The sequence below is a fragment of the Archocentrus centrarchus genome, chromosome 4 (assembly GCF_007364275.1).
Source record: "Archocentrus centrarchus isolate MPI-CPG fArcCen1 chromosome 4, fArcCen1, whole genome shotgun sequence".
NCBI classification, from domain to species: domain Eukaryota; kingdom Metazoa; phylum Chordata; class Actinopteri; order Cichliformes; family Cichlidae; genus Archocentrus; species Archocentrus centrarchus.
Window position 1 is genome coordinate 22,730,232 of NC_044349.1, and position 135,192 is coordinate 22,865,423.

Below are 135,192 nucleotides of genomic sequence, written 5' to 3' on the forward strand. Positions count from 1 at the left end.
GCTATGTGGATCTCGAAAAAACTGAAGAAGAAAACAACCAAGTTTGAGCAGGTTAGATAAGAATTCCCCTCTTTGAAATCGTTCATTTTTCTTTTGAAGTTTGTTGAATTTCAGTGCTCATCTTCTTCTCTCTTTTATTACAGCAACTCTGACTTAGAGTCTTCCCACAGACCTACCAAAAAAAAAAAACTGCATTGAGAGCCTAATACAGGAGACACTTCTATTCTTATAGACAACTACAGTACAGATATTATATGTTTGTCCATAATAATGAGACAAATATGAATTATTTGCAAGTACAAAAACAAACCCAATATGACATGAAGTGACTGAATGTGAGCTGAACTTTTGCATTGAATGCTTGTATAATATTTTGCTGAAGCTTTAAAAAGATCCATCACTGCTCTGAAATGTTGTTTCAACATTTCCTCCAAAAGGGAGTTTTATATTGAACACATTGTTCTACGTCTTTTTGAACATGCTGGGAAAGTAGCTGTTTATGTTACTGTAAATGTTACATAACATTATGCATGAATATCCATTTCACTGTAGACCAGAAAATAATTTGATATAGTATTTATGTAGCATATCAAAGGATATTGTGAATTGAATGTATCTATTCAGATATTTTGGATGTATAACACTGTTTTATTTTAGTGAGTTACTGTATTAATTTAAAATTTTAAATCTCCAATGTTCTGGTATACATGTAACACTAATAAACAGTGTTTGAAAAAAATTGTTTGCTTTTGGTAAGCAGGATCTATAGCAGCCTTGTGTGGAGCCAGCCTTTATAACTGGACCCATCAATTCTGCTGTAAACCAACCAGTTCTCACTGCTTCAGCCGTGACCTTCTTCCACCATGTGTTTTTTTCAGGGATTGGGGAATTTGGGGGATCAGGGATTGGGGAAGAACATCTTTAGCAAAATTCCCAGATCTCTTTCCAAACCATCAACCTTTCCATTGAAAAGGTCATGTCAAAGCACAGCAAACAAATAAAAGTGAGAGGTATTCATGGAAGGAAGTACTATATTCCTGGGCATTTACCAGTGCCCATTGTTTAAACAAATTCAGTGTCTTTTGTGTCAGCACTTTATTTTAGTTGGACAGGAAAAGGTTCTGACATCTTACATAAGTCTAAAGAGGACCACATCCACCTCACTACTATTAAAATCTGTTATAAAGCTGCCATTACTTCAGTATATCAGGATTTCTAGAGGCCTAGATTTCAGCACTTTTTAGTCAGCATTTCAAATAAAAATAAATAAATTTATTAGAACTATTTGTTTATGCTAAGCCCTAATGTCCATTCATTCCAATCCATTCTTTTCCACTTATCTTGTTGAGGATCTTGTTTTGTAAAGGCCTTACACTAAAAGAAAGGGAACCACAAAGATCCAACCTCAGTGAGTCAGCACCTGGTGGAACTGTGTACTTTTTCTTCATGGAAAATCTGCCCCTGAAACCACCTTTACTAGAAATGGGTGGGATTTCCCTAAATGTTTGTTCAAGTATAACAAGTCGTTAAAATATTCAGCAAATCACTCATTACATGCATTTAGTCTGGATAGTAAACGTCCTGTGATTGTATGATAATGTTGTCCTGAATGGCTAACGAGTGTATAAAAGCCTGACACTGATCCTTAGATGTACTTAATAAACTCACACTCATTTTACTGCTGTAACACTTTATTTGTTTTAAGTTTGAGTTAATTGGAAAAACAAGGATTTAACTTTAGTAACTTGTGTCAAACAGTTAAGAGAGCTTTTTTTTTTTTAATTTTATTAAAGCGTAAAATCTGAGTAAGTAAGGAATTTTTTTTATTCAGCAAATTTTCATCAGGACAGTCATTGTTACTTATAAAAATATGCTCTTACTTTTTTGCTTGGACAGACAAGAGATTGCTAATTGAAGATGAAGTGGACATTAATCTTTATCTTTGGTGGGTTTGGATTTCAAACTGTGTGTTGGAACTCTCTCACATCTTGTAATTATTTATCACATTAAGAGTTGTTCTGAAATATTTCAGGTAGTTCCTTGGCTGAGACTATTCTATGCTGGACGTATCACTACGACAATAAAACAATGAACTGGACCCAGGCCAGACAGTGGTGCCAGAGTCATTACACAGACATGGTGGTGATCCAGAACCAAACAGAGAATGACTATCTGGTCTCCATCCTGCCCCGGAGAGAAGGTTTCCCGTATTTCTGGATTGGAATCACTAGAAACCACAAGAATGAAACTTGGACTTGGATTGGGAACAACAGCACATGGATTGGTAACAATTCATGGGCAGAAAATGAGCCAAATAATAACTACAGTACAGAGTTCTGTGTAGAGATCTACACTAACTCAGGAACAAACCGCGGGAAGTGGAATGATGAGAAATGTAACTCTTTGAAATCACCAGCTTGTTATAAAAGTACGTAAACCTGTCATCTGATAATTGCTATACTGTTTTTACATTTAGTAAGCCATTTTAAATTCTCTTTTTCATTTTTGAAATATTTTTCTTTGTCATATTATTATTTCATGTATTTATTAAATTGTATAGCTTTTCCTTTTTCTTCATTGTGTTTTTTCCAGAGTAGTATTTAGATTATTATTATATTTGTTATGTATATTATTATTATTTAAAATGTATATAGAGTGTATTTATTTATTTATGTTATTATATACTAGTTTAAATGTGTTCTTATTGATTGAGTTATGCACCATTCTAATTATGTCAGTTATTTTGTATGCTTGTTTTTTAATTTCTGCAACAAAGGAATTTCCCAACTTTGGAATAAATTGAATATTTTATCTTACACATTGACATTTAGAGTGATAAAGGATGCTATATTGGTGTGCTTTTTCTTAAAAGCCCAGTGTAATGCAACATCGTGTGAAAGAGGGAGATGCCAGGAGACCATCAACAGTACAAGATGCCTCTGTGAACGTGGTTTTGAGGGAGACAGGTGCCAAACAGGTGAGCAGTTTACGATTATCATGGGCAAAACACTGCCATTCAAAGTTATTAGTCATTTGTGAAACAATGTTTTCTATGCAGGCATCCTTGAACTGAGGAAACTATCTCAGTCAGCTAATCCTTCAAATTTATATATATCACTATACATACACACTCACATATCTGGATATTTTTTTATTATTATTATTATTATTTCTTTCCACACAACATGCTTTAAATATTTCAGTGACTCATATTGTTTTCCTTCAAACACTGAATTTATTTTTCATCAGAGTTATTATTATCCCTGCATATTTTTTCCTTTCTGATGACATGCATCAGCATTTATTATGTATTACAAAGCTACTGTAAGATATAAAATAACTCTTTGACTGTGAACATGGTTTTGAGGGAGACAGGTGCCAAACAGGTGAGCAGTTTACTATTATCATGGGCAAAAAGCTGCCATTTCCTGAAGCCATAAACATCACTTTCAAAATGCTGATCATATGACATGCATCAGCATGTACTTTGTATTACACAGTACATGCTGATCATATGACATGCATCAGCATGTACTGTGTAATACAAAGCTACTGTAAGATATAAAATAACTGTTTCACTGTTTAACCTGTTTGCTCTCTCAGCTGTGGAATGCGCCCTTCTGGACCAGCCTGATAACGGATACTATATCTGCTCAGGAGGAAATCAGACATTCAACACAACCTGTCAATTTAAATGTAACCCTGGCTTCCTCATGATTGGATCACCAGCTGTCACCTGTGGAGACACCAGGGTCTGGAGCGGCCCAACACCTTTTTGTTCAGGTAATTTCATGAAATTGTGTAAAAGTTTAAATGTTGCTGGAAACAACCTTAAATATGGAGTCCGACCATTTAATATATTGATATCATGGTTTCTTTGCTATAAGACCCATGCTTCCAGTGACTCATTGTGTTATTATTACCACTGACTAGAGCAGTAGTCATACCACACTCTTATAGCACATTCAAAATGCACGTCAAAAGTACAGTACACGCATCAGCATGTATGCGCTTTAAAATGTCATCTAACATATTGAGATGTTATATAACCTGTTTGTACCCTCAGCTGTGGAATGCCCCCCTCTGTCTAAGCCTGATAACGGAAACAATAGCTGCTCAGGAAAAAATCAGACATTCAACACAACCTGTCAATTTAAATGTGACCCTGGCTTTTTCGTGATTGGCTCATCAGCTGTCACTTGTGGAGACACCGGGTTCTGGAGCGGCCCAAGACCTACTTGTACAAGTAAATTCATGAGATCACGTAAAAGTTGTATGGATTGTATGGAACATGCATGGATTTTGTTGTTTCTTTGCTTTAAGAACTGTGCTTCCACTTTTTATGATAGACAGCAGCGGTAGTAGTGTCGCACTGATGTGCCACACTCTGTGGCTGCACAATAAAGTTATCATTGTCTTTTATTTTTTCCCCCTCAGGTTATAAACAGGCTCTGTTGGCTGTAGCTGGGTGTGGAGCCTTGTCTACCTTCTGCTGCATCTGCTTTTGTTGCATAAAACACAGGCAAAGTCAGTTACTTCCTCAATTACACCGTATATAAAATAAGAGATTTAATACAATCTTATTGCAACACGCCTCAAAAGTAATCCATTTCTCCATTTGTTTCTCACAGGAAAGAAACTTACCCAAGTAAGGTCAGTGTTGAAATTAGACATTTGTCTTGAACTGCTCCACCCTTTCACACAGCCTTTGACATCTTTGCATTTAAACAATTTTACAAACTGCTGAGAGTGTTGTTTTGTCCTTTATAGGCAGCCTGAAGAAGCATGTCCACCCTGCGATGCACAACCATAACATCTCGGGTCTTATTTAGAATATATGCAACACCAGGACAGTTACTCACGTTAATTGATTAATAGATTGAAACACGCACAGAATGTTGTTTTATATATAGTCAGCTAGGTTTTTGTCTAATATATTGTAAAAGTTACATTTAATATATTGCATGGATATAAATTATGTAAGTGTGTATATTTGTTGGTTTATCGTCACGGTGTGCTGATGGTAAATGCAAATAAACATGAGTATTAGTGACTGTGTGTGAATTTGTCTTTTTGTTTATACATGTGTATTTTTGCATGTGTGTGTACGCACACGTGCATGTGTGTCCTCAGAGTGGGTGGTTAAGTGAAACCCTTCCTGAAAGGAAGCTGTGGCAGAAATGATATTACAAAATTAGTCGTTAGCTCAGTTTCTGCGGGCAAATAGTACAGTTTTGCCATCTACCAAGTGTAAATTCAATTCCAAGAATGAGTAACTAAAGGCAGCTCAAAAGGTAAGACCCTGAAATATCAGTGCAAGGGTTGTTCATTTGAAATTGATACTGCACCATCATTTGCATATGTAATTCTCAGATTTTCTTTTCATTTCAGATGTCAGTTGATGTAAGACAAAGCTTGCATTGTAAGGTGCTGATAGCTACACTGATTGTGTTTGCTGTAGGTAAGCCTGCATAGTCCTTACACCTAGCACCTTTCTCTGCCAGTTCACATTTGTCTCATTGTCCATATACTAAATTTGTAGACCTGAGTAGCAGCGGAAGAGGTGCACAGGCATGGACATACAACTACCGCACTGGTCCAAACCAGACCTGGCATGAGGCTCGCCAGTGGTGCCAGAAGTACTTCATAGACATGGTTGCCATTCGGAACCCAGAGGAGAGTGATTTTCTCAACAATCTGCTGCCATTTAATGAAAAATATTACTGGATTGGAATTCAGAGAGTGGCTGGGTTGTGGACCTGGGTAGACACCAGTCAGAATATACCCGAAGCGGCTCAAAATTGGGCAACAGCAGAGCCAGATAGCCTACCCCGTCAGGACTGTGTGGAAATATACATTAAGAGGGGGATAGACACAGCCAAGTGGAACAATGAGAAATGCCATAACAAGAAAGGAACAATCTGCTACACTGGTAAAATCCTCTACTTTATTTTAATGGAGACAGAGTTAATATAGCATTTAAGACCTTTTGTTGTGATCTGCAGCCTCATGCAAACAGAAGTCCTGTAGTGCTCACGCAGACTGTGTGGAAACCACTGGAAACTATACCTGCAAGTGCCATCCTGGTTTCCAAGGCCCACGATGTGAAGAGGGTAAGCAAATAATATCTGCAGCAAAAAAAAAAAAAATCTGCCATTCAAAAATGTAATTAGCAAACAGTGACCAAGTAACTAATCAGGTATAGCCTGATAATTCATTTTATCCAACTCAGACCTATTTAATGAAGTTACTAGATAACTGAGAAATGAATTACAAATGACTTTTTGTGCATAATTTGTTCCTGTTCCTTTATCTCTAAGTGGCACAGAAAACATGCAGTCATTACAATTTTCATTATTATTTTTTTTTTTATCCTTATTTTGGCTTCTTGTGTACTGCAAAAAAGTGGCATATTATTTCTCATAAATAGGCAGCTGCCTAAGCAGAGACTCATGAAAAAAAAGAAAAAAAACAAAAACCGAATATAACAACCCTTGATGTTCTCCCAAAACCCCAGTCCATTATCCAGTACCTCACAATAGCAGACCATTCAAGGTTAGATTATTAATAATGTGTCCTTCACTTGTTCTTAAGAATTTTCTGGCTCTTTGTTTATTTTCAAATTAATATATTTTATTTGTTTTGTCTTCAGCAATCACATGCAAACCCTTATCACATCCAGACCAAGGCTCTCACCACTGTTCCCATCCCTATGGGTCTAATCGTTTCAACTCTTCCTGCCATTTTCTCTGTAAAGTTGGCTTTCGGTTAGTAGGCACGCCCCAACTGATTTGCCAAGCCACTGGACACTGGAACCACCCTGTTCCTCTGTGTCAAGGTAAGGCAACAGGAAGGATATTTTTTTTTTTAAAAAAAAACTGATATTTCAGATGTCAAAGTTACAAAACATACTTTGACTGCTTATCTTAGCTGCACAGTGTCCATATTTGAAACACACCGACTTCAGTGGTGGTAGCGTGAACTGCAGCCACCCCATCGCACCATTCAGCTACAACTCAACATGTGAGTTCAGGTGTGATGAAGGTTATGAACTGATTGGGCAGGACCAGACAATCTGTGACCACACTGGCCAATGGACAGCCAGTTTTCCAGCATGTACAGGTAATGTTGTCATTGCCTTTGCCTTTGTGTGTGTGTGTGTGTGTGTGTGTGTGTGTGTGTGTGTGTGTGTGTGTGTGTGCGTGTGTGCGTGTGTGTGTGTGTGTGTGTGTGTGTGTGTGTGTGTGTGTGTGTGTGTGTGTGTGTGTGTTTCTGTGAAGCCTCCTTTTGGATTATTACTTAGGTGAAATACTATTTACTGCTGCTTTTCACAGAACTTGTGTAATACTTGAAACCCTGTTAACAGATTTACTTCCAAGATATGCTTCTGCATAACTGCCCTCAGTGTGCTTTCCCATCCTGTTTGGACATTGCAGCAGACTAGCATCGGGTCATACCTGTCATCACTCTACTTTACACTCATTTATGTCTGTGCTGGACAAACAACATTGTGATTTTATGTGAGGCAGTAAACTGTTTTTCTTGACTGTAAATTATCTCAGCATGATTATTCAGATCTCTACATCATGCTTAAGCTATGTTTATTAAAGTGCAGTCGTAACACACAGTTGTTCAAACTGACATCTTACATAAGAGCATTGATCTGCATTATGTGAACTTTGTGTGACTGATATCCGTGTCCCACCATAGTGATAAAGTGCCCCCCCATTTTCTCTCCTGTTATGGGCAACATGACCTGTGTGGATCCTGTGGAGCCTTTCTCCTATGGCTCATGGTGTAACTTCACTTGCCAGGAGGGCTACTATTTAACTGGGGACAAGGCACTCACCTGTCTGACCTCGAAACAATGGAGCAAATCTACACCTACATGCAGGGGTGTGTCACATACTATTGTAGTGCACCATAATGCAACACAAGCTTTCTGGATACAAATAAAAGTTGCATGCTGCCATGTTGAAATAATAGTGTTTCTTCTTTTCTAGTGGTGCAGTGCACCAGTCTTCAGGCACCACCCCATGCCGATATGCAATGCCAAGACCCTATTAAAGAGCACAGCTACACCTCAATCTGCACTGTTCAGTGTGAAGAAGGTTTTGATCTAATTGGTACAAATATGACAAAATGTTCTTCCCAGGGTAACTGGAGTCACCCACTTCCTGTTTGCCAGGGTACGACCACAGATGACTAAATGCCATGCACCACAGTTTGTACTTCAGTGGTCTCTACTTATGACTGTTTTATGTCTTTGTTTCTTCAAGCTAAGAGATGTAGTCCAATCCATTCTCCTCCTCATGGCTCCATATCATGTTCTGACCCAAATGGTTCCTTCAGTTTTGGTTCTCGGTGCACAAAAACTTGTGATGAGGGCTTTCTGCTGAATGGGACGTCCAGCACTGCGTGCACCTTCATGGGCATGTGGACTGCAGATATTCCACCATGCTTGGGTAAAGAACATTCTAAACATCTGCATTCTAACAGGCAATTTGTAATCAGTATACAAACTCATAATTAACAGTTTAGTATGCATTACAACAATGCTTTACTAAATCAAACTTATATAAATATATTGCTAATCTTCTACCTCTTTGTTCTTCTCCAGCTAAGAAATGCCCCACCCTGAACTCTCCTGATCACGGCTCTATAGTTTGCTCTGATCCTCATGGGGAGTTCAGCTTTGGTTCTCGTTGCACGACAATCTGTGATGATGGTTTTGTTTTGAATGGCACTGCTGTCACTGAATGCACCTCTATGAGCACTTGGAGCACAGACATCCCATATTGCTTAGGTAAAAAGATGCTTAATGCATGCATCCTAATCTTTTAATTAGCACAAGCATGTGTAATTTCAAGGTTTGTATAGTGGTCAATTACCACTTTATCCATATAAAAAAATGTTGCTGATTCTCTACCCTGTCTTTTTCACCACACCAGCTAAGAAATGCCCCACCCTGAACTCTCCTGATCACGGCTCTGTAGTTTGCTCTGATCCTCACGGGGAGTTCAGCTTTGGTTCTCGTTGCACGACAACCTGTGATGAAGGTTTTGTCTTGAATGGCACTGCTGTCACTGAGTGCAGCTCTACGACGAACTGGACCACAGACATACCATATTGCTTAGGTAAAGACATACTAAACACCTACATCCTTATGTTTTAATTAAAGACAACCACTTATAATTTCAAGGTTTATATAGTGTTCAATTTCCATTTTATCTATAAATATATTGCTAATCTTCTACCTCTTTGTTCTGCCCCACCAGCTAAGAAATGCCCCACCCTGAACTCTCCTGATCACAGCTCTATAGTTTGCTCTGATCCTCACGGGGAGTTCAGCTTTGGTTCTCGTTGCACGACAACCTGTGATGAAGGTTTTGTCTTGAATGGCACTGCTGTCACTGAGTGCACTTCTATGAGGAACTGGACCACAGACATCCCATATTGCTTAGGTAAAACAGGCTAAATGCATGCATCCTATTCTGTTAACACAGGAACTTGTATAGTATTTCCAAGGTTTATATAGTGTTCAATTTCCATTTTATCTATAAATATATTGCTAATCTTCTACCTCTTTGTTCTGCCCCACCAGCTAAGAAATGCCCCACCCTGAACTCTCCTGATCACGGCTCTGTAGTTTGCTCTGATCCTCACGGGGAGTTCAGCTTTGGTTCTCGTTGCACGACAACCTGTGATGAAGGTTTTGTCTTGAATGGCACTGCTGTCACTGAGTGCACTTCTATGAGGAACTGGAGCACAGACATCCCATATTGCTTAGGTAAAGACATACTAAACACCTACATCCTTATGTTTTAATTAAAGACAACCACTTATAATTTCAAGGTTTATATAGTGTTCAATTTCCATTTTATCTATAAATATATTGCTAATCTTCTACCTCTTTGTTCTGCCCCACCAGCTAAGAAATGCCCCACCCTGAACTCTCCTGATCACGGCTCTATAATTTGCTCTGATCCTCATGGGGAGTTCAGCTTTGGTTCTCGTTGCACGACAACCTGTGATGATGGTTTTGTTTTGAATGGCACTGCTGTCACTGAATGCACCTCTATGAGCACTTGGAGCACAGACATCCCATATTGCTTAGGTAAAAAGATGCTTAATGCATGCATCCTAATCTTTTAATTAGCACAAGCATGTGTAATTTCAAGGTTTGTATAGTGGTCAATTACCACTTTATCCATATAAAAAAATGTTGCTGATTCTCTACCCTGTCTTTTCCACCACACCAGCTAAGAAATGCCCCACCCTGAACTCTCCTGATCACGGCTCTGTAGTTTGCTCTGATCCTCACGGAGAGTTCAGCTTTGGTTCTCGTTGCACGACAACCTGTGATGAAGGTTTTGTCTTGAATGGCACTGCTGTCACTGAGTGCAGCTCTACGACGAACTGGACCACAGACATCCCATATTGCTCAGGTAAAGACATACTAAACACCTACATCCTTATGTTTTAATTAAAGACAACCACTTATAATTTCAAGGTTTATATAGTGTTCAATTTCCATTTTATCTATAAATATATTGCTAATCTTCTACCTCTTTGTTCTGCCCCACCAGCTAAGAAATGCCCCACCCTGAACTCTCCTGATCACGGCTCTGTAGTTTGCTCTGATCCTCATGGGGAGTTCAGTTTTGGTTCTCACTGCACAACAACCTGCAAGGAGGGTTTCTTGTTGAATGGGACAGCTGACACTGAGTGCACCTTTCAGAGCCACTGGAGCGCTGATATCCCTCAGTGCCTGGGTATCATTAATGAGTGATTGTAAATTCAAAGATAAGCCTTTAATTTATTGGTTTATATGGTACACCTTTGCTTTTTCTTGGTTCCTCTGTGTCTCCATTCCTCTCCCAGCTAGGCGATGCCCCACTCTGAACTCACCCTCTCATGGTTCCTTAGCCTGCTCCAGTCCCCATGGAGATTATAGTTTTGCTTCTGTGTGCACATCAACGTGTGCAGAGGGTTTTGTTCTAAATGGTACAGCTATCACAGAGTGCACACTTCAGGGCACGTGGAACAGAGACGTTCCAAATTGCTTTGGTAAAAAGCATTCTTTCTTTAGTGAATCAAAAATACTTAAATAAACTCCTATTTTCACAAATTACAATGCATAACTACACTTTTTGTTGTTGTTGTTAAGTGAAGCTAATAATTTGCTCTGTTCTTCTCTACCCACTCTCTCTCTCTTTTTTTAAAGCTAAAAGTTGCCCTCCTCTCACTCCTCCTGCTCATGGGTCTTTAGTCTGCTCTGATTCTCATAGTGAGTTCAGTTTTGGCTCTAGATGCACATCAAGCTGTGTGGACGGCTTTTTTCTGACTGGGACAGCTGACACTGAATGCACCTCTGCAGGTGCATGGAGCAGAGGAATGCCAGACTGTAAGGGTAAGAAACGAAAACACAAAAAACCTGCCCTTCTTATGTATTCCTTAATATTGCGTGGCTGAATATGTGGGTTTACACATGCCCATACATTAAGTCATCTCATACTCAACACCACAAAATATTTCAGAAGTGAGCCTGAACTAAACATATAATCCTTTAACGTTATCTGCAGCACGTCAGTGCCCCCTGCTGGCCAAAGCGCCACAGCATGGGAGGATGAACTGTAGCCATCTGAACTCTCCTTTCAGTTATGGCTCACAATGTGACTTTGAATGCAATAAGGGTTTCTGGCTGAAAGGAACATCTTCTATGGCCTGCAACACCTCAGGCCAGTGGAGTCAAGATCTACCAACCTGCCAGCGTGAGTGCATAGAAATACCTTTAATGTTATTACATTATATTGAATGTTACGTAATTTCAGTTTCTGTCCATTATAGCTGTACAGTGTAAGGCCATCAGAGCCTTCTCTTCAGTGCTGTCTATGAATTGCTCGCATCCTCTTGGGAATTTCAGCTTTGGCTCTAAATGCCTTTTCACCTGTAAAGATGGATTCACCCTGAATGGCACAGCAGTGCTACTTTGCTCTGCCACTGGGATTTGGAGTGACAGCCTGCCGAGCTGCACAGGTAAATCACACACACACACACACTAATTTATAAATGGCAGTATTTTCTGAGGTAGGAGTCTTCGCTTACCTGCTGTCCACATCAACAGTGTGGTCTCTGTTACAGGCAAAAACCAAACTAATATCAACACACACTATAAAATAATGACATCTGCTGGTCATGAGGTATACAGAGAGAACAATTCCCTAAAGCCTCATTGAAATCTTTGCATGATCCTACACTAGGTATGTCGTTTGGGACTGCCATGTTGTTATATACTGGTGCAGGGACAGGAACTGCTGTTGTGATACTCCTCCTGATAGGACTGGCTATGTTGATCATGACACAATTTAAGAAAAGAGGTGAGACTGTACTGCAGTAGTGATGCATATTCACACACATAGTGCAGTGTAGCACGGCGAGTGCGCTTCTAATTCTGTCTTTTCATCTTTGCAGGAAATAATATTGTGTCTGATGTCCCGACATGGGGAGAGAGAGAAAATCCAGCATTTGAATTTTGACTTTTTGTTCCGTTTTTGAGATGTGATTTTACTTAATGCTTGCTATAATTATTATGAGAAGCATCGTAGTTATTGTACCATCTTTCTCCCACTTAATCCATAACATTTCATATTACAGACACAAAGTATATCTAAAGCTATTGCACTGGATCCTGCTCATAAATTGCTTACATATCAATAAAGTATTAGAGCTCTGAAATAACCATTGTCACGTTCTCTTTCATTGTTTTATTTTCACTCTTAGCTGACTCACTCGGTCCCATTTTAGTGCTGGCATTCTCACAGCTATATCCAGAGTCATGTGATACACATGGCTCTGTCCTGTCAGGTATCGTCACCAGAAACTTATTTTGCCCACATTTGGCATTTGAATGTTGTCGGGTCAACTGGGGATGTTCCCAGAAATCTCTCAGCTTGCCAAACTGTCAGTAAGTGTCAGTTAAGCACATTTAGTGACCAGAAAGCTCATATCATAGAGTGGTGAGGAGGTAATCCATTATCAGTCTCTGCTCAAAGTGTCACACTGGGCACTGATCCCACAATGGCTACCCCCCACCAACTACACTGAATATTGAAATGTCTTTCATATTTGGGGTTAATTAAAAAAAAAATGTAAATCCAGTGTTTGAAATCATAAATTTCCATGGTATGACTGTCTCTACTGTATAAAATCTTGCATGTCTATGTGCACAAACAGACTTTATATATGATCTGCAAGCATCCTTTGGAGTACCTTCAGCAAAGCGTGTGCATCTGTCTTGGCACTGCAGCAGCATGGAGCCAATTACAGCAGTTAAAAGACAGAGGGTTTGTGGCCTGTGTTTGGCATGAAGAGTGCAATAAATAACCAAACTGTTGACAGGAAACTGTTTGGCTACCATCAGAATAATAATGAGGTTATTGCTACCCGCTGTGACCGTATGATCACGGTTTGATTTATTTTTTTATTTTTGGTCTTCCCACCCACTGTTTGGCAGCCATATACACATGCCAACTGCACACAGACTTGCGCACAAGAAGGCACAAGACTCCCCCAGCTGACTACCTTGGCTTTCTTCCCTGATATTTAAGGCTTTTTCCCCCTTCTTTCATTCACCTACAGATACAAGGAATATATTATGTTATGTTAGGCCCTACAACAAAGAGTGTTGTTCCTCCTAACACATGAGCGTGAACACATGCACATGCCAGCAGACACTCAGAGCAGATACAGACACAGATACAACGGGACTCAGAAACACACACACATACTGTACTGTAGGTATACTCTGCTGCTCACTTCTTTAGCTCTGGTTGGCAGTAGTGTACTATGGTGACAGACAGTTAGATTGTTCCTGACCATTGACTTGAGCTCTCTGCTGTGCAAGGTCTGATTTCATAGTGGGAAATATGAGACGGGTCCTGGAAAGGGTTCACGGCTGGGGCAAGGAGGCACTCCATACAGTGGGGCTTCATATCTCTGTGTCACCCTGGACATTCTCCCCTGACACGGCTTTCAGCCCCTCCGTTGTCTGCAGCCCCCTCCCTGGGTTTTCGCAACCTCCCATCCCATGATTGGTGCATTCCAGCTGGGCACAGTGCCTGGGTGGTCGTCCCCCTCCTGCCTCCCTCCTTTCCACCATCCTCTTTGAGTGAAGGAAGGAAAAGGCAGAAAAATGCAGCAGGACCCTTTGACCATGAGGAGCACAATGTGAGCGTTGATGATGGCGGCGTGGATGTGATGCTTACCTGCCACTGACCCATATGGCTGTCATAGCCCAGCATTTTACAATCTGGCAATCCATTCAACAGCCAGGAGAAGATGTCTCACTGACCTGTCACCTAGATTGGACTGATAAATAAGCACTGAGGATGGACTGACCTGCCTCTAACCCTCAGCATGAATATCCCATTTTCATATGGACAAATCACCCCACGGCTTGTACTTAGATTATACTGAACATTCACTGTTTCATGTTTATTATTTTTTGATTATTGTTAATTCAATCAAGATGAACAACATACGCACACATTTTGAGAATAAATACGAATACACACCCAATCAGCTATTTACATGAGTGGATGCAGTTCTACTCTCATAGTCTAGCATTCAAACGTAATGAGAGAGGTCTGACTGTATCATGCACATACACGAGAGTTTGAAGAGCCTGCACTGTTGGGAGATTGTAAAGCATAAGAGGCAGAAGTGTAATCGTGTTTGTATAGAGGTGAATATGGTATAGTATTGCATGGTATCACTGTGAGTGTACCCCTATTCCCTTGTAACATTTTATGTCCACGTACCAAATTACCACATTTCTGAGATAAATTCAGCCCGACTGAGTCTGATTTCCACCCTCACGAGGTGAAGTATGAGTCCTGCATGGAGTAGAGACGGTCAATGGGAGTGAGCGGCGAGGAGTCACCCAGAGACAGGCAGTCGCTGTCAGCCATATGACACAGCGTGTCTCTGTCCACATCACCGTACAAGCTCTTGAAACCTTAAAAAGACACAATTTTTTTCATCCACAATCAGCCATGTTATTACCTGTGAAAATTGCTTAAGTGAGCTAAAAATTTCAGATACGTCACACATGTTTAAATTTAAGCACAGTTTTAGAAAACACTAGTGCTGATCCAGAAAGTAACCCCTAATGAAACAAACTGCAATTAGAAGTTTAAACTAATACTGGCAATATCAAAGGTAACATTTCAAATGAAAAAATAATGGCATCTAATCCTAAAACATGATCTTTATTTTGTGTTTATGAAACAAATGCAACATTTAAAATAAAGTGAACATGTAATTCTCCCTCGTCTTTTACCATAAGGATGCATGTGATCCCCTGGCATCTGAGGCGGGGTCAGACCCTGTCTGAAGGGGTCCATGTCCCATTCCTGCTGCTCCAGTGTGGTCAGTCCCATCTGGTGCTGCTGCTGCTGCTGAATATGAGCGTAAGAGGACCCGAGGCGCTTCATCTCAGAGGTCACACTGCCACGGGAGGGCGCTGTGGAGCACAGGAAACCCAAAGGAGATCAGAGTGCTGTGTGTTTATGTCTTTTGACAAGCTTTTGTTTTCTTAGTTATTTAATTAACTTATTTTAACTCTAGAACTCTATTAACTGACTGACTGACTGACTTGTGTGATGTTCATATGTGTCAAGATTTGCGTCAGAAACCCTTCAAAACAGGTAAAAATTGAACTTAATCTAAAATTTAATTTGAACTTTGTGTTCATCAATATAGAAGAAACTCTGCCTTTTCTTGCACTGAAAACAAAGAAAATTATGAATAATACCTGTGTGATGCGATGGGTGTTCACACTGCTCCTGAGTCTGTTGCTGCTCCTGCTGCTGCTGTCTCCTGGCCAGTTTCTTCATCTAAAGACATACATCAAGAGACATTAAAGCTACAGCATGTGTACATTCAGGTCCACTGTAAAAAAACAAAAAAAAATGTCCTCCCACTCTGCAGTCCCTCTGCCACCCAGGTGTATGAGTGTGTTCACTGAGTTGTAAAGTATCAAGAATGAGGTAGAGGGCAGACACACACGAGTCCACTTTCTGAGGAAATATTGGGTTTAATCTACAGTGATCTCTCCATGAGATGTCATCAGTTTCCTGTATGAAGAGATAACCAGGCTGATTTCCACTCTGGCGTACAAATACAGTGCAGAAAGAGGGCTCTTATTAGCAGCGCGTGATGCTGTGTGTGTGTGTGTGTGTGTGTGTGTGTGTGTGTGTGTGTGTGTGTGTGTGTGTGTGTGTGAGTGTGTGTGTGTGTGTGTGTGTGTGTGTGTGTGTGTGTACTTTGTATTACTTTGGCTCTTTGGTTCTGGAACCAGACCTGCACCACCCGGACGCTCAGACCAGTCTCAGCTGCCAAGGTCTCTCTTACCTTGGATTAAGATTCAGGACGGCAACACAAAGACAGAATGTGAGGGTGAAAAAAAAAAAAGGAAGACGAGGTTATTTGAAGGTTAATAAAAATTTGTACCACGTCACGATTCTATCAAAGAGACAGCTTCATGAATGAAGACACATTCATGAAAACAGAAGACGTCTTTTCAAAAATAGTCAGCTCTGGTTTGTGAGGAATTTAGCAGTGTCACCTTTAAGATCACTACCTGAGTGCCCACTGGAAGGACAGTGATATAATGTACAGTAAATACATGAAACCGTATCATTTCATTTTTGCATGGATTTCATTTTTTGTTCAACCTGACAAGGTGACACATGATACAATGGTTTTCTTTCATAATATGAGGTAGATGGGTATCTGCACTGTACATGCTAGTAAAATCCTTAGACCTTGTGCCTTTTTTAACATTGAATAAAACAGGTGTAAAGTTCAGATACTGTTAAATTTCTAAAACTAATGTATGTTATGTCCTCATGAAACCGATTCACAGTTTTAACTTCAACGCTCAGTGGTAGAGAAAAAATTTTTTTTTCCCTTTTACCTTTCGGCAAGGCTTGGAGGAGACCTCAAAAGATGCTTTAAAGGTCCGTCTTTGTTGAGTGGTCAGAATAGTGCGAGGTCTTTTGGGACGTTTGCTCTCCAGGTCATCCGATCTAACTCTTCTGCCTGTAATCTTTCCAGATTCCTCCTCAACTTCTTCGTCATCATCATCACTTTTACCTAGAGGATAGGCACAGATGTGATTGAACGCATAAACATTATTTTTTATTTTACTGTTGAGTTATTTAGTCAAAGTATTAAACTGTGACTTAATATTCAAAACAGTAATGGATTCTGAATTTGCTAAAAATCAATAACAAAGAGCAGCATGAAAGGGTGCCTTGTCTCTACCTGTTTCAGATGAGGTAGGACTGGCCAGACACTGGTGGTAGTCCTCTCTGGCACATAATAGCTGTCCCTCCCGGAGGACGCAGCGGTCTCCAGTCTGCAGGCGGCAGGAACAAACACTGCAGGTGAAACAGCGCAGGTGGAACACAGCGGCCCCCGCACGCATCACCAGCTCTGCAGGAGAGATGGCTTCTGCACACCCTGCACAACGCACTGCAAACAGGCTGGAAAAGTAGAGGAGGGCAGGCACAAAGAGAGAGAACGTGTGAGCGCTGAGTAAATAATAGAGAATAGGGATTTTGTTTTAGTTTAGACACTTGAGGGGGGGTCCTCACACATCACTAAGACGGGACTCTGTGAGAAAACAAAAAAATGCTGGGTAGACTTGGGGAATGTTGCTGAGTCGAGCTGTCACTCAAAACAACTGCCAGTCTGACTTTTTCTCTCGCCTTCTCCCCCTCCTGCCCGGACCACTCAGACACATACCCTTAGTGTGTCGGGTGTGTATCTTAGCGCCTGGCAACCAGTACTGGTGAGCTTAGCCTCAGAGACTGTTGCCGTGGCTCCGACTGCCGTGTCCGAGGCTGTGCTCCTGGGGAGACAGGAGAAAGGCTCTCGGCAGGCCATGGCTCCAGGCAGAGGGGTGGAATCAGATCTCCCGGTGGGAGAGACTGAGCCACTGGTCCCAGGAATTATCCGTGGAATTATCCGTAAGTCTGCTTAACCAGAACTAGACAAAGACAGAGCCAGCCCTCGAGCAGCAGGACCATTGTCCGCTGGCTGGCACCTCCACATTTTGGGTCTGTCATGCAGGATGATGCGTCATCATTCTGGAGCTGGCGTTTGTCTCCAGACTTGACTGGGTCACCAGAGCAGTCAGTACAGAGGCATGAGAAAGTGACAGCTTTTCCCCTTTTTTTGTTTCCAAATAAAAATACTCCATGTGCCTCATGAGAAAAATCTTTTTTCGTGATACTGTGGAACCATCAAAAAATAGGAGCATTAGAGGTTATTGTAAGGTAATGAATGCAGCTTGAATACTGCAGATTTTTTTTTTTTTATTAACTATTCATGAACGGATAAACCTCAAATATTATACTGCTATGTGATAATCACTGCTAAACTATTCTTTTTAAAATTTTAATAGTTCATTTAAATATATTGTGTATCCTTGTTTTTATTGACTTCCACTTTTCTTTATGACCAACAGTACAAAGATACTTCAAGTATTTACACAATCCAGAAAATAATACACGTCAAACGTAAAGCAAATAAATGAATTAAAATTCACATGCAAATAAAAAATAAAGCATTTTAGAATGAAACTGACACAACTGCTATGAAAAAAGTAAAAAAATTCAGTAAATGAGAAGAATGTAAATAAAACAAGAACTGCCTTTGACTTCTTTTTTTGGAAATATTTCAAATTGAAATTTAGAATATTTACAAACAAACAAAAGTTTAAGTTAGGCATAAAACTAACACCCGTGTTGACATATCCCTGTCAAAGGGTCTGGAGCTTGTACATCCTAAAGCCAGACATTGCTGAGACCTCTTAATGTTGCCCAGGGGTCACTATGGAAATGGTAAGAGCCCATTCCCAGAAGCTCAGGAGGGTCGGGCTGCTTGACCCATCTGAGTTGTCTGCTCCACAACTTCAGTGGTATGTGCTTTAATATGGTCAACATACCGTCTGTGGAATGTGCAGTCCTGTGGCAACACAAGATGCATCAATCAAATATTTCAAAGGAAGTGTGGCAGAGGAAATACCCTGAATGTTTCTGGGGTTCCGAGATACAGCAAAGTATTTGATTTGACATCTCAGTATGATACTAATGCCAGTGAGGAAGAAACTATGGGCATTAATGTTTTGAGATCATTGGTGTTTCGAGAAGCGCTTTTCCATTATATGCCTTATCCAGTTCATCTAATTATCCCCAGTACTCTTAAGCGTTGTTAATGCAAAGGTAAGAGTACCTCCAATACTTATGGAGCAGCTCAAGGTGTTTAATATTTCAGAGTTTCCGCTGACATGATTGGCCCAGAGTCTCGACCAGGAGAGCGGGAACACTCAGTCACGCTGGATTTAGACATGGCAATTAGTGACAAGATCATTACAGAGAAATAAGTCAGCAAAATTTTGCACTCCTCCACACTGGCATGGTCTGAGGGAGGCACTCTTAATGCAGCAGCACCGTATAAAAAGATGAGTGTTTAGCAGAAATGCACACACACAGTTTTCTCCAAAGCCCTGATCTCACATTGTTCTCGCTCTGACTTCAGCACTGACCTTTGGCAGTCAGGCAAACAGACTACTGGTCTAGTGGACAAGCAGAGAGACAGATCTTGTTTCTGGATCAGGTTAACCTGGATACATTGCTGAACACACACACCAAGAAAAGCTGTGTATCAGATACAGATCGTCAGGTCAAGTGCGCCGCAAGTCACACCGAAGATCTGACGACCAATCTGCTGTCGGGTCCGCCTGCCCGCTGAACCGTTTAGCCAACCTAAACTAACCCGAACACACACACACACTGTCAGACAGGATTCTGCACACGGTCACTGCAGGTCAGAGAGCCAACATATGAATATGGAATCACACGGGAAGTATTTAAACTGCATCCAATCATCTAAACTAATCAGATTATTATACATTAATTATTGCATTTAGAAAAGCTCCAGTGGCTTCTTTGACATATAGGAAAACTACTGCAAGCTAATCCCATGAATATTGCCCATGAATTTATTATTCCTTACATTTTCTTTCCACACTAGAGATGCAAAAGAATTTGCTCAGTGGGTCTTTATCAAAGTTCAGTTCACCACATTGTTTTGATCTCATCAAAATCAAATTACAGAAAAAAAAGGACTCTATCAGAAAGTATTATGATATGGAAAGACATCTAAAAAAATGTTTTAAATAGTCACATTTTTTGCTTGTGGTTACTTTTTAATGTGCTGAATGAGATTAAAGATGCTATATTCATTTTTATGTGAATGTTTAACATAAGTTTCAAATTATTTTTTTAAGTATCAACCCATGTTTCAATGTTATTCTTCCTTTGTGCCACATGCTCCATCTCCTCCTTTTCATATTTCTTATTGAAAAGGAAAAAAAATGTGTAAATATTCCAGCATAAATCTTAATAAATTAGTCATGACAATTTAAAACCTGTACAGCACTCTGGTACCATGTACAGCTTTTTGATAAGTAATGGCATATAGCAGGAACCCCATGAATGAGCCAGGCCTCGTGGTATGGCTGGCACTGACGTCTCACGCAAACAAAGGTAAAAACAAAGCAAGATTCAGTCAGACGATACAGCATGTGGTAAGAGACAAATGTTGTCACAGTATGGAATAATCACACTTGTTTTGCATCAGGAAAACGGAGGGAGCGGGACATAGTTTGTCAGCGAGAAAAAAAAAAATTCTGGCACAGTATTAAAACCCTCATTGTGGACAAAAGTAGTGCTCATGTGTTACTGGGTGTCATAACCCCAGACAGGCCAGTGGGGGTGGCAGGAGTATGAGGGGGCTCAGAGGCGGAGCTTTGGCACCAGGCCTCCTGCTAATTGATCAGGTCAGATAACTCACGGTCGGCTGGGCGTTGTCCCATTGCTCGACACATAGGCTGCTGTGTGAAGAGCTTTCCAGATGCCTCGGCGCATAACGCCAGGGCTCATGGAGTGCACTGTCCCCCAAAATAAGTTCACACCATCCTCACCATCCCTCTTGTAGGGATGCACCAGACCTTCTGACATATGGCTCTGCACTCCTAATTACCCTCTCAGTACAGCTCTTTTCTATATGTTTTGACCTAGTGTTATTATCTCCGCTGAAGACACTAAGCACATTAAATTTTTTGGTTTTACAGGAATCAAGCCTGCATGTTTTTCTAAGAAACATCATATCCATAAAGGCATTTGTCACTTAACACCGCAGCTTTTTGGTGTAACAAGCGTCCTGCAACATTTACTTGCTTTCCTGGCAGAACAGCCATCACTAAATTGTTCAGAAATAATGTGAGTTGTTGCCTTTTAGAGTGTATTTGGAAGATGACAGAAAGGGGGGAGGGTACTGGGTGAATGAGGTAGGAGGGCATGAGCATTATGTGATTTTTTTTTTTTTTTCTTTTTTTAGTGGATGGGTGGGGGACCATATGTTGTCCCCAGCTTGCAGTTGCCACACCAATGGGCCTCAAAATTTTAACACATTTTGACAATGTGTCAGTTGAGCCTTACCCCTGGTTGTGCGTGAAGGTGTGACCACATTATTGTGTGTGCGCATGTGTATGTATGGACGAACATAACACAATACAATAGTTTTCTTACATTCCAGCTCCCTTGCCACCCCTTCCTCCTGCAGTCACCTTGTTCTCTCAGTGTACTGTGCCAAGTTTGCTGGAAGTCAGCTTACAGTTTATAGACACATTTAAACACAACTGCACATAAAGTGCAAAGTGCACCCATCTTTACCCTAAACAACACCAAGAAGGATTAGAAACATTTATGCTGCCCTTATGAGAATCTTGTTTCTCTCTCTCTCCCAGACACACAGACACACACACACACACACACACACACACACACACACACACAGTCAAGGTCAGATCTGGACAATGCTGTTCTATTGCAAAAATGACCCTAATGAAACATGATCAGCTTTGGCCCTCTGGCCAAAAATAAAATAAAAAGATTAAAACAGAAGTAAAATAACATAGTTTCCATTTAAAGCAAAATGGTGGAAAAAGTAATATATATATTTTTTTCCATAAAATGGATGTGATTATATATTCGCAGATAGCTACATAAAAACTTAAATCCCTACTTTATTAGAACTTAAGTTCAGTGTTATGTTAAAACACTTATTCAAACATTATATTGGCTAAAGTCGTATTAATTATAAAACTTATATACATACTGAGAAATATGAAGTTGTATTTTTTTTTTTCAAAGGCCCGTGTTGCATTTGTCTAAATTGCTCATTTTCTTTTGTCACGCCTTGGTTGAAACTGAAATTGCTGACTTCCCGTGAGAAAAATAATTACTACTTACTTCACCTATGAACCAAACCATTATAAGGAACAAAAGATGGGCACTCACTCGGCATAGTCCCGTTTGCAGTAAAGTTTGCGGTCCCGCAGAAAGCAGGAGTTCCTGAGCGCGTCCCCGCACGCTGCGCACCGCACACAGTCCTCATGCCACAGGCCGTCAGTGACTCTGAGCAGGAATCTGTCTCTGATCAGCCGATGGCATCCGGCACACACTGCCCTCCGATTTACATCTGCAATGGGAGGAAATCCTTTAATTAGTAAAATATTTTGTCCATTGAGCAGGATACAGTTGAAAAATGGGCTAATTAAGTGGCTGAACTAGGAAAAGGTTGGCTGGGGGTCATTAAAACACGACTTTCCCTCTTTTATTATCTGACCAGAAGTATTTGTTTGTTTGTTTGTTTGTTTGTTTTATTTAAAAAATGTGTGTGTTATATAATGAGACATCAATTATTTTAATGTAAGTACTTAAAAAAATCGAATAGGTTAAATTGACTTATTAAGCGGTTAATTTCGTTGATAACTGAGCTAAATGTGGTAAAGCTCTAAAAAAAAAACACACAAACAAGTGAATTTGTTCAAAATAAATGAATATATTGAGCATGTTTACTCACCTAAGGGTATAGCCGGTATATCCACCATCGCTGTTACCTGAAAAAACTGCGAAAAAAAAAAAAAAAAAAATATATATATATATATATATATATATATACACCAAGGTTATTCAAAGGAAAACGTTTTTCTAATGTAAAAGCTATAAAACAAATCAAGAGGAACATACCTGTAAAATGCGCGTTTCCTGTCAGCAGCGAAGGACTTTGGTTATTAACTCCCAGTCCTGTTCAGAGCATCTCCGCCACTCAAAGTTCCCCCTGCAACTTGCTGCTCGGTGCAGAGAGCTGCGCATCAAAGTTTCTGCTTAGTGCTTCCAACGACCTCGCTGAGTCCACAGTTATTGACTATTTGCGCTATCAATTATCCTATTAGGAGTGAACGGGAAAGAGAGAGTGAGAGAGAGCGCGAAAGACAGAGTGAGACTTCCTCCATGTGCAGGTGCAGGTTACCTCTCTCACACTCTCTTCCCTCCCTCGGTCACTCTCTCTCTCCCACGCTTGTGTGTCTGTCTGTCCCTCTCTCTCTCTAAGCTGAATGCCTTATTGTCAGGCTCGCTCAAATCATGAATGCATATTTTAATGTTCATGCAAAATGCAGGTTTTAAAGTCATACGTTTAAGGGATGCCCCCCCATATATATATATATATATATATATATATATATATATATATATATATATATATATATATATATATATGTTGTGTGTCACAACTTTTGACTCTATTTATTTAATTTATTTGAAACTATCAGTTTGGTTGGTCTGTGAGCACAAGGCTCAGTAAAGTTTCACTTTATGGCAGTCTTGTCAATAAATTCATAGAGATGCAGATTTTCTTTTCAATGAAACGTGTGCAATTTATGTCTGTAATTATTTTAGATTTTAGCTACCGCAACTGCTGTTTTATTATATCTGCCAACATATCGGCTGATTCCGGTATAAACACAACATGCATCCTTATTTTTGTTCTTTGTAGATTTCCATTTCCATTAAGTATCTTCACCAGCTCTTAGGAGTTCCTGATGTTGAAGCCTGCAGAGGCCCTGACGAGTCGTGTAACTCTGACAGGCTGTAGCCATGAGGAAGATACAGGAATCTGCACAGATGGATCTCAAACATGCTGTGAAGCAGTATCGCTTTCGTCTTGATGACACTCTCTGGACGCCATCTGGTGGACGAGGGGTGAAAATAGCAGGTTCACCTTATATTTGTTACTCAACACAGCTAATAAAAGGCGCCATCAGTCAGATGCGAAAAGGCAAACCAATTAGACAACGCACAAAACATTTCACATACATTTTTAAATAAGTTTATTCTGAAAGAATTCTCAGACACGTTTAAGAAATGTGGGGAAAGGTTTTCGTTTTATACAATTCAGCTTTGAATAAAATATGATTTTTTTTTTTTTCAAATTGCATCAGGTGGCTTTTGAAACAAACACCTGAAATTATCTATTTACAAAATCCAGTAACAACTCTATTGGAATTTATGTGGACAGTATTCTCAATCCTCTGTGTTATGACTGCACCCTCCCCACAACCACATTTTTTTTTTTTTTTCAAAAATTTCAGTCACATTTTTACGGGTACAAAATAAGCTGTTTTACATTTTAATCAAGTCTTTTTAATTCCATCTTCATATTGCTCATGATGTGGGAGTATGTACAAGGGAAAGGGGGAGACTTGTGTCATGTGATCTGATGCGGAGCTTCCAGCATCTCCATCAAAAAGGTGTCAATAGGCGTGTCCCCAATTAGCTTGAAGAAGAACAGATGCTCCAGACATTTGAGGCCGATGGAGCGCAGGGCAGGCAGGCGCAGCAGCAGTTTGGCAAACCTGAGAATAATAAAAGCCGTGCCAAATAGTGAGGCGTGAACACCTGAGCTTTAAACTCACTTTCATACATGCTTAGCTGTTAAAAAAAAAAACAAAAAGCTTAAACAAAAAGCCATTTTTGTGTAAAAGCTTATCACCCTAATTGTATATAAGCAATTTTATATATATACACTCATTGGCCACTTTGATAGACCTGTTAAACTGCCTGTTAGTGCAAATATCTAACACAGCCCTGCATCCTATTTGCTATATGATGTCTAAGACCTTACTAATTTTGAGTTGCTTATTCCGAAAGTAATATCCATTTTGTTCTACCATGTCACATTTTTTTCACAAGTGGAGACTGCAAACATGCTCCAGATGTTTTTTTTTTTTTTTTTTGCTATATCTGTGTATGCTTCCTTACATCCAAACAGCAGCAAAACATAACAGATTTTGTGAAAAGGGCACACTTTTCTTTTTTTGGTATGAAATTGAGCGACTGATGGTGTTTGGTCTCCAGATGCACAACATTCAAGAGATGAGGACTTTAAAGAACCATCTTCAAGTGGTAATTACTATTTTTTGGAAAACAGCAGAAATTTTTTGACTTAAGTGGCGCTGAATGTAGCAGGCGCCAGACGGGCTGGTCTGAGCATTTCAGAAACTGCTGGGATTTAAACATACAACTGCAGCATTGGGATGGTAGGGTCAGAATTTGGCGTCAACATCATGAAAACATGGATGCCTTGTATCAACAGTTCAGACTGCTGGTGGATAATTTAATTTGTGTTGGAGATATTTTATATTTTCTTGGTACATTTTGGGCCCCTTGGTACCCACTGAGCACTGTTTTAAACACCACAGCCCACCTGAGTAATATTCCATCCCTTTCTGACTACAGTGTGCCCATTTTCTGATAGTTGTTTCCAGAAGAATAACGCTCCATGCCACAAAACTCAGATCATGTCAAACTGGTTTCTTGAACGTGGCAGTGAGTTCACTGTGTGATGCTATCATGTCAATGTGGATGTTTCCTGCATCTTAAACGTACACCATGAAGAATTAAGGCCGTTCTGAAGGCGAATGTGTCTTCAGCTTTCAGAAAGTTTGCAGTGTGTGCTTTTATCTCTAACACCTGTTTGCTCTCTTAATCAGCACCCAAAAGAAAAACACAATCAATAGCAATCATCTTCTGCTACAAACAGTGTTATCAGCTTATGTCCTTTAAAATTTAATGCTACAGTCAAGTCAAAGTGTTTTACTTTAATGTAAGCTGTAATCCTTACTGTTCTATACAACCAATGCAGCAATGAAAAAGTGATGTCTAATCATGACTCGTGTTGCAATGGAACGTATCCTACCTGCCAGGCTGGTCTGGGTACTTCTGTTTTGTATAAGACTCCAGTGATGCATAGACCTTTTCTCTCAGCCCCTCAACCTCTGATGGGTTAGACAAACCTTTTGCATCTGAAAAAAAAAAGAAAAAAACTTAAAAAAAACGCAAACTTAAATTCAAACCTAACCACTTAACAATCCCCATATACCTGCAGTCAGACCTATCCAAGGTCAAAACAGAGAATAAAACCATAATGTCTTAAGGTTATCATTCCTAGTTATGGTATAGTGACACTAGGGAAAACAGTGGTTGAGACCATGGCACGACCAAAGTTGTTGCAACTGTGTGCAATGAACCTGCGATCTTGTTGCCTCCGATATGGTTGCTCTGAAGCCAGGGACCAGGTCTGTGAGCACTCAGTCAGTTGCCCAAAGTGACTTTGGTGCATAAAGATGCCAATAAAATGCCAATAAAATCACACTGCTAGTTTGTGATTGAATGGGGTCTAGCTAGTAATTACATGCAATCTGTTTGTAATAATATGGTAATTAAAAGTTATAAAAAAAAAAAAATCACAGTTCTGGTGCATTTTGTTGCAAATCTTTTGCTGCCTACCTATACAGAAATTCGCATTAACTACATAGGGTGCGTTCCATTTGGAGCAGGAAGTCAGAATTTTAATGTTCCCAGTCAGAATTTTCAACTCGAATGCATCCTCAAGTTGGACTTCCAATTCAGAAAGCCAGAGCAGCTTCAACAACCCTGACTTAGTAATCCAAGATGGCGGCAGTGCACATTAACATTAGTAAAACTGTAAAACTTCCCATCTGTACTACTACTGTTGTGTATTTGTGACTCAGTACATTCAGAGTCCAGCCAGATCCTCATAGATTTGCAACAGAGATTCAGACATTCCTCCACAAATAGTGGCATACTTGCTGCAGGACAGTTATTTAACTGAATTACTGTAAAGCACATAGTTGCTCAGCAGCCTTGATTTTATATAAGAATATAACCAGAATACAACCAGTTGAGAGTCTCCTATCCCAAAGAGACACAGAAGAGCTGCAGTAATCAGTGCAGACTGCCTCAGATTGATTGCAGCATGCTGTCAGTCTGTCTGAGAGTGACTGCAGTCAGTCCGAGTTGGACCACGATTGTATGGACACAGGTTGCCTCCCACCAGAAGACCTGTGCAATCACTGCAACTACTCGCAATTGGTCGCTGCATGCAAAATAATTCAATGCATTCACCACTTATTTTTCACAGCACAGTAAAGTCTCTCCAGCTAGACATATTGTTATGATGCCCAGTATTACATTTCATTGACCAGTATGTTAAACTGAATTTCATACATCCAGAGACGTGAACCTGTAATTATTAAAATGAACAGTCAAATAATACAACAGAGAAAAGTCTGTTAAAATGTCATTTTGTCACACTCACAAGAGGCCAGACTGACCTGGATTGAAGAGGACAATCGCTCGCAAGCAGCCGAGCTCCGTCTTATCCATTTGCATATCTTTCATTTTAGACACTAACTCTGTCAGGACTCTGCAGGAAATCAAGAAAGTAAAAATGCTGAGTCACAAAAACAGCACTGAGTCAATAAATATTTAAAAAAAAACAATTTTCACATCTCAGTGAATAATTTGCATTTCTACATAAACATGTGCTCAACTTAAATGACAAGACAATGAAAAGATAAGACATAATTAACCTTCACAGCCACTTAGCAAAGGTTTTTTTGTACCTTCAACCACAAAATTATATGAATTACCTGCTCAGTTTTGATACAATTAATAAGTCAATAATAAAGCAGTCTAAATGCCACATTATTTTATACAGGTTTTACATACTAACCGTTTTACCTGTGACCAACATGACGAAGAAAAAAAAAAAAAAACTTAAAGTAGTAAGTCTTGCCTCATCTTTGAATGCTTCCTACCTGTCAAAGATGGAGCCAACTCCAGCACTGTGGGCGCTGCTTCTGTGGACGTGAAGACCTGTTGCCAGCAGGATGCCGTCTTTTACCGTGACCGAGCGATGTGAGAAAGAGGCGATGAGTAGTTCATTCCAGCCTAGACACAAAAAAGGCAAAAGAAAACCAAGTGACATTTCCATCCATTTATCTCCATCCTTAAAGCCCCTCTCTAGTTTGTGTAAATTAAATACACAAAACAGTTTCTGTGATTTCCCTGCCTGCTTACAATGATAAAAGACCCTTATTTGTTATTATCTGGTATGTGACTTTTAGACTTTTTCATCCTGGCATGTGTGAAATCTCTTCCCAGCAGAGGTCAGTGCTGGCAGCAAACTGCACTGCTGGGACTTTGGAGTTATTTTGGTTTCACTGCTCCATTAAACTAGATGCGAAAAAAAAAAAAAACACACTGAGCAAATGTAAGAGACTTAAATAGACTCTCTGACTTGAGATGGGCAACTACTCTGAATGAAATACTACACAAAAAGCGATATTTGTGTGAGCATAAGCTTGCTGCATGCACAGGGTTGTGTTTGCGTGTCTACCTGCTCGTAGTAAGATGACCTGGTCATCGAGGGGGAGCTCGGAGAAGTGCGGGATCCTTTTCGCCCACTCCACCAAGGTGAAAAGCTGTTTGTCTGCTGCTTGGCAGATATTGGTGACAGGGTCATTGGTCTGGAGAGGAACACGGAGGACAAATGCCAACACAATTAAATGAACCCATGTGTTGCTAAGTGCTGTCAGTGACATCTAAACTTTTTCTAGCAACTGTTAGTGAGCAGGTGTAGCAGTGGCTATTTATGAGTGATTTATAAAGCAACGATTTCCCCTCATGGCTTGTGACAGTTTTAACACAATCTTAAGGTCTATGTGCAGAAGAAGGAAAATATCTTAAAGCATAAAGCAATCCAAGTTACACATGCGACGTATTATGGCTTCATTACCCAATTCATTACAATTCATTTAAGTGCTTGAGCTCATGTACAGTAAACTGGCAGGTCATTTTTTACCTAATTTGTTTACTAACTTCTCATATTTAAGAGTTAGTTAGTTTTGGATCAGAGCAACTCAGCAGCTCAGTTACATTATCTCAACAGATTAACTCAGGAGATTATGACAACAGCACAAAGTAGCTTGTGAGAATTTTGGAGCAATACTAAAGCCTGGATTTAGTCCCATAAACTCCTCAGCTTGTGTTGTTTATATTTAACCCCTTAACTGGCAGCAAAAAAATCACCTGACAAAAACTACATAACGCCTTCTGGTCATTATTGGCTCTGAACAACCCATTTCATAGCCTATTAATCGGCTGCGTCTGGTCCGCGGGCCGAATGAAGTGCATTTATATGGCAGGCTAGACCCGCCCATTTTGACTGACACCTCATTCGGCCAATCATGTTAAGAAATGGGTTTCCCAGAGCCAATAATACTCAGAGGGCGTCACGTAGCTTTGTCAGGTGATTTGGTGCAGCCAGTTACATGATTGGCCGAATGACGTGTCAATAAAAATGGGAGGGTCTAGCCTGCCATATAAAAGGGACTACAAACGGCCCGTCACCGGGCCCTTGCCAGTTAAGGGGCTACCTGACCCGAGCGTGTTTCACACTCAAAAATATTTAGCTAAGCTTGTGCATATGTTTTTAATACAATCACTACATCATAATAATGCAGGGCATCGTGGCATAGAGTTTCTTCCCTATCTTTTATATACTGCCTCACACTCATAATAAAAACAGTGAGAGAGACACGAGCAAGTGTCTGTAGTACTTACTGAGTTCCCGGGGCTGCCGTCGCTGTATGTCTCTGTTTTGGGTTCAACAGCCAACTCAGCATCCAGGATCTTGTCCACAGGCATTTCCTCATTGAAACTGCTGGTGGATTCTACCTCATTCTCACCTCGCTCTTTCCCACGTTGCCTCTCTTCCTGCACCGCTGCACACAGACACACAAAAACGCACATTTAAAGTCCAAAACAGCGTTTAAACATCCTGGACTAGTTATTAAATCCAGAATATCAGCAGCATTAACTCCCAGTTGACAACACAAAAACTGATTCTCAGTGTTATAGTTTGACTATAAATAGCAAAAGACAAAGACAAAAAAAAATTACACACCCTTTTATAACTTAATCCCTACGTGTAACAAATTTTTTTTCCTCACACATGTATACACACCTTCTCTTTTCATGCCCATGGCCAGGCACTTCTGGTAGCGACAGTATTGGCAGCGGTTTCGCTGGCGCTTGTCAATCGGGCACTCTTTGTTATCTCGACACGTGTAAGTGAGATCTTTGCGGACGGTCCTCTTGAAGAAACCTTTGCATCCCTCACAGCTGTACACACCATAGTGCTTTCCTGAGGAGAATGAAGCCACAGCATCAGCACTGCTTTGGACCACCCTTCTGCCTGCATCACAGTGCATAAAGTGTGATGTTCTCCGTGGCTTGTAAACTAATCTTTGGACACACCTTTGGAATTAGGACTGGAAATGTGGTAACTATTTTCTGCATAATAGGCAACCTATCTGTAAATATGCTGACAACATGCCAATAGGGATATTTATAGAGACATACAGCACAAACCCCGACAAAATGCTTGATTAGCGGCCTTCAGACAAGCCTGTCTTTGTCTGCTATCTGTTCTCATCTGGGTGGGGGAAGTTGTGGTGGTGAGTGGGAATTTAAATGTGCTCGCTCATCTCTCTCTTCCATCCGCACCCACTATGATTACCTGAGGAGCGGTCCCCACAAATGGCACAGATGTGCTTTGACATCCCCCCCGGGCTCGTACATTGGTAGTTGATGTTTCCCAGGTTCTGTAGGCCCGGCGGAGGCTTGATGTCCTCTGAGCTGCTAACACTGTTCATAGAGTTCATCTGCAGATGACAGGAAGAGAGAACAAAGAATTAAAGCTGAGTTGGCCAGCGCTGAACGGAACACAGCAGAGGAGAGAGCAGAGAGGAAGTAAGAATGAAAAGTTAGTGGTAGTCTCATGACACTCTCTCCCTTCCCCTATTTTCTCATTTTGTCTTCCGCTCACTCAGTTTTTGTTTCCCCACCCACACACTTTATTGTGAAAGTGTCTTGGTATGATCACATGCTCAGTGTGTAGGAGGGGCTGAGGCTTGTCATACAGGTTTTTTAATGTTTGCTGACATGGAGAGTCAAAGGAGGGGGAGTCACGTGCAGCAGGTGCAGTTCTCAAACTCACCAGCAGAGGGTAATCATGTAGAGTCTCGTGTACTTTGTGAAGGCAATTTGGATTTGTGTTAGACCTTTAATGAAGGCCAAATGTATTTCATCTGCTAATTGATTTTATTATAAGCAGTCTTAACAGCTGCTTTTAACCCCAGATGGATGCACAATAATGCGCACTTTAATTGATAAGACTCCAAGGAGCCCCACGAGATAGTCAGGTAATTCCCAAAGAAGGTAAATCGAGACTCCAAACCCCACAGTATGGCTAATTTAGCCTCTTAAATGAGAAGTAAATTTTTCCAAGAAACAGCAACAAAATCATATTTTCTTTGACTTCCTCATATCTGTTTCTTTCTTTTATCATCGTCCAGCCCTTTGACCTCACATGGAAAGCATATTCACGTGCTGCATTTATGTTTATTTAATTGTTTACGCTTAAACATCAGCATTCCATTCAGAAACAACAAGCCTGACCTACATATACCTTGTCTCATATATCTGATGCAGCATGACATACAGTATAGGACATCCTTGTGACAGATCTTATCACTTATTTACAAAGTACACTCTCAATATCCTCTAATGGCAGACTGAACCTCGCACACTATCTCCGTGAGCTCATGACAGAGACAACAAAACAGTTCCATTTTGCCGTCTTTTAGTTTGATCTCGGCGTGCTGGCTGCCTGCAGGCAGATGGTCACACCCTAAATAAGCCTTCAGCAGCAGCATGCTCACTTATTGGTGAATCTGTGCTAAGCAGCTATTCGTCTTCAGCGCACCGTACTGTTTTCATAATTAATTTCGCACGATCTGAAAGGGAAAGTGTTTTCAAACAGTTGTTTAGACAACATGCGGCTTTACACAGACAACAGGCTGCTGTAGAAGAGGTCTACGAGCACTGCGTATGGATTATTGATGCTTCATACATTCTTTATTCAACACATGGTATGAAGAAAATACTGAACGCCACATGCGAGGTTTACTCAGTGATGCATTTGTTTTTTTGAAAATATATCTCTTCAAATTTTTGAAACTCAAATTAAAAAAATTGATTTTTGAGTAAACTGTGCTGATTAATGAGAGTTTATTTTGTAAATCAGTGATTAATTAATTATTTGATCGTAAAATCAGTTAGCTGCTACCCCAAAGGCAAGCAAATGTGATGCCCACTCCCTTAATGTATAACTCAAAGCCAGTCACAATCATTATACAAATAAATCAAAGTTCAGAAAATAATGATTTGATCAGACTCAAGCTATAATAATGAATTTGCTTATGTTGCCCTTGCTAACACTGTCATGTTTATTATCTTCAGTTCACCCATGAAAAACATACATTACATGATAAAAATGATCCGCTAGTAACTTTGCTATTGGCGAACAGTGAAAAAGGGCAAAATCCATATCACGATTGAATAAATGTGTATCACTGCCTGCTGTGCCCTACAACACTGGCCTGAATCTGACCTTGAAAGCACCATGTTCATGTGTGCATCTGTGTTTCTGTATGTGCGAAAGATTGTTAAAACACCAGAGCTTTGTGGGGTTTGCAGTTTATGCAATGGACCGCTGAAAGAAAGCAAGTCCATTAGCTGTACGCCACCGTGCAACACAGTAAATGTGCAAAAATGTAACTTACTGAGCTTAAAAAGTGCAACACAGCTTCTTTGAACATAAACAGCTCTGTTATACTTGGTATTATATCAAAATAGACCTAAATGAGCAGAAAAAAATTTTTAAATGTCAGGAGAAGAGGAAGGAGAAACCAAGAAAATTAAGTTGCCTTTTCTCTGGCTTCCAGGAATCCATTAAAGGGCTAATAGTCAGACTGCATCTTATGTCCTGTTCCATGAGTCTAGTAATTCAGAACTCATGAATGACCTTTAGGGAGAGAAGTTTAAAGTTCAGTAGAAGGGTAGGAGAGTAAAGCGAAAGCCAAGGTATTGCCTGCCAAACACATTGGATATGGCTAACCTTCAAAGTCCTGTTTACTGGTGGAGATTCCAAGAAATAAAGGCACATGATCACCAAAGAACATGTTATTTAATACACGTGCACCTTGCCAAAAGCAGCAGTTTCAGTAAGCAGTATTTGCATTCTTGACTGTAATTTAAACACACAAACTCTGCTTCAGACCACATTCTCTGGTGTTTCCAAATGGTGTTCTGAGTAGTGCAGTAGTAGGCAGCTTTGACAAAGAACGATGAAAGAAGAACAAACATTTCAAATAATGCAAAAAAAATCCTGTTAAAAAGCCTGCTATGCTAATCGCATGGGTACATTCTGTTAACATAAAAAGGGAGTTTATATTCAAGTGACTTAGTGAAATTATAATCCATTGTTATCTTCTGAACACCAAACACCTGCACATGTCTCACCTGTGGACTGCTGAGTGGTCCAAAGTTCATGTTGGGAGTAGACTGCAGCGATACAGAGGGCGAGCCCAGAGAAGATGTAATAACGGAATAGGGAGAGGCCAGGCCGTTCATTGGTGAGCCCAAGGTGGACATGGGGGATGGTAAGGGCCTAGAGGTACTGATGACTGATGGGTGGCCCACCATGCCACCCATCGGAGGAGGATGGGTGTGGGCTGTATTCATTTGCCCTGTCGAGTCTGGAGAAGAAGAAAGTGCATGTTGAAAAAAACAAGAAAATGCTGTAAGGAAATTGGGAAGTAGGAAGATACGCCTACACAAGCAAATGCATCCATGCTGCCACATATGCTGAAACTTAAGGCCTTAAGTCGTGAACAGCAATACATTTAAAGGTGTTTCTAATATTTTGTCTAATCACGTTTATGTATATACACGTACATGGGCAGAATAATGGAAATATTATATAACAACACTGTATCTCTAACTTTGGTCTTATAAATTACCTGGAACTTTGTGTATTATGAAAACCATCAAACCCCTGTTACTGTAGCTATATTAAGAGTCCACCAACTTCTGTAGAAAAAAACTGTGGCTCTAGCTTCTAAATGCTCCACTACAGTTTGTCTGTCATTTGGTGCTGAGCCGATGTGCGCAGTGGTCTTATTAGTGTTTTTGCTCCTGAAACGATATTCATTGAACCAAGCATGACAAAAATTAAGTTGTGGACCATAAAACCAAAATGATGAGCTGAAAGATGCCCAAAAACTAAGCGCCACAGTCAGATGACAGAAATCCGTGGCTTGTTCAAAATAAAGGACCTCTCTACACCGCCATCAGTCATTTGAAGTGTCGTTTATATAAAATGAGCTTCAAGCCTGATGCCAGCTTCAAGGTTCCACATGTACACAAATACACCCAATAAATCAAACTTTAAAATGTAGGGTGTAGCAACTGACAAAAAAATATGATATCTCATTACAATCCAGGTTTAGAATATATATTGTTGGCCAGTGGTGCAATGTGTCCTTTTGCTGTGTAAATTTAGTGATGCAGAGTGAAGCCCATCTGATTTTGGTCACAGGATGCTGACTTTGCTCAGTGGCCATTGATGTAAACTGACAGGCTGGCATTTACATAGATGACCTACTTAGAAAAGCTGTCAGTCAGCTGGGTAACAGGGCATGGTGCGTAATTTCATGCATGTGTTGTATCTGTGAGTAACACAAATTCAGCAAATACCTTCATACACATACACATATGGCATGTACAAGCAAGGAACCAAGATGTTACACATGCCTAATATTTACAAATGCCACAGGCTATCACAATACAGACAGATGCAATAAGCAGTAACCCTCTGGGCTGATGGTGATGACTCAAAGACATGAACAAAACTAGGTTTTAAAACTGAGCAAAATGTTACTGATGAAGAGTGACAGACCACCACATGCACAGAAACATTTGGATAAGTCTGCAGAAGTTTTTGTTTTTGTGTCAGTGTACATCCCCTACCCACTTTTACACACACGCACACACACACACACACGCACACACACACACACACACACACACACACACACACACACAGTGTGATACTGGGCCCAATGCCACTGTTCTTAGTTAAATGTCACATTCTTGTGTCCTGTGTGTGTATATAAAGCTGGGTGGTGGCATGATGGCACAGACACGCAATGAACAGCACCTGGGTGTTTTGGGTTTCTTATAATCTGCCAAAGGTCAGTTTTTTATTTTTCTACATCAAAGCCTAACTGAGTGCCCAGACAGAGCCCCAAGGGGGGGGTTCAATGTCTTTTTGTCACCACTACCAATAGCCTAGATCTCCAGTGTCATAAAAGACTCAAAATGCACTTATTTAACTTTAAAAGTCTGTTTAAAAGATGAATATGGATTATACTGTAACTCAAATTTGCCAGGAAATGCCTTTTCCAGGAGAGAACAAAGGCATCTTTTGTCTCTTGAAAATGCATCTAGCAAAGAAAAAGTTGCTAAAAATAGTGTAAATAACAAGAAAATCCTACTGATCAACTAAACTCATGAGTCAAAAACAGTGTGACTACAGCATGACCCTTGAGATGCTAGAGATTAGCCAGGCAGCAAGATTTTGTATCTGAGGACGCTGCAGCTTGTTTATTCACTTGCCTGGTTTATTTTTAAGTCTCACTTTACACACAGTTGTCAATAAATTGCAGGTTCCAGCTTCTCAAATGTAAGGAACTTGCTGGTTCCTCTACTTTTATGTGACAGCAAACTTTCTAAAGCTTTTTGGATTGTTGGCCTGATCTGAAAACATCTCCCAAGATTAAAAAAAAATCCATGTATTGAATTGTATATATTTGTCAGCACTCTTTCAAAAGTTCAAACTTTTATTGTATGCATTTATTAGCTTTCATCTGAAACAAACTTCTGTGGTTTATTATTCACATCAGTGTGGAATTATGGTATAAATCATCAATTATACTTATACTTACAATACTTATGATCTCCATTTTTGCAGTTTGTTTTTATTTTTTATTTTACACATTTTACATTGCTCTCACCACTTTTTCTGCAGGCACCTTTACTAACTTTTTCACTGTCACTTGAAAGGAATACACAAACGAAAAACGAAAACTACTTTTCCTTAATGATCTGACTAAAATGCATTAAAAATTGCTAAATTGTGGTCCTGGGCCAACGATTGTTAAACAAGTGCTCTGATCTGTTTCTTTGCCTGTTTCTGGGGGGAAATTGTGTCACAATTTGAGTTTGGCCTTTTTGGCCCTTTATTCAGTTTTAAGACTTTACTCAGAACAACTTGCTAAACATTTTGAAATAGTTTTGAAATGTTGCTGTGATATTTAACCTCTGGCAGGAATTTCTACCACATTAAAGGAAATGGAGACTCTGAGTAATGAAAGACCATTGCTCTCAGATATGACGAAATTGTGAAACAGGGAATAATGTCATATTGTCGGCCTCGATGTAGAGCTTTCTGCATGAAGACGCACACTAAAACACAGCTGGCCATTCACTCCCTCTCTGTACGCAAAGGAACAGATGTTGTGCAACTTCCTGTTTAGCAGTGAAACTATATCCTCCACCCCCCCTTCCTTATTTGCCCACTTTCTCCAGCCCTCCATGAGTGATCCCTGGCAGGCAAAAATGTACTGGGGCCTTCTTCTCTCTACCACAGAGCTGAATGGATAAACGAAATACACATACGCGGGCTGTAATGTTACAAAAATATACTACATAGATTGAAATTCAACTATGTGGCAGTGTTCCCAACTTTCCTGAGTGCATTTTCATCCAATCAACACTCTTATGTAATAGATGTCCACTGTACAACATGTTCTGTGTCTGATTTCGTGCAATGGCCTCTCTCTTTTATGTGCACAACAAATTCCCTTTGGGGTTCATAAAGATCCATTCTATTCTAGTACTGAGTAGGAGATATGGCAACAAGGCACTCCAGCCAACAGTTTGGCAACATGCTCTCAAGAGCAACAAGTATCTAGATGTAACAGATAACAACATGAGGAATGTACATGAATATATGGGGAGAAATTAAAAATAAAGCAAGCAGACAGCAGAGCAGACAAGCTGCAACGAGAAGAATGTGTACAGAATTCCTACACTGTCAATACCGGACAGAGAAACACGAGTAAGGATCCTTTAAAACCATCCTGAAACTTCTGTACAGCAACATGTCTACAGTTTTTTTATTTATCCATAATCTTAAAGATAGGACAAACAGGCAATACAGCAGCCCTGATCCAAACTCAAAGTGCTGTTTCCCATCATTAAAGCACACCAATGCAAAGACAAATAACAGGTAAGCTGAATAACTTACTGGACGATAATTTGCAAAGCCACCTCACCCTGGTGTAAATCCTTAAAATGTTTGACATTATTATAAATGAAACATGTTTGAGTTGTTTGCACAAAACAAGATGTGCATTCACCTTGAGCTTGATCTTTTGACAGCTAAACTGCATTGTTTTTATTTCTACAAAAAAAAAGGATGAATTTAAAAATAGTTGATGCATTGATAACGATAAAAGCGAATCGCTGTAGTTCTACTCGTGACCTGAAAGTTCAAATTTCCTGCTCGTCTGGTGAAAGGGGCTGTTTACACTCTGAAAAACAACCTCCGCGTTTGACACAACACCAAAGACAAATCTTTGCCTGGACCCGAGCATGTTCGTGGCTGCATTACACAGGGGGGAGAGAAAAGCACATGGACAGTCAGCTGGTGGGATGCCTAAAAGAGAAGTGCCAGCGAGGTGAGCATGCTTTGGGAAGGGTGTGTGCGTGTTTTGTGTCTGTGTGTAAGAAGGCCAACATGCTCAGTGGAGGAAGCATAAATCGGCCCTGAGCGGCTCAAAGAAGCCTATCCTTGAATGACCTGACTCAACTGGCAGTCCCATCACCATTCTGTGAAAATCACCTCTACACAAAGAAGACTCTGAAATGCACGGTCCTGTCATTCATTTTGCAGCACAGAAATGACCTCGCAGAATTCACAAAAATTTCGTTGCATTTTTTCCTCTTTGTCTTTGTTAAACCTCTGCAACGCTTCAGCAATTCAAGCATCTATCTGAGAGCAAACAAACAGAGCAGTGAAGGGCACCTTTGAACGCTGGTGTCGCAAATCAAAGGTCGCCTGTTACCAAACTCATGAACCAAGTTCAAAAGAGTTTTCTGTCTGCAGCAGACTAGCTCTACTGATCATTCCTAGAAATTACTACACTGAGGGGATGCAGTATTCACAAAGTGACCCACCCACCAGGGCCAATTACAGCTTGATCTGAAATTGGGATGAAAGGCTCCTAAAAATCGACTCATGGTACTCACAGCTACTTTTAGTCTGGAGAAAGGGGCTAGTAATGTAACCCATAAAGTTTACAGTACATCGGTGTATTTCCTTATTTGTTCCTTTCTGATATGGTTATCGTGTTAAAAGGATTTCTGACTGCAGACAGATTGGTTTGTTACTTCTGATATCTGTGCCATCACTGAAGTATTATATTAAATTAAACTGTACAAACCTGCTCCACACATATCAGGATTGGCTGTTTTTCCTGTAGTCTTTGGGAAATTGGGATTACCATTTTTCCACTTGAAGGCATTTTATAGACTAACCGCTTAACCGGACCAACGAGTACTGAAAATAACTGCTAGATGAATTCTTAATATGACCTTCACTGAGCTTAAACAAGATCACATTATCCTGTTCCCTTGCATGCAAATGACCCTAGCATCATCATCAGACTGTCTCTGCTGTCTCAGATGATCATATTAACTTTGAAAGCCAAAGCAGGGAATGCCCAAAGCCACAAATGTACCACACTGATCTGATGATCAACAGGTTTAAAGAAACATCAGAAACCACAAACCCTCTAAATCCCTTGCAGTTAATTACTGGGTTGTAACTAGATGGAGCGCTGCACTGAGTGGTAATTCAATAAGACCAAACTAATAATATCTCCTGTCTGGAGAGCAGACCAGCACTGGGAGCGTACAGTGAGGGGATGACGGGGTGGGAGCAGCAGACCCACTCTTAAATGATGACATAAACCTCAATATTTATCAGATGAAGCCCTACCAAGAAGAATCCCAAGCATGTGCATAGATTTATTTAATATCAGTCTATATTCTATGTCTTTCTATGCAAAAGTCTGTAGATGACAATGCTGTGACCAAACGACATAGAGCAGAATGCATCCTAAAGTAATCAGACGGACAGCCTGCGGAGCTCATTAGATTCAGTGAACATGTAATTAAGAAATCTCTACACTGCCAGTTCAGCTCATTTGTGCTGGTCGCGAACCATCACACTCACTCCTCGCGTACACACATACTCGATCACACTAAAAGAGGGGGAAAACCTACAAATTGTCTGCACACACCAGCATAAAATCACCACCCTTTAACAGTCATTTCTTGACTAAATGAGGTTGATGTCTGATCAATTGTGTCAGTAAATCCTCTTATCCCCGGGTAAGTATCTGCAGCTCAGCAGGCCAGCTGTCAAGAAGGTGGGAGGCCGGGGAGGAGGGGACAGAGAGCCCAACTGAGCCAGAGAGGAAGGAAGGTAGCAACGGATGGCTGGATGGATAGATGGATGGATGGAAAGATGGATGGATGGCTGGATGGGGGAGGGCACTGTTCTCCTTTTCTCCCCAGCACCACTACCACCACACACTCCTAATCGCTCCGCTTGTGCAAGGACATTAGATCATGAGTTGAGAAAAGCCTCTGTTTATTTTCTGCACAGCTGTGATTTTAGGAGATACAAATGCTTGCTGGTGATAGAAAATGAAGATACAGTCCACTGTTACATAAGCAACACACTGTCCAAAGCTGCTTCAAGGACACCTGTTCCATTTTCGTACTGCTTTGTCAGCCAAAATTAACGCTGCTCATTTTACCAGCGGAACAGATGTTACAGTTGTGTATCATTCCTGTCTTGCTGAAAACATAAAGAAAAGTGAAAAAAAAAGCTCTGTCCATAAAGGCTTGCGGCTGTGACAACATAAGGGCTTGAGCTAGTGAACTTCTCTGACCCTAAATTCTACCCTGTGGAACCCTCGAGTGAATTCAAACACTTCTGAACAGAAGAGGAATTAACTCTTTACCCCTTCCTTCAGTTTCCCCATTGCAAGCTTTTATAGCAAGCATTTATACAAGCAAAACAAATTGTTTGGTATGTACATATATTGTTTTCCCACAGGCAGGCCATCTCTCTTGTGCTCTGCTGGGACACATTTTACACAGACCCACAGAGGATCGATGAGGAGCCCAGCACTGAGACTGGAACCAGATAAAGACTGTTTTGCAAGTGATAAAAAAGTTTGGAACTTAAACAACAAGAGCTAACACAGAACAGGCTGACCAAGCAGTCCTGGAAAACAAACAAACAGCTGGACCGAAAGGCCCAATGCAAATCAAGCATCTGCCCTTTTGACTTCGCCTGCTGAGGCCACTCAAATTAGTTCCTAGAAGTAGTCTTTTACTGTTACAGGAGAGGCAATGGTGATCCAGCTATGTGCTCTTGACATGAACACACGTGGAGACACATGGAATACACACAAACCCATTCATCTCATTCGGTGACTCTGGGAGTGTGACCAGGGCGACCTGACCTCTTGAACCGAAGGCAGATCCTAGAAAGAGAGCAACACTTACACCAGCTTTCTAGAGCCTGGAAAGACAGCCAGACTTATACCAGCTTAGCAGCTACAGTTAACAAAGACGGTTTAGTCTTTGGGTAATGTATCACATGAAAAACATCATATGCTCCTCATGGGCATAAAAAGAAACATAAGACCAATCAGGAAATGAGATGAAAAATACTAAATGATAAGAATTGAGGCAGTGACAGGATTAAGCTTCTAAGCTATAGCCATTCTAACAGCTTGCTTTAAGTTAGCTGCTAAAGTCAGGCATGCTGCTGGATAGAAGCGATGATGCTAAGAAGGTATTCAAACATTTTCTACACTGCGTAAAACTGTTTTGAGCTGATAATGCCATTTTATGCAGATTCTGTAAGGGTTGCGAGTTATTTTTTTTAGTATTTGTCCTGAGAAAGAACAAATAAATATCAATATAAACATTCAAAATATGGAGACACTCCCCAAGAATGGGTACACTACACTGCTTTACCTATAAGCTAGATGTGCAGCATGTCATGGTATTTCTTTAACTTTAATCCTCTAAAGTTTTTTATTACCTTGGATTTCCTCCTTCCTCCGAAGCAGCAACAATGTCAAAATCAAATCACAGAAATCTTTTCAGTTAGCGTGGACTCAGAGTTATTTTGTTCTTCTACAGCACTTGGTCACTATAAAAGTTCCTATAAACCAACTGCTTTCTCAGACATGGAAAATAAATATCAAACCATATGATGGCTCAAGTTTAATGCCATATCAATCAATTTGTACTTAAATGTTGAAAGTCATGCAAATCTGCCAGCATTTATTACGCTACAGTCCTGTTTGGTTAAATTTCTGCTCCTGGTATTAAATAGGCAACATTGTATTTCAGCAGCATTACTGAAGGTCAGAATAATATGGATTTAATCGCAGCTGTGTGGAGTGTCCTGCTGTGCTTTTAATGAATGACCAAAACAGAAAAAGCTAACCTCCCATCAAAAGCATAACCATGAAAACCAAACAGCTGGACTGCCAGTTTGGAAGGTCTGCATTAGGCTATGTCACTGTTCTCAAACCATACTTCAACCCAGGCCAAGAAGATCCACTGAACAACTTCAGTAATTTCAGAAGCATGCTTCTCTCAAGGACACTACAGAACACAAGGGGTGCTTTACAATGTACAATTTGCACTTAATAGGCTAACTACAGCATGTGTTTTACTGAGTTCACACCAGTGCTTCCCACACTTCTTCAGGAAGGATGGAAAGAAAAAAAAAACACATCACTGAGATTGTTGATGGAAGGGTGACGGACATTAGACACAAATGGAGAGAGAAAGCAGGGTGGAGAGGGCTAATAGGAAGGGACAAGTGTTGAGAGATAAAGAGACAGTGAAGGACAAGGCAAAGAGAGCTGGAAGCATCCTTTTAGACTGAGTGACAACCCCACTGAACGCATCTGAGAATTCAAGTGAGTCACTAGCTCTCAATCCTGGTCTGCAACTGCAAAACCTTGTACCTGTCACAACTAGTTAAAATGATCCAATGATGGCAAAAGGAGGGACTGATCTGTTAGCAACAAAAGATGCAGTTCCTTGCTTAATACATAAACATTTAAAAAATAATAAAATAAAGGATAGCAGAGAGAAGAATATATATAATTTGGAAGAAAGCAGATTTAAAGATCTGCAGATGAAACTGCCCCGAGGTTTCTCCCACTGGAGAAAGAAATTCAAAATAACTTCATCAAAGAGTGCACAGGGATTAGAGGCATTACTGAAATTCATCTGTGCAGCACAAGCTTTTCTTGCTCAAGCTTCACTTCTGTTGAAAGCCACAGAATAGACGTGTTGCAGCCAGGCTGACTCTATTCCCAATAACAGGCGCGCGCGCGCACACACACACACACACAGACAGTAAAGACAAAACCTAGCTACTCACAGTGACCATAACCTATTTCCCTTCCAGGGCTCGCTCCAGTTCCAGGTGATGCCACCGGATGCCACATGTCTTCAGGCGCAAGTGGTGGCGCTGGAAGCCACTCAGGACCAGTTGTCAGACTCAAGTGCTGGCTTGGTGGATGCTCAATTGAGCACTTTTCAGAAAAGGACAAGAAGGAAGGGTCGATGTGGAAAAGGAGAGGTGGTGGGGAGGAGAGGGGGGGGAGGCCTCGGTGAAGAGCAAAAGAGGCGGAGTCCACCGGCGCCGGTTATAGGATTACCCAGATTATCCTTCCCCAGAGATCAATCCCACAGGAACTGTTTGCTGCCCGACTGCACCACAAATCAGCTCCTCTACCACCCACTCAACTCGTGTTTCTCTCTCTTTATCTCTCCCTCTATCTGTGCAGAAACACCTGTTGTAGTGGTACAACCAGGGGGTCTGGCCGGGTGGGGGGGGAGTGGTTTGGGAGGTCACGGTGCATGATTTAAAAGTACAGTACAACCAGAAGTTTCCAATTACTTCCTCTAAAACAGGCTCAAGTCTAAACAGCAAGGGAAGACAGTATGAAGTCACTGACACTGTCCAGAGGTTATTGTATGTCAGTGACATTTCTTCACTTTGGTCTTTTTCTAAATGTCCATCACAGATTCTCTTTCTGTTATGTAATTTTTATAAATAACATGTGAGTTGAGTAGGCGACAAAAGTGGTCAAAGGTTGGAGTGCTATTTTATTTTGCTTAAAATATCTTTAACGCCACATCATGCCGCAAAATAACTGCGGCAGCATACATGCTTAAAAGGTATTGTTAGCGGCATGTATGCTGCCTGTGTGCTGTGTGAGTATGTTTGTGTGTTTAGCAAGTGTGAAAGCATTCCAGGAAGTCAGGAATTGTCTTTTTTAGGTGCTCTATGATAGCCAGGAAAACACAGAGCAAAGTGAAAATCCAGATGCACACACAGGCCAAAAATAAAGGCAATGGGGAACAATGCATGAGAACTCCTGAGAGAAGCTAAATAAGCCATGCAGGGATGGGTTTGATCTGCAACAGTAACCCTTGGTAGAATACTGCATCTATCAGGCTTTCAAAACAGGTAATATTTTTATGCAAAAAGTGGGTGTTCAGCTTGTTTAGTAATGACAGAGACAAGGCAACATATTATTATTAGCAGAAGACGGACCGAACTGTAAATGCTACATTTTCCTTTTAATGTACTCTTACAAAGCATCAAATGTTCTTCTGCATACATCCATCAGATATTTACACTGAAACATAGCACTAAAAACTTAAGAGGTCTTCCCTGCCCTTTGTGTGTCTCATTTTATTTACGTGACTGAACAGCGCTTTCTTCCGCAGACTACCCAGCAAGTGACTGGATCAGCTATACAGCGTTTGAAGGAGAGCCACTAGTAACCATATACTCTCGGTGACACTCGTTTGGCACTGTCCTCCTCCCGTGACTCAGCGACCCGACACATAAGAGGGGAACATGATGGAGGAGAAGAAACGCTAGCTTCTCTTTAAGAAATCCCACAGGGAGAAATTAAAATAATGCAGTCCTTCTGAAAAGCATGCTCTGTTATATTAGTGTGTCATGGCCCACATAAAATACGTGAAATTAACCCCGAGAGCCATAATTAGCAATCACAGATGTATTATGGTTTGTTAAGACATGGGAGGAAGATAATTGGCAGCCCTAAATTTAGGCTACATTCTTAAATCTAAACTTCTAATAATCTAATCAGCGTACTGTCATCTCAGGAGAAAGGTTCTTCCTTATGGCCTGTTCTGCCTGCCAGCAGTGATTTCTGACAGCATTAAGGACATAATCATGCGGCATATTTAGCTGGGTGTACATTTGCAGGAAAATACAGTGGAAAAGCAGAAAAGAACAGGAAAATTATGTTACCGTAATTTGTGCTTCTGTGTTGGGTGCGCTGCATGCTTATGTTCTATGGGAGTGAGACAGGAGCAGCACACTAAAATGCCACTCTGAGCATTAAAAATAACCAAGCGAGGTTTACAGCGTGTTCTTCATGGAGAGGTTTAATGAGATCTAATGTGCTTAGCTGGTACCTGTTGCTGCTATTTGTACTCCCATGGGACAAAAAGTACCATGAGGGATAGTTTGGCTGGTCAGTCAAATTAGCATCTACTGAGTTATGCACTTTCCCTCATTAATCACACTCCTATAATAGTGTTAATGAGCTCCACAATGCTTACACTTTCTAATTACATGCTTGTTTTTGGATTGACTCTGCATACATGGCTACATTAATCTGTCAACGTGGGAACCCATCAGCTAGTCTGCTAACTTAGCCTGTAAAGCCAACGGCCAAATTTCGCAACTTCCCGTATGGTGAGGATATCCAAAGAATGGATAATGGAAATCCGGGTCAAAACTTCCTGTTCATTTCTCTGGTCATTGTATACGTACAATTGCAGATAAATTTTAAAAAGATTTTGAAATGCAAACAAAGTTGCTTGAACGTGATTGATCAAAAGAACTTGGACTACAAACGTAAACCTGAAAAACTTCCAGCACCTTTGCCTACACAGTTTGAAGTTACAACTCTGTCCATTGTTGTGCATGTCTAACAGTCTTAAAAAATAGTTTTAAAATGTGCCTGGAACCCAGGGTGATGTCTTCTAACTGCCTGTTTTGTGCAAACACTAGTAAATACTTCTGTGCAATTATTAACAACAAAGGAAAAACAAAATAAATAACAAATAATTTGCATCATATGAGCAGCTAACTAGGGAATATTTGGCATTTGGCCAGAGGAAAATTGGACACACAATTAGCATGTTTAAAATTTAGAAAAACTGCACAATCCACTGGTGGATTGCTATATTTTAGTAATTTAATACTCAAATAATTTCCTGCATGACTATTTTCTAATTCTTATTTGATTCCATATCTTCATTCGTATTCATTGGGCTGCAGTCTTTTTAGCAGAGCAGCAAGAGTGAACCACTGTGCCTTTCTCAAACAAATACTAGCACTGCTGGCAAATAGTTTGCTATCAATTAAGTAATCAAGTTGTGTTCCCTGTGGGAAAAATATTGCAGATGCATCAACAGCTTCAGTTCTGTGTGTGCAGGTGCACCTTAAAGCATGCACACACTGAGAAACGATGCTGCAGGAAATGGCAATTTATTCAATACCGGATGTAAAAAGGAGCCAGATGTTAAGATGCCTTCCAACCAGTGAACAAATTAAAAACTCAAATTGGATAGTTTGTTGAAATTAGAAATTGCTAAATACATCTCATAACTAAACACTGCTACAGCACGTGGACCTTTGAAGGTTCTCTGCTTGATTAAAGCTGGAATTAAATCAAGGCTTTGACCTTCTTCACTAATGACTAATTACTGGCAATTAGCCCAGAGAATGGCCTCCTTTTGCCCCCTCTTTTCCCTCATCCTGCTCTCACAATCGGCACCCACTCAAACACACAATCAAGGCAAGCTGACTATTTTACACAGAAACACAAATGCACACACTCACTCAGAAGCATCTCAAAATAAACCTTTTGTAGGTATTGTGTGCTAATGAATGTGTGAGCAAGGAGGCACTGCAGGACTCGAGCTATAGAATCCTTGAGCAAATACCTGCAGAGAGCCACACCTTCTCTAACTGTGTGGTGTATTTAATTCTGCAGAAGTGGGAGGGGAGCAGGTTTTATTACTGTGGGGACTTAACTGTCAAAAGGTACAACTCACATTCTTTAAGTCATATGCCATCACAGTTTGCTGTACGAGAGACACTCATATAAGTAACCTCACAGCTTTGAAGAATGGGCATGGGTGCGTGAATGTGTGTGGGTGTCCTTTTGCTTCTGTCTGTGTGTGCACTGGGAGGTCAACCGTTGATCCCTAGGAAGTGATGAGTATTCACATCAACTAGGATAACCTCTCTCTCTCTCTCCACCACCCCCTTCCTCCTATTACCCCCGTTTGAGTTTCAATCTTTCTGTCACGACCTCCCTGATGTGTGAGTTAAATAAGTTCTCACCGTCAAAAGTACCAAACGCGCTCATCAGCTTGTCTAGAATCACTTCCACTGATGGAAAATAAAAAAATGCTGAGAGAGAAAAAAAATGCTGATTCTACTTTAAGCCCCGAGCAGGCCTGCATCAAACCTCCTGAAACATAACAAGTCTGGGAAAAGCTGAAGAGGAGGAAGAGGTGGATCACGAAGAAATCTGCACATAATCACCAGACTGTTTTTTTTTTTTTTGACTCCACACTGCTTCGCCTCGGCTTCACGCTTCTGACAGATTACAAGGGTGACCATTTTTGAGTGAGAATATGAGTACTGTTTATGGCCCTGTTTTCATACGTGCTTTGGTGCATCCTAAATCATAGCTGTGAGCCAACACGCAGACAAAACAAGATTTGGAATGACTTTCAGTGGTTGTGGCTTTCATTTAGCTCTGTGGCTTTACTGCCAACATTCAAAAGTGAATGCACAAGAAGAGGAGGATTTGGCTAAACCTGGTTTATGACTTTTACATTTGCTCATAGTTCATAGTCAACAAAAATTATGACTGTTTGGCATTTAAGACAGCCTTATGCACTTTGTGGCTAGTGAGAAAGCTACAAGAACATTACTGCGGAGCACCAACACTTGCTGTTTAAACCAAGACCAATGTAATTCTTGGAAAAGAATGGTGTTTAATTGTACACTGGAACTTTAATGCATTAACATGACTGGCCAATATCTACTAATATCTTTATACAAGATCAGCTGGAAGTCATATCTAAATCTTGGGATGTCACTACTGCCTGATCATAACAGATCATTAAATAGAAAGAAGAAAGAGTGTAGCCCTGAGGGACTGCTCTATTACTTCTGTACACTGTGGGTTTCTCTCTACATACTCTCCTATCCAGATGTCATGTCATTCCCCTGGGAGCCACATTCATTATGGAAACAATACTCAGCCCCTCCAAATGGTGCAAAGATATCTGTGATAGCATAAAGAGACAGAACAGCTTTGCCTTCAAAGGCATACCCTGCTATTAAGTTTTATTTTCCCCACAAAAGACTGGTACAACCACAGTACCTTTTTTTTTTTTAAGGTTTTACAATCAATGTATTATGAAAACATCATGATAAGTGATGCATATAGTGTGTGACTCAGTGAGACTAAAGAAGTGTGAGACTCCTATTTAAAAAAAAAAAAAATGGCTTCAAACACTTATATGGCTACTGGATACTGTAAGTAGTGTATTCCACGTGTTGCTCCACGACGTCCCGTGTCCTCCTCTCAAAGGATTTTAAGCTGCCGCAAAATGATAATAGAACAAATGCAATCCACTGGTTCAAGGGCAAAGTCACTGAGTCAGACCAGAGTTCAGCTTTACTGAGCAAAATCACATCATGCTGTCATTCAGCTGAATATAGCCACAGCGGTGGCCAGGGCGCGTCTAGCACGTTGCACTCCTTTCTACCACAAAGAGGCTATAAGTTTGTTTATCAGTGGAAATCCGCCATTCCTCTGCGCAGTTGCTTTTCTCTCTGGATCTGACGACCTACCCAGACCAATAAATTGTGTTTCTGTCTCAAACTGTTTAGCAAGAGACGCGCGACAAGCACCATAAATTACATAAGCGCAATTAAAGTGCCAACCTCTGACCTTGCCCGACCGGCACAACCACGATCACCTGACTTTTGCAGTGACCGCATCTTTCGTTTCAATCCGCGCTGTTCTAAAGCGATTATTTAAGGGCAGCGTAACAACAGGATCCACAGACAGCAGTTGGTGGTTAAAGTCCGAGAACAGTTTCGCGCACAGCTTGCAGACTGGAGAGAAGACGCCATAAAACAAACGCACTCGCCGCTTAAGTCAAAACAAAATGCAGCAGCTTCGTGGGGAACACCGCAGCCAGATTGGACTCTAGATAAATAACTGAAGAGTACTCACTGAGGTGTAAATATGGATCATTACTGTCCATACTGTGCGAGTTGTTGCGTCGATTTCCTACAGTCGGTGCTGCTCCGCATCCCAGCACATTCCTCTCCCAGCCTGACTGAACTCTCTCTGCAAGGCGGCTCTACACAGGGGCCCAGCGAGGGAGGGGGCGGCAAAAACAGGGTTTCTCCCAGTGACAACAGTGGTCGATATCAAGCTCCAACACGATCATGACGAAACATCTCTCCTGCAGTGACAGTGTGTTGCAATATTTTCAGTAAAATGCTACTTTCACGACAGACAGGCAGAAAGAAAGAATGTGCTTTACAGTTTTCGTTCTCTTTCTTTTTTTTAGGCAAAATAATCAGAGGCGTCTTTAATAAGCTAATAAAACAAATGCAGTCAATGTAGGAAGGGAATGTAAGCAGCATATTATTGGTGACAGGAGATATGCCTGCTCATGACAGCCAGTTTAGAGGAAACAGAATAACATGATTTTTTTTTCTGATTAGTCTACACATTTTATAGGCTTGTGCTTATCAGATTCTTTACCTTCTTTTCATGTAGTCTACAACTTTTACATTTAGGTATAATCCTTGCAGTGTGCACAACTCTAAAAACAAACATCTGCCTCCCAGCTCCTAAATTATCCGCCTTAATCTGTATTAGGTAGGCTATTAACTCCAATTAAATATCTCATTTGGCATTACTTAAAGCCTATTAAATCTGTAACTACAGCCTATAACAATTTCAAATGCAAAAGACTGCCGTCTTTCTCTGAAGGGATCTCTCGAGTGTTTACCTAATTGTTAGTGTGAGTCCTGGTCTGGGTATCCCCCCGGAGCCCCCCCACACACACCCCTGTTCACAGTCCGGGGTCATGCAGGGGTGAAGCTCCCGTTACCTCAGAAGGTTATTTAGGAGTCAAGCCGCACTGAGGCATTCACAGTCTTGAACTGCAGAGCGGGCAGACGCTTCGTCAACGCCCGGCCGCTGACCACTCAGCGGGCCTTTGGGCTGCCCCACTAATGGGACAGGCACCCCGGCTCTCCCGTCCTTGCAACTGCGACCCATAAAAGAGCACAGGAGGATGCTAACCAAGATGAATGGGATTTTTTCTCAGCTCATTCTACACTAATCAGAGCTTTTCATTTGTTATGGCCTTGCGCCAGCCCCTCTGCGCAGCCTCCCATTAGGGCGAGATAACATATAAATTCATTAAAGTCAAAGAGGGGCATTAAAATGGTCATTTGTCAGATCTCTCTTTGTGTGTTCCTAATGGTGGCACATGGTTCAAGGCATTGAAATTATTTTGGTAGGGCCTTTTTTCACTCTAGCACGTTAAGAGGGACGTGGGAATTACATGTATATGATAAAAAGTGTATGTATTGGTTTTTTTTTTTTTTTTCTTAGTGACAATTTGGCAATTATAAACTCACTTTTAACAACTTGTGTTCTTACCGGCTTTTATGCTTTGTTCAAAATAAATTCACATTATTAAACCCTGCCCAAAACTACAAGTATATTTTTAAACCTTTCTTTAATCTATCATATTTTAATTAGCTTTTTATTGCCTAATTACAGCAAATGTAATCCATCCATCAACTTCAGATCTCTACTCCTCCTGCTCACGCATACACACCCATACAAACCCACTCAGTGAAGCAACCCATTGCACTAATCCTTTTGTATTCACAGCCTCATTCCCACCAAACAATGTCCTAAAGCCTAATCCTAAACCTAGCTCAACAAACCTGGGCCACCTGCTAGTCACAGTGCAGCTAAAAGGCCAACAGAAACCTTAACCAAACCGTCTGTTTAATCACCTTTAATCACCCCTTTGCATGTAATCATGTAAACAGCACCAGCTTATTAGTGTGTTAATTTTTTATTATTATTTTTTGGCCCACTTCCTTTTTGCATTCGTCCATCTCTGGCTTCAGGATGGAAGTTCTAGCTGTGTCGTCATGGGAGATGGCTCTCTCCATCTGCCTCCACAGCCATGAGCCCATCTCCATCACGCTTTATCAGAGGGACCTCCACCACCCCCCACCCTCCTGGACCCCTCTTCACCATTCTGACAACCCCTGCCCCCTGCTCAATAGCCTACATAAGCCTGCGATGATAAGTGTTCTCCCTCTTTGTGCGGGTTGGGATAAGACAATGCCACACAGCACTACAGAACATCATCCATCTCATAGGTCATCAATCTGGCAGACAAAAGATGAAATGTAGCTCAAACCCCCTTTTGCAAAGGGGTTTTCTCTTTGCTTAGAAGAGGCTTGTAGTCCAACTTTCTCGCTCCTTTTCACTGCTAAGTAAAGTTCTTCTCCCGCGGCCACAGGGGAGGAAAGTATGCCAGCCTTTTCATAAAACACCAGTGCATAATTACAACTGCACAAAAACCCAACAAAATATGTAGACATGATTTCAATATCAAGTGACAGACGAACTCAGCGGCAGCAAAATTATCTTTTAGACATGAAAAGCCTGAATGAAAACAGGCTGTCAACCCGCCAAAGCATGAGGCCTCTGCCACTTTTACAAGAATTTGTTCTGTGGTAAATACTAATTAAAGCCTGTTGTTACATGAATCGCACCATCTACTTTTGGGTTCTTATAAACTTAATTAAATTTATATAGTCTCATGGCCAGCTTGGGGCCTTTTTGTCTTTGTTCACTCACTGTAGTCTTTATTTTATTTATGTGTTTATTTTCAGTGATATATTTCTAACAAAATATATTATAAATCACGATGATAAATGTATGTTTGCTTATACAGCATTCTTGTGAACAACAGTGTGCTGTTTCTCCTCTTTAACCAACATGACTACACAGATAACCAGAGGCTCAGAACATAACCACCAAAATATTCACTGTAACAAATTATTTTCAACAACCAGGGCAGCATGGTAGCGTGGTAGTTAGTACTGTTGCCTCACAGCAAGAAGGTCTAGGTTCAAATCCACCTTGGTCTGGTCCTTTCTGTGTGGAGTGTGCATGTTCTCCCCGTGTCTGTGTGGGTTTTCTCCAGGTACTCCAGTTTCCTTCCACAGTCCAAATACATGCAGTTAGTGGGGTTAGGTTAATTGGTGATTGTAAAGTGTGAATGGTTACCTCTCTCAGTGTTTTCCCTGTGACAGGCTGGTAACCTGTACAGGGTGTACCCTGCCTCTTGCCCTATGACAGCTGGGATAGGCTCCTGCGACCCTGAACAGGTTAAATGGAAGAGAATGAATTAATGAAATTAAGTAAACTGTAATTTTTTTTTTTTTTTTTTATCAGACTTAAGTTTCACTCTTTTGCTTGAGTCTGCTCGCAACTCATCTGAGCAAAATCATGTTACAGAAATTCTAGGCAGAGTTTTCATCTTCAGGTATTGGTATAAATGTTGTAAATGTAAATGGAGTTACATTTAATATTCCCAATATTGTTTGGAAGGTGTATGGGAGGACATGCAGACTAGCAACATTTTCTGCATAGCTGTTTGTACATACCAATCTTCAGTAGTGTCTCCAGCCAGCGCTGATTTTGTTTTATTTTGCTAGAAAAATGGGAAGTAGGTACAATGCTGAGATAAATGGAAATACAGTATATAAGGCTAAACCAGAGTTTGTAGCATTCTAACATGCTTCAAAGTCAATATGCAGTATGACCACCTTTATTCTTCAACACAGCCTGAACGCTCAACTGTTCTTTTCTCTGGCAAGCTCATTTTGAAGTCTGGGCTCTGATTTGGCATACCTCAGCCTTTTCTTCCTGTTTCCCTTCCTTAAAAATGGCTTCTTAACCGCCACCCTTCCACTGAGGCCATTTCAAACAGTAGATGGATCAATTAAAGGGCCAAATGCATCTCTCAGGTCCTGTTTCAGGATTTTTTTCATATTTCTTAGGGACACTACTTTCAGATATTGTTCATCTGTATATAGTTCTATAGGTGTATCATTCTTTTGAGCTCCACTTATCCAGTCTTCTAAGATTTTTTAAGGATAGCTCTTTGGGAATCACCTTGTTGGTGCAAAAATACGATTTTATGTTTGTCAAACTGTGCTGTCTTTGGCATTTTCCATAGATTCAACAAAAGATACTGAAATAAATTAGGTGTTTTTGATATAGGCTGTTATAAAGTGCCTGAAGATACTATTTAAAATTGGTTCTTTGCTAAGTTGTCTGGAATGTGTGGACACAACACTGCTTCATCCCTTGAGTTAGATGCTTTTTTTTGTTTGTTTGAATAATTCATAGGTCAGTGTTAAGTGGCTAAACAAGCAAAATAAATAAATAAATAAACAAAAATTCCTCTGAAAATGGTCAAGTACAAGAATTGAACTGAAAATGAGAGAAAAAGCAGCCAATGTCCAAAGAAAAGCTTTGAAAGACCTTCAGAAAGCCTGGAGAACTATTGCTCAAGACCACTTAAAAAAAATCATAAGAAAGTATATCTCCTTGGAAGCAAAATATAAAGAAGTGAGTGGTGGCTCAAGACAGCACCGTACCTTACATTAATAGATTTTAAAGCAATAAACTGTTCAGGACTGTTGGAGAAGGGACACTAAAATAAGAATATAATGGCATCCAATTGGCTGAGAGTATTATACTTTAATGGCTCAATGGAGCACAGGACCATAGAGGTTTTTACACTAAGAAAACACACAGGTGTGCTGCAAATTAACAGTCTATGTTTGCCAGTACTTTACTGTAGTTTGACACAAAAATTTGCAACAGTGCAGTCTTAAAGACTTAGACTGGGTTCATACTAAGTGGTTGTTTTGTGGTTTCAGGGCTAAAGAACAACAACAACAAAAGCTTGTTATGAGTATGTTATTAGTTTTCATCAAGTTTGCTTCATCCAATGAACTATAAAACAAAACTGCTTTCTCTAATAATGTAAAAACTTGGAAAAAAAAAAAAAAAAAATCAGCAGAGCATCAGCATGGACGCTGTCTTTCAGACAAAGCAGCAATATGACCAAAACCCCTAATCCATGTTCTGTTAAACCATTCAGCCAACATATCAGGTTAACCTGTTAATCTGCTCTTCATGTCTGGCTCTGAGAGGCTTTTCACACGATCAATATTATATGCTGGAGACTGTCCACAGACTCCAAACAAACATGCTTGCATTGTTGCCATAATCAGGACACCATAAAGTTGTCATTTTTGTAAACAGTGTAACCCACGACAGGAATGGTAGAGTCACAGGTGTCAATGTGACAAAAAAAAAAAAAAAAAAAAGAGCCTTGCTAAATCAAGACAATATCGTGGATTAATATACTGGATTTTTAAAGGCAGATGACCTCTGTTTAAGTCTTTACCTTGCAGTATTAAGTTAAGACAGACTTGTTCTTTTTGAGAGAAGCTCAAACCAGTCCAGCAGGGAATCAACCAGACCACATCAGGTTAATCTCACTATGACCTGAAATGCCCAGGAAGGATTAAGCCCAGTGTACACCTGCTGCTGATTTTTAACACACAATGTCATTTACTATGACTGCACTATTTCACAATCACAAACAAAGCCAAGAACATAAGCACTGATTTATTGTTAGGGTCATTCATATATACATGCATTTATGATGAGGGGCAGCTTACAGTTTAACTACAGAAGTTACAAAATACATTTTGAATGTGTTTAGATGTTTTTTTTCTCCATATAATTTTAAATTGTCTAATTTATGCCCATATATTACACAAGTACAGTTTAACAGTATCTGCATTTATTTCTCCCTTTTCTTTCTACTGTAATGCTATGTATACAGTAAACCTCTAAAAAAAAACTTTACCTACTAATTTACTCATAGACCTCAGATTAGGATTGATAATGTTGAACTCTGACCTCTAGCAGAGTCTGTATGTATCCGGTTATTATTGTAGCACATGTAATTGCCAATTGTTGTGAAGAGTTGTGTAACTGTATCTCAATCTGTGTGTGTTTTCAAAAAGCTTCAAACTCAGATGCTTGCTCTCTCTGACACTCAAGTGCAATTCACATCAAGAAGGTAAGCAGCAAAGAAGCCCCAGGAAGAACTGTGCAATCCACACCTCCTCAGACCACTATTACAGCCATCATTTGGTTGTCTAAAGAACTAGCTGCCTTGCCAGTGTCTAACTGCTGGGGTAAAATGACCGGTCTAACTTGAGTTATCTGTCTTCCAACAATACTTTTTAAAAATTATTTTTATTCCTTGCACAAAACTAACTCATTGATCTAAACCATCTTACTGCATTAATAAGACCCAACATGCAGTACTACATGGGATGTATCAGTGGGAATTTGGTTTGATTAGATGTCACTTTTCACCTTTATTTTTGTGTCTCTGACAGCTCTCTAATGACTATGCAGTGCATGTGGCCTTAATGACTCATGGTGAAATATCATCATATGAATCATTCAAGAAGTTTCAATGCCTGGTCTATCTCTCTTTAAAAAAAAAGAGAAACGCAAGAAAGCTCAACTGTGTACACAGTCTAGCAGAGGCTGTCATTGTAAAGTAAAGGTGCACTGAACTAACTGGATAAGTGAGAGGAATACATTGGACTCCACCATAAAGCAGACTGCATAGTGAATACATTGTACACCTTTATCAACAAGATATGTTTGTCTCTATGATGGCCCCTTGGTAAAACATTACTCTTGTTGATCATATTTTGTCACTTAGACTATTTTTAGTTTTTTAAAATTCAGTGTAAATGCAGGTGTGATCATTAAACTTAGTACTTTACTTTAGAATTTCACTTACAAGTGACTTCACTTCTTCCACATGACCTCAGCTCCTTCCTGTCTACAGAAGTCAGTTTTAGAAACAGCAAACGTTCCACGCCGTACCGTGGAGTCTGCAGTACTATCCTGCCGTCTCGTGGCCTAGTTGGGCAGCACCACCCGCGCAGCAAAATTTCCAGCAGCGCCCCCACGCTCGCTGCGCGAAAGGTTGAGTCCCTCGGCGGCACCCGTAGGCTGACAGTAAAGTCAGACGTGTATCTCTGCGTCAAACGGGAAGTTTAGTACAAAACACATCAGTAGTGGTATGACTGCTCGCTTGATCGCGGCGTGTTACTGTGTGATAATTTACTAATGAATTCAAAAGAGGATGGCATCCGATTTAATGTTAGACTTCGAAAATCATCGGCAATATCCTATGATGGATAGCGAGACAGGCATCATCTCCATCGATCAGGGGGGAGAGTGGGGTAAGCAATAACACCTTCTAGAAAGACCCAGAGAGCGAAACACTATAGCTGAAATACCACGAGTAATACACTTTGTTATAAGTCGGTCGTTTTAAAGCCACCAATCGGAGGTTTATGTGTTGTGTGTGTTTTCTCACGCTCCTAAAGTCTTAGTTAGCTAGTTAGCATTAGCTATGATGCTGTGATGATGTAACATGATGATGTCTGAATGTAAGTTATAACCAGCACTGTAACGGGAGACAAACCCACTTCACACTGTAGGGTCCAATATTTAATACAGATGTCTAATGTTAAATACTGATAATATACAAGGTATACAAGTTGCACAATTTGCACTTAAAAAATTAAAAGCATGAAATGGTGTGTGTAGCTCCACGGGAATTTTTTTTTTTTTTTTTTTTTTTTACTTTTACAGATTTTAAAAAATAATTTTAAAAGTCTTGAAAAGTAAAACTTCTTAACATTTTATTTGATGTTATCGATTATTACTACAGTTATTGTCAGGTTACTAATAATGCTGCAGTCTTATTGCATGCATTTTTCCCCTTTTGCGTTTGTTTCATACTGACTTGTGTTTGTTCTTTTCGGTCAGTCGATGCCAGTACACTTTAAAGAAATAACCAGGCGAAAGATATTGAGAAAACAAATAAAATTGTGAAAATGAAAGTGAAACAGCTGTATGAAAATATAACCCTAAACAGCTTGTTTGCCTTATTAGAGTTTAAAAATGAAAAATAAAGCCATATATGGTGCTTACACCTTCTCACATATATACAGACCTATTTTTAAGACAGTTTTTGTTGTTGTTTTTTTCTTGAATAGTCTCATAATCAAGCTTTGTAATATACTGAAAGCAATTTGACTCCTGTGTTGTATTGTCATTGTTATGCAGACATAAGCCTGTTTGATGAGCTGGACAAACTGGGTGATGAGCTTGGCGATGCAGATGAGTTGCTTGAGGCTCTTGAGAATGCTGGTTATGTGAGTAACTCATCCCCTTAATATTCAAATAAATAGAGAACTGAAAGCTATGCCCAATGGAATTCTGCAAAACAAAGAAATTTGTCTGTTACCTGTGCTGCTGAGGTAGAGCTGAAGATGGCTACAGCCATGTTATGTTATGCAAGCACAGGTAATGGATCAAAAGAAGTGTCATGCATACACTATATTGCCAAAGCATTCACTCACCCATTCAAATCATTGAAGTCAGGTATTCCAATCACGTACATAACTGGAAGTCAGTTTCTCCAGAGGTGCGTCGTATGTTACAGCGTAGGGTTCAGAGGGGATTTCCAGTTACATACGGAGGACGCAGAACTCTACTTCAGGACTTATTAGATTGATAAAGCGCTAATTATTTTTGCATATAAACCAGAAGAGTTACACTTACGTATCATTCATTCAGCATGTCCCAGAGCGCCGTTTCCTTCCACTAATGGGTTTGCAGAAATCACGTTCCCCTTCCCCCCCCATTGCGTTCACGCTGGTCACCATTTTGCTTTTGGTAGCCCCCTGAAATTAAGCATAAACAGGACCATCGCAAGATCGTGTGTGCACATTGTGAATAAATGCGCAGTGATCTAGCGAGAGAAAAAAAAATCAGTCTGGTATGAGCAACGGGGCGGAATACACACCCGCTTGCTAATTGCAGTAATAGAGAAGAGTTCCGATAGCAAACTGGTGAAATTCTCAGCCCAGCGCAAGACAACCGCAGCATGGTGCAGCGCCAGGCGATCAACCACTGGCTAGAACCCTGGGAAGCAATTGGGAACAACAGCCACAAAGTGGTAGGCCATGTAAAATGACAGCGGGTCAGAGGATGATGAGGCACATCGTGCGCAGAGGTGAATGAATGAAGTTTATTGCCATGTGGGTGAACAAGTTCACACATTGGAAATTGCAGTTACAGAACACCATCCAAGAATACACAAAACACATGGGGGGATATGTGTCCTGGGGTCATGCAGCCGACTTGCAGCGCTACCTTTCTGCGGAGTCAATCACTGCAGACTTCCAAACTTCATGTGGCCTCCAGATGAGCTCAAGAACAGTGCACAGAGACCTTCATGGAATGGATTTCCATGGCCAAGCAGCTGCATCCAAGCCTTACGTGATGAAACACAATACAAAGCGTCGGATGTAGTGGTGTAAAGCACACTGCCACTGGACTCTAGAGCAGTGGAGACTTGTTCTTGAAGTGGCAATGGAATTGAAGAGGCTTTGTCAGAACAGTTTGGAGATGGCTGGCATCATGTTAAACCCTATAGATTAAGAATGGGATGTCACTCAAGTTCATATGCGTGTGACGGCAGAGGAGCGAATGCTTTCGGTAATATAGTGTACATTGTGTAGATGTAAAAAGAACACTGTAGACTAAAATAAATGTCCTGGAATTAAAATATGTTTTGTATTTTATCATCTATAAATAATAGACTTAGAGTATGATCCTACATGCATTTGCCTCCATTCTGCTTTCTCCAGAGTTCCATTTTAAAAAAACAAACAAACATGTCTTTGCTTTTTTAGGACAACAGGGGTCCAGATCTGGACTTTGACATTGACATTCCTCCATGGAACGAAATGGATACAAGTAGCATTTCCACAGGTTCGGCAGCACAAGTGTTGACATGTGTTACATTGCAGCATGAAATAAGGAATTTATACTGTATGCATTGGTGATTTGTTATTTTCATTCATTATTTTCCAAAACTCACCCACCAGTCAGTAGGTTTAATGGTCCAACAGTGCAAAACTATTGACTGTGTGAATACTTGAGAGATTCAGTGACTTATGCTGACAGAGCCTCACACATTGCACATTTTTCCATGTCCTTGTGCATCCAGATGGTGAGGTGAGTGTGGACTCTCTGTCACCTGCCCACACTCTGAGCTCGGTGCCCTCTCCTGCCTCGGTGGAAGCTTTGTCTCCATGCTCCTTGCAAGTAAGACACAGACGTCAGCTCTTTGTCCTTTCTGGTTTTTCAGCATTTGAATTGCATTTCCAATGCAAATCACACTTTGTTTCTGGTTCTTAGTATTTACATGTTTGCCCCTCTTTTAAGCAGTTGCAGCAGTGAAATTTTCCATCCAGATGGCGTTCAAACAATGACAGCTGCTCTTTGCTTTTGAATGGTGATGCACACACTTGAGACGCTTATTGCCAAAAGCCTTAAACACCTTGTCAGACTAATAATTTGCCGTCCATCTGAGATGTGCTCCGTCTCGTTAAAAAAAAAAAAAAAAAAGGTGCTGACAACTTCAACCACATTAGCATAATTTAGCGGGCAGATGTTTTCACAGTGTGTCAAAACAAGGACAACGGTTACATCTTTTTCTGGCCCTAGCACAGTCTGCACACATTTGTCTGCTAAAGGAATCATCCCGGCTTCTCCAAGGACACATTTGTCTGCTGGAGTCTTTGAATATTGACAAGGACACTTTGTAGGTATTTGTCTAGTGTGACTCGAGCACACATAGAGTACAAGTGGCTTGACAAATGAATTTATGGTGTCAGAAAGGACATGTGATGTGACTACAGCGATCATGTCCACTAATATAGACGATCTAAGTCCCGTTTGTTTTTGCATGCAGGATGAGGCCCTGTCTCCACAATCGCAGCCGTCTCCCCTTTCAGTCTGCTCAGAATTCAGTGGCTTTTCTGAAATCTCTCCCCCACCCAAGAAAGCTGCAAAGAGGACCAATCAGGCGACACGAGGTGAGGCAGCCTCTGCCACCACATGTCTGCTGTTCAGTTTTTATCTATATTTAGACTCTTTAGCCAAAAAAACCCTAACAATTGCACCACAATCTGGGTTTGTAGAATTCTGGGATGTAGTCTTTTATCTAAAAAGAGTGGTGGTGTTTGATAAAAAAAAAACTCCTTTAAAAATACCCTGTAACTATAAATGCATACTTCTTTTCCTGAGCTTAGAATATTTATATTAATCCTGTCTAACTGCTTCCATCCCTGTCCTTTGACACATGCACACACACACACCAGCCAAGCCAGCTCAGCCAATCAAGAAGCCAATTCAGATTGGCCCAAAGGTTTCCATCCAGCCCAAACCACTGATTACAGCTGTGCCATTGGCTCAAGCAGCAGCTCCCTTGCAGGCCAAGACAATCATCATCCAGCCCCTGCAGACCACTGTTCTGCCTGTGGTAAAACCAGCTCCAGTCAGCATCAAACCAGCACCCCCTGCAGGTCAGTGCTCACACTGCAACATGTTAAGACACATTGCTTCTCACTACACTGTATTGCATCAGACCAGCATTACAGTCATATTAGCAGGTAGTGTGATTTTCTTTACTCAGAGTACTTTGTAATTCATCATTTAGAGGTGATATTATATCAGGATTAGGTTGTCAGTGCTGCTGAATCTAGCAGGCATTCTTTCTTAACAATAATTTAGTTGTCTCTTTGCCAGTAGATGGTGCTTTAACCACAGTTTTTGCTCTTTGTGGACCTCAGTGTACCATACTACCTAATTTGATGATCAAAATATAACAAGTAAATTAGACATTAGGTTTATCTAGATTTGCCCGTCATTTGAAAAAAGTCCTTTTTTTTGGAAATCATTATTTTGAATAAATAGCCAGATAAGCTTGCTTTGTAACCAAAATGTAAGACTGTTATGGGCTGCTATGTGTTTTCGTGCATTAAAGTAATGATTGCTGTTGTTTTGTGGTTTAGCCTTTCTGGTTGACCAGTTGGCCCCTCTGTGTTTGTTACATCAGCAGCATCTAGGCCAATGTAAATAGTTTTGTCATTGCTTGGGTCCCGAGTGGGTGGAGTATCTGACCTCTCTCGAAGTGAATTTGAACTTGGCTTTGCTGTCTCCCTTGTAATGGCCAAGATGGTTAAGGCCAAGACATCCAAATGCAAGACCCCAGATGGAAATTTATTCAAGCCTGCTCAGCCCTGTGAAGGGTATTTATTTATGATCTCATAAATATTCACAGCTGAGGAGCACACCTTAATGCAGCAAGGAGATGAAAAAGAAAATGGAGCTATTTACTGATTAGTTTCCAACAAACAAGCATACTGTAGCAAATGTTTCTCATTCCTTTTGACTTTTTTTTTCCTCTGTGAATTCTTCTTACACATGGTGAACTTGGGCACAAGACTTAGTGTTGGCATGACACACATTCATTAGCAGAACTGGCTAACACTTAGCACCGACAGAATTAGCATTAAAAATGAAGGTGGCTGGGTCAGCTTGAGGAGGGGTTCCTGGCACTCCACTCTAGGAAGTGTCAGCATTAACAGGGTCTTGATGAATATTCACAGTATTGTGTTTTGTTAATTTTTTTTCTGGTTTATTTCTTTTGGGCGATGATGTATTTTAAGTGGGGGCACATGTGCACATTTTTGTGTGTTTAGGCTCATAAACATCACACACCTATCAGATTGGAATGCTCAAGTTTAAGACCACAGATCAAGATGGGGAAACATCTTCTGCACCTGTATTTTTAATATAAAAGTCCTGTTAAAGAGAATGGGGTTTATGTAGGTCACCAGAGGTAGGGAGGAGTTTGGAGGAACTGGACTGTACCACCTGCACCAGTTTTACAGAGCACATTGAACCCATCTTTACCTTGTATAGTGTCGCAGGGCAAGATGAAAACAAGATAAAACAAGAGTTTGCAAGAGCAAACTGGTCTTCATTAATCTATGTTAATCACACAATAAAAATATGATTAGTATGGTTAAGAACTTAAATTTGAAAATGCCTCTGTGTGTGTGTGTGTGTGTGTCTCTCTCTCTCTCTCAGGTCATCCTATTGTGCTATCTCAGCCGAGCCAACTACTGCAGATCCAGACGCCACAGGCCATCTCCGGCAGTGTGGTCACTGTGCCAGCGCTCAGCCAGGACTGGTCTGTACCCGTACCCGTCGCTGCCCCGCCAGTGGTCTCAGGCACATTTCTGACGCCGTCCTCAGAGGATGATGTGAGTTCTGAACACACTCTAAAAGCCTTTTTATATAAGAGTTTCTGTATGGTCACTCAGCATTGAGATGTTAGCACTAAGATGAACAGGGCAGTGCCAAATGGCAAAATTTACACTCCTGGTATAGCTTATCCATAAAATTCCCAGAAAAAGACATGCACCTTTCTTATTTTGTGTGTCAGTATTGCTGATGACACAACATGATTACACAACTTCGTGTGTATGCTGACTGGTAAGTGAACTTTTTTGTAGGGATTCGAAGGCGATGAAAATCAGGTACATTAAATTCAGGTACATATAAGTTAAGTAGCATAATGCTCATTGTAATCCACTTTTCACAGACAAAATTCACAAAGTGGTTTATACAGTATACAAAGCTGGAATCAATAGTAACAAAAAATAAAAGATAGCACAGGAATGAATGTCCTGCGAATGGATATCTGATTATCCTCCAAAAACAAGCGAAACCAAAAAAATGACATCCTTGTGAAAGATTTTTATTTTACTGTGTGTGTTTTACAAGCACGCAGGCCTCTAATGAATATGGCAACGACAGATTTGCTCACAGCGAAGGAGTATCTTAAGGATAGGTGGGATTTTTAAGCTCACAAAGCGCTGTGGTGGTCGTACTCTTTAATTTAACTAGCAATGTGCCCAAGTAATTCATGAGACAAAGCCTCTTCATAGGAATAAATGCTTCAACAGCTGTGTTTGTGTGTGCGTGGACATGCAAATACTTGCCTGCATGCACTTGTATGGAGCTGCATTGTTATGCATCGCCACATGGGTGTGCGTGCAGTTGCCCACTTTGCAACTATGATATTTTGCTCGCTTGGACTGGATCCTGTCCAACCTAAACTGCCCCATCTTAACCTTTTTTAGTATTTATTTTCATTTCACAGACCATTAACTTTAATTTTTGGTTAAAATGGTGTAAATGAAAAAGCATTTATAGCTATTATTTATAATAATGAATGCATTTTTCCACACCGAGGCAAAAGTTATTACTCTGCATGGACCATGCCAGTCACTAAAGACACAAATTGCTGTTTTTCTTTTTCTTTTCTATGGGGAGTAGGTACCAGGAACATTCATTTTCTTTGCACTGGGGTACTAAAAGTTTTGGTGACCAATCTCCAGCCAAGTGAGCCAGTATGATTGAGGGCTGCACACTTACTTTGCAATGTCTCTGCTCAGAGGATGGATTATATTGGTGGCTCTCATTTTTGTACTGGTTTGTAGGCTCATTGTGGCTAGAACAGAAGAAGCTGAAACAGAAGAAAAAAGCTCCTTTTGTCTCATTTTTGCACCACTATACATAGTATGACATGATCTGTGAATGAATGAAATGTAGACAAGCGCAGTCCTTTCTTGTCGTTCACAGGGGCCGGATAAAATGTTAACAGCGGCCACCCACAGGCTACAGACTACACTTTGAGAATCCTAGTTCAAATTATGATCTAAAATTTATGATTTTTCACTGCATTATTATTATGGAACTACAAGCAGTTCACAGCTGATCATCACTGGCCTCTGGTCTATTTGTACCTGTGGGACTTTATTGGAAAAATAGACACGTTATGTAATGTCTTTCAGATGGTGCGAACAGTGTCATAGCAGGACATTGCTCTCAGTGTTAATCGCTGAGGGTGTATCCTTTTGTGCGATGGTTTCAGGGGTGATGCCAGGACAGCTGCAGCAATTTGCACAGAATGACACATGCAAAATGAACATGGAATACTTTTCCCGCACACACTAGTTTCTCCCTGGTTGGTTTAATGACTGCACATACGTGCAACTTTGGCGCTATTAACTGCGTCTGCAGAGACTGCCCCAGCAATCTAAAAGACATAAAGTAAACTCGGTTGTAGTATCTTCTCTTTATGGTACATGCTTGTGGTCTCACCATAAAAGGTCGCAGACATTTGTGAGTACTTGCCTTATTTTGTGTGGGAGTTTTAGTCATATTGTTTTAAAGACCCGAGGCTAGTGAGATGCCACGACTTTTAGCAACTTCACTGTTGTTTCAGGCTTTGGTCTCTGGCACAGCAGTTGCTCGTGTCTTGTTCTCATCTGATCTTTATTGGGTTGAGAAACATGTTCTCACTCAGTCTCCTCTTTCGGGCTTGTTTGTTTTGTTTGCAGGACTTCCACATTCACAGTATGTCTCCTTTGTTTTCTCGCATTAAACTCAACAGTAAAGTTGCAAAAATGAAAAACCGACATATTTGAACCTTTTTAAAATGATGGAAAACCGTGTGTCACATTTGTGGAATCTTTCTTAAACCATATGCAGTGATTTCTGTGGTGACACTAGGACAACTAGAGAAATGTGTCCAGATTTCAGCTGTTATTGTCTTTATATAAATAGTGTGTGGCAGTGATACATGTGAACACGAAAAAGATGTCTGATAACCTCCCAGATGTTCCATTTTATCAGTCTTCTCGATTCATTTTAACTTCAAGTATGTATTCCATCAGGATTAGCTGCATTTCAAAAGTATCTTTTTTTTTTTTTTATGAATTGTAATGGTTGACCTCTAGCTGTAAAAATAGTTGGCCCCTAAAAGGGCGTAAAAGAAGTTATCATGAACATAATTCATTCTAGAGAAGCAATTTTCATGCCAGACATCGAGAGCAGTGTTGAGGAATTCCAAACCTCATAGGCCAAAGCAAATGCTCCTCTCAGCTATTTGTAAAGCTAACCAAGTCAATAAAGCTTACAATAGGTGATTAAAAGAAAGGGTCTGTAAACATCTAATTGTAAGCAGGACAAAGAGAACAAGAAAAAAAACGTAGTGGAAGTTTAAAAAGGACCTCTGAAGGGCTTCTTAGAGGATAACTGGTGCATTTTTTTAATACATATTTTAGTAAAGATTGGCATGTTTTTATATTTATAGCAATTTCAATGAACTAGTTGTTTTGTGGCACACTAAGAAGAATGTGAGCTGTTCGACTCTCCATGAGAGTGTATGCTTGTGTACTGCAGATGTGTTCACTCGCTGTGTTTTGGCTGCAGCAGAGTGGTGGATTTGGTAGACGAGTGGGTGTGTAAAATGCCTGTTAAAAATGACGTGCCTGTGCCAGGTGTTGCTGCATGTTGTATATACAGTAGGTCTATGTGTGTGTCGCTCTACTGTATTTCAGCCTGTATAAGCCTGGATGTGAAACGGCTGCTAAGGATTACATGCTTCAAACAGGTGTTGTGCAGAGCGACAGCTGTAAATAGCCATCAGGGATTGGGGCAGTGTAATGTAATGGGCTCCTACACAGCAAGGGATTTAGCTTTGTGTGTGTGTGTGTGCAAGGAAAAACAGTTCAGCCTGAAATTGCAGGCCTCAACAAATCCTCCTATCAGTAGGATGGGAGCATTTACAGGCAGGGAGCACAGGAAGCCCTGGTGGTCCCCTACAGTTAGCCCAGACGTTTATGCAGTTTTAACTTTAACTTTTTTTTTTTTGGCATCAAAATATTTTCTTGCTAAGATTGGTTTGGCTGCAGCAACATCACGCAGTTGCTACCGATTTGCAGGCTGTACTTCCATGATGCAAATCTCCCATTCCAATACATTACATGCCAGACATCCCACTGAACTCATTGTCATGTTCAAGAAACCAGTTCTGGTCAAAACAGCCATCAGAAGATGGGCACACTGTGGTCACAAAGGGAATGATATGGTCAGAAGTAATACTCGGGCAGGCTGTCGCATACTCACTTGGTGCTAATGGACCCAATGTGTGCCAAGAAAATATCCCCGACACCATTACACCATGACCAGCCTGAATTGTTGAAACAAGGCAGGATAGTTCCATACTTTCTGGGCCTACCATCTGAATTTTGCAGCAGAAGTTGATACTCATCAGGTCAGGCAACATTTTTCCAGTCTTCTATTGTCCAGTTTTGTGTGATTTTTTTTAGCCTCAGTTTCCTGTTTGTAGCTGACATACTGTAGCCCATGTTCTTCAAGGTTCGACGTATTGTGCTATCAAAGATGCTTTTCTGCGTACCTTGGTTGTAATGAGTGGTTATTTGACCAGTCTTTGAGTAAGTCTTCCTATCAGCTTGAAGTAGTCTGACCTTTTTCTTCTGATCTCTGGCAACAACAAGGCATTTCATCCAGTGAAACTGGTGTTCACTGGATATTTTCTCTTTTTGGGGACCATTCTTTGTAAACCCTAGTACACGTATAGTTGTGTGGGAAAATCCTAGTAGGTCAGCAGTTTCTGAAATGCTCGGTCTGGCACCAACAACCATGCCAAAGTCAAACATACATCACATTACATCACATTTCTGCCTCATTCTGATGCTCAGTTTGAACTTCAGGTTGCCTTGAAAATGTCTACATGCCTAAATGTATTGAGTTTCTTACATTGATAGATATTGGCTGATTTGATATTTACATTAAGGAGAAAGTGAACAAAGTAGTCACTGAGTGTATATATATATATAATACACTGACAACTTATTTAATATCCCTTTCTGTAGTTTCACTGTGTAAGCCCAGTCTCACTGCATACTGTTGATCCCTTGTACATTATATTCTAGGACGGCTTATTTGAGTGTGATTATGTCTAATCACATACGCAGCATCTTTAGCTTTAGGCTGTTTTTTTTTTTTTTTTTAAATAATAATTCTAAAACTGCCATAATTCTGATCCACTCCCACCATTGTAGCACACTTTGTGAACCTACTCCACAGTTATGGGGGTTTATGACCTATGGTAAAATCATAAAACATTTAAACCCTAACCTGTTAGAGGAAGCCTCAATCATCTGGGCAGGTTAATGGTTATTCACAAACTTCCTCCTGGAGTAATCTTTGCACTGCTGTATAGAAAGAGGACTTCCTCCCTTGCACTGTGGCAGTCAGACTCCTGTTTGTTTTCTTGTCTTTGCCCGTATTCATCTGTTGAAGGGTTGTTGCCCAGGAGTTGTCATAATCATGCAATTAGACACATTGACACACAGCACTGATCAGTAAACCAACAGCTGTCTGCAGCTGTTGCTATATGAGCCATGCTTCACTAATGGACATTTTTTCTTTTTTTTCCCCTTGTTTGCATTTCCCACTGGCATTTAAATGGTGTGAGTGTGAACCAGTATCACTGTTAGCATCTCACCCATTCAAGTAAGCTTCATTGAGAAATGCCACTCAGCCTTATTTTTTTTATTTTTTTTTTTTTTTTGCCCCTTGCCCCACATTTTCTTCCCTAGCCTCATTGTGGAAGAGATGTGAAGTTCCCCGCGCTCTTCACTCCCTGGTAACTGCTTACTTGCAGTGTTCCCAGGCTCGGGCTAGTGGCACAGCTCCCAGAGCTGGGCTGGGAGACAGAGGAGTTTCTCAGGAGACAGAACACAAATACAGGGATCCAAATAACTTAATCACCAGCGGGGCTATTAGACCCAGGATCTTAGAGACTTGCCCTCAGGAGGGCGTTTGTGTTTGGAGAAGAGGAGTGGAGGGGTAGCAGGAGACTGGATGGACAATGAAGGTGTTTGGGTAATCGCTGCCACCGGTTGTGTTAATTTGGGAGCGGTCATGTTAAGATATGCACTTTTTGGGTTAGCATGTGAGACTGATTTCAGTTCTCATCTTACTGACGTCAAGTGGAAAGAATCTGACTGCTGAAGCGTGTCTTTATTTATTTATTAATTTGTTTATTTTTATATTTTTTAAGTCTTGATTTGTATGAAATCCTCACATAAACAAATCTGAACTGGAGAATGCCAAATGCTCTTAGTATTTATTTATAGGTTACCTTGAGAGTTAAAACAATGGATACTGGCTGTGGCCGTACTTGGGTTTACACATTTAGACCTCTAGCATATAAACTGTTTCTGTGTTTATGTGTCTCTGATGTGAGCCCATTTATCAATGAGTGACTCATTCTCTAAACACACATATAGAACCGAGACATTGAAGGTGACCTTTTAACCCCCGAGAGGATCCTGGTGTAAATATTTTTACTTAAGGCGTACACTTATCGGCTCTTTGGGACGATGTTAATGCTGCGATTTGATGAAGAATTGTCATGAATCTCGCAACACATCCTTAATGTGTCTGTTTATTATTCTATCACTGAAGTAAACTGGAGCACCAGCGGCAGAGAGAGTCTCCGGGTGAGAATAACATTGTCGGCACCGGCTTTTATGTTGAGTTTATCTCCCCTGCTGTATTTACTTTCCTGCTATGTCATCTGTTTTTTTGGTTCCTGCTTTCTCATGCCAACCTCTACATGTGAAACTTCTGCCTTCTCACACCTCTCCTTCCTCGGTATTTTTCAATGTATCATGCATCCCAAGTGTTAATGAGTGAGTGATGGTTCAAGAAATCAAAAGAGCAGATGTTGGAACACTTATATGTGAAATAAAATGCTATTAAATATGAATTAACTTACAAACATATGTATATCCAATCCATCCTCAATTATTGATTGGACTCGGGAGATGAACTGATTAGTTTTTGATGGCCAAAGGTCAAGATCACATTTTCACATGCTTATATCCCAGAAATATCTAAGAGAATACACAGAAGATTAAAGGTCAGCTACCCTGAGATGTCATAATGTTTTAGAAACACACTTTTGCAGCACTATAACTGAGGAACAGAAAGAAAGTTTATGACCATATTTAAAATTTTGCTGAACACTGAATTGGTGACACCAGTGGGTGAGTAGATCTTCTGTGATGCTGGGTTCATGATGTCTGTAAAGCATGTGCATATTGGATGGATAGAAACAGCAGCCTGACTGTTTGGAAGCACCAGACGTTTCTAGTTTTCTCTTTTGGATAATTTCACAGAAAATAATTGCTCATATGAATAAAATGCCATTTTTAAACCAAATAGTCACACCAGTCAGAAGAACCTGTGATCTACAGTCCAGCAGGTGGCTCAGGCACCATAGGTGCAATGACTGCCTCTCTTTCTTGTTTGGATATGTGTTTAGTTGAAGAAGGCTAAACTGCTGGACAGGACTTCACTTCAGTAACTGTCCTTGTTTCTGTTTTTCTCACATTCTCACTGTAGTCAAAGTTGTCCCAGAGGCAGCAGCGCATGATAAAAAACCGTGAGTCAGCATCCCTGTCTCGGAAAAAGAAGAAAGAATATTTGCTCTCGCTGGAAGCTCGTCTGAAGCTGGCGTTGTCTGAAAATGAAGCACTCAAGAGTGAGAACGGCAACCTCAAGAAACAGCTGGAGGGCCTGCTGAGTGAGGTGAGAGAGGACAAGATCTTCCCTGGTGATAAGGGTGCATGTGCACAGTTGAAATGTTGAAAGTTTTTGGGGTTTTTTTTTGTTTTTTTGTTCACTGCAAATGTAATTTTTACTGCAATGTATTTCCTTCATTTTTCTGCAGAATACAGTGCTGAAAGCAACAGCACCCAAAAGGAGAGCAGTGTGCCTCATGGTGGTCTTGGTGTTCCTCGTTCTTAATGTTGGACCAATGAGGTGAGCGTGGAATGTCTGAAGGCTTTCACTCGCCCTAAAAATAATTAGATTGAGTGAAAATCAATTCAAACCAAAGGAATGCGGATGATGGTGGATATTGTCAAGCTGCAAGAAGACTTCTGCCAAATGTAGCACACTGGAAATGCAGAAGTATTTGATTATTGAGGGAATAGAAATGGGAAGTCCCATGACTCACTGTGGGAATCACACCCTGTGTGCAAGGCATTATGCATTATTTCTTTTTAAGAAAATGTGTTCCTTTTTTTTTTTTTTTTGCTCCCCAAAACTGAGAAAAATCAACTTTATGAAGTATTAAAAAAAAAAAAGTACAAATAAATAAAATAAATAAATCAGTTGAGCTAATATTTGTGTATTTTATTAAAAATCATTGATTTTATATCGTAATAATTTTTCTGCATTCCCTTAAAGCTTTGAGCCAAGCACCAGAACACAGTAGTATGTAGTCCGTTAATGCACATAATATAAAAGCCCACCTTTATCCTGGCTGGATCCGATCTCTTGGAAAAGAATGTGACGATTAATAGTTAATAAATGCCATATTGCTCTTGTGTGTACAGTTCAGTCCTCTGATGCTGTTGCCAGAGTTTATAAGACTTTTTGACAAATGGACGAATAACTCTCAAAACACTGTGATGGGCTGTGGCAAAAGTAAACTGTTACTACTTGCAAAAGTAAAATAAAATCATTCTGGCTTCAAAGGTAAGAAAGAAATGTGAAAAACATTTGCACACGGTCATTTTTCTCATCTCTGCTTGTAATATTAACAATTGGAACAAATTATAATGAGTTATATAAAACTGCAGTGAGGGGGGGGGGGCTTGATTCCACTCAGCTATCAGATGGAGGGGTTGTGTAACTCAAGCTCACAATTCACCTCCAAGTATAATGACAGATTTTCTGTTCTCATTTTATAAAAATGTTTGTTCCCCACTGGGAATAACGTTCTCCACGAGGATGCAGGCATGTACTTGTTCAGTCTGAGACTTCTCTTTGCTAAAATCCACTTTTTTGCTTTTATATAGAGGTTAAATGTGGATAAGTTTCTTGGGACCATGACTTGTGATTGTATTGTATTCACAGTAGCTAAAGTGTGTGCGCGCCTGTACCTGTGCTCACATCTGTGTTTTTTTTTGTGTTTGGGCTCTCCTCTGGAATGTAAAAAATGCCCGCTTTGAGGTCAGATCCCTTTGAAATGAAAATGCCACACAGTGTAGTTATACCACTCAAAGCAACTGTGTGTATTTTTGCTTGTGTGTATGCGCCCTTTATTGTGGTTTCGTGCAGTCGAGATCAGAGTTCAGATTCTGCTCGTGGCTAAAAACAAAAATCCCTCCTGTGCACAGGATGTGGGCCACATGTAGTGCAGCGGTCATCTAAGTCCATCACCAAGTTCCTCTTCTGAGTCTTTTCTTCAACTCAAGTGTCCTGATTTTACCTCACCTGTGTGTTTTTTTTTTTTTTGTTTTTTTTTTCTTAACTCTCTTAACTGTTTCTGTTTTATCAGTTTGTTTCAGGATGGCCAAGGGTCTGCGCTTGAGGTTGCTTCCATGCAGCACAGTGGCAGACACCTGCTGGGTTTCTTACCAGAGGCAGAAAATTACATCCCGATGGGTCCCGAGACTCTGGGCAGCAGGCTGTCTGAGATGGGCGACAGGTAATGAGCTAAACCTCCCAACAGCCTTCACAGCAGTATGTTTATCCAGTATGTAAGTAGACCAGGATGCACCTGTGCCTGCGCTCAGTCTGCGCTGGTGCAGTTCATTAAGGCACGTGTAAACACAAGTGCCAGCTGATCACCAACTTTGGCCAAACAGTCTTCCTTTGAATGCCTCTAGGCTCCTTGCTAGCAGGTCAGTAGTTATAAAATGTTCTTTAGGTCCCGCAGTTACGTTTGTAAATTGCATGAAAATTCACGTTTAGTACAATAACGGACTCCCGTAACATGAAAAGTATGTTTTGCAAGGTGGTCAAACATCTAATGTCTCCAAGGCATTGCCAGCCTGTTTTGTGTGTTAGATCTCTGCGTAGGGTACGTCACATGTTAATGCAAACCATTGGTGTGTAGTATCAGATTTCTCAGCAACATTAAACATAGCGCAGGCAGGAAGGAACACATTAGCCTTTGCAAAAAGGGTGACAGCACCAAACGCAACAGTGAGAAGGTTGATTGGGGAGATACGCAATCTAATTTTGGGGTCCCACTGAACAGGAAGCTGCGTGTGTGCTTGAAGGTTAAAGTGGGCCCCTCTTTTAAAGTTATGATGAGGCCTCATTGGTCTGACATGTTGTCTCATGGAAAAATGAGGCGTAGTCAACGTAGCCAAAGAGTTGGCTTGCATCAGTGATTCCCAAGGGAGGGATTACATCGTAGACACAAGTTTTTCTTAACAAGCCCCAAGCAGGTGGGCAGTGTCTGTGGACAGCCTACATCAGCACCTCAAGCAATATAATCTGTCACTCTCGGTCGCTCTTTAACCAAAGTCAGAGTAAAATCCGAGGAGTAAAGTCAAGCAATGCTGTGTGCTGCTAGTATTACACACTCAAATATGGTATGGTAAAAATGGTAACAACTTGGACATTCATAAACAGACTGTATGTGACTATTTGGGTGGCAATGCTCAGCTCTGTAGCATGTTTATGCTAATTGTGCTTGGGATTTACAGCAGCATACTTCGCTGCACTTGCCCCTTTGATGCAAGTCAGCGTTTTCATGCATCCATTCCGAGACTGGAGCTCTGCCACCGCTGCACATGTCAAGCAAAAAAAAAAAAAAAACCCCCGAAAATATTACAGTTTAATGTAATTGTCACCACATTAAAGCCATGAATTCCATTGTGGTGCCCACTGTGTTCTCTGTTACTTATACCGCCATGAGTATTTAACCTACAGCGAACAGCAAGCAGCCGCGTTGGCTCGTACTCTGCATTCGCAGCATGTGGAAGCAACATCTGGGAAATATTTTTAGAAGGTTGACAGAGATTTCAGAGCATCTTCACGGCCGTATAAAGTTATGACTTTTTCTTCATCCAACATCTCTGTGCTTTTTATTCTGGTTCAGATCTGAAGATAAGGCCCTGATGGTGGTAAAGGATCCCGTCTTTCTCAGACCACCTCCCCCCTGCCAGCCTTCTGTTAATAGGACCAAATGCATTGAGTAAGTAATGGCATTTAATGTATGGCTTACTGTCAGTAAGTTTTTCCCTTTTGCATGAGACAACAAAATCATCCAAGTTTCACCCTTAATTGTAAAGGTGCACTGTGTTAACTTGGCAGGTTGGCCCATGAGTTGAGGGGTTGGGTCCACCGTCATGAAGTTCAACAGACCAAATCAAGGCGAATGACTAACAGCAACCACAAACCCCACAGGACCATTCTGGTAAGTCACAGCAGCATGTTTTGGAAAATAATAAGACACACGTAATGGTCCGTGCACAAATTTACATGATATTTCACTGCTGGCAATACATATTGCAAACTAAACCTCATTTATATTTCAAGCCATTTCACTTTAAAAGTGTCTTGGCAACCCAAAGCCTCTCTTTCACCACTGTTTCACCTCCAGTCACACCTACCCCTTTTTCTGCCTCTCATTTCTCTTTATTGGGCTGAGTTTAATCCGGCAGGCCTGAGAAAGTAAACATAACACTTAGAGGGGAGCTGTGGGATTAGTGCCCCCTGCTCTTTTTTTCCATAATTTTTTTCAAAATCTGTCACAGCGGGTTCAGTCTACCGAAACCGACCATCTGCCTACTTAGTATATATATATATATATATATATATATATATATATATATATATATATATATATATATATATATATATATATATCCATTGTTCATATCTGTATTAATAGAAAAGGTGGAGGTGTTTATTGCCCGTCTGTATTCAACTGCTTTAACTTTTCATCTTTCAAAGTTTCAGAGTAAATCTGCTCACTCAGATGTAACACATGCTTGTAGGTCACCACCTGTGTCTTTATTTCTCCATGACAGCCGTAACATTTCTGAACTAGATGTAATGTATCAGGAGAAAACCTTGGCACTCAAATGTGTGTTGATCTCTAGAAGATTTGAAAGAGTGGTCTACTTTTATGCTGTGAATACTGTTCCTATTATTTTGCCAGCTGTTTCTCCTGCTCTCTTTAATCATTTTTGATGTGGTTACAGAGATTAGAGCTAATTGTCTGGTTTTTCCCAACAGAAAACAGGGAATAAGGAGGATGAAAGTGCCCAGATTATGACAGTTCAATACACAGAAACTACTGAGGAAAAGTAAGTAAAGGCGTGTTACAGTTAATTTCAGGTGTTTGTGTTTTGTTTTAATGGAGCTTGATTAGTTAATGCACCTGTAGACATAATGTTCCAGTGTTTTAGTAGCGTGTGACCAAAGTGTCTCTTCAGATATCAGTGTAATGGGAATATTTTTTGGCATTTTCCCCCCTTTTAAGCATTTACAGTTTTATGATAATCAATTTATGGTGCAGTAATTTTTAAAGGATGACCCTTGCACACCGCATCAGAAGTTTGGAGATCAACAAGAACCTTTTCTACTGTGTAGTTCAGATCACACAGATGGTGTCAATAGGTTTTTGGCGGTTTTAAGTCTTGCTACGAAATATTTGAGTTTATAGGAAAATGAAAGAAAATCAGTTTCAGAAGTTAAGCTCTGTAAGGCCAGAATAAAAAAAACGACAGCAGAAATACATGGAAATACTCAAAAGGATTTGCAGGCATGCCATTTTATACCCATGCTGCAGTGAGAGTGTAGGGAGCAATTTCCAGTTTTTAGGCCTTAGTTTATATTCCAGTAGCAAATCACTGGGCAAGGAGATTTTACTGAGACACAAACCAGTGTGATGTTTAACTCAGCAGATTATTAGCAGTTATTTTAGGTGACTACATTTTCTTTTTCTCATCTGTTTTTTGTTTGTTTGTCTGGATTGTGATTGAATAGGCAGACATCAAATATGACTAATGCTGTAATAGAAATCATATAGTTAAAATATATTACAGTTTATCCCACAAAGCATTGACTATCAGCACCTATTCACTAGTGTGCATGCCTGTATGTATGTCAATTCATTTCCAGTTTCAGATTTTACTGTCACCATGTTGCCCTGACTATTTTTTTTTTCTTCGTATTTATCTGCATCCATTTATTTCTTCCACAGGAATCCTGGCAGTGAGCTGCAGGTGTACTACGCACCTCGTCACACCTACACTGACTTCTTTGATGAGCTGAACCGTCGTGGCGACACTTTCTATGTTGTGTCTTTCCGTAGGGTAAGTTTGAACTTGCTTCTTGCAGGGCGCTGATCTGAGAGCAGAAACGAGCCCGACGAATTAAGCACATGAAGGAAAATGAGAGATTTCAGATGGAAGTTTTCAGACTTCAGCACTAAGCAGATTTCATTCCATTTGAATCTGGTCAGAAAAAGTGAGCGGTTAAATCAAAATTAACTAAAGTATCTAAAAGTTTAACGCAATGATTCTTTCCCTCAACAAAGAGGAAGGAGTAAGAGGAAGGAGTTTGGGGTGGATGAAAAGTACTTAGCCAAGGATGTAACTACTGAAGTTTGACTTCTCCAGTGCAGTTTGTCCATTTGCAATCACTCAAATATTAAATGCAAAATATTATTTATACTCAAACAACACTCAGTCATCTTGGTATGCCTGGGCAGCGGTTAGCACTGTTGTCTCACAGCAAGAAACTTCCTGGTTTGCCGGTGTGGGTTTCCATCGGGTGTTCCAGCTTTCTCCCACAGCCTGAAAGCGTATATGTTGGGTTTTTTGGTGATTGTAAATTGAGGTATGTGAGGTAGATAAAGTGCTGCAAGTTTATAGAATAAAGCACTATGTGAATGTATGGTTAAATGTGGCTAGTAGTCTTACCTTGATATCAGCCAGGCAAATGGAAACTAATTTGGTTCATGGTAAACTTTTTCCTTTGAGTTTTACAAGAATTTTATTCTTCACTGTCACTGAACACACAATGGCTTCCAAATTTGCAGCATTGAGAAATTATGAAACTGGTTAACAAACAGCCTTTTAAAGCTTTTGGTTCTTTTTTTTTTTTTTCTTCTTCTTCTTCTTCTTCTTCTTCTTTTTAACCAGAAAACATGTGGTCGCTGTTAATTAAGCTGGACCAAGTTTAGCTGTAACAGAAAAATATTCCTACTCAAGACTTCTGGACCCTCTGTGTGAAGTTAAGCTCAGGGTTTTGACGTCTGTAACCGAAGATCGAGACACAAAGGTTCAGCTTTAAGTTGGCATAGTGACAGCAAGGACAGAGGAAACAATGGCGGACCCGAGGTTAAGGTCTTTGCAGGTCAAGTAGGCAGCCTTTAGTGTGTAGCAGCTTTGTGATGCAGGAGGAGGAGGGGGATGTAGTTTCTCTAAATGAAAAGTAAAAAAAACCTCTGTGAACCTTTAACTTTCACGCACAAAAAGTTTAGTCTTTATGAATAATTTAAAGATTTGAATAGTTTGAAAAATAGATTAGGGGAGCAACTAACAAAACTCATTGTTGTCTAATCATACTGCAGTTTTCTAAATTAAACTGATTTAACTATTCACTGTATAAAAGGAAAGGGGGGGGGGCTTGGGGAAAGTGGAAAAAGCAGTATCTCTATTTTGACTATTGTTCAGAAGCTGAAATGAGAAGAAAAAAACTGATAAAATGCTCCAGTGGGTTTGGTGTATTTATGAATTTATTTCTATATCTTGAACTCTTTAAAGGTGAATTGCTCATTGTTCAACTGTTTCTGTTACTCATTTTATTTTCCACATTTCAGTCCATCCCTGTGTGTTTTCTCCACTTATCATAGTTTTAATAAATCTGAATTACCCTGAATAATCAAAGATACATTTTTTTTTATATAAATATGACAAAAACACGTAAAGAAGGAAAAAATGGTAAAAAAGTGGCTTTGTGTAAAGTGTGTCAGTTACAGGCCAGTCAGTGTGACCTTTTCAATTCTCACAAACCTTTGTTAGCTTTTCTCTCAGTTTATTTGCCTGTATTTGGTTTCCTCGGTTTCAGTGTGTGTGTGTGTGTGTGTGTGTGTGTGTGTGTGTGTGTGCGTGCGTGCGTGTGTGTGTGTGCGTGTGTGTGTGTGCGTGTGTGTGCGTGTGTGTGTGTGTGTGTGTGTGTGTGCGTGTGTGTGCGTGTGTGTGTGTGTCTGACAAAGCATGGACACTTTTTTTTTTTTTTCCCCCAAGTTGGTATGATGTTATTACAAATCTGCCAAAGCTCTGGATTAAATTTGGAATTTGTTTATATTTTAAAGCCAGTCACAAAAAGTTTGACCTTCGTCCCTCGAGGCAAAAATATTTTTCATTATGGCCTCTTCTCACACTCTCCAGCAGTTGAAGTCACTTTTTACAGTACATTGAGAAATAGTCACATTTCGGTCAAGGCTGCTTAAGGCCCTACAGATGCATTACTACCTGTGTCTTAATTTAGGTGGTAAATGAGGTAAGGTGATGGAAAACACACCTCTCAGCAAGTTAAAGAAAGAATCATCCTGCTGTGTCTTTTATTCTGTCACGTTGTGGTCTTGCGTCACTTCTGACGCTGTTTTGGCACCTGTGGCTTTATGTAAGTGTGCGATGGGGTGATGTGGTGGAAACACTGGCTGCTTTCACTGTGGACTGTGTCCATTAAGGTTCAAGAAAAAAAAACTTGCCTGTTGTTATGGCAGCATCAGCTGTCACGTGAGCTTGACAAGCACACGATGAGGTGTTTTCCTTTTTCCTTCCACCCTCCAATCACAGACACACTCTCCTTTTTTTTTTTTTTTTTTTTTTTAGTATATAATTTTACCTTTGATGGCATGCAGCTTATATTTTAATGCACATGAGCATATATCACACCATACTCTTAACTGAAACAAAATTCCAGAGCAACACTATGAATTTTAGCAACGTTTTTATAAAACAGAAACTATGAAGCACATTTTTATATTTACTGTGATGAAATAGAAAGTGCATTTGTGTGTATTTGCTGTAATCCATCTCCCAAACTCTGGCCATATTCCTGTCTAGCGTCACCTTAGCAACCCTCATTTTTCACGTTACTCATGCAGAGTTTTGCACGCTGAGCACAATGACGATAACCTGCTTTCATTTGGTCTCTTGGTGGTTGGAAAGCCACAGAAAGCTCCAGTCTTAAAAGTGATGGCGACCAAGTCATGGGTGATTTTGCTGCAGTTATCTGCTCAAGTTCATTCTTGTCAAAGCGCTACACCACATAGCTGTTTAAATTTCTTTTTAAAAAAAGGAAGCTGCTATAATTATGTTGCCAAAAGTCAACATATCTCAGCCTCTGCAGCTTTGATCTGGATCATTTAAAGGTTACAAAAATATTTTCTTGCCTTACAAACTGGGAGGAGAATAAACATGATGATCAGAGGGGTTTTTTTTTGTTTTCCTTGTGCTCTGGTAAATAATCTGAATTAGCTTGTTCATGAAACGTGACGTCGTCCAGCACAGACATTTTTTTTGTTTTCCAGTTGCTTTTTCCACCTGTTACCTTCCCCGAGATAATAGTGGCTTCATTAATCTGTCTTCATTAAGTTGGTCATGTGTATCGTCTGAGAACAAGTTACAAACTGAGTTGGAGCTCAGGTTGTAACTCATTCTGAAAGGACTTCCATCTTGATCAACAAAAACCAACGAGCCAAATGTTTTATTTGCCTCCAAGTTTGTTGTGTTCTCCAGCGTCATACCATCTCTTCTTTGTTCTCAGGATCATCTCCTACTTCCCGCCACCAGCCACAATAAAGGAAGTCCACCCAAGATGTCTGTTGTGTTGCCAGCCATGAACATAAATGGTAAGCGGTGCAGACACAACAGTTTGGAAGTTCAGTCACTCAGTGCGATGTAACAGATGAAAGGCAGCCTGGGCGCACATTCAGAATCACGTTCACCCAAAAGAATGCATTACTTGTGATTTAAGACATTTGCAAAAAACTTGGGGGGATAAAAATAGGGCCCTCTTGCTTTTTAGGCCTATTAAGGTATTAGTGGTACAGTTTCCTTTATTGCTGATTTTTATTAACAAGGGCTATAAATTCTGTAAGAACACGCTATCCAAAAAATATCCAAACTACTTTAAACTAAAATAGATTGTAGACACAGCTCATCTAACTCAATTTTTGCTTGAATAGCGCACTTGTTGTCCACAGCTGTGGACAAAGTGGGTGGCAGTCAGCGTGCGCTTGGTTGCATCCTGCAGGGTGGGGTTTCCACCAGCCCATTTTGGGTTGCAGTCACATTTTGTTTTGTTTTTTTCACCACCTGCTTTGAAAAACCAAACACTTGATCAGCAGAAACCTTGGACTTCCACATGCGCATGTGTTGTCACATTATTGACAATTAATGTACACATGTTGATTTCCATGAGCTCATCGAAACTTTCCTTCATGGCCCTCAGATCTGCGGGATCAAGTCCAGAGGTAGTTAACAGGTGGCTCGATGTTCACAGAGCATGTGTACAGCGAGCTGAAAGAAAACACCCTCGAGAGGGGCTGTGTTTATGTCTGACGTAAGCAAATAGGAGGACGTTAAACGTCACTGACAGTTTAACTGTCATTTTTATTTGAAATCCTTTTGTTTTTTCTGTTAACTCTGTACTTGGGAGCGGCAAAGCAACAGCATCCAATTTGATTAATCTTTCAACTAAGCCTGGGAGGAGTGAGTCAGTGAAATATGAGCCTCTCACTCAGCAGGAGAGATGTGGCCATTTAGATTTTTTTTCCTGTGAGATGGGTGTTAGATGAAGGTAAACATTGTTCTTGGTTGGTCTTGTCACGGAGGAATGTTACGGTCCGTGCCAGTCAGATGAAACCATTGAAATAAGCAGTAATAGTGAAATCCAAGATCTCCTTTTTCAGCTAATTGTTGAAATGGCCAAACAAAGGTGGCATTCATGGAGAAACGTCAGGTCTTGAAAGATTCTCGATTGCTCAACAAAGGTCTCAAATTTGCACAATCTCTCATGGATGTCTGCAGCGAATTACAGATTCAAAACACCGCCTTCCTCTCTGTCTGTTCGTGTGTTTGCGTGGAATAAGTCAGCTGGATGTTGTGGTCATTTCTAGTGAGAGGGCTAACACCAGTTTCATCTTCAGAGATACCACAACTGCTCCTGCCCTGTGACCTAACAGCGAGGACCAATCAAAAACCAAGACAACAAAGGATGCAGTAATGCTCTTGAAGCACAACCCGCGCACGGTCCTCCCTCCTTTTAGATACGAGGCCCCATGTGCCGCACAGATAACAGCCTTCAAGTAGCAGTTTAGATTTATGCCGTCCTTGTTTGGACCTTTTTGAAGTGATTAAATGCAAATGTACATATATTTAGTTGGGTGAGTCCTTTAGAGAAGTAGAACCACTGTCCTCTTACTGGAGCATAATTGCACTGCAGTGGAAGATAATTCTTTCCAGCTCCCTGCTGCTGCTCTGCTTTAGGAATGCCTTCCTTCTCTAGTCACTAAATGGTTTTCAGCTGGAGGAGATGGATAGACTTTGCTAATCTGGAGTGGCCATTTAGTCTGTCTTGGTCAATAACTGAACATCAAAAATAGATACTTTGATCTTATGTCCACACTTCATGGGATTCTGTAGACTTACTTAACCTAGACGTATTTGATTTTCCCTAAAAGTGTACCAGCCGCAGCAGTGGCTCCTTATAAGGACTGAAGGGTGTGTTTATTCAGTGATCCTATGAGTTTGAAAGTAGCTCAATCAAGTGGAAGCGACATGTTTGAAAGAGGGGAATTTTTTAGGGTTGACATCATTTACAGGTGGATCAACCGTGGTAGACGCACTGCAGTCTATTTTTACTTCTCTGAGATTATGCATGTGCACTGTAGCCAACAGGCAGCCTTTCACCAAGGGTTCAATGTACAGCTCTATACCGCTGATGGACTTGAGGGTCAGATTTTCCTGCTTTTCTAATCTAAACAGAACATCCCTAGCAGTGCTCAGACATGGAGTGCACTCTGCTAAACCAAATGTTTAACTCGTGCCATTCTAACCAAATAAAACTCCAGTGATTATAGTGATTATGTGCCTTTAGAAATTAGCTGTTTGGTCCATCATTGACAATTGCAGCCCAGACTGAATCTCAGCCTCTAGTTGATTGAATTCAGTAAGGCCTCAGTCACACAAGCCTCGAAACTGGTCAGTGAAATTTCTAATGGTGAACATTGTCCCAACATTTCTTTAACTGTCAGTTTAGTAAATCAAAGGTGAACATGTTGGGAAAGGTAATTAAAACTGGATTGATGGTTTATGTGAATGTGACCCTCCATTTATTTTCAATGTTCCAAATCCCATTATTTAGTTTGGGGCTGTACTTGCTGATGAATAATGCTTCCTTTTGATGAAAACAAAAAAAAAACAAAACAAAAAAAAGGCTTCTTTCATGGACATATCCTTAGAGTTTGTTCCAATCTGGCAGCCAACATCCTCCTGAGAAGCACTCTCAGGTTTCCTCAGATGAACTGCTGCCAGACATCAGACCTTTATCAGCGTAGACCAGCTCACTGTGACGCTGAAGGTTTCTGAAACAGTTCCAGATGGTACCAGTGTAAGGGGAAATAAGACCACGCGGAGCAGGATGGTAGATTTGGCAGCCTCTTCAAAGACTTCCCATTTGAAGGCTGTGTGTTTGTGTGTTTCCTCTTCCACTGTTCAGGCCTCACAAGCAGTTAGTTAAGTAGAAGTTAGACAGCTTGGCATTTTGTTGAAAGATTGGTGTAAACAGAGTGGGTTATTACATCTAAATCCTCAATTTGGGTAATGGTTTAGGTTGTGGCCCAGACATTACAGGCTAATTATTGTACACTTAAAAAATAACTGTATGTACGCAGTTATTTTATTAAGGAGGAAGAGAGTCTGACTGCAATTCTAATGATTTCAGCAGTACTTTGTCTTTACAGGAGCACTAGAAGATGGTAAATACAGTAAAATACCTGCCTAATATCAGCATGTTGGATGCTGATTTAATCCCTGCTAACATGAGCCAAAATCAGTCACTGTAAGCAAATGGTCATAAAAAGTAACAGTTTAGCAGCAAAAGTAAAAGCCCTGTCCCGGATTAGCATGAGTGAGTTTTATTGTTTTTAAATGTAAAAGGGAAAAAATGTGTAGTGTCACTGTGATAAGTCAACCTTCTGAGAGTCACAGGACCTTGAACTGATCAGGCTGCAATATATGTGATTAACTTTTCCACTCTGCTTCAGACTGAAGCCTAAATCGAAATAGTCATAAAGTGACAAATCCAGATGTGGCCAATGATTTCCAGAGATGTCTGTTGAAATGCTACAGCCACTGGAAAAGCGCTGGTTTCAGTGCAGGTGCAAAATTGGAGGTTTATCAGCAGATGAAGTCATACTCAGCATTACCGGTAATAGCCATCAAATGATATGATCGTCGGTCGAAGCTTCCAGCTTGAGAAGAAGCTATTTTAAAGTCTCTGTACAATCAGATGAACTCCCTCCGCCTGTCCTGAAAATCATGCGGAGAAGCTGAATTGAGCTGTCTGTTAATGTAAATGTATGAGATCCTTCGACGTGCTTTAATTTCTATTTCTACCAAAAGAAGTTTACAAGAGCGTCCACTTTAAAGGGTGCTTTTTCCCAGGCTGAGTACCGTTATGTTGCTGGAGACCACAAGCTGTGAACCACCCTTATGAAGTTTAGTTGGTTTTTTTTCCAAGTTTTGAGTTTCTCAAGACAAAACTTGTTTGTAGGTCATGCCTTAAGATGACTCTGTGAAACACACTGTACTTACTTTTGACAGTACACTGTACACCATCTGTTGTCCCCATGTTTCTTCAAACACAATAGCCTGACTCATCAGTGGGGAAAAACAGTCTGACTTTTTCAATCCTGCCAAAGCTTCTTTTCTTTCCCGAGCACAGCGAGAAGCATCCTGACTCATCATCTGCAATCACTCTTTCTTTCTCCTACCCTCTCGCCAGACTTTTTGTCTTTCCTCCTTTCCAGTTTGCATGTCCTGCTCTTGTTTAGAGATGTTTTGTTTATCTCCATGATGGAGAAATCCAGTGTGTGACTCACCTCTTGACTCCCATCTGTGTAGCCCAGCCTCCACCCAAACTCTCTGTGGTTGTCACCCCTACCTCTTCTCAACTGTCTCAAACACCCACCCCAGTTGAGCAAACACAAATTAAACTGCACTGACTTGATTTGTAGATTATGAGCTCACAACCTTCATCTCCCTTTCTTGCCATTACAGACAGCGTTATAAGGGACCAAGAGTTCGAGGTGATGATGCAGATTGACTGTGAAGTGACTGACACCAGGATCCTCCACATCAGGTCTTCGAGTATCCCACCTCTGCTCCGGGTGAACCGCACGGACACGTTTTACCGGAACTCCCCAGCAGACAACAAGGCCGCGCCTCCAGTCGGTGTGCTGATGGGGTCTGCGTAAGATCGTCAGCAACACCTGTGTTCTTTGCAACTCCGTAATTTCCCTATTGTGGGATCAATAAAGTATCATCAAATTAACAAAACCAACAAAGGAAAGCACAAAATAAGACCTCAGTTAACACTTTTTGGTTGATGGAAAAAACATTTCAGTGTGCAACAGCTGACTTTTTTTTTTTTTTTTTTTTTTTGGTCAGAAAACCGGTCGTTGCAGATTACAAAAGAAGCTCAATTTGTCCTCTTCATTCAGCCACATTCCGGCTGATGTCCGGAGGTAGTCTGTAATAGGGTCTGAGCAGCAGCAGACTAGCTCCTTGTGTGGCAACATTGACTTCTCCATGTAACCCCGGATGCTTTATGTAAGGGTAATTGTTTAGCGGCAGGGGGCAAAGCATTGAACCTTGAGTCACCCCATCATAACACAAATACTTTTACCCCTTACAGCTATTTTTCAGTCTGTTCTTTTTTTTTTTTGCTGCCCAAGCTGCAAGGGCTTGTGTGTGTGTGTGTGTATATATATATATATATATATATATATATATATATATATATATATATATATATATATATATATATATATATGCATAAAAACATTAAATAATTTGTTTAATGCATTTTTCTTTAAATTCACCTCTTTTTTGTATCTTGGCTACAAGACAGATGAAATATCTACAACAACAGAGGCACAAACTCAGGAAGTTAGGCGATCTTTGAAAGCTGTCTGACAGCTCTGTTGTTGGCTGGTTTCCATTATTTTATTTTCTGTTTTTAGCTCTTTATTGATGTAGAACTTCTTTGCATTGTGTTTCTATATTCCTGAACAGGTTTGGATACTGTGCATATGTATTACTGTTATGTAACAGTACACATCTGTGGTTTAATGCAGTTCACTCATTTATGTTGTCAAGAAATGCACCCCACCCCCACCCCCCCTTAGCTTTTTGGTAAATTGTTTTTGTGGTGACTTTTTGTTCCAGTAGACTCCAGAGAACTCAGTGATATATTTTATATATTAAATAATAAATGGCAGATAGAAATGAAATGCATAAATAGATTTTATTCTGTTCACTGTGTGGACATCTTGAAATTTTATGCCAGTTAAAAAACATGACTTCATCGCGTGTTATGGCAGCTTGTTTCTGCTACTGAAAAACAAAAACAGACAAACTGAAGAAACCTTTCGGATGAGAGGTGAAACATTTTCAAGAAAAGAAGTCCTGTCGCCTTTTTTCAAGCTCCACAGGCTACCATGGCCTGAATGATTGAGAACCAACACAGACAACAAAAACAAACTTTTTTTTTTTTCCTTTTTGACATCTGTAAGTCAAGTTACTATCGCAAAATGTCGACTTACTAACTCAGAATAACGAGAAAATAACTCATATTTGAGAAAATAGCTTGAACTTTTGATTAATTAAATCAAAATTTGGGGATGATAACTCAGAATTTTGACTTTGGGAGAGTTGAACTAAAAGGTGTGATGTTTAGCCACTGGTTTAAAAAAAAATAAAATCAAAAGTCTCTCCTGACTGCGTCTCTGTCCACACAGCTCATTTGAAAACATTTGAACCTTTTGTGCAAAACGTTGACGGTTTATGATTTGGAATGCTAATTTGTGGGTAAAATTTGCACTATCAATGCAGAACACAGGAAGTACTGTTCTAGCTTTTAATTTCTTCTATTCGTTTTTTTTTTAACATATAAATGGGGGCCGATTTTATACAGAGTAATTATATGTGATCAGAATTAGTAACCTGTTTCTTACTGCTAATTATTTTACATGTTGATAAAGCCACATCCACTGTATGTCTTTGAAAGTCTATTTTTTTTTAGCTATAATATTGTGCTGATGTTTATTTATTTAATTTTTTTTTGGGGGGGGGGGGTTTCTTTGCTGAGAGAATTTGTTCAGAAAAGATTTGTTGTTTAAACAGAGGCTCTCTTTGTGTATAAATTCCTTTTTGCTTGCAGAAATACATTTGAGTCACCACAGTGTTTTCACTGCATCTCAGCTATACATGAGGGCAAAGAAAAAGTACAATAAAAACCTTTGTGGTTTTGTTTTGTTTTTTTTATTCTATGTTCAGAAACCAAAATAAACACTGGATTTTCTCTAGGTGTGTGTGTGTGTGTGTGTGCGCGTATCTATTGAGCTATTGTGTGGAAATCCTTAACAGAATGTGTTTAATTTTTTTTTCCATCTGGTAGAAAAGCTGTTCCTGTGTATTTTCTCCCACAATAACTTTACAACCAGTATTCTAAATTATAGGCTTGAACAGACATTCATTTTATGTCTGTATTTGTTATTTTCTTTTTAAGTCCTTTCCTGCCTGGTTTCCTTCTATCCTTACAGTATTTCAGTTTAAGTAATACTTGCAAGCTATAATTAGAGCCAATTAGGCATTATCTGTGTTTGGCCAGACAATGAAGACATTTTCTGTTAGCATCTCAAAACTTTATTGCCATCTCCTCAAAACAGTCTGATCTGGAGGGAGTAAGTGCTTTCATGTGACAAAGGAACTGTGGCATATAATGCTGAAATTTTTTTTAAAAATGATATAAAACTGTATAAAATGGAAACATTTGATGTACTGATCAGAAACATTTCTGCATTATTTGTCTACATTTTTATAGCATTACAGTATTTGTTCACTGGCCACTTTGTTAGGTACAGCTGCTCGTTAATGCAACAAATCAAATGGCAGCGACTTGGTGCATTAGGCGTGTGGACATAGTCAAAATTTCCTGATGCATCTGATGAAACTGAGCATTACAATAGAGGAAGAAAGGTGATTTAAGGGACTTTGAACTTGGCATGATTGTTGGTGCCAGACGGGCTGGTCTGAGTATTTCAGGAACTGCTGATCTGCTGGGATTTTCCCACACAGCCATCTCTAGAGTTTCAAAAGAATGCTCAAAAAAAGAGAAAATATCCAGTGAACAGCAGTTCAAAATTCCTTGGTGATACCAGAGGTCAGAGGAGAATGGCCAGACTGCTTTGAGCTGATAGGAAGGCAGCAGCAACTCATATAACCAACGTAGGCAGAAGAGCATCTCTGAATGCACAACATATCAGAACTTGGAACAGATGGGCTACAACAGCAGAGGAACACACCAGGTGTCACTCCTGTTGGCTAAGAATAGGAAATTGAGGCAGCAATTCACCAAAACCAAACAATAGAAGGTTTTCTCCATACATTCGGATGGTACGGTCGGTTTGGCATAAACACATTAAAGAACCATGCAGGCTGGTGGAATGGTGTGGAAGATATTTTCTTGGAATACTTTGGGCCCCTTCGAAGGAGGATTGTTTAAACTCCATAGCCTGAGTATTGTTGCTGACCATGTCCATCCCTTCATGACTGATACTATCATGTCAATATGGGCCAAAATCTCAGAAGAATGTTTCCAGCACCTTGTTCAATCTATACCATGAACAGTTAAGGCAGTTTTGAAGGCCAAAGTGGGCCCAACCCATTACTAGTAAGGTATACCTAATAAAGTAAGGCGAAAAGGAAGTCTGCATACCAAAAGAGCTCCTGGATGAAATTTTAATACAAAAAGCTTAGAGAAAAGTGATGTTTTGGGTACAGCTGCCCTTCTTCAGACTTAACGAACGTTAAGTCTGAATGTCCCTTTTGGTGTGCGGACTTTCTTTTCACCTTGTTCGATTTCTGTTCCTGTGCCCTTTTTGACTTTTACCGGATGTGCGTGTCTTCATTGCTTTGATGCCTAATAAAGTAGCCAGTGAGAGTATACAGTACAACTTGATGTATGGACTGAGGAGTAAGGCTTATTTCATTTATTGTAGGTAGAAATAAAAAAAATCTTAAACAAAAGAACAATTTTGAACACAATATATGGAATTTTATACATTCGTCCCTCCATTTTTTCCATACTGAAAGCCATGTGGACTGATCTACAATCCATATACCATAATAAACCATAATATTAACAATTAAAATTAAAACAGATCCTTACTGAGTGTCAGCATAGGCAAACTTAAGGTTATATGTGACTTGGTGTCCATTGTCCCATGCATACAAAACACCCTCCTTAGGATTGTAGTCAATCTGTGTAGTATAGGTGTAGTTGTTGGTGAAAGGCATTCTGGGAATCATTTGAGTGTTTGTGTGTGTGTCGAAGGCATATTCAAGGTTAGCGTCTTTTTGGTTATAGCTGTCAACCGCGTACAGGACGCCACAAACGATGAAGCAGTTCCCGAAGTGGTTTCTCTTGAGCCCTGTTCTCCAAGTGGTCTCCTTCTGCATGCTGAGGTCTGAGGGGTCCAGTCGACTTAGAACAACCACTTCCTGTAAGAAGCCCTCATCATCCAGTGCTGGGTAGATGATCCACAGGCCGCTCTCATCCACGGCAAAGTCAATGTCCGAGTGGCTGCGCCAATCCCACTGAGGCGATGAGTCTTCAAACAAGGCATCGTGCAGCATGGTCCAGGCGGCCACATAACGCTGTCGCAGGTCAAACTTGATGATGTCACGGGAGAAGGCGCGATTGTAGTAGAAGGCCCCATCATAGACCACATGGCCTGTGCCAATCCAGTTGTAAGGAAGCTTGTAAGAGTTACTGAAATGGCCTTGAAAAGAAAAAAAGAGAGAGAAATGGAGAGGCATGAGATTTATCAAATAATCTTATACAAAATGGAAAATTAAAATTAGTTTACTCCAAAAACACAGATTCTTACCTTGCTTGAAAACTTCCAGGTTGCGGAACTCCAGGAGGTTGTTTCCATAATAGAAGTTTGTCACATAAATTTTGCCATTATTCGACTTTGGATCCTTCATCCACGCTCCTTCATTCCTGCCATAGGTGTTGTGCGTTACTGGCTCAGAGATTGTTGCCAAAGTGTCCTTACATTGCCCTGTAAAGAAGACAGAGAGCGATGAGTGAAGATTTAGAGGCCCTTTAACATCATCCAGACCTACCTCAACGAGTCTGAAAATAATTAAAGGCTTGTGTTTAAGCCAGCCTGAATCACGGAAAGGGGAGGTTAACACAGAGAACAGAGCGGTGTCTTGTAAAGTTTAGTTAGTTTGTGTTTCTCTAAATTAATCTATTTGTGACAAATATAAAGGTAAGTCTGTCCTTTTCATTTAGCAAATGCTAACAGTAAATTCACAGTGGCTGTGGCTTCAGGTGGCCACAGATGGCACAAAGTTGTTTATTATCTACCGGGTTTCTTTGAACTGGATTCCTCATGACTCTGCATTGGTTCATCTAATTCCAGGCGTCCTTCCTCCCCCTCTTCCCAGCTGATTTTGTATTTCTCTTTGACCTGAGCAACCCGTCTGGCAGTGGTGGTGGTGGTGGTAGTGGTGGTAGTGGTTGAAGGAGAGGGAGCTACTGTAGCGGTGACAGGCAGAGCAGTGGGAAGAAAAGCTGTCGGTGTCTGTGGCAGAGCTGAGCCTGAAAAGTAGGTGGATGTGGTTTTGTCTTGTTGTATTGTAGTAGCAGCCTCTGTGGAGGTAGCAGTTGTGGAAGCAGTTGTGGGTTGTACTGGTGCTGCGGTTGAGCCAGCGTGGGTTGTGATGGTCATAGTAGATGTCGGGCTGGTAGTTAGAGGCTTTGTTGTTGGATTTAGCACAAGAGAGCCTGGATGAGCTGAAGCAGTGCCGGCTATGGTTTGCATTTGGTCTTTTAACTCCAGACCAGAGGGTTCCTTCACACTGGTAGATGTATTTGTTGTTGTGAATACTCGTACACTTTCCTCCGTCGTTAGATTTTCAGAGACTTGGACTGTGCTCATTGAGGCTGTGGTCATTTTCTGGAGAATGATACTTAAAGAAATGTCTCCTGGCCCGTTGGTGATTCCAGCAGTGACTCTTTGAGTAGGCTGAGGTGTGAAGTTTGTGGTCCTTTGTTTGTGTTCTGTGGTGAGTGGCCCAAAAGTCGTGCTTCTTACTGTGGATGTCTCACTCTGTGCATCTGAAGACACGTCCACTGATGTGGTTCCCATGGCACTGATGATCTTTTGATAAGTTTTTATGATGGGCTCAGTTTCTTTGGGTTTTTCTGATTGGCTGTCCTCCTTAGGACCATGCAAAGGACCTGTTGTTTTTGGTTGAAATAATCTCAGTCCTGCTCTGGTCCTGGGGCGAGGAGATCTGTGTTGAAGGAGATTCTCTTCAACGAAGAGGTTAACTGGGCCATCACCACTGAATCCATGATACTCAAAAACTAAAAAAAAAAAAAAAGGAAAGGAAAGAAAAAGGTCTGAGCGCCACAAGAAAATGTGAAAATATTCAGTGCCATTAAAATGCAATCAAGGTTCTGCTGTTTGTTAGCTGAAAGCCAGTTAAGCTGCAGTGACCCATCTCTCACTACTACGATACATTCTGACATGAATTCATAAAATTATACATCCAAAATTAGCACTTATATTTTACATATAAGGAAAGTTTTTTTTTTCTAAACATTATTTTAAAAACTGGCACATGTAGTTTTTGATTCAATAACATTTCCTTTAAAGGTGACTGATGATTTACACTCACAGTTCTCTCCAGGCTCCCCGTCGTCTGCCACCATCGGCTCAGGCTCAGATTTATAAAAAGTCATTCCTCTGATGATCATTCCATTGGCGCCAGGCTTTGACACCTGAGTAGCCTCCTTATTAGCAGTGTTTCTGAGAGTCACCTGAGGTCTGACCTCAGTGATCTGACCAGAGCCGTCTGTCTGCAGGAAGGGTGGGCTTTCTGTGATAAACTTCCCTTCATAATCTTCCTGTTAGACAAAAAGAAACACACAACCTCTGTGAGGAAATAATTCACTTTGTATCAAGTAGAGATCCATTTCGACCCTTTGGTCATAAAGTTGTGAAGATTTCTGATCAGTGTAACAGGGAATTGACTCAAGGTTTAAGTGAAATCTTTAATCATGTATATAACTCTGCATGGTATTTTAAAATATTCACATCCATGAAAAGAGAATTAAGAATTGTGTATATAATAAATCAGTGTGTTCAAATCCAGCAAGAAGAACAGCAAATAAGAGCTAAAATTATGACTAAAACTCCAGCACAAGCTGCAGTGAATCTGACTTACAGAGGAAGGTTTTAATCAAAAAACATTTGCTTTGTTTTACCATTGCTTTAATAACCTTGTTGGATGTTTCCTGTATTTTTTTTATAGTTTCTAGTGAATCAACTCCATTTGAAGTCCAGGACCATGCAGTCCTGCTGGATGGACCCTCAAGTTTATATTTGAGCTGTCAGGGACCAGGCCCAGCGGTCTGAGGTCTGCTATTGTCCTGCCAAAGCTTTCAATTACATCAATAACTCTCTTTTACACATTTCTGGGCCTTAATCATGGAGACAATGATTTTTATGTAGGACTTTGTGGAAAGAACACGTAATTGTTCCTTTTGCTTTGGAGGAATGTTAGAGAGCTAAACAGAAACATCTGAATGTGATCACTTCTTTGATACTTGTTTCCTTCAGTCAAAGCCTTGCATTCAATATGAAAAAGATCAGGGGTGCAAATTAAAAGTGATTCGTGATACAATGTATCAGTATACTGCCCATGATAATGCTGGCATCATGATACAGTGATTCTGTGATACTTGATGCAGCACAATGATCTTTGACAAATCACAATATCTGTGTAAGTAAAGAAGAAAAAATACCTCTTAATACCCTGTATGCATATTATTATTATTAGTAATGCATTTCAATAATGAGTCAATCCAATTAGTTAGCTCTCTGATTTGTTTCCATTTACAGCATAGTGTATCCATTATTTTTGTTTACACAAATAATTACTGTAGAACCCAGTAGTTACTACTATGTTATTACAGCATCTCCACATAAGATTAGTGATAAGATTAGAGGTTAAGATATCACACTGACCTCTGGGTCTTGATTTGCTGCTGCCCTGCTGACCTCGCCAACTGTGTTCTCATCCTTATGCTGATGGGTAACAGGAGTAGGTGGTGTTTCAGTCACATCTGCTTGAACAGGAGGACCCTCCCAGAGCTTCACCTCATTCAAAGACACCACCTACATGCAAACATGGGTACATCAAGATAGTAACATAAGTACACTTTTTTTTTGTTAAATAGGCTGCAATTATCAGCAGTCATAATAGTAGCAGAGGAAGAAAAAAATTACAAGGGGTCAAAAAACTTGAGTCATTAATAGGACTTTCACTGCAGACGTTGCCACAGGAATTCATGACAACACATGATCCTGAAATCAAAGCAGCTAAAAAGAATTCAGTCACTGTTCATTTGAGTATTCGGTGCTGCTTATTTTCCTACTGTGATCTTTTATGAAAAGGACCAGTGCTAAAAACAGCTTAAATGCTTCCTTTCAAGAATGCACGTTAAAGTGTGGTGACCATCTTTGCTCACTATTAGTGATGTTACCACACATTTCTGAGTGAGCTATTCACGTGCCATCACAGGAACCAATTATTATGAATATAAATGATATAAAACTATATTAAATATGCCTTATTAAGTCATTTATTTTAGTTTTCCATATCAAGCCAACTCTGTGAAAACAAATGTTAGAGCTGTAGTCGTACTTTAATTGTTTAGAATCATAATTTGTTGTCTAATTCAATGATATAAACTATATAAACTTTTTTTTTGTGTACAACATAAATAGGAAATACTTAGAGTATTTTTTTTGCTTGATACAGGCAAATAATTATCTGTAGAACCCAGTGGTTATGTAGATACTACTATGTCATTACAGAGCTTCCACACATTAGTAGTAACTGTAGTAGTTACTACTATGTTATTACAGTGTTTCCATTAAGTTACATGGTACAGTGACATGAGTGTTAAGATATCACACTTACCTCTGGGTCTTGATATGCTGCTGCCCTGCTGACCTCGCCAACTGTGTTCTCATCCTTATGCTGATGGAGAAGAGGAATAGTTGGGCTTTCAGTCACACCTGCTTGAACAGGAGGACCCTCCCGGGGCTTCACCTCATCCACAGATGGATTCAGAGACACGACCTACATGCAAACAAGAGTAAGTCAAGCTAGTAGCATAAATATTATACTTTTGATGTAGGCTGCAATTATCAGCAGTCATAATACCAGCAGAGGAAGACAAAATGACAGGGGGTCAAAGACTTCAGGTCAATGATGGGACTTTCACTGCAGCCACTAGAAATCATGACAATACATGATCCTGAAATCAAAGCCGCTGCTCACTATTAGTGGCATTACCACACAACTCTGTAAATGACCTATTCATGTGACACCATTCCTAAAAGTGTTTTGAGCTGAGTTCATTTCTCATCATATTAATACTGTATTAACTCAATCAGTAACTCAGAGTTTTAAAGGAGCAAACAAGGATACACATACAAACATCTTGAAGCCAGTTCTGATATGCCAGCTCTTGGCTACATGCTATTAATAGTGAGATTATAAACCCCTAAAAACTGTGGTAGGTGCAGACTCTCAAATTCAGTCTTTGCAATATCATTTTGCCCATGTGTTCTATTTATGGCTAACAAACAGACAGCACACTCAGGCAGGTGTTTTCAGTTGTGTGAGTTGTACTCGTGTCCGCATAAGCATGCAACCCTCTGGTTGATTTTGCTGCACCTGTTAGAGGGGAACAACTTTATAGTTTATGTTGCTTATGGCTCATTCCAGTATATGGAATTCAGTGAGTTCAGCAAACTCCCAGTTGCTTCACTCAAACTCCATATGAAAAGCACAAAAACATAAATGGCTGCTCAGGAGAGATATTAAATATACTGCTTTTAGGTAATTTGGTAGTTTTTTCTGTTAACCCTGATTGCCAAATGTTCTCCATATACCATGTGTCATATTCTAAACATGTTTTAATTGCAGTTTTGCTCCTCTTGGCTGGGATTATCTCTTTATACGTCGTTTATATGTAACAGAAATTCTAAGCACTGCTTCCAGGTCAAGCCACCAGTAAACCTGCAAACTGCACCTAAGGGAGTCTTCATTAACTGGACCTGCTGAACCCAGAAGCCACCACTACAAGCACACCTGTTAATGAGAGTTTGCATGCGTTTCCTGTTACTGTACCTTTTCGATGTGATCCACGCGATCAACGAGCTTATTGGTAATGGAGTGCAGCTTCAGTAGATCCATGCCATAGAATGATCCCTCGAGCAGCTCAAGTATGGTGGACAGCTAAAAATGATCAAGCGGATGCCGTCAAAAGTCAACGAATTCAAGCCATAGTATGCATAAAATAGGCGCATCCCCAGCTCATTCAAACTCTGAGTCTCTGGTTATGGATGAAATATGGGGTTATTTTTCTCCGAATATAATAAATATCTGACGTCCACGTCCCCGGTGGACCTGGAGCTTGGGCACCTGCGGATATTAGGGGCTCTGGTATGGATGGAAAATGAACAGGATGAAACTTCACCTTGACATTTTCGTTTCCAGCTTCCCTAAGTTTTTTTAGCCTGTACTCTCCCTCGCATGGGTTGACCGCTGACGGAGGGGCGATGCAGGCGCACTTGCACTCCGGTCCAGAAGTGATGGTCTCCACAGTGTAGAAGTCCTGCGCAGTGGCGCTCCCTTCTTCTATCCGTCGACAGGCGCTCCTGCTCAGGGGTCTGACAACACATTTACACCGACAGTCAGAGCCTTCTGAGAGGGCTTTCACTTTGTCATAATCACCCAGCAGCTACAAAAAGAAGAGGACGGATGTATTTTCCACCAGAAACCGGGAACTTTTGAATTTTTGCGCACAACGTGATAAATGCAAGATATGAGAAGAAAGTAAACTATATGTCCTACCTTGGAGAGAATGCTCTCTTGGCCTTCTGTCTCCTCTTGCAGTCTGTCATTTTGCTCTGCAGTGCTCTCATGTTGAGGCCTGGGATCTTCAGCCAGGGGCTTTGGCACCGCAGAGCCCCATCGAAAAATCACACAGCTAATCACGGTGACAAATACTAAGTTATACATCATGTGAGGCTCGCAGAGTGCAGATAAGAGAAAAAAGAAACCGCTTGCCACGAATCAATTCAGATGCATGAAAAGGTCATAGTCTACTTCTGATTTTTAAAATCAGAGCATAAAAATTGCATCAAATATCAAAATTACGCCTCATGGGGTTGTCTTTTTCGTAGTCATAGTGAACGTAGACTGATGAGACTGAAGAAACTGTGCACTGTGCAGGAGAGCAGCCGGTATCTGCTGCTGGAGCAGCGCTGACAGGAGGCGGGCCGGATCAAACTGGCGAGGAGGAGTTGAACTGCTTCAAAAGACTTCTGAGACAAGATGTGCAACTTGTTAGTCACGACTACAGTTCAGCCCGAAAACTGGAGTTTTCCTTCAGTTTTAATTTAATTTGCAGCTCCAGGTCAAAACAGCCTGACTTCAAATGCAAACTGTATGTTGCTAATCGAGATGCCAGGTAGCCTCTCCACATAAACCAAATTTCAGGTGTGGATTTGCTGCCCTCTAGCCGCAACACTGTTCATTACAGTCACAAAAAATAAAAATAAAAATAAAAAACAAACAACAAAAAACAGTTAAAATTATTCAGTGTTTATTTTTACCTTAAGGCACATATAAATGATGGACTTGTTTTTATTCGTTATTCTGGGTCCTGTAGTGCTGTAGTGTAGCATGTATGTGTGTTTCTAATATATATATATATATATATATATATATATATAAATAAAAATAAACAACAAAAAATAAAAACACACACATGATGTTCGGTTAAGGCACGTTGGTGCCATTTAAGTTCCAGGATCTCACAACTCTTTTGCAATAGAAAAAAATAATAAACCCTCTGTTGTTATACAGACAGAATTGTTCCCCCTCCAATTTTGTGATTTCTGTTCATTTTCTATAGAACAATAAAGCACTTAATTAAATAACTTTTAAAATCCAGAAATTACCATCATAATTATAAATATACTGCAGAAACCAAATAAACCCACAGTAATTTGTCAATAATTACATCTGATCAGAGAATTGACAGGAAATAAAATACCATTTTTTAAAAATGTTTTCTCATGATGAATGTACAAATACTTCTCTTTTTAAATCCCACACCATAATGATTCTTATTTATTCCAGAAGTCTTCATCTGTATTTTCAAAATATCATAAGTTAGAATCCTTGGGGTCTTAAAAACCATAGCTACCAGCTCCCAAATGATCAGTGCTACCAAGCTTAATGCACAGACTAGAATGACTGCATATGCCTTCTAGCACCCTTCAAGTTCTATTCTTTTCTCTGTTGCCACAGGCAGGATCAGGTGAGAAATACGACTCCACAGCCCACCATATTTGTCCAGGTCCATCATGTCAAAAGACACAGGCTGGCCATGAGAAAGGAACTTTTTCTGAAGGTGGTCGTCCACCATCTCCTCAACGGCACTCAAGCTAATGTTAGCAGGAATCTCCTCCTCTTCCCCCAGCAGTACTGTGAAGAGCAGAAAAGTCTTCTTGTACGCAGCATTCTCATGGTCACAATAGCGATAAAAAATGAGCGTGGAGCCCGGAGGCAGCTCTTCGAAGCGATGAATAATGGCTACAGGTGTGTCTCCTTCAAAAGCTCCCTGCAGCTTCCTGTCAATGTCCAGTTTGACCTGGTCACTGTCCTGGCTGGCTTTGCTGGTTCCATCTATGTGGAGGAAGGAGGCATTGAGGGCAGATGAAAAGGCGTCGGCCAGGCCCTGAGCTAGGCAGATCAGCGTCCTCTCAGCTCTGAGGCCTGCAGTGAGAATCAGACTCACTGGCTCTGTGGGCTCTGCGGTCTGAAGGTGCCTCTTCAAGTGGATCCTGCTCCTATTCCAAAGCTCAGCACGCTGGTTAGGAAACCGAGTCTTTACTTTTTCCAACTGCTTGAGGAAGACATCTATCTGGCATAAATCACTGGTCTGAGGTGGAGATTCTTGCTGGAAAAAATGCTGCACCAAGATGGCAAAAACTACCACCAGCACCACACCCACAGCTAGCAGTTTTCTCTTTCCTGTGGAGAAAAGTTTAAACATTTATTTCACCTAAAAAAAAAAAAAAAAAAAAAAAAAAAAAAAAGAATTCTAACTGTGCATTGAATCATAAACAAAATTGAATTTCAGTAACAATCACCAATGGTCAGTGCTATCCTGTGATCTTCACATTTTAATTCAGTTTGCTTTGCTTGGATGGATAATGAGGAAAAATGCACTGAGATTACCTCCAGTAATTTCTGGAACTGCAGGTCCAACAGCCTCTGGAGTGGTGGGGCCAATGGTTTCAACCTCATTACTGTCTTCATCTAACTGCTGCTTCACTGATGTAATCTGTGGTGACGGTGGGCTCTCCTGTGTGACTTGTGCTTTCCCTGAAGCTGAAGCATTTTCTAAAATTTGACCAGAGAGGGAGAAACAGGTTAACACAAACTAAAACAAGGGGAAAAACACCTGAGAAGAAGAAAAAAAAAAAAAAAACTAAAACAGACCGTTTGAACACTCCCAGTTTTATTTGTGGAATCATAGAAAGTTAGCAGATGAAGCAAAAAGTCGAAGAAAAAAATTCTAGTCAGTGATGTTTCAGAAAGCTCTGACTCACCGGCTCCAGATTCAGCATCTGTGTCGTTCCTGTCCGGGATTTCTTCATTAAGCTTAATTTTCGTTCCACCTTCCTGGTCATCCTTTTTGTCATCCGGGATTGGTGAAGCGGTTGGTTTTGGTGCTTCCTGCTCTGGGGTGTGACTTTTGTCTGATAAAAAAAAAAAAATGTGTTTAACGTCCACAACAGCCCAAGACTTTGAATCTTTACACATTTAAGTTTATCGTGTCCCCCTGGAGAAAGTCATTTTGTATTAGGTGACCACTGCATCCTTAAAGGATATTTAAAAAGTTCCGTACAACAGTAGTTCCCTTTTAAATCTCATTAAAAACAAGGCTACATGTGTATGTTTTAAAACAAATTAAAAAAAAAAAAACTACTAAACTAGTGAACATGGCAGAACATGCAAATTTGTTTAAATATAGTCTGTCTTTGCAAGTTGTATCAAAGCCTAAAGAATAACTCTAAATTAAACAAACCAGCTACAGAAAAAATGACTATAAAATGAATCCAGTCATTTTGAGGAACACAGTAACAAAACTTAAATGTTATTTATAACTCAGACAAACAATGTTGGCTGACGGTCTGTAACATGCTCTTCCAAACTTGGTAATATAACAGTTGATTGCTGAATATCTGAATCAGTGCTTATAACACTTGGACAGGAACCCTGACCTGATTTTGGCTCATTTTTTGGCGGGTCTTTTTTCTCATCACCATTATGTTGGACATTATCTTGACTAAAATGGGTTTTCTTCTCCATCTGTTTGCTGCCATCATCGGGAGAAAATCCTTCTTTTTCATCCTTCTCCTCCTTTTCAGGTGAATCACTGTCTGCAATAAACACGACTGAATTTATATTAAATTTCCATGAAATGCATTATATCTATTCAAGATCCCACATGTGTTCCCTTTGATTTTCCTTCCTTATTTTGAAGAGTCAAGTCATCGCCATTTTTAACATCTAAGTTTGCAGATTCAGATGGTGAAGCTGTGGCTAATTAGACCAGGACAATTTTGGATTAATAAAAGACATTTGGTAATGAAAGAATGAATTTCCGTTTGACTGTGGTTGAATAATTTACCTGCTGTAACCATGTGTTGCTGCTTCTGAGCCGGATCACTGTCTTTGCTCTCCTCCTCACAGGATTTCAACGGTGTTTCTCCTTCACTATTCTCTGTAAAAAAAAAAAAAAAAAGAAGAAGAAATGACCAGACAATGCTGCAAATCTCTTGAATATACAGTAATGGGCAAAAATCTCAAGGCCCCCACCCCTTTATGTTTTGCTAGGAAAACAGGGAAAAGGTGCTGCAATTTACTGAAGCATTTACAAACATACATGGAACTACAGTACAGGAGGCAATCCTCCGATACCACCAGGCTATCAATTTTTTTCTGGCTAGTTCCCTGGAGCCTCCACTGTGTTTTACAGATGGCTGTAGACACTCATTGTGCCTCTCTCCTGCCCACTTCCATATTTGCTGACAAGGATTTAAACCGAAAACGTCAAGCTTGAATTCATCATTCCATCGGACCTGTTGCCACTGATTTTCAGTCCAGTTCTCGTGTAATGTGGCAAACCTCAGGCTTTTGTCCCTCTTCCCTTCTTTAAGAATGGCTTCTTGACAGCCACCCTCCCACTGAGACCGTTTCTGATGAGGCTTCAGTGAACAGTAGATGGATCAATTATATGACCAGCTGCATCTCTCAGGTCCTGTGTCAGGTCTTTGCTGGATTCGTTTCCTCTTTGTTAAGGACATGACTTTTAGATATCTGCTGTAGATTGTTTTTTTTTAGTCCTCCCACTTCTTCTTTTGCCCTGCACTTGGCCAGTTTCCACAGACTTTTTTTTTTTTTTTTTTAAAAACACACTGCACACCATGCTGAATCTGCCAGGGTTTTAGCTAATAGCACTTTGGTAATCACCTTGTTGGTGCAAAAATATTATTTTATGCCTCAGATTTGAGCATTTTTAATAGATTAAACGAAACAAATGGGAACAAATTATCTGATTTTGAGACAGGCTGCTAGTAACAAAGGGCCTAAAGATACAATTTATCTTCTATGTTAAATTGTCTGTTTTGTGTAGACACAACACTGGTTCATCCCTTGAGTTGGGTGCCGTTTGTTTTTAATGCTTCAGTGATTCATAGGTCAGGTTTAACACAAAAAAATTATTCTGAAAATGGTCAAATAAAAGGACAGGACTGAAAATGAGTGAAAAAGCAGACAGTGCCCAAAGACAAGTTTCAAGAAACTTTCAGAAAGCTGGAGAACGCTCTCTCAGTGTCACTTTAAAACAAATGATGTGGAATTCTGTCTCCTTGGAAGAAAAAAAAAAAAGAAAAAGAAATAAAGGGTGGCTTAAGATTTTTGCACAGTTCATACATAACAAGAATTGCAAAATGATAGTCATTTGAGGAGCATATCAGAAACAAAACTTAAATGTTACTTATAACTCAGACAAACAACGCTGGCTGATGGTCTGTAACATGCTCTTCCAAACTTGTTAATACAATACAGTTGATTGCTGAATAATAATATCTGAATGAGTTGTTATAACAACTGGACAGGAACACTGACCTGAATTTTGCTTTTTTATTATGGACGGGTTCTCATTTTTTGGTGCCTTGTGTATGCCATCACCATGACTTTCAACACTGGCTTCACTAAGATGGCTTTTCTCCTCCTTCGTCAGTGTGCTGTCCTTACTGGGAGAACATCCACCTTCAGGGTAAAGCACCCCTTTTTCAGTTGAATCTCCATCTGCAATAAACACATGAATGAATTGATATCAAATTTCCATGAACTTTGTTATAATAGCTATTCGAGATCCTGTGTGTGGTGCCTTTGATTTCCTCTTTTTGTCTGTTTTTACATCCACAGCATTAACATTATCACTACTTTTATCACCTGGGTTTGCACATTCAGAGGATGAGGTCATATTAAATAAGAAAAAATCCCATTTGTTCCTGATTTAAAAAAAAAAAAAAATATGGTAATTAATTTTCTATTGACTGTGGATGAATCATTTCTCTGTTGTTACACGTGTTGCTGCTTTAAGTTCTGAGCCAGCTCATTTGTCAACTGTGTTTTTCCTTCACTGAGCTCTGTAAGAAAGGAATAACCAAATATTGCTGCAAACGTTTATTATATACACAGGTAGAATAAACATATGTGGTGTTTAACAAAAACATTTATGTGATTTATTATTATTTCAACCACAGGATTCTTGGTTTTGGCTCAATTTCTGAGATGAATACAGAGAATAATATATTTTCAGTGACTTCACACTGTAAGCCCCCCCAACACATTTATATTACTGGTGTTCAGGTCCACCAGACATGGCGGACAATAGACAGGAAGGTGGGGAGAGAGTGAGGAGGAATGACACACAGGAAATGATCTGAGGCAGACTCAAACCCAGGCCCCTGCAGTGAGGACTCTAGCCTGCAGTGTATTGGTCATTTGCAGCACGGTCAATTCAGAGTCTGACAGTGAGTCTGAAGATGAGGATAAGGGGGATAATTTGGATGCCAAAAAATTGTGAACCTGAATGATCTTCTTGCCTAAAGAATAAGTTATCCCATATGGCCGTCAATGTGGTAAACCAGGGCCAACGCAAACTGCAGTAACTCAAGATGGACAAGAAGACAGCATGGGTGTATAAAGTGCAAAAAATGCATTATGCAATATGCAAAGCAAAACTCTGCCCCTCATGTGTTGCAAAGGCTGGCATGTCAGTGGTGGTGATCATTCTACTGATATTCTGTTCAACTGTTAATTAGATTCAAACAAATAAAAATCAATAGTGATTCACATTTGTTCAAGATAAACATGTTTCTTTCTATTCATATCTTGGTTATGACTGACTATTTTGTCTTTGATTACATTTTATCACAAGAAACAAGGGATATTTTTATTCATAAATATATAGATGTATTGACTTAATAAAGCACTGAATCCACCAGATCGGCAAACCCTGCCTGAGCAACAAAAACAAGGTTCGTGTACCTTTTCTGCCCTGGTTGGTGGCTTCCTCTGCCATGTCTTCGGATTGGTGGCCTTCATTCACTTCACTCATGGTTCACTGGATGTTTCAAGGTTGCATAAAACAAATTAACATTACATTAGATTTTTTTTTTCTTTTAATGTGAAGCCACGAGTTACAGTTTGTCGTCACATGTTCAAAGGTCCAAACAGATGTTGTAAATCGGCATACGTGCCTGTCAACAGAACCAAGCTCAAAGGCAGTCTCACTAAACAACAATGACACTCATCAGGTTTTAAACCAGTCGCCACACAAAAATAAAATATGTAAACTACAATTTGGAAGGATTCAGTTATGCCAGTGCTTCCCGGGATTTGCAAACTAAAAACTGAACTGGCTGCGAGATGAAGACCTGGTATGAATTACTAATACTCGCTGCGAATGAAGCTCTAATGACACACATTAAACGCAAATTGCTGCTAATGCTGGTTGAATAGAGCTATTGGGTTAACTGTCACCACACAATAAATAAGCTAGCCCCGCCAAGGAGATGCTAATTTAACCAGCGGTTAGCAAACCAATACCTGGAGTTAGTGTAAAACATGCCTCCGAGTAACTTAAAAGTGACAGTGATACATGTTAGTTTTTCTCTGATTTCCAGTCCATACCAAATATGTCATGGATCATATCGCCGCGGACAAGACGGTTCCTTAGCTTTTAGTTAGCAAGCGTTGCACTCACAGCTGGCTTAATTTTGGAGCGGAACGTTTAGCAGTGCCCTTTTTCCTATGGAGATGACCAAACGTGGCACTAGTTTCCGGAACGCAACGGCGTCCGGTCATGAAATGTCTCCCCTTAAGCTAGAGGGAAGTCCAGTGCATGTCTGCAGCCTGTTTTTGCGCGCGATGCTACGTCGCATTGTTTAATTGAAGTTTTTGGCATTACTCTGTTGAATTGGGGTTATAAATGGATTCCAGGGATTCTGAAGATAAGCCCTCTGGTCCCGTGACGCGATCGAAAAAACTGTCGTCTGTTAAAGGTGAGCACAGTTTGAGCGGTATGTCCATTATCTAGCTTTGCTTCGGAACTAGCTGACTTTAGCTCACTCACACAAGTTTGAAACATTTTTTAAGTCTTGTAAGTTTCAACTCACAAGTTTCAAGTTTTTTTGTTTTTTTTTTAAAGTTTTTATATTATTATTTACATCGAGCAGCCACAGTGTTAAAACCACCAAAGGCAGCAAGTAAGCAGTTAACACGGAAAGACAAGTTTTCTGTTAACTGATCGAAACCCTTAGGTGCAGCAGGAAAGGTACTCACCTGTGAATAGTTGTCAGAGCAGACAGCAGATATTTTCCACTATATATAATGTATAGCTTATGCAAAAATGTGGCCTGTGCGAGTGAGGGTTTGTTTTTGTTTGTTTGGTTTTTTTTTTGTTTTTTGCTTTTTATCGCTGCATCTCAAAACAGCCAACAAACAAAAACATCACTTGGCTTTTGCTTTCAGTGCTGACGATTAGTCATAGTTGACACTGACTTCCGGTATTTGGCCAAAAAATTATTGGCTGTGAAACATATCGTTCATGAATTATAGCAAGCCATTTTGAGCTAGAAACAACATTTCAGTCACAAGGTAGAAGCTGCAAACGCATTTTGGCAAAGTGACTTTTAAATGTTGTTTTTTTATCAGGGTGAAAACTGTCACTGACATTAAAATGTCTTTTTCAAGAGAGATCTGGCCAAGAGGGCAGCAGAAATTGCAACAAAAATAACATCACAGTTCTGCAAAGACTTTAAGTGGCCAAAAAGTACTGGATTGATTGTAATGTAGATACAACAATACAGAGTCACAAAGATACTTGCAAAACAGGTCGTGTCTTCATTATTTATAGGCCTTTAATGAATCCTGTTGAGTACAGTTTATTTATCAATATAAGCAATGACATTATGCATAAAAAACACATAGAAACATTGGAAATCACTTTTTGGCACAACACTGGTAACACCAGATCCCATTCTGTTTTGACTTTTCATTAATCTACGAAGCACCACTGTTTCAGAGCGTCTCCTTTTCTTGGCTACTCCCTTTAGCAGTCCCCACAGTGGATTATTTGCCTCCTTGTCCCCCTATCCCTTGCACCCTCCTGTGTCACACCAAACCTCTGCATGTCTTCCTTTGCAACACTCATGAATGTTACCTGTTGTCTTCCTCATTTCCTCCTACCTGGGAAGACACGCAGTAAAGGCCAGGACTTGAACCTGCGTCAACCGCACTGCCACATGGCATACATGGTCGCCTGCTCATGCCCTGAGCCACCCTGGTGCAGCCCTTCTTGTGCAGTTTCTGTTGCTTTAGATAGCTGACCTCTTTAAACTCATCCACATTCACTATCTTGCTCTTTGCAGCTTTACCTGCCTCCCTCTTTCTCACACACAAATTCTATTTTGCTTCTACTGGCTTTCATTCCTCTTTTCTCCAGAGCATACCTCCACCACTCTAGAGTCTCTTCCTCCTGCTCCCTACTCTCATTACAGATCACAATGTCATCTGCAAACGTCAAAGTCAGTGGAGACTCCTGCATGACGTTATCTGTCACCCTGTCCATCACCACTGCAAACAAGAAGATGCTCAGATATAACCCACCCCCGTCTTGATCCAATCTGTCGCTCCTGTCCTCATACGTGTCCCGCACACATACGTCTCTGCTGCTTCTGACTTCCTCATGCAATACGACAGTTCCTCTCTCAGCACCCTACCATATGCTTTCTCTGGATCTGCAGACACAGTGAAACCCCTTCTGTATACTTCTCCATCAACATTGCATTTGTAGTACTATTTTTGGCACTGCTGCTCACTTATTGCCACCTCTTTTCTTAACATTGCTTCAAATAATCAACTAAATAAAAGAAATGAATAAGATTCAAAGTGTCAGGAGAGTCTTTTAAAAAAAAGAAATCCTAGAAATTTCTATTGTGTCAACCACATGATCGTTGAGTTCAGAATATCATACAGAGATGATTTGCGCAGGTTCTTCTTTCAGCTTGTTAAATTTCAGCTGTGCATCGAGACTGTTGTCTGTCACATCTTGCAGTTACGAAGGGCATCAACAAAGAAATCACACAAACAGTATGTTGGCTTTGCAACTAATGGTGCAGTTGCTGCGATGGGCTGACAGAGTGGAGCCACACCCTTGAGAGAAACCTGCGGTCCATGATGCTGCAAACACATTACAGAGCTGAATAATTTTCACATATTAACTCTTAAACTTGAAAGTTTGCTGCTCATCTCAGTAAATGCAATAGAGTTGCCTCTATTACATTACGTGTTGGTGGGAACCACCCCCACCCCTGTTTCTTTTGTTTGTTTGTTTTTCACAAATCGCACGCTGCTTACACGCTGCCAACGTTTTTGTAGACCATATGAATACCCTTCTATGACATTTGGACTCCTTGGAGGTATTGATGCCTTTCAGTGGGCAGTCTCTGCCACCTGCAAAAAGGTTTGAAGGACAAGACAGAATGTTTTAAGGTGTTGATTTGATCATCAGATTTCACCACAATAATTTCCTGCTATATCTTTTAAAGGACTGAGTTTTGAGGCAACTCCCAGGGAGCCTATAAGGAAGCCCAAAAGGAAATCAGAAAATCAAGCTACTGCTACCACAGTTAATGGTACCGAAGATGGGGACACTGTCTCTGAAAATGGAGGTAAGTTGCTCTAATCTGCTTAGTTATAATACTGGGTAACCCATAGTTATTGCTGTTCAAGGCTAGTGTTCTAGCCAGCAGTTGAATGCCATGCGTCGCGCCGGGCTGGCTTACTCTTGTGCTGGGCTGAGAACTTTACTTGTTCGTTTTTGGAACTGTCGTGTTATTTCACTGCAATTAGTAATTGACCATCGGACACGGCCATTTTGCGCTCTCGCGAATCTGGTGTGAACTTTGCATGAACTGTCAATATCCAGGCGACCCACCCAGCAGGCTGAACTCTTTTATTTGTTACCTAACAGAGTCCCCGAGCAAGAAGAGCCGGCTGGATGCTGAAGGAGCAGTGGGTGGCAAGGGGGATGAAATTGAGATGGATGTTGACGAATCAGCTGGAGACGCACAGAAAAATGAAGACCAAGGGATGGGTATTAAACCGGTTAAAGTCACTGATCTACAAAACATCTACAAAGGTTTGGACTGCAACTATTGTTTAATCATTATTAAATAAATCATTAAAATTCCTTTTTTAATAATTTTTGTTAAGTATAAAGCACAAATAGATATTACAGCCACATTTAAAAAATCTTTGGAATGCTGTGGAAAGTGTAAATAAAGGAGGATAAAATTAATCAAAACTCCACATTTAAATGGAAAAAAAATAGACAAACAACTTGGACAAATACTTTTTCTTTTGGTTTGACAAATCGCAAACTATACGATGCTATAAAGTATTACATTAATACATTTCGTGTTTGTGTCAGATGATTAAGCGTTAGACATGTAACTGGTTAATGCTTATCAAATATCTATTATTTTTCTTGGACATTTTAAAACTTGTTAGAGCTCAACATCAGATGGAATCACTGGCAGTTTTATTTAAATTGAGTATTTTGCATCTGTTTAAAACAGGTCCTCTCGGAACTGTGAATTTATCTCCCCGTGTAGAGCTTGGTGAGCGCTGGAGACCCAGTTCTGCCGTAAACCAGGATCCAGACTGGATGAAATCCAAGAAAGGTAGAAAAATGCTGGATCTTCTTTGGCATTCAAAGAATTACAGTTAAGAAAGGCTGACTTGTTTCATCTACCTGGGTTTTGTTTAATATCAGCATCACCAGCAGCTAAAGCACCTGCAGCCCCCACCAAGTCCGCCACGCACATCAGTTCACCAGTGAACAGGCATGACGTGCTGACGCACAAGCAGTCCAGCATGGCAGACTACAGGAGGAAGATGGAGGTCAAAGCTGAGAGCGCCGGTATTGTATTGTAGATATTTTGTATAGAAGAGTTGAGGATCTATTTCATGAATTTTGATCTCTGAAATTTTTTTATGTTTATAAATTCAGCCTCATCTTTAGATATATCCAAAGTTAACCACCTTAGCCCAAGTGTGTATCCACGACAGCGTGTGAATAATATACCAGGGAGAGAGCCTGTTCTTCCCAAAAAATCAGGTATTGCTGCTTCATCTGAATATTACAGTCCTTTGCAGCACTTGCTACAGTGGTGGCAATTTTGATGTTAATGTAGTGTTTTCTTTTTTAAAAGACATACAGAAAACTGCTGCTACCAGCACGCGCCCTAGAAATTCCTCTAGAGGTAAGCCAGTCGTTTTAATTACATTATCTTTATACCCAAAGATACTTTTTTTAAAATGATTTATTGAAATGTGTGTGGGGTGGGGTTTGTGTCTCCTTAAAGGATTCACGTGGTGTAAGTGTGGTTTGGTTCTCGTGGTACTATTCGTGTCTGCCACCTTGCTGTCATACAAGATCCCCCCTCTACTCCAAGGCATGGCAAGTGGTGGAGGGCATCCATCCAGGGCTGTGAAGCCAGAAACGTTCACTGATCACTTGTCCATTCTTAAGACCCAGTTCCCCAGTCAGAGACACGAGTTGTGGAAAATGAGCAAAATCCACCTGGAGAAGCACCTTAAAACAGCACATCCCACAGAGCCAGTCAGTATGATCTTCACTGCAGGCCAAAAGGCTGAGAGGACACTGCAGTGTCTAGCTAAGGGTCTGGCCTCCTCCTTCTCATCTGCCTTCAATACCTCTTTCCTCCACATTGATGGAAAAAGTAAAGCAGACCAGGACAGTGATAATGTGAAGTTAGACATTGACAGACAGTTGCAAGCAGCGTTTGAGGGAGAAAAACCTGTGGCAATCATTCATCGTTTGGAAGAGCTGCCACCAGGCTCCACCCTCATTTTTTATCGCTACTGCGACCACGAGAACGCTGCATATAAGCGGGTTTTCTTGTTGTTTACTGTGCTGCTGCCTCAAGATGAGATCCAGGAGGAAAAGAGTTTGAAGGAGGTGGAGGAGATGGTGCAGGACTATCTGAAGGAAAAGCTGGTGGATTCCAACAACCAAGCTGCGTTTGATATCATGAATAACGACAAGTTTAGTGGTCTGTGGAGTCGCATCTCCCATCTAGTTCTGCCTGTGGTGTCTGAAGTGGAAGTAGAGAAGCAAGGTTGCTAAACAAATCTGGGCCCGAGTCTTCTTTGCACTGTACAAGGAGCTATGAAAAAGAAATTATGTGGAAGTATAATGTGTGCTGTGATAGGTCATATATGGACTTGATTTAACACAGTTGAAAATTGTATCATTGGCTTTTTCTCAGAGTTGAGAATGCACTTAAATTTGAAGTCAAACGCATACAATTTGGTTAAACTCCATAAAAGATTCAACACAATTTTTACATATGCATGCATGTTAAAAAGGTTGCAGTGTTACACCCTCATTCCACTTAACAAGTGTGACAACATTCTTTTCTCATGAGCGCGCAATCGACAAAACAGACTGACCAACCTGTTTAGTTTGTTTTGTGTTCAAGTGTGCATCATTGCTTAGTACCTTTTTTAAGGAGTATCCCATCTTTTCATTGTCATCATCTTAATATACTAAAATGATGTTTTGTTTCTGTGACTTTTTTGCATTATCATATTTTATTTTTCTCTAAAGACAGCTGTATCACTTCATTTAATTATTACTTTTTTCTTTATGCTGAAAGTGCTTGGTTTTGATTTACATATCCGTCTTATTAAGGATTGGCTTTTATTAAGATGAATATTTTATATTCTTTGTTTTTCTAAATGTATATATTTGTGACATGTTTTCTAGATTGATGTATTTTTTTATAGCTGTGTACATATATGTATTTGATGTTAAATGGTCTGTTCCACATTGTGTGGAACTTCACATTGTCAGGTTCTCACAGTGTGATTTATAAAAAATATTAAGCTTTTTTTTTGGATTAATATTAATCAGATCATCCCAACCTGTGCCTTAAACACATATAAAGATTACACTGTATTTAATAAGTATTAAAAAATTCACCGTTCAGTCGTTTTTACTGGAGTTTGACAACATCGGAACTGGTTTGTGCTCTTTTCTGTGATACGTCTCATTCCTCTTGTTATGCAGATTCATTTTGTTTTGCTTATAAACACCTGAATATTATTAAAGATTATTTTGATACCTAGTGGAGTGATTTTTTTTTTTTTTTTTAAACCTGTTTGTTTACGATAAAAATCAGACAAAAGTCCTGATGGCGATGTTTGACTTCAGAGCAACAATGCATTTAGACATGTAGACAAGTCCAAGACGACCTGCTGTTCAGAATTCCGAAGAAAAGCGTTTCAAATGACTTGGAATGTGGCGTGGTTGTTGGTGGTGCCAGTGAGTGGCAGTTCTCTGAGCAAAATGTCTTGCTCATACCAGAAGTCAAAGGATAATGACTAGACTGCGCCAAGCTGATAGGAAGACAGCAGCATCTGTAGAACCTACTTGTTATAACCAAGATATGCAGAAGAATAGCACTGAATACACAACACATTAGACCTTGAATCACATAGGCTAAGCAGCAGAAGATCACACCTTGTGTCGCAACCAGGGCTCCACAGTCAAAATCTCAATCCAATAGAGCATCTTTGGGATATGATGGAGCAGGAGATTCACGTCATGGACGTGCAGCAACCATGATACTATCATGTCGGTATGGACCAAGAATGTTTCCAGCACCTTGTTGAATCTATGCCATGAAGAATTAAAGGAGTTTTAAAGGCACAAGTGGGCCCAGCCCATAACTTGTAAGGTATACCTTACCAGAAATACAAAAACAAATCTTGATAAAAACAATTTAGAATATTCTTGGCACACTTTTGGTTAGGTTAATTGGTCACTCTAAATTGCCCATAGGTGTGAATGTGAGGCTGAATGGTTGCCTGTCTCTCTGTGTTGGCCCTGTGACAGGCTGGTGACCTGCGTCTCACCCTATGTCAGCTGGGATGACATGTTTCTTGAACATGACAGTGAGTTCACTTTACTCATCTCAGTCCACCAGAACACCTTTGGGATGTGGTCGAATGTGAGATTCACATCATGACAAATCTCCAGCAACTGTGATGTTATCATGTCGATGATTGACCAAAATGTTTGTTTCCTGCACCTTGTTGAATTTATTCCCTGAAGAATTTAGGGCAGTTGTAAAGCCAAAGGTTGGTGTAGCCCAGTATTTCTCTAACTGTGGGGTGAAGGGTCATGTCAGGTGAGGCACGAACGACCTGGGAGAAAAGTCCATCCTTCCTTCCATCCATCCTTTCATCCTCTTCTGCTTGTCCTGTCATGCAGAACAAATGTTGAACACTGGATTAATTCTCATGGCAGAAGAAGGAAACATTAACAGGAACGTTAGCACAGCGGCTAGAGCCATTGTGCCATCACTTCGATACCAAGGGGGAGCCCGCGTCTCCCCCGGTCCACGCTTCCAGTGGGGCGTGAAAAGATTTCATCCAGTGAATTCGGGCATGAAGGAGAAACTTTGAGAACCTCTGCTCTAGTCTGTTACGAGCAAGGTATCTAACAAAGTGTCCAGTGGGTGTAACTTGTGCTCCTGCTTATTAAAAGGTTAAAGTATCCAGCTTTGAAACTAGGAGTTAACATCCATTCAGCACATGACAAAAACAGAAGATGGGCAGACGTTATGACTCACTTCTTAAGAAACTTGACTATGGAATAAAACAACAGTTCAAAGGTCAATTTCATGATTATGTTTACAGACACTATACATAACAATAAAATTACATTTGAAACATCTGAAAATATTTTCTGTACTATTATTTACATGTATCAAAGTGAAGCTAAACATTGAAGCTGCTGCATTAATGAAGAATATCAACCCTAAAAACAACCCACAAGGAAGTTACAGCCAGTTCAATCATTTGCTAAGTAATTAATACATGCGTCTCTGTATCTTGGCAGACTTTAACTGGGTGAGTCATCAAATAGACCATAGACAGAAACAAAGGTTACCATACCAGCATGCTGCATGTTTTGAACTCAGTCAAATCCCACCAAAATAGAGCCATTTTACTTTGCTGGTATCAGGCTGAATCATGAGACAGCAGTCTGACTCTGACTTCATGATCTATTTTCAGTACGTACTGTTGTTTCATGTGACCAAAACTCGTGAATGCCCCACGTTTGACGTCCTCTTTACACCGTTTATTATACCTGAGTTATAAGAAGTTAGAAAATCAAGAGTCAACATAGTTTATCAGATGACCAGCATTGGATGTGATCGATCCCTTTAAATATAATTAAATAGCAGTTTTTCATTAAGCTTTTTTTTTCTTAATCTGGCTCCATGAAAATGTCTCCAAGACATTGCAAAGTATTGCAAATGGCAATATATAAGTGATCTAACTTCACCCTTGTAGTATGGGCTTAACTCTAATAAGATGTAATTTAACCTAGTTCAGTCAACTTTCCTTGAGAATGAAAAACCAGCTATGTAATGTACTAAAATAATATAGTCTGTGTAGTCTGCCTGGTGTATTGAAAAGTTATGGCATACAATAAATTACACTCTAGCAGCACTTACATTAAATGAGGTACCGGCAGGTTCCCACAGTTTTCTGAATAACTTACATGTATGTGAATAAAAATAGGACATAACAGATAAATTATTGTCGACAGAAATCCAGTTGTGACTCAAATGTATCACATATTTCCACAGACCACGGTGCACAAAACTAATTTTTCCGACAAGTAAACAGGGCAACAATGACAGCTACAGGAAATGAAATGGATCCAGCGATGAGGATTACTGACACAGTAATATTGATCATTTCAGCAACTCTCAGGCTCTTCTGAAAATCAGAAAAACACACGTGAACTCACATCTTTGATGCTTGATTTGTTAGAGTCCAGATAGTAACTGTGACATTAAAAAAAATGAGCAAATTACAGTATGTTATAGTAACATGGACAAGTTCTCACCCATCTCCTTAGGCGCTTGTTTCTTTCATTTGTTTGTAAATGATCTGTAACAGAAATTTACCATTATTATTATTCCTTATAAGAATCCATACTGTATTTCATGCATCGTGTTATATTCAGACAGGCACGAGGTATTCACCTGTTCTTTCAGTGCTCAGCATGACAACCCAGATTATAAGCAGGAAATCCCATACTGTAAAAGCAATCATCACTTTCAGAAGCCAAGAGTCGCTTACATTATTTCCACAGTCATCATTTTCCATAACACCAAGAAATATGACAGCAACTGGGTGCAAAAAAATAAAAAATAAAATCAGAGCAATATACATGAGTCTAGCTCTAATTTTGGTCTGTTTTTGAGCAATAGCTTGTCAGTTTGGGAAATATACTCTATATGTTAGCATTCTTTTCCACCATTTGATGAGGAGTTCTACTATACTGCTCTTACATCTACCAAATAACACCTACAGCCCCCGGGATGAAAACAAAAGATCTTCTAAAATTGGATTTACAAAGCCTTTAGCTGCTCTATATATTTCCTAAGCCCCTCCCACAAGATGAATGGTGGAAGAGGCTTATGAGATGGCCATAGAGGATAAAAATAATTAAGTTAACATAAGATTTGGCTTCACTCTCCTGGGTGAAAGCCATTTATTCTATTCCCACAAAATACTAGCAAGCTGCTTGCCCCTATTTTCAGGAGAAAATTTCACAAAAAGGCCGAGCTCTTCTCATGGTGAGAAATTCATGCACTTAAGCTTAGAATCAAATGAATTTTCTTACTTGTGAAAATCTTATGGATAACAAAACAAACTCTGACAGCAATGTCACAGCTCTTCTTTCTTGAAGAGAGCATAAAAAAAAAAACAACAGGAAATGAAACCACTTTGCAAAATCTGCAGATGTACTTAAAGGTCAGTTAATATATTTGCACACAGAAAGAGGAGTTAAACTTACACTTTAGGACTGCGTCCAATTTTCAGAGACACAATTACCATTTCCGCAAAATTAATCACTGTCACCACACACACAAGAGCAATGAGAGTGACCTAAACACATACACACACTGTAATGAACATCAAAAATAAACTTGGGGAAAAAAATGTTAAAAATTCATCTAGATATTGAGAAGTGTTTTACATCACCAGTTGTTACTCACTTTCCAACAATCACCCATACATAACAAGATCATGGACGATATTTCAACAGCGGCACAAAGCATGTTGCCCGCTATCTTAGACACCTACAAAAGAAAATAAAAGCTGCGTTAAATATTATCTTAATAACCTGAACAGCCTGGGGACTAACAACCAAATGACAGCTGGGGTAAGTTCCTGCCCCAGGACCCTGAGCTGGATAAGCAATTAAGAAAATGGGTGGATGAAAACCTGACTAACTGGTGTTCATTTGGTATTTTAAAGGTACATACATTATAAATAAAGACAGGACATTGGGATTAGAACAGTACTGAAAAGCTCTCTTAGCTACTACTGTATGATTCCTGCTAATAACAGAAAATTCAAATGACTACCCCCAATTTAATAAAAGTTTGTCTAGATATTAATATACTCAAACACATTTTAGGTATTATTTATAATAACACACTAGTATTTTTTCTCAGTGTTAGGCTCTGACTTTCCATGCCAGCTATGCAAATATGTCGGATGAGAAGATATTAAAAGACTGTGATGCAAATGGTCCCCAGCTCTTACCTCATATAGACGATGATAAAAGGCCTCACTGGTCAGTAAGATTTTGGCTATACTGGATATTGCCTAAGGAGAGATTAAGTAGAAAGCAATTAATTTTCTTCTTGTTCTTTTCTGGTGTGTGACGTGAGTATCATTACATATGTATGTTACTTACCATTTCCCCCTCCATCAAAATAGAGTCAAAACACATCAGTGCAATACCTGCAAGCTGAAAGTAAATCAAGAATAAGGAGCATTTAAAAAAAATAATGCTGTTGTAATGTTAATAAGTCAGTTTTTGCACAGTGTTACAAAATCAATTCCACCTTTGGGTTCTCCTTACCTCTTCCTCATTGGATGTGTTGACTGTATTAGGAGATGAAGGGGTGGTGACAGTTGGATCTGGTGCAGTAGTTGGAACTGGTGCGGTAGTTGGAACTGGTGCGGTAGTTGGATTTGGTGTAGTTGTTGTTGTAGTATTGCGTTGAGGTAAAGTTTTGGTCACATTTACCCAGAAATGTGCGAAAGATATCGCAAATGTTGCTCTGAAATATGTTAGAAAGGAATGGATGCTGATGTCATTCCTTTTGTGTTGCATAGCAATATTACATAAATCTGGAGCAGGTCAGCTGGAGGTCAGCCAAAAAATATCAGTAGCTTTAAAGTCACCTGAACGTGATGTCCTGCTCTGCTTCTGTTGCAGTCCAGTTAAATTGGATTGAAGACTTTTCGTTATTGGATCTTTGACTAACAGCTGAATCCTGAGAAGAGTGGCAAAACTCAAGCAAGCTTCACATTCATTAAAAAACAAACAAACAATAAATGAATCTGTCCAATCTAATAAAGATAAAATGGGATGACTTACTTCTAAACCACTGCATAAAAGGAGTCGAGTATTAATAGGATCAAATGGAACAAATTTTCCAGTTAGACGTGCTTCATTTGCAGCCTCTCGAGCCTCTAACAGAAATCCCGTAAACTGTGAGGATCCCGTGCTCTTGAGGGTAACTTGAAAATTGTTTCAAAAAATTCATTCAAGCACAGGTTTGGGAACAGAAAATGAAGAGAAATTGGAACTTGGAAAAATATGTGACAGTTGTACCAGAGATTGCTGTGATAAACAAGATTTTCGAAAAAGTTCAAGATTCCCCGTACCTGTAACAGGCTCTCCGGGATTGGTGTTGGGAAGCAACTCAATCTCAAAGGGGGGGGACACTGGTTTGAGGAGCTAAAGCTCCATGAGCAGGTAACATTGTTTCACATGCCTGTGGGAAGTCACCATCTGTATACCCATGCAGCTTTGTGATGCTGTTAAGACCAATCAGAATCCAAATCCACATCTGTAAAATAAGCGTCACAGTGATATCCATTTGATTCATTGGCACCCTAAATATTAGCTTCCTTCTGTTTACTGTAAATGTAAAGTGGCAGATTAAGCTGAAAGTGTTTGCTTTAAGGATGTTTCAGAGTATCATTTTATTGTTATTCATAAATTTGCAAGTTTTGAGGAGCGCAGTAGGACAACAAAAGCTCAGCTGACACGTTGCTGGCCGTAAACACTCTTTTCACCATATAACCAGTGTTTGATTACAAATGCAGTTTTATTGGCGTACAGAGCCAGCAAGAGGAAATGTAAATCTCTAGGAAATAAATGTAGAAGCAGCTTCAGAGATCACTCAGTTTCATCCGTTGAACTAGAAAAATATTTTCAAGACTTTCCCGGCAAATATAAGAGTGACAAAAACAACCGAACAAGAACTGGTTTCTCTTACCTTAAAATGAATGTATACTGCACCAATTTTCATGAACCAGAAAGCTAAGAGAATATCAGTAAAATAAAGAAAAATATTATAATTTCCTCTTTAAAGTCCCTTGAAGATAAATAGATCAAAGTTCCTGAGTGTCTCAGAAGAAATCAGGCCCCCTCCAGGACAGTTACATATTGCGTTGTGTGCTAGTGGGTGGTGCAACCACACTGATTGAGGAAGTTAGACCACTGTGAGAAACAAAATGCCTTTCTGTTTCCAAACAAAGGTTCCTTATTTGCTCAAGGTCTTCTTAAGAAAGCTTTAATGACATCTCTTATAGCAAATTGAACTTTGATTGTTTGTTTAGTGAGTTTGTGTGCTAACCTCCATATCTCCATTTCAATAAATCTGGTTCAGGAAGCAGATATGTTGTTCTGTGTAAGGCTTTGGATTTTTACTCTGTAAAGTTATTCAAACAGCCCCAGAAACATGATTTATGAACTGTAATAGACCCCACCAGTCCATATAATGTGCTTTTGTACTGCAATACAAAAATAATAACACATCAGAACTTTATGAATATTGTCACCGTGCCAGGAAAATGTGAGTCAGCCAGAAAATGATTATCAGAGCCATTCATAGTTAATCATAAATAATGACTGGACTTTATAGTTTTACATCTGCAATGTATAAAGTTCCTTGAGCCACACCTCAAATCAAAACAGTTGTCAGTTTTAGTCAATCTATAAAGTCACAAAGAAAAAAATGTATTCCCTGTGTTCCTGTTACCAGTTTGGCTCAGGATGGCAACAAACAAAGTCCACACATGGCTGAATCCAGGATTCTGCGCTGAGTGAAGAACTGTGGTCTGTATATACCACAAGAGGTCTACTAAATGGTAAATGGACTGGTTCTTATTGAGCACTTTTCTACTTTACTTGAGCAATCTATACAACATACCTCATTCATACAAGCACTTTCTACACCTAATTGCTTTCATTCAAACATTCACACCCCAGTGGACACATCAGAGAGCAATCCAGGGTTCAGTATCTTGCCTAAGGATACAGTGGCTTGCAAAAGTATTCATACCCCTTGAACTTTTCCATATTTTGTCACATTACAACACAAACATAAATATATTTCACTGGAATTTAATGTGAAAGACTAACACAAAGTGGTATACAATTGTGAAGTGGAATTTAATGTGAAAGACTAACACAAAGTGGTATACAATTGTGAAGTGGAAAGAAAATTATACATGATTCAAAACATTTTTTACAAATAAAAAACTGAAAAATGCAGTGTGCAAAAGTATTCAGCCCCGTTTTCTCTGAGTGCAACAATTGCATTCAGAAGTTGCCTGATGACTGCTAATGACTAAAAAGAGTCCACCTGTGTGTAATCTAATCTCAGTACAAATACAGCTGCTCCATGACGGCCTCAGAGGTTGGTTAAGAGAATATTGGGGAGTAAACAGCATCATGAAGTCCAAAGAACACACCAGACAGGTCAGGAATAAGGTTGTGGAGAAGTTTAAAGCAGGGTTGGCTATAAAAAGATTTCCCAAGCTTTGAACATCTCACGGAGCACTGTTCAATCCATTATCTGGAAATGGAAAGAGTATGGCACAACTGTAAACCTACCAAGACAAGGCTGTCCACCTAAACTTACAGGCCAGACAAGGAGAGCACTGACCAGAGATGCAGCCAAGAGGCCCATGGTGACTCTGGATGAAATGCAGAGATCCACAGCTCAGGTGGGAGAATCTGTCCACAGGACAACTATTAGTCGTGCAGTGTACAAATGTGGTCTTCATGGAAGATTGGCAAGAAGAAAGCCATTGTTAAAAGAAAAGCATAAAAAGTCCCGTTTGCAGTTTGCCAGAAGCCATGTTGGGGACACAGCAAACATGTGGAACAAGGTGCTTTGGTCAGATGAGACCAAAATTGAACTTTTTGGCCAAAGTGCAAAACGCTATGTGTAGCGGAGAATTAACGCTGCACATGACTCTGAACACACCATCCCCACTGTCAAATATGGTGGTGGCAGCATCATGCTCTGGAGCTGCTTCTATTAAGCAGGGACAGGGAAGTTGGTCAGAGTTGATGGGAAGATGGATGGAGCCAAATACAGGGCAATCTTGGAAGAAAACCTGTTGGAGTCTGCAAAAGACTTGAGACTGGGGCGGAGGTTCACCTTCCAGCAGGACAACGACCCTAAACATAAAGCCAGGGCTACAATGGAATGGTTTAAAACCAAACATATTCATGTGTTAGAATGGCCCAGTCAAAGTCCAGACCTAAACCCAATCGAGAATTTGTGGCAAGATCTGAAAACTGCTGTTCACAAACGCTCTCCATCTAATCTGACTGAGCTTCAGCTGTTTTGCAAAGAAGAATGGGCAAAAATTTCAGTCACTAGATGTGCAAAGCTGGTGGCGACACACCCTAAAAGACTTGCAGCTGTAACTGCAGCAAAAGGTGGTTCCACAAAGTATTGACTCAGGGGGGCTGAATACTTTTGCACACCACACTTTTCAGTTTTTTATTTGTAAAAAATGTTTTGAATCATGTATAATTTTCTTTCCATTTCACAATTGTATACCACTTTGTGTTGGTCTTTCACATTAAATTCCAGTGAAATATATTTGTTTGTGGTTGTAATGTGACAAAATAAGGAAAAGTTCAAGGGGTATGAATACTTTTGCAAGCCACTGTATTTCCCTGACCCCACTACTGTACCCAAATAGGCCACAGTGGCCTTTGCAAATTCAAACTTCACCAGGTTCACAGTGAGGTGAGCCCATGAAAGATGGTCGAGCAGAGCTTTCATTCACTCTAGATGATCTTCCAAAGTGCTGCTGTAAATTATAGCAAACAGGTAAACAGCACAGCCCTCTAGTCCTGCAACTACATGGTTCATTAACCTCTGAAGAGTGCTGGAGCATTTCTTAGGCTAAAAGGCATGAACTTGTGTGAGTACAACCCAGAAGTTGTGATAAATGAAGCAATTTCTTGTGCCCATTTAGTTAGAGGCACCTGCCAGTACACCTTCAACAGGTCAAATTTGCTAACAAACTTAGAGCCCACATTTTCCACAGTCCTCCATACGAGGCACATCGCATTACACATCACATTACACATCGCATGAAATCATAATCAGACCCAGAGAACATATTTACATTGTGTGCCCGTCAGTTGGCAGTCTTTTCTTAACATCTAATCATTGTAGCTCCAAAGCTGAAACAAAATTGCAAATGTTATCTTGATGTCGGTTCATGGTATGTTTTCAACATTGCTCAGACTTTGTAATGAGAGTGTCTAGTAAGAGAGAGTTTACAAGAATTGTTTTTGACCATGTCTTTACTGATTAGAATAAACAACATAATAAAGTTTCTTGAAAAAAAAAATAGAAATAGCCTGTGTAGTTGTACGTGACATTCTGCGGTCTATCACCAAATATATGAGCATATTAGTTACAAATGTAGTTCTTTCTTTGCAATAATCTGATCCATATTTCTCACTTTATAAGAGATGGTCTGACCTGACCTCTGTTCTACGTAGAAAAGTCAACATCTGTCTGTCTGCGGTTCCATTTTTCTTGTTGTACTCTGACCAGTTTTGACCAGTGAGATGATGTCGGGGTTTCAACCATGTTCAATAGGAAGTAGTAAGAAAAAAACTTGCTTATAATTCATTTAAAAAAAAATGTATAGAACGATCCAATTAAGTCCCATACAAATGACATATTATGATAAAGGTCCTGAGAAGCAGTTAAGAAAATTAATTTCCAATCTACAAAATTCTCACTCTCAAAGCAATAATGAAAGACAAGTAAAACAACCAGGGCATTAAAAATAACAAAAGTAAAACTGCACAGAGTGAACCAGTTGTCCGACAGTATAATGTGTACATGGTCATAACAGTCTTAAAACAAATGCTCCAGAAACCACTGCAGCCATACAGTACTGTAAGCACAAGTTCAGTCTTTCATCAGTTGTTTCTCACTGTAAATCACATGTAGACAAAATACAAACATACAAAATATAGAGCTTTGGTTACTAATAAAAAACACACCAAAAAAACACAGTGTAAAATGCTAAAATTACTTCCACTGCATTACACACACACAAGAAAAAGACAGCCTTGTAATTGATCAGAGGTTGCTACGTACTATGACATTTGGAGCAGTTCCTATGTTATTTACATTAAATGAATTTAACTAAAGACACACTGGATTTGGGTAAAAATTATATTACAATACATGCAAGAAAATGAACTGAGCCGCTAGTACATTGATCTTTGTGAAGAGCTGAATTCTAACCTGCATTGGCTCCTGAATTTCACACCAACAAATGCATAAAAGACTGGATTCAGGCAGCAGTGGGAGAAAGCAATGAGCCTGCACACGTAGAATGCATAGTCGAGCTGGATGCTTGTTTTGCACTCATTCAACCCAGTCACCCCATAAGCAGGCAAGACCCTCAAAAAGATTACAACATTGTATGGCACCCAGCCAAGGAAGAACACAACCACTCTACAGAAGTCAAATTTGACTGCTCTGTTCTTCATTCTTGTGAATCTTCCCAGTATTTTAATGTAGCAGAAAGTCATCACTGCAAAAGCAACTAAGAAGAAAGCATTCTGTTGGAGGACACCAACAGTTTCCCACAGTGGATCACTATATTCACAGCCCTGTGAATGTTTGTCTTTGTGGTGGACCGAGGTGATTGAGCTGAAGAATAGGGAGGGCATGGCTGCTGCAGTGCTGATTATCCACATCAGAACAGACAGAAACACCCCGATAGAGCGTTTAGATGTGCTGAGGTCAGAGAGAGGATGGACCACTGCCAGATACCTGTAGACAGTCATGATGGTGAGGAAGAGGATGCTGCTGTAAAACCCCATAAAAAAGACAAAAGTCACAATTTTACAGAGCAATTCAGAAAAAACCCATCCCCGGACGTGGTAGATGGCCCAGAAGGGAAGACCGGTGGTGAAGACGAGGTCAGAGATGGCCAAGTTGAGGATGAAAATGTTGGTTGGAGATTTAAGGTTTTCATACAAAGCCAGGATTACAAGGACAAGGATGTTTCCGGTCAGGCTCAGTATGATCACAAGAGAGAAGAAAATTGGAATGGCAATGGATCCAAATATGACCACTTCACCCTTATCACAGAACTCATCCTCATCATAGTCAGAGTCATAGCTGAAATTGAATAGATCATAATGGCTGAAATTGGTTGGAGTATCCATTTCTGTCAAACTGGCACCTAGAAAATAAATATGTCTGTGACTTTTGTGGCATGTTTTCTTTATGAATTCAAAATTGTAAAACAAAACAAAAAATTATTATATATATAAAAAACGTACCTTCTGCTTGATGAAATCCAATAAGTTGCTGGCTGAGACACTTTCTGTGGTAGCTGTAATTTTTTTGCCCTAGTTTCGATTCTCATGGCCCCACCTGTTTTACGCAAGTCCTCCAATCCAAAACCATAATAAAAGTCGTGACTTCCCGGTCTGAAAAATGAAGCTGGTGAGAAAGTGTCTCCATTCAATCTGTCGGCCAACAGATGGTAATAGATGTGGTTGCAAAAAGACTCCCGTCCCCACAGGTGGGGACTTTCAGAGACAGGAGATCAAAGAGATAAATATCTTTTTGTCTCTGGGGAGTTTTCAAGATCGCGGACTGTACACATAGACTTTCCACAGCTTATAACGAGGTTACGACCACTCAGACGACTTAGGGTTACCTTTATAAATGTTACCAAAAAAAAAAAAAGACTTGCATAGGGGAAAATACCCGATGTGATGCTACATCATAACCACAGGAGTCATACGTCCAGTGTGTAGCTCCCACAGCTTATTTAAACCATTAACCTTCAAAGGATACGGTGTAGTGTCCGAAATAAGTAAATGTGTGTTTTCTTGTCTAGGATTATGAGCTATTCTGTTCATTTTGAAAGGAAAAACAAAAGAGCAAAATCCGTTTCCACAGGATATCTGAGTTTTCCACTAGCACTTGAACGCAGTGTTGCCAGATCCCGCGACAGAAACAAGCAACCAGCTCTATGAAAACAACCCACAACATTGTGTAAAACTTTTAAACAGTATAGCTCTATAGCAGTATAGCTTCACTTCTTTATTTTGTCATTGTGTTTTGGAGCAGTGAAACCCATGTTTCTTAGCCTCATAGAAGAGAAAGATGCACAGTTTTTTTGTGTGTGCTTCTCGGTAGCACGTAGAATGAAATCAGAATGGTGAGCACATATTTCACATTTGCAAAATCTGCAGAACGCCTTTGATACATCTCCGATCAGGACCGCAGCTACTTTCAGAAGTGTATGCCGACACAATTCAGAGCAATTGTGCAATTGTGGAGGGAGGCGGGGGGAGCAGGAGGAGGGGAGGTGAAGAAGCACAGGGGTGCCTAATAGTGCCTTACAGTGGTGGAGCTGTGTGAGTTTTCCAAACACTGTTCATCAGCTGTGGCCCTGCAGCTTCTTTTATCCTTCACTTTTCCAGTTTCTTCAGACTGCACACGATGCAGAGATATGACAATTTTTCAGCTCTTTGAGAACCACCTTTTTATAAAAAATAGAAATTATTATTATTGTTAAAATATTTAAATGCTTATTAAAGTTTAGCATCAATTGTTTAAGAATTACACCTATTTTTCAGAGGTTCAAAGGTAATGGGACAAACTAACAAATTAAAATATAACTTTTTTTTAATAGTTAGATGAAAAAACTTTGCTGAAAAAGTGTTGTGTTTCCTCCCGTAAAGGGCTCCACTACGCCTTAATGCAGCCACCTGCATTAAGGCTGCTTGTTTGAGGGTCTCTCTGCATTCAGTTTTAAAAAGGCGCACAAAAGCCTTGAAGCACCACCACCACCAAAATGTGCCTTTTTAGCTGCATAACCCCTTTAAATGCTAACGTGTGTCTTTAAGCCCTTCATATGTAGTGTCATGCCTCCAAGAAAATAGCTTGTGTCTCTGTGTGTTGAGAACTGAAAGAACATCATAGCACTATCAGTAAAATGCTTAGCTCCACCTTAGCACCTGCAGAAAAATATTTCTGGAGCCGCCACTGCTTACAATGAATTAGAATATGATCTAGTTGCCAGCAAGAATATTTCAAATGGTTGCAAACTGTTCCATGTTTTTGTAAGGGAACAACTAATATATATATATGTGGAATATTTTTGACAATGTTCTGTGAAACATTGTTGGATATGGGAATCCACCATGTATTTCGGTTTTTATTTGATTACATGCAAATGGTAAACTGTCACTTGTGATTGAATATGCATCAGTTGCCCATGTTTTTGAGTACTTCATGTACTGCACAGTTTCTGCCACAAGATAGTGCTGTTTAGTAAGTGAGTAATTGTTCGCGGACAAAGTGGTAGAAGAAAAAAACTAATTTTGTTGCTGTTTAACTTGTTCATTCATAAAAATTATTCACAGATGAGAGAATTGTTTTCGGGGCCCCAGAGACCCTTCATCATTCATTATCTTCATTGTTGAGCCCCTCAGCGGTTTTCCAGGAGTCCCAGGAGTGTGGAACATTCTGAGGTGTCCACTCTGTCACTCACATGTATCTGCAGTGTTCTTGGCTTCCAGCTCAATATACACTGCAAACCTGAATCAGGCCCTTTAGGTTACGCTCAACACAGCAGGTCCCTCAGGAAATTTTCTTTAATTCAATTTAATTTCTTTAATTTCTTCAACTAGAGAAAGTCAGTTTTTAACATCTGAAGAACATAGTTAAAATGGGAGGTTTTGCAAATCAGTAAGATAAAAAAAAAGTCCCTTCTTTCATTTTCAGAAGGCTAGATTACATTACAAAAGCCTTCTAACAGGCAATTAAAAATACACTAAATTGGCCACACCTTTTTCAAACTTGAGCCAGAAGAATATTTTGGCTTGTTTAAATACTTGAGGAATTATGCTAGGACATGTTGAACCAGCCTCTGTCATTCCTACATTCCTCCACAGTGGCATTCTGCAAACTCAGCTCCATTTGTCTCATCACTTTCAGGAGTATCATGTCCTTTTCTTCAAGCCTTCTTACAGCCATCACCTTATTAAAGATCTTTTTGGAGACAATGCCAACCGTGCCTTAAATTAAGTGAACACAGGACAATTATTACTTCACTGACAGCATACTGAACTTAGACAAAACTAATGTGAAGCATACCGTCAAAGGACAACTGCCATAGGAAAACATATATATATATATATATATATATATATATATATATATATATATATATATATATATATATATATATATATATATATATATATATATATATATATATATATATATATATATATATATACTTTTAAAGACATTTGACTCTGTAGATTGTAACAAGGACAAAAGCTGGCTGGAAGAAGACCTGCGCAGTAAAAGAAGAAAAACCATTAAATCCAGTTCCATGCCTTGACTACAATGAAACTCTAAACTCCATACAGCAGACCTATATGGGCTTTTCAGCATCCTTTTGCATTTAAACATCTTTGCATCAACTTAAAAAATAAAGAAAAAAATCATAAACTTTGCTAACCTCACAGATTAACTTTGGCAGCATTTTTTTTAGAACACCAATGACAACAGCGAACAAGATAGATTTTAAACTGTTTCCAAATATGGCATTCAGTCAACCATATCACTTACTTTACTGTGTAAAAGACTTGAGCCATCCCTCATATTTTGCTAAGAAAATGGGAAATAGGTGCAGAGATGTATTGAAGCACAAATGCAGTATCCATCCATCCTTTCACTTCCGCTTATCCTGTTCAGGGTTGCAGGGGGGCCTGGAGCCTATCCCAGCTGACATAGGGTGAGAGGCGGGTACACCCTGTACAGGTCGCAGGGCCAACATAGACAGACAGACAACCATCCACATTCACATTTGCACCTATGGGCAATTTAGAGTGGCCAGTTAACCTAACCCCAGTAAGTGCATGGTTAGCACTGCTGCCTCACAGTTAGAATACCGTCCTGGGTTTGATTCCACCTTGGCCCGGGCCTCTCTCTCTTTGTGTGGAGCTTGCATGTTCTCCCTGTGTCTGTGTGGGTTTTCTCCCGGTACTCTGGTTTCCTCCCACAGTCCAAAGACATGCAGTATTTAAGGCAAAAACAAAGTTTGAGGTTCAATATTTGGTTTGACCACCCTTTTTTCTTTAACATAGCCTGAACTCTCTTAGGCAGCATTCTTGCAATTTCTTTGAGAAGTCTTCAGGAATAGTTCTCCTTCAAAGCACTTCTTTGGACGTTGGCTGCCTTATGTTCCGATCTGTCAAGATGAACCCACACTGCTTCAGTAATGTTCTGGGAAGGCTGATCCATGACTGTTAGTGTTCCATTGTGTGTGGATGCTTTTACTGCATTGGAAGTGTGCTTGGGATGATTGTCATGCTGAAAAATGAAACTGTTGTCAATCACAAACTTTCCACATGATATTGTATGGTGGATCTGATAGTACTGCTCTGTATTCCATCAATTTTGAGATCCCCAATACCACTGGCTGAAATGTAGCCCCAAACCATGACAGAGCCTGCACTGCAGACCCTCACTATTGTTCCTCTCTCATGACCTCCTCTATGCATGTTGACGCCTCAGCCTTTTCTCCTTGATCAAGAATGAGTTCTGGTGAGGGTTTGGCAAACAGTAGGCAGATCAACTGAAGGGCCAGATGCATCTCTCAGTGGTGCTAATCCTGCCTGCTACATAACGTTTTCCATGATGGACACAGACTGCTCAAGCCCTATTTTGTAGCTTTTATTTATTTATTTACATTTTGAAAAATGTAATGCACTGAATTAAGTAATAAAAGATTTAAGTACTGTGTATATTGGATAACTTTGATAAATTTATTCTGCCTTTTTAGATTTTAATTTAGGTTGCTTAGCTTAAATCAAGTCTCCATTGAATGACCACCATATAACCCCAATGTGCTTTGTCCTGTAACCACATTACCAATAATCCTTGGCTTGCATGATGATCAAACTGACAATTTTCATGTTAATTTTCAGCCCAATACAAGGCTCTTATGCTAACAGCCTTGGATAATGATCTTTAAGCCTTGGGTCTGTTCATATAATATAATATAATATAATATAATATAATATAATATAATATAATATAATATAATATAATATAATATAATATAATATAATATAATATAATATAATATAATATAATATAATATAATATAATATAATATAATATAATATAATATAATATAAAAAAAATATCATTCAGTTTAAAGTTAATCCAGAAGGACCCTTGAAAGATAATAGGGTATAAAATGTTCTAAATACCCTAGACTTACACTGTGGTGTTTTAGAATCATATGGGCATTTTCTATTACAATACGTGTAAATGTACTGTTGCTCTTTGTTTTGTTGTAAAACTTGAGCAGAGGGCCATTGCAAAAAAAGAAAAAAACAAGGGCTCCATTTGTGTGATATTTTTTTTGGATACTAAATAAATTTGTTTCAACACTAACAAAACTGATTCAGCCATCTGGATTAAGCATAACAACAATTATTCATGAGCAGTCCAGTTTCTTTGTAAAGGATGTGTCCAGGTTTAAAATAAAACCAGAACATTCTAATGCAATGCTTACTGCCACCTGAAGATGGCCCACTGCCTACAAAACAGTTACATTACCAAACACTACACATATTACACACACACACACACACACACACACACACACACACACACACACACACACACACACACACACACACACACACACACACACTACATGACCAGAGTTTTATTTCTTGATTTTCACAAGTACAAAGAAAAGTCCCACAAATGTGTATTTTGCTTGCCTTCAATAGATGCAAATATGTGCAAATAACTAAAATTACACACTGGCTGCTAATTCTTGTTGATAGGCTCATAATGAAAAATACACAAAACTATTTTCAGCTGCTCCCTTGCTACAAGGGGTCACCACAACAGGTAGTTCCATATGTTTGCTTTAGCAGACTTTTACACCACATACCCCTCCAAAGGGTTTGTGTCTCCAAGTGGAATCAAACCAACAATGTTTTGCTTGCCAACCACTGTTAGCCACTGCACCTTCAGGAGGCACTGTGTAGTGAAATGTTAACCATTTGACAGTAGAGAGTAAAGTTTTAAGGAAGCTAATTGACCCCCCCCCCCCCCACACACACACACACACACACAAAATATTGGATTATAATTTACACAAAGCTATATCATACAGGTACTACTTTTCTTGTGCATCTATGTGTGCATTTTTCAAACAGTTAAATTGCTTATTGAACATTGTATGGCTGGATTTAGCTGCATGTGTCTGAAGTAATCATTTTAATGTGGTTGTTTCTACACAGCAAATGAGCACAACGGGCAACAGTTTCACAATACCTGATTAGACTGTGCGCCTTTAAAGACTTTAGAGCAAGACTGGTGCAGTTGTTAGTCTGTTATGTTGGGACTAAACATTTGATGTAGTTTTGAATGACAAAGAAGTATGAATAGTACTTTTGTATATCAGGCAAATAAAACAGTGTGAATCATGTTTAATACACGTAGCGGAGAGGTACTTAATGTTGTGAAAGTGAAAATTTAAATGTGCCATGACTGCGTTATGAATCTTTCTTTTTTCACCATGCGAGACAGCACACTGTGTGTGTGTGTGTGTGTGTGTGTGTGTGTGTGTGTGTGTGTGTGTGTGTGTGTGTGTGTGTGTGTGTGTGTGTGTGTGTGTGTGTGTAAATATTAGAATCAGTTGGATAACAAGATATTGAGTGCAGGCCATGTATCTGTATGATACAGTGTTACCGTTATTGTTCGCTTAGGTTCCTCAAAAGTTGACCCCAGGCCACCGACTGACTGAGGCTCATGACAAAAAAAATCAATTAATTTAAAACAAAACAAAACAAAACAAAACAAAAAGCTGTGTGGTTAGTTTAAGTAGTCACTGGTATTTATATTTATTGCACAAAGGGAATAAGAAGTGAAACGATTAATTGACTGACTATGTCAGTGGTTTCTGTGTGGCATGATTATCCACCAAATTACTTATGCACAAATTTGCATCAAAAACCACCTGAATGCTGATAATTTTACAAATGTAATCTTGGGTAGACTATTATAATATACAAGGATTTTTGTCAGCATTACAACAAAAAGAATTTTAACTTATCAACTCATTGCATGAATTCACAATTACAGTAAGTGAAAACATCTCTTTGACTAAATGAATTTATTTTTACATCAAATAAATTTATTTAACAATCCAAGTTATATATCCTATACAGATGACATCATAAAAATTTAACACAGACAGACACACACACACACACACACACACACACACACACACACACACACACACACACACACACACACACACACACACACAAGCAAAAGGCTGTCTTGGATTGCAGCTTGCGGTATACTGTGACTGAGTTATGAAGCAATTCCTATGTTCTTTAAATTAAATGAATTTTTTGCACACTGGGCTTGGGGGAAAAAATCAGTAATGCAGTTCATGCAGGAAAATGAACTGAGCAGCTAGTACATCGATCCATGTGAGACAAAGTTTTGCATTCTAGTCTGCAGTTCCTCAACTGAACTTCGTCGGATGACTCGATGCAGCACTGACTTTAAATGGCTCCTGAATTTGACACCAACAAATGCATAAAAGACTGGATTCAGGCAGCAGTGGGAGAAAGCAATGAGCCGGCACACGTAGAATGCATAGTCGAGCTGGATGCTTGTTTTGCACTCATTTAACCCAGTCACCCCATGAGCAGGCAAGACCCTCAAAAAGATTACAACATTGTATGGCACCCAGCCAATAAAGAACACAGCAACTATGCAGAAGACTAATTTGACTGCTCTGTTCTTCGTGTGAGATCTTGTTCTTGTGATTCTTTCCAGTATTTGAACATAGCAGAAAGTCATTACTGCAAAAGCAACTAAGAAGAAAGCATTCTGTTGGAGGACACCAACAGTTTCCCACAGTGGATCACTATATTCACAGCCCTGTGAATGTTTGTCTTTGTGGTGGACCGAGGTGATTGAGCTGAAGAGTAGGGAGGGCATGGCTGCTGCAGTGCTGATTATCCACATCAGAACAGACAGAAACACCCCGATAGAGCGTTTAGGTGTGCCGAGGTCAGAGAGAGGATGGACCACTGCCAGATACCTGTAGACAGTCATGATGGTGAGGAAGAGGATGCTGCTGTAAAACCCCGTAAAAAAGACAAAAGTCACAATTTTACAGAGCACTTCAGAAAAAACCCATCCCCGGACGTGGTAGATGGCCCAGAAGGGAAGACCGGTGGTGAAGACGAGGTCAGAGATGGCCAAGTTGAGGATGAAAATGTTGGTTAGAGATTTAAGGTTTTCATACAAAGCCAGGATTACAAGGACAAGGATGTTTCCGGTCAGGCTCAGTATGATCACAAGAGAGAAGAAAATTGGAATGGCAATGGATCCAAATATGACCACTTCACCCTTATCACAGAACTCATCCTCATCATAGTCAGAGTCATAGCTGAAATTGAATAGATCATAATGGCTGAAATTGGTTGTAGCATCCATTTCTGTCAAACTGGCACCTAGAAAATAAATATGTCTGTGACTTTTGTGGCATGTTTTCTTTATGATTCAAAAATAGTATTCTTAAAAAAAATATTAGAATCAAATTGGCACCTAGAAAATAAATGTGTGTTACTTCAGTGACATGTCACAACAGATTTCTCTCTATGAGTGCAAAACAGTATTGTAATGATAATAAATAACGTACCTCTGGCTTGATGAAATTGATCAGTTGTGGGATGAGAAACCTTCTGCAGCAACTCAACTACGAGTATCCTTTACAATCAATGACAGGTTCCATTTTCTGTTCTTAGTTCTGTTTTTGTGGCCACACCTGTTTTATTTTTTTTATTTATTTATTTTTTTCCACATATCTGCAAAATTGAATTTTCAATGAAACTTTCTAAGCATAGATCCAGAAAACTTTTTTTTTTTTGGAGTATCTCATTAGGTTATGCAAAAAAATATAAGACCCCAGGATGCATTTGTATTAGATTTTACAGTTGGAACTGTAAAATGTAAATACAAACAGAATGCAATGATTTGCAAATCTCATAAACCCACTTTATTCACAATAGAACACAGAAAATTGATCAAATGTTTAAACTGAGAAAAATGCACTCTTTTGGGAGCGTGTTGCTCAAAAATCTGCATATACCTTTGAACATTTATGGTGCCTTTCCGTATGTACAAGCTGCCAATTCCATAGGCACTAAAGAACTGCACACATCAGAGATGCAGGCATTGGAACTGACTGCTGACAACAAGCTTGGATGGTCATTCTCCTCTTTTTGGTCTCCATGTTTTCCAAAAACAAATTTAAAATTTTGATTCAACTGACATTCAATTTATTTCTTCAGCAGAAATCTGAGACTGGTTTAAAATTCAGCATGACCACAAGCTGCTACAATTCCGGGAAATACAATGAATTTGCAGTTTGGATGAACCAACACCTTTAGAAGTAAGAACTGTAACTCACTACACTTTCACTTGTGCAAAACATTTCATGAGGGTCAAAATTCATGTAACCGATTCTCCAGTTTATACTGTTGTATGGATCAATAAAAGAAAATTCAATTTTTCATTCTTCGTGAATTAGCACATTTCCATTAGCCCTCATGGGTTTGAAACTCTCATTTCCCAGTTTGTAACACCTTTAAAAAACAAACAAACAAATAAAACATTCCATTTCTAATTTCCAGTGCTCTAGTGAAGCTGTTATGACAAAAATAAATAAATAAAAAGTACACGTTAGAAACAGATTTTTTCTGAGTGGTAATGATGAAAGAAATCCTAAATTAGATATCATAATTTCTGTTCGCCTTTACACCGCATCATTATTAAAAATCATCTTTTTCAAATATGTGGAATGTCCCTTCAAGAAACGCAGGCCTGTGACTTTTTGTTTTGTGGGTTTCGTTTTTTGCTGGGACATTCATATATATTCACTTAAGCCTGTTACAATCACAAAGCCGCCCTGTTGACAAATCAACAAAGAAAAGTGGGACACTAGTTTACGTGGATCACATGACCACACTGTTTGCTAGGCAACCTAACTTACTATCCACTGTGCCTCTATATCCCGCCTATCAGCCCCACCGTGATTGGTCGGGAGCCTGAATTTCGATTTCTCAATGGGCTGTTTGCCTGTCAATCGGGACACATCCAACAAGTTTGTGTGCACACATGAAAGGCTCTGAGTTGGTTGTTATGGGGTTGACTTATACCTCCGAAAGTATGTCAAAGTTATTGTTATTTTGTTATTTTGTCACTAGCAACTATTTAGAAACATATCTTATTATTTAAGTTAACTTGTCCTACTGTTGTCAGTTATTTTCAAAAATGTCTGTTAAACGTATCGAAGCGAAAGTAACGTCACCGTGACAAAAACACAAAAGTACGCGTTTAAAAGCTTCAGCTGTGAGCTAGGTGTTCTCATCTATAGTTATGAAGTTGTAGAGTGGTGATAGTTAAAAGTTGTGTAATTGCTACCACTGTTTTCAACTCTCAGTACCTTGCTCAGATATCCTGTAAATCTAACGTTAAACTAAAACGTACGGTGACTACACTACAAACGCTTGTTGGTTGCCATCTTAGTGCGTGCTGTCTTATATTTCCATTTACAATATGATCACATACATAACGTCTAAGGCACATACGATACTTAGAACAAGTACAGTATCCACTACCTGCTGTAACTACTACCTCTGATAGTATGATTCAGTGTTACAATAATGATAAATCTTCTCCTTGGTTATTTTTGCAGTCATGTATTGTGGTTCTAGGGGTTTTATGGACATCTCAATAGTAAATGCTACAAGTTGGCATAGGCTGCCAGCATGCCATGCCTAGGAGGTTTACCCTGTGTGTGACCAACAGACCCTTGGGATCATCAGTCTTTAGCAAACAGTACAAATCTTGAATTTGTATACCTTTACAGTTTATTCTTCAAATTGTTTTGTACCTTATTGTTCCAGTTATCTGAGGCCTGTACTGCAAAGCAGGATTTCATCTTACACAGGTAACTTCAGGTTTAACCCTGGGTTGTTTGCAAGAGGAAGGTGGTTCACTTCTTACTCGGGTATATCACAGTATTAACTTATGCTGTGAACCTAACTAATATGGAACCTAACCTGCTCCAGTGCAGTGTAGGTTCCATATTAGAGATCAAAAGGTATGAAATCACTTCCTACTGACCAACCAATTCTCCAGAAAATAGCATCACCACTCCTGCAAGGTCCCTTGGACCTGTGTGCTCAGATAGGAGGTTCTAAAACTTTTTAATAGCATCTAAAGTCTTTGCGTTTCCCTAATGAGCATCAGTATTGACTGTAGAGTTTTAGAGGCAACTTTGTTTCTTTTATTCCTGTTGGCTGTAAACAATTTTAAAACAATTTTATTGTTCCATTAGCGTTAATAATTGAACCAAAAAAGAGACTTGCTGACCTTATATCAAATTTGCACATAGCCTAAGCCTACATTTGAATTCTGTTTTTGTATTTATTCTTCACCGTTACACATCACCGATGCTGCAGCTGAAAAAATAAAAACTGCAAGTGTCCTTTAAATATTAATAAAATACTCTATTATAATCCAATAGATTGTCCCGTGTCTAATGATAGAGTTGTGATATGGATATGTCTGTTTACTTAGTCTGCATTTTCTTTTCTGACTTCAAATAGGCTAAACTTTATTTCCTTTTTCCAGTTTTACTGACCAAATCCCTTAAAGTGCACACTTTTAATATATTACTTTATAGTGTGTTTCTTCACACACACACTACTTTATTTAACCTTTTGATATTTTCCCATAGTACAGTTTCACCTTCCTTTTTCAAAGGAAGGTGAACAATACAATTAAACTTATCAGTAATTGTGATTGTCAGTTGCTGGCAATGCCACTCCTTTTATATAAACATGCAAGGAAAACCTTGGGTTAACTTAGTGAGTTGATAACCTGCTTATCCTGATTGCCGGTGTTGGGGTAGGTGAATCCAGATAACAGAATCTTGGGTATGTAGAACTTGCTTTGTAGTGTAGGCCTCTGATTAGGCTGTTATTAAACATCTGCTACCTATGGTATATACAGTGCTCTGTCTCAGGCTGTTGTACATCTGTTAGATTAAAATACTGGCCTAAGCTGCATTTCCTGCAAAGATTTTGAGAAGTGTACCCATCATCACATGCATTTTGTGTGAATCATAAAAGAGTAAAGAGGCAGCCATGACCCTCTTTTGTTCTGAACTGATTCTGAATTTCTGATTCAGCAGACTTGATGTGACCCTGTGACCCCTGGTTGCCAGGGAGCAAGCGGTGGGGCCATGGCTGCGGGGACTAGGGTCGAGGAGAATCAGCTCCAGAGGATTATCCGAGATCTGCACGGTACGTCAGCTTTATGCGTGTGTGCTGTTTGTGTGTGTGTGTAATTACACTGGCAGCAGTCCGTTGTTAACTGACATGGCCTGACTGAGAAGAAGAGAAAGAAGAGTTAGCAAGTTGAGATTTCAGGACCTCCATCTCAGAGTCATCAGAAAGGGTTTAACAGAAGGGGACTATCTGACGTGTGCTTGCCAACAAATCGTTTGGAAGCACAGGCATCTGACCTCATGTTTGTGTAGTAAGGGTGTGGTGGCAGTCTCTGTCAGTATGCAGCGAGATAGAGAATGTGTGCTGAGGGTGCATCCATCACGGGTGTCCTTCCAGTTTTTGCGATGGATAAGAGGCAAGTTTTTATATAAAAAGGGGCTTTACTGGAAGAGGGTGGTAGTAGAGTCAGCGTTTGTATTTGTGTGTGTTTGCATGTGTTAACAAAAAGTACACATTGCATTCACACATTTTCCTGTCTTAATAAATTAGCTGAATGAAGACATGCTTCTCCTTTCTGTTTTGGATAAGTTCATTTAGCATAAAATACATTAACAGTCCCCATTAGATACTTGTGGCTTGTGCATTTGTCTACTTTACAAGTTAATCTGCTTACTTTGTTGGTGATTGTTCTTCAATTTTTAATTTTTTATATCTATTTCAGAGTCTGTCGCAGAGCTTGCAAAGGAATACAGCGAAACTGGGGAGCCAATCACCGATGACAGCACTAATCTCCACAAATTTGCCAACAAACTGGAGTACCTGCTGCAGGTGGGGTTTTGGTTATGCAGCTAACCAAAGAGTCACACATATTTGAAAACACTGAAAACAATGGACAGGAAGTTAATTCAGTGAACAAACATAACATTTTTACATGACAGATGACTCATTGATCTTATTTGTCCCTAACTAGTGTCTGTAAATAATTATTGTTTTTTCCATTTGGCTTCTCCAGGCACTGATTTGAATCATGCTTAAAAATTATGCAGCCTTGATATAAAAACTCCTTTCCCCAGGGAAGGTACAGTTAGGTACAAAATTAATTTAATATTGCGTCTGTACACTGTTACAGTGGATTTTAAACAAAAAATCAAGATGTGATTGAAATGCAGACTTTCAGCTTAAATTCAAGGGGTTTAACACAAATTTAGCATTAACTGTTTAGGAATTACAGACATTTGCATACCTAATCCCTCGTTTTCAGAGCCTCAAAATTAACTTGTCAAACTAGCATAATTGTTAGGATTTTTTTTTTATTACTTGGATAAAACACTTTGCTCTCCTGAAGTCTAGAACCCACGAATATCTCAAATGCTGTATTTCCTCTAGGGCTGCAATGATTCCTCGAGTAACTCGAATAATTAGATTTTGATTGTGTACTTGTGTGCGTGCGTGCACACGCGTGCGTGTGTGTGTTGTGGTGCTCACTGTGCTGAGATTTTCAGCTGTTAGCTGCCAGAGCGGATCGCTATGACCACAGTTTGCTTGCAGGTGCTGGTATTAGCACTAGTGACCATTCGGTAACGACGGGAATTCCCCAGTCACCCATTCGGTACCGAGGGGCTCCATCAAAATATTTTTTATGGAGCCCCTCGGTACCGTCTAGGTCTATTTTTAGTCGCTGATTAGCGACTAAAAATAGACCTGCAATAGAAATGTATTTTGAAGGGCACATGTGAGAAAAATCTGCAGTAAATCTTCGGAGCTTAAAATATGCAGATGAACTCTTAATAAGACAACAGTATTTCTTAGCCAATTACGCGATTAATTGATGGAATAATCAATTACTAACATAATCAATAGTTGCAGACCTAATTTCCTCCCTTCAGATGCTCTGTTAGGAGTTTGCTGTGGCTATCTTCAGTTGCTGCTTGTTTGTGGGTCTGTGCCTTCAGTTTTGTCTTTACCATCTGCCCTATTGGACTGTATATTGCATGCTCTGTTGGGCTGAGTTCAGGTGACTGACTTGGCCACTGAAGAATATGTCATTTCTTTGCCTTGAGAAACTCAAGGCAGAACTGGGCAGGTAGTTTTACATGTTTCTGTCAAACTCTTATCTGGCTGTTCAATTCTTGTTGTAAACATAATGTATTAACATTTATAAAGGCATCTCTTGATTGTAGACTTTAACAATGATACACCTACTCCCTCGAGATTGCTCTTGACCTGGTTAGATGCTGTGAAGTTGTTTTTCTTAACTATGGAAATAATTCTGTCATCATAAATAAAACTGTAGAAGAAAACTATTTATCAGTCAATTGCTTGATTAATTTTGAGCCTCTGAAAATGTGGTGCTATATATGAGAGTGGCTGTAATTCCTAAGCAGTTAATGAAGTACATTTGAATTAAAGCTGAAAGTCTGCACTTCAATCACATCTTGATTGTTTGATTTCAAATGCCGTGGTGCTGTACAGAGGCAAAACTACAAAAAGATGTGGCTTTGTTCTACAGCTTATGGACCTAACTGTATACTTCTTTCATCATCTTTGCTGATGTGGACATCTTATACAGATTTCAATTCCGGATACTTTGGGTGCCATGTCTCTCACTTACAGTTTCTGATATGTCTCTTTCAGTTTGACCAGAAAGAAAAGACCACATTTCTTGGCACAAAGAAGGACTACTGGGATTACTTCAGTGATTGTCTGGCTAAGATCAAAGGAGCCAATGATGGTATCCGCTTTGTGAAATCCATCACTGAGGTGAGATTTGTTAAAATGACACCACTAAAGCCAGTTTCACAAATGCACTGCAGTTCTGAACTTTCCTAGACATCACCAGATTGAGGTGTCCAAAACAGTCGGGTCAGATCTTAAACCCCCGTGACCCTGCAAGCTCCCTGGTACTAAATCTGTATAATGTCTGAGTGCACCCATGTGAGAATAGAGCCGATAATCATCAAGTGAATTCATGAAAATGAGTCGGCATCATGTGTCCTCCCTGCTGCGCTCTTTACTCAGGCAGCACTCTACTCTAAATTATCCCTGGTTGACTATCTCCGGTTTTGTGCCAGCTCTGAGGAACGGTAACCAGATGTGTGATTACATGGTGATATTATCAGATAGGCCCCTAAAACATTTACATGTTGGCTACATACTGTTTTGCCACAGGAATTTTTGAATTGATGCTTCGGAATCTGCTTTGCCATATATGAAATCCAGGACACGTTCTAGTGCTATCAGTATTGTTAGTGTTGCATTTGTGTTTCATTTTATACTGTTATGTGCATCATTACTTTCCAAACTGAGACTACAATTGTTCATTTTGATTTTTGGCAAAGTTTAACAGGTGCATATTTTTTCTTTGTAGTCTCACTGCAGTGACTCCCTGCAATGTAAATAAGTATTGGGTTTTTAAAGGACTGTGTGTAATCATCTCTGCTTTGCTTTGACAGCTAAAAACCTCTCTGGGGAAGGGAAGAGCATTTATTCGCTACTCCCTCGTGCATCAGCGACTGGCTGACACACTGCAACAGTGCCTAATGAACCAAAGAGTCACCAGGTAATCCTGTCAATGCCCGGTGTAGTTTCTTTTTGATGATTATTTATGCTGACATTAAAAAGGAAAAAAAAACACATTTAAATTGCCAAATTTGTTAAAATTGAGTAGCGCCCATAAACGCTTGCCTGAAATAGGCCAGCTGGTTATGGTTGACACTCACGGAAACCGAGTCCTTATTTTTGCTTTCAGAATCAGATTTAGTTTTTCTGTTTGGTGTAGTGTTTGATGGCATCATTTTCTTCTCTGTTAATGGAGCTTTGGTAGAAGCAGTACTCTTAGGAAAGAATAGTAGAATATGAGTTATTAGGTTATTGTGAAGTAAGAAATTTTCAAATAGGTGCGTGTGGTGCTGTAGATCTATTTTAGTGAATGGAAAAATGCAAACCTCGCAGGAGCAATCTTAATTTTAATAAGAAATACGATTGTTTTTGATGCCAGTCTATTTACTACTGTCTAAGCTGCTTAATTA

The 135,192-nt window shown here is 39.9% G+C and overlaps 13 protein-coding genes across 23 annotated transcripts in view; 6 read left to right on the forward strand and 7 right to left on the reverse strand.

Moving 5' to 3' along the window:
• Positions 1-229, forward strand: part of LOC115778897 (E-selectin-like) — a 4,682-nt gene extending 4,453 nt beyond the window's left edge. The window contains exons 14-15 of the mRNA XM_030727269.1: positions 1-51; positions 144-229. The exon at positions 1-51 is cut by the window's left edge and continues 74 nt beyond it. Of these exons, the coding sequence (XP_030583129.1) occupies positions 1-51; positions 144-152 (60 nt within the window). The 3' untranslated portion in view covers positions 153-229. The remainder of the gene's footprint in view (positions 52-143) is intronic.
• Positions 230-1,837: 1,608 nt separating this feature from the next.
• LOC115778873 (L-selectin) lies at positions 1,838-4,779 on the forward strand. Its single transcript, XM_030727232.1, has 8 exons — positions 1,838-1,945; positions 2,033-2,428; positions 2,873-2,977; positions 3,604-3,783; positions 4,067-4,246; positions 4,438-4,527; positions 4,632-4,648; positions 4,771-4,779. Exons 1-8 carry the CDS (start codon positions 1,918-1,920, stop codon positions 4,777-4,779), a joined length of 1,005 nt encoding a protein of 334 aa, XP_030583092.1. The 5' UTR covers positions 1,838-1,917.
• A 448-nt stretch (positions 4,780-5,227) lies between these two features.
• Positions 5,228-12,699, forward strand: selp (selectin P). Its single transcript, XM_030727932.1, has 22 exons — positions 5,228-5,294; positions 5,392-5,461; positions 5,543-5,932; positions 6,006-6,113; positions 6,653-6,838; positions 6,931-7,122; positions 7,711-7,896; positions 8,004-8,189; positions 8,280-8,465; positions 8,621-8,806; positions 8,952-9,137; positions 9,279-9,464; positions 9,605-9,790; positions 9,932-10,117; positions 10,263-10,448; positions 10,590-10,775; positions 10,885-11,070; positions 11,228-11,413; positions 11,586-11,774; positions 11,851-12,039; positions 12,264-12,380; positions 12,475-12,699. Exons 2-22 carry the CDS (start codon positions 5,392-5,394, stop codon positions 12,537-12,539), a joined length of 3,738 nt encoding a protein of 1,245 aa, XP_030583792.1. The 5' UTR covers positions 5,228-5,294; the 3' UTR covers positions 12,540-12,699.
• A 1,851-nt stretch (positions 12,700-14,550) lies between these two features.
• On the reverse strand, positions 14,551-23,233 carry lmx1a (LIM homeobox transcription factor 1, alpha). The gene is made up of 9 exons (XM_030728026.1): positions 23,169-23,233; positions 23,002-23,047; positions 22,437-22,617; positions 17,332-17,552; positions 16,982-17,160; positions 16,339-16,416; positions 15,818-15,899; positions 15,344-15,526; positions 14,551-15,019 (listed from the first exon to the last, which is right to left on the reverse strand). Exons 2-9 carry the CDS (start codon positions 23,027-23,029, stop codon positions 14,877-14,879), a joined length of 1,095 nt encoding a protein of 364 aa, XP_030583886.1. The 5' UTR covers positions 23,030-23,047; positions 23,169-23,233; the 3' UTR covers positions 14,551-14,876.
• Positions 23,234-24,497: 1,264 nt separating this feature from the next.
• rxrgb (retinoid X receptor, gamma b) lies at positions 24,498-48,912 on the reverse strand. 2 transcript variants are annotated; one of them, XM_030727706.1, is made up of 10 exons: positions 48,743-48,912; positions 33,714-33,949; positions 30,868-31,012; positions 30,313-30,492; positions 29,910-30,070; positions 28,684-28,813; positions 28,103-28,235; positions 27,617-27,708; positions 26,179-26,284; positions 24,498-24,835 (listed from the first exon to the last, which is right to left on the reverse strand). In XM_030727706.1, exons 1-10 carry the CDS (start codon positions 48,771-48,773, stop codon positions 24,688-24,690), a joined length of 1,362 nt encoding a protein of 453 aa, XP_030583566.1. In that variant the 5' UTR covers positions 48,774-48,912; the 3' UTR covers positions 24,498-24,687. The 2 variants fall into 2 exon arrangements, with proteins under 2 accessions (XP_030583566.1, XP_030583565.1); XM_030727705.1 differs by lacking the exon at positions 48,743-48,912 and adding an exon at positions 42,808-43,045.
• Positions 48,913-55,684: 6,772 nt separating this feature from the next.
• atf6 (activating transcription factor 6) lies at positions 55,685-83,295 on the forward strand. Its single transcript, XM_030727444.1, has 16 exons — positions 55,685-55,917; positions 56,810-56,898; positions 58,444-58,522; positions 58,761-58,858; positions 59,508-59,631; positions 59,917-60,120; positions 61,691-61,866; positions 68,894-69,079; positions 69,222-69,313; positions 70,839-70,988; positions 72,393-72,488; positions 72,608-72,710; positions 73,535-73,605; positions 74,505-74,616; positions 78,083-78,167; positions 82,600-83,295. Exons 1-16 carry the CDS (start codon positions 55,818-55,820, stop codon positions 82,794-82,796), a joined length of 1,962 nt encoding a protein of 653 aa, XP_030583304.1. The 5' UTR covers positions 55,685-55,817; the 3' UTR covers positions 82,797-83,295.
• Positions 83,296-83,913: 618 nt separating this feature from the next.
• On the reverse strand, positions 83,914-93,960 carry olfml2ba (olfactomedin-like 2Ba). Its single transcript, XM_030728073.1, has 9 exons — positions 93,556-93,960; positions 93,179-93,442; positions 92,830-92,937; positions 91,612-91,773; positions 90,654-90,803; positions 89,302-89,530; positions 87,983-88,987; positions 87,495-87,671; positions 83,914-87,386 (listed from the first exon to the last, which is right to left on the reverse strand). The coding sequence occupies exons 1-9, from the start codon at positions 93,724-93,726 to the stop codon at positions 86,770-86,772; spliced, it is 2,883 nt and encodes a 960-aa protein (XP_030583933.1). The 5' UTR covers positions 93,727-93,960; the 3' UTR covers positions 83,914-86,769.
• Positions 93,961-94,480: 520 nt separating this feature from the next.
• On the reverse strand, positions 94,481-101,131 carry LOC115779417 (torsin-1A-interacting protein 2-like). 2 transcript variants are annotated; one of them, XM_030728062.1, is made up of 8 exons: positions 100,987-101,131; positions 100,342-100,417; positions 98,911-99,093; positions 97,412-97,504; positions 97,002-97,160; positions 96,327-96,476; positions 95,953-96,117; positions 94,481-95,745 (listed from the first exon to the last, which is right to left on the reverse strand). In XM_030728062.1, exons 2-8 carry the CDS (start codon positions 100,409-100,411, stop codon positions 94,979-94,981), a joined length of 1,587 nt encoding a protein of 528 aa, XP_030583922.1. In that variant the 5' UTR covers positions 100,412-100,417; positions 100,987-101,131; the 3' UTR covers positions 94,481-94,978. The 2 variants fall into 2 exon arrangements, with proteins under 2 accessions (XP_030583922.1, XP_030583923.1); XM_030728063.1 differs by lacking the exon at positions 97,002-97,160.
• Positions 101,129-107,478, forward strand: LOC115779418 (torsin-1A-interacting protein 2-like). Of its 6 annotated transcripts, none has more exons than XM_030728064.1 (8): positions 101,129-101,357; positions 103,905-104,027; positions 104,330-104,497; positions 104,937-105,041; positions 105,134-105,280; positions 105,371-105,478; positions 105,573-105,623; positions 105,726-107,478. In XM_030728064.1, exons 1-8 carry the CDS (start codon positions 101,285-101,287, stop codon positions 106,508-106,510), a joined length of 1,560 nt encoding a protein of 519 aa, XP_030583924.1. In that variant the 5' UTR covers positions 101,129-101,284; the 3' UTR covers positions 106,511-107,478. The 6 variants fall into 6 exon arrangements, with proteins under 6 accessions (XP_030583924.1, XP_030583925.1, XP_030583927.1 ...); XM_030728065.1 differs by having other exon boundaries at positions 105,143-105,280; XM_030728067.1 differs by having other exon boundaries at positions 105,146-105,280.
• A 1,668-nt stretch (positions 107,479-109,146) lies between these two features.
• Positions 109,147-113,936, reverse strand: LOC115779496 (uncharacterized). Its single transcript, XM_030728190.1, has 13 exons — positions 113,775-113,936; positions 113,158-113,342; positions 112,868-113,010; positions 112,672-112,763; positions 112,346-112,547; positions 112,178-112,231; positions 112,024-112,086; positions 111,471-111,554; positions 111,269-111,360; positions 111,095-111,153; positions 110,451-110,597; positions 110,312-110,355; positions 109,147-110,181 (listed from the first exon to the last, which is right to left on the reverse strand). Exons 6-13 carry the CDS (start codon positions 112,211-112,213, stop codon positions 110,065-110,067), a joined length of 642 nt encoding a protein of 213 aa, XP_030584050.1. The 5' UTR covers positions 112,214-112,231; positions 112,346-112,547; positions 112,672-112,763; positions 112,868-113,010; positions 113,158-113,342; positions 113,775-113,936; the 3' UTR covers positions 109,147-110,064.
• A 4,103-nt stretch (positions 113,937-118,039) lies between these two features.
• Positions 118,040-119,008, reverse strand: LOC115778874 (chemokine XC receptor 1-like). The gene has a single exon (XM_030727233.1). It carries the CDS (start codon positions 119,006-119,008, stop codon positions 118,040-118,042), a length of 969 nt encoding a protein of 322 aa, XP_030583093.1.
• Positions 119,009-126,134: 7,126 nt separating this feature from the next.
• On the reverse strand, positions 126,135-127,604 carry xcr1a.1 (chemokine (C motif) receptor 1a, duplicate 1). The gene is made up of 2 exons (XM_030727988.1): positions 127,567-127,604; positions 126,135-127,378 (listed from the first exon to the last, which is right to left on the reverse strand). The coding sequence occupies exon 2, from the start codon at positions 127,359-127,361 to the stop codon at positions 126,327-126,329; it is 1,035 nt and encodes a 344-aa protein (XP_030583848.1). The 5' UTR covers positions 127,362-127,378; positions 127,567-127,604; the 3' UTR covers positions 126,135-126,326.
• Positions 127,605-128,956: 1,352 nt separating this feature from the next.
• Positions 128,957-135,192, forward strand: part of fyco1a (FYVE and coiled-coil domain autophagy adaptor 1a) — an 18,966-nt gene continuing 12,730 nt past the window's right edge. The window contains exons 1-6 of one of the 4 annotated variants that reach the window (XM_030727666.1): positions 128,975-129,093; positions 129,836-129,879; positions 131,125-131,239; positions 131,886-131,992; positions 133,799-133,924; positions 134,617-134,723. In XM_030727666.1, coding sequence (XP_030583526.1) covers positions 131,179-131,239; positions 131,886-131,992; positions 133,799-133,924; positions 134,617-134,723 — 401 coding nt within the window. In that variant the 5' untranslated portion in view covers positions 128,975-129,093; positions 129,836-129,879; positions 131,125-131,178. Of the gene's footprint in view, positions 129,094-129,835; positions 129,880-131,124; positions 131,240-131,885; positions 131,993-133,798; positions 133,925-134,616; positions 134,724-135,192 lie in introns of all 4 variants that reach the window. The other 3 variants (XM_030727664.1, XM_030727665.1, XM_030727667.1) reach the window with 3 other exon arrangements.

Bases quoted from the DNA above. Each gene is read 5' to 3' on its own strand.
- LOC115778874 (XM_030727233.1), bottom strand. From the start codon at position 119,008: ATGGATACTCCAACCAATTTCAGCCATTATGATCTATTCAATTTCAGC.
- rxrgb (XM_030727705.1), bottom strand. From the start codon at position 42,874: ATGTGGCATCCGGTGGCATCACCTGGAACTGGAGCGAGCCCTGGAAGG. The intron at 31,013-33,713 runs GTGAGACATGTG...TGTCATCTGCAG, and splicing joins GACCACTCAGCAGTCCACAG to ATGAACTCTATGAACAGTGT. The intron at 30,493-30,867 runs GTAATCATAGTG...CATTCTCCTCAG, and splicing joins TTGTGGGGACCGCTCCTCAG to GAAAGCACTATGGTGTGTAC.
- LOC115779418 (XM_030728064.1), top strand. From the start codon at position 101,285: ATGGATTCCAGGGATTCTGAAGATAAGCCCTCTGGTCCCGTGACGCGA. The intron at 101,358-103,904 runs GTGAGCACAGTT...TATCTTTTAAAG, and splicing joins AAAACTGTCGTCTGTTAAAG to GACTGAGTTTTGAGGCAACT. The intron at 105,281-105,370 runs GTATTGTATTGT...TTATAAATTCAG, and splicing joins GGTCAAAGCTGAGAGCGCCG to CCTCATCTTTAGATATATCC.
- selp (XM_030727932.1), top strand. From the start codon at position 5,392: ATGTCAGTTGATGTAAGACAAAGCTTGCATTGTAAGGTGCTGATAGCT. The intron at 6,114-6,652 runs GTAAGCAAATAA...TTTTGTCTTCAG, and splicing joins AGGCCCACGATGTGAAGAGG to CAATCACATGCAAACCCTTA. The intron at 11,071-11,227 runs GTAAAAAGCATT...CTTTTTTTAAAG, and splicing joins AGACGTTCCAAATTGCTTTG to CTAAAAGTTGCCCTCCTCTC.
- xcr1a.1 (XM_030727988.1), bottom strand. From the start codon at position 127,361: ATGGATGCTACAACCAATTTCAGCCATTATGATCTATTCAATTTCAGC.
- olfml2ba (XM_030728073.1), bottom strand. From the start codon at position 93,726: ATGATGTATAACTTAGTATTTGTCACCGTGATTAGCTGTGTGATTTTT. The intron at 92,938-93,178 runs GTGAAGTTTCAT...GATCATTTTTAG, and splicing joins CTGGAAACGAAAATGTCAAG to CTGTCCACCATACTTGAGCT. The intron at 91,774-92,829 runs GTACAGTAACAG...GTTTGCATGTAG, and splicing joins GCGTGGATCACATCGAAAAG to GTCGTGTCTCTGAATCCATC.
- LOC115778873 (XM_030727232.1), top strand. From the start codon at position 1,918: ATGAAGTGGACATTAATCTTTATCTTTG. The intron at 2,429-2,872 runs GTACGTAAACCT...TTTTCTTAAAAG, and splicing joins ATCACCAGCTTGTTATAAAA to CCCAGTGTAATGCAACATCG. The intron at 3,784-4,066 runs GTAATTTCATGA...TTGTACCCTCAG, and splicing joins CCCAACACCTTTTTGTTCAG to CTGTGGAATGCCCCCCTCTG.
- LOC115779496 (XM_030728190.1), bottom strand. From the start codon at position 112,213: ATGTGTTTTGACTCTATTTTGATGGAGGGGGAAATG. The intron at 112,087-112,177 runs GTAAGTAACATA...ATCTCTCCTTAG, and splicing joins TTTTGATGGAGGGGGAAATG to GCAATATCCAGTATAGCCAA. The intron at 110,356-110,450 runs GTGAATACCTCG...TTTCTGTTACAG, and splicing joins GCTGAGCACTGAAAGAACAG to ATCATTTACAAACAAATGAA.
- lmx1a (XM_030728026.1), bottom strand. From the start codon at position 23,029: ATGGTGGATATACCGGCTATACCCTTAG. The intron at 17,553-22,436 runs GTGAGTGCCCAT...CTACTTTTCCAG, and splicing joins TGCAAACGGGACTATGCCGA to CCTGTTTGCAGTGCGTTGTG. The intron at 16,417-16,981 runs GTAAAAGGGAAA...TCTTAATCCAAG, and splicing joins CCTCCAAGCCTTGCCGAAAG to GTAAGAGAGACCTTGGCAGC.
- atf6 (XM_030727444.1), top strand. From the start codon at position 55,818: ATGGCATCCGATTTAATGTTAGACTTCGAAAATCATCGGCAATATCCT. The intron at 59,632-59,916 runs GTGAGGCAGCCT...CACACACACCAG, and splicing joins GACCAATCAGGCGACACGAG to CCAAGCCAGCTCAGCCAATC. The intron at 72,711-73,534 runs GTAAGTCACAGC...TTTTCCCAACAG, and splicing joins AACCCCACAGGACCATTCTG to AAAACAGGGAATAAGGAGGA.
- LOC115779417 (XM_030728062.1), bottom strand. From the start codon at position 100,411: ATGAGTGAAGTGAATGAAGGCCACCAATCCGAAGACATGGCAGAGGAA. The intron at 97,505-98,910 runs GTCAGTGTTCCT...TTTTTTTTACAG, and splicing joins AATAAAAAAGCAAAATTCAG to AGAATAGTGAAGGAGAAACA. The intron at 95,746-95,952 runs GTAATCTCAGTG...TTTTCTCCACAG, and splicing joins AGTTCCAGAAATTACTGGAG to GAAAGAGAAAACTGCTAGCT.